General features: G+C 49.7%; 1 protein-coding gene, 1 long non-coding RNA gene and 3 other non-coding genes across 5 annotated transcripts; 2 read left to right on the plus strand and 3 right to left on the minus strand.

Annotated features, from left to right (window-relative positions):
- The first annotated feature begins 35,818 nt into the window (after nucleotides 1–35,818).
- trnaf-gaa (transfer RNA phenylalanine (anticodon GAA)) lies at nucleotides 35,819–35,891 on the plus strand. Its single transcript has one exon. It is a non-coding gene; the product is annotated as a tRNA-Phe (tRNA).
- A 1,524-nt stretch (nucleotides 35,892–37,415) lies between these two features.
- On the minus strand, nucleotides 37,416–37,488 carry trnaf-gaa (transfer RNA phenylalanine (anticodon GAA)). Its single transcript has one exon. It is a non-coding gene; the product is annotated as a tRNA-Phe (tRNA).
- A 3,736-nt stretch (nucleotides 37,489–41,224) lies between these two features.
- On the minus strand, nucleotides 41,225–41,297 carry trnaf-gaa (transfer RNA phenylalanine (anticodon GAA)). The gene has a single exon. It is a non-coding gene; the product is annotated as a tRNA-Phe (tRNA).
- Nucleotides 41,298–81,294: 39,997 nt separating this feature from the next.
- LOC115393498 (uncharacterized) lies at nucleotides 81,295–83,797 on the minus strand. Its single transcript, XR_003931963.1, has 3 exons — nucleotides 83,732–83,797; nucleotides 81,731–81,956; nucleotides 81,295–81,545 (listed from the first exon to the last, which is right to left on the minus strand). It is a non-coding gene; the product is annotated as an uncharacterized LOC115393498 (long non-coding RNA).
- A 290-nt stretch (nucleotides 83,798–84,087) lies between these two features.
- On the plus strand, nucleotides 84,088–120,959 carry trrap (transformation/transcription domain-associated protein). Its single transcript, XM_030097509.1, has 72 exons — nucleotides 84,088–84,104; nucleotides 84,608–84,785; nucleotides 85,810–85,859; nucleotides 86,087–86,197; nucleotides 86,321–86,425; nucleotides 86,604–86,687; nucleotides 86,760–86,816; nucleotides 86,919–87,044; nucleotides 87,339–87,416; nucleotides 87,544–87,632; nucleotides 87,786–87,882; nucleotides 87,993–88,131; nucleotides 88,500–88,578; nucleotides 89,081–89,315; nucleotides 89,396–89,738; nucleotides 89,821–89,918; nucleotides 90,002–90,196; nucleotides 90,283–90,474; nucleotides 90,554–90,719; nucleotides 90,812–91,068; nucleotides 91,167–91,367; nucleotides 92,698–92,849; nucleotides 94,276–94,475; nucleotides 94,559–94,776; nucleotides 94,854–95,051; nucleotides 95,124–95,384; nucleotides 95,461–95,622; nucleotides 95,705–95,801; nucleotides 95,887–96,008; nucleotides 96,841–97,011; nucleotides 97,086–97,154; nucleotides 98,169–98,288; nucleotides 98,372–98,491; nucleotides 98,588–98,752; nucleotides 98,843–99,024; nucleotides 99,114–99,312; nucleotides 100,717–100,845; nucleotides 101,140–101,406; nucleotides 101,488–101,694; nucleotides 102,749–102,907; nucleotides 102,988–103,128; nucleotides 103,202–103,312; nucleotides 103,398–103,544; nucleotides 104,927–105,140; nucleotides 105,236–105,364; nucleotides 105,911–106,060; nucleotides 106,151–106,350; nucleotides 106,482–106,603; nucleotides 106,792–107,005; nucleotides 107,092–107,271; nucleotides 107,369–107,515; nucleotides 107,596–107,715; nucleotides 108,693–108,980; nucleotides 109,066–109,203; nucleotides 109,300–109,412; nucleotides 109,698–109,833; nucleotides 110,653–110,844; nucleotides 112,052–112,247; nucleotides 112,667–112,785; nucleotides 112,861–113,007; nucleotides 113,443–113,543; nucleotides 114,676–114,877; nucleotides 114,963–115,124; nucleotides 116,322–116,412; nucleotides 116,549–116,754; nucleotides 117,137–117,398; nucleotides 118,470–118,695; nucleotides 118,793–119,010; nucleotides 119,109–119,293; nucleotides 119,370–119,573; nucleotides 120,173–120,367; nucleotides 120,675–120,959. Exons 2-72 carry the CDS (start codon nucleotides 84,686–84,688, stop codon nucleotides 120,957–120,959), a joined length of 11,541 nt encoding a protein of 3,846 aa, XP_029953369.1. The 5' UTR covers nucleotides 84,088–84,104; nucleotides 84,608–84,685.
- The last annotated feature ends 21,175 nt before the right edge of the window (nucleotides 120,960–142,134 follow it).

The raw sequence follows: 142,134 nt of genomic DNA on the forward strand, positions 1-142,134 counted from the left end.
TCATCTCCGCCAGTCCTGCAAGTATCCCAATGTTTTAATTTATCTAAAAAACTTTCCGCTGACTCCTTGCCTTCAGAGAGCGGACATATCATGAAACTTACCTAATCAAAGCTCATCGAGTTTTTATTCTGGTTTAAAATATCAAATCTGGGGACAAAAAGAATGATTTAAGATATTTGGTGATTTAAAACAGTACCTTTTATTTGTCATTTGTCTACTAATTCTACTAGTAGCCTGCTAATTCTACTGCTCCACTCTGAGTCCAAAGTAAAAAAAGAAAAAAAAGAAAAACATACATTAATAAACTGAATTATTATCAAATGTGGAGGGTAATTTATAAGAAAATGATCTCAAACTATGTTTCCTTCATCTTTCCTGGAACATTTAAATTTTCTGACAAGGTCCCGACAGTCCGGGAATGAATGAGTTCTCCACTTATTATTTGAAGTGGAGATGAATGTTAAACACAGGAATGAAGGGAAACAGCGCAAAGTCACGTTGAACGACGCGAGATTTGGAAGAGTGAGGAGCCGATTCTCGGCTGAAGAATCTGCTGGTGTGTGTTCTGCTCCGGAGCAACACACACACTCGACGATCAGGAGAGGAAGATCGGGTGCGATCTGTCCTCTGTTGTCTTCTAGTGTGTGGTCTCTCAATCGGGGAAGATTGAAAAAATCCTGTAGTGTGTGGCATCCTTAAGATACATCTTTCCTTTGGTTTGGTTCTAAACTTTGGTTCACAAAAAAAATCAGTTCCTCTTAAATTATACTTTCCCTCGTTTTGAATCTATTTTGCAGGTTTTCTGGTAATATTTTTTGGTGAGCTTTATACATACATTTGAGAACGTTAAATTCAACCAATTCCTTAAATTTTAATGTTACTAATTGTATAAAAAATTGGATTTGTATGAGTTCTGTATCCACTTCCTTTTACAACACGAAGAGCACGTTTCTGGAAAATACAAATTGGATCAATGTAGGTTTTACAAGCATTTCCCCACACTTCAACACAATAAGTCAAATGTGGAATAATTAAGGAATTATACAACAGTAACAAAGCATTCTTATTGAGAGACTCTTTAACCTTGTGTAACACAGCAATAGTTTGGGATAATTTTGTTTTAACGTGATTTCCATGTCAAATGTTCATCAATTGAAACACCTAAAAACTTGATTTCATGCACTCGTTTGATCTTTAACCCTTGAATAGAAAGTCTTGCACCAATATCTTTATCTGTGAAAGTGAAGACCATACATTTTGTCTTGTTAATGTTTATAGATAGTTTGTTAGCGTTAAACCAGTGTAATACTTTCTGAAACTCATTTTCCACTGTTTGTAACACCTCATTCATGTTTTTCCCCGTGTAAAACAATGTGGTATCGTCTGCAAATAAAATACATTTTAGTACATTTGAAACAAACACAATATCATTCACATAGAGGAGAAAGAGAATTGGTCCAAGGACCGAGCCCTGGGGTGCCCCTCAAGTTATATTGCAAAAGTTAGATTTTGTGTCATTAACTCCCACAAACTGACTTCGATCTATTCGGTAACTTGTGACCCATTGATGTGCGACCACTCTGATACCATATTTATATAATTTTTGCAGAAGCATCTCATGGTCAAATGAATCAAATGCTTTCTGAAGATCGACAAAGATGCTTACTAAAAATTGCTTATTGTCCATAGCATTGGTGATTTCTTCAGTCAGCTCCATTAATGCTGTTGCAGTTGCATGATTTGCAGGAAAACCATACCTACTGGCTGTGACTTAAAATGTGTATTTTCCAAAAAAATTTATTCAGTCTAATGACAAACAATTTCTCTAATACCTTTAAAAATTGTGATAGCAAAGCCACAGGTCTGTAATTTGACAAAACATTTGTATTACCTTTATTACCAGGTCCCCAGCAGCAGCCCCACCCAGGGCCCCAGCAGAAACCCCACCCGCTGAGGCCCCAGGCACATTTCCGGCGAGACCATCGCGTCCGCCCAGGGTTTCAGCCCTACATCTGCCCCCACCAGAAGCTCCACCCAGGCCCACAGCAGTAACCCCACCCAGGCCCCCAACAGCAGCCCCCCTCAGCACCCAGTAGCAGCCCCCGTCATACCCCTCAGGACCCCAACAGCAGCCCCCCTCAGCACCCAGGAGCAGCCCCCCTCATACCCCTCAGGCCCCCAACAGCATCCCCCCTTAAGCCCTCCTCAGGCCCCCAGCAGCAGACCACCTCAGACCCCTCAGAACACCAGCAGCAGCCCTCCTCAGGCCCCCCTTAGGCCTCCCTCAAACCACCAGCAGCAGCCCTCCTCAGGCCCCCCTCAGGCCTCCCTAAGACCACTAGCAGCAGCCCCCCTCAGGCCCCACTTAGGCCTACCTCAGACCACCAGCAGCAGCCCTCCTCAGGCCCCCCTCAGGCCCCCCTAAGACCACCAGCAGCAGCCCTCCTCAGGCCTCCCTCATACCACCAGCAGCAGCCCTCCTCAGGCCCCCCTCAGGCCTCCCTCAGACCACCAGCAGCAGCCCTCCTCAGGCCACCAGCAGCAGCCCTCCTCAGGCCTCCCTCAGAACCCCCTCAGGCCCCCCTAAGACCACCAGCAGCAGCCCTCCTCAGGCCCCCCTCAGGCCCGCCTAAGACCACCAGCAGCAGACCTCCTCAGGCCCCCCTCAGGCCTCCCTAAGACCACCAGCAGCAGCCGTTCCTCAGGCCCCCAACAGGCCCCCCTCAGACCACCAGCAGCAGCCCTCCTCAGGCCCCCCTCAGGCCTCCCTCAGACCACCAGCATCAGCCCTCCTCAGGCCCCCCTCAGGCCCCTCGAAGACCACCAGCAGCAGCCCTCCTCAGGCCCCCCTCAGGCCTCCCTCAGACCACCAGCATCAGCCCTCCTCAGGCCCCCCTCAGGCCCCTCTAAGACCACCAGCAGCAGCCCTCCTCAGGCCCCCGTCAGGCCCCCCTCAGACCACCAGCAGCAGCCCTCCTCAGGCCCCCCTCAGGCCTCCGTCAGACCACCAGCATCAGCCCTCCTCAGGCCCCCCTCAGGCCCCCCTAAGACCACCAGCACAGCCCTCCTCAGGCCCCCCTCAGGCCCCCTAAGACCACCAGCAGCAGCCCTTCTCAGGCCTCCCTCAGACCACCAGCAGCAGCCCTCCTCAGGCCCCCCTCAGGCCTCCCTCAGACCACCAGCAGCAGCCCTCCTCAGGCCCCCCTCAGGCCCCCATGAGACCACCAGCAGCAGCCCTCCTCAGGCCCCCCTCAGGCCCCCCTCAGACCACCAGCAGCAGCCCTCCTCAGGCCCCCCTCAGAACCCCCTCAGGCCCCCCTAAGACCACCAGCAGCAGCCCTCCTCAGGTCCCTCTCAGGCCCCCCTAAGACCACCACCAGCAGACCTCCTCTGGCCCCCCTCAGGCCTCCCTAAGACCACCAGCAGCAGCCTTTCCTCAGGCCCCCCTCAGGCCCCCCTCAGACCACCAGCAGCAGCCCTGCTCAGGCCCCCCTCAGGCCCCCCTCAGACCACCAGCAGCAGCCCTCCTCAGGCCCCCCTCAGGCCTCCCTCAGACCACCAGCATCGGCCCTCCTCAGGCCCCCCTCAGGCCCCCCTAAGACCACCAGCAGCAGCCCTCCTCAGGCCTCCCTCAGGCCCCCCTAAGACCACCAGCAGCAGCCCTCCTCAGGCCCCTCTCAGGCCCCTCTCAGACCACCAGCAGCAGCCCTCCTCAGGCCACCAGCAGCAGCCCTCCTCAGGCCCCCCTCAGAACCCCCTCAGGCCCCCCTCAGACCACCAGGAGCAGCCCTCCTCAGGCCCCCCTCAGGCCACCAACAGCAGCCCTCCTCAGGCCCCCCTCAGGCCCCCCTCAGACCACCAGCAGCAGCCCTCCTCATGCCCCCCTCAGAACCCCCTCAGGCCCCCCTAAGACCACCAGCAGCAGCCCTCCTCAGGCCCCCCTCAGGCCTCCCTAAGACCCCCAGCAGCAGCCTTTCCTCAGGCCCCCCTCAGGCCCCCCTCAGACCACCAGACACAGCCCTCCTCAGGCCCCCCTCAGGCCCCCCTAAGACCACCAGCAGCAGCCCTCCTCAGGCCCCCCTCAGGCCCCCCTTCAGACCACCAGCAGCAGCCCTCCTCAGGCCACCCTCAGACCACCAGCAGCAGCCCTCCTCAGGCCACCCTCAGACCACCAGCTGCAGCCCTCCTCAGGCCCCCCCCAGGCCTCCGTCAGACAACCAGAAGCAGCCCTCCTCAGGCCCCCCTCAGGCCCCCCTCAGACCACCAGCAGCAGCCCTCCTCAGGCCCCCCTCAGGCCCCCCTCAGACCACCAGCAGCAGCCCTCCTCAGGCCACCCTCAGACCACCAGCAGCAGCCCTCCTCAGGCCACCCTCAGACCACCAGCTGCAGCCCTCCTCAGGCCCCCCCCAGGCCTCCGTCAGACCACCAGAAGCAGCCCTCCTCAGGCCCCCCTCAGGCCCCCCTCAGACCACCAGAAGCAGCCCTCCTCAGGCCCCCCTCAGGCCCCCCTCAGACCACCAGCAGCAGCCCTCCTCAGGCCCCCCTCAGGCCCCCCTCAGGCCACCAGCAGCAGCCCTCCTCAGGCCCCCCTCAGGCCCCCCTCAGGCCCCTAGCAGCAGCCCTCCTTTGTAAATACTTTTTAATTAACTGATATCTTCATTCTGAAAATGTAAAAAAAAAAATAAACAAAAGAAAAAAAAATGTTGAAGAATCTGTCTTTGAAAAGTGCAGTTTGCATGTTCACATGATGGAAGAGGAGTCTGAAGAACCTATTCAGCCCTACACCTCAAGTTCTTATGCACTGTTGTCAGCAAGGCTGTCAGGTTGTTTTGAAAATTGGGGGGGTGGGGACCTACAACTGCGTGTGTGTGTGTGTGTGTGTGTGTGTGTGTGTGTGTGTGAGATACACGAAATACAAAGACTCATCCGTGCCGTCGGTTCAACCTGAATCACCGAACAACCCAGCTTCACAATCCTGAATCTAGACACAACACTTCCAGATGTTTTACTCTTCACACACAGGACTGAGGCTGAATCCTTGGTCTGACCAATAGCTAGCAGGTGTATGATATATGTGGGGTCGCACAAAGAGGAGATGGACACAGGAATAGAGTCGAGTGAGGTTTGTTATCCACACACAAGTGACACCTGTCATTCCAGGAAGCAACCCCCTGACAAACTGCTTCCGCCCTTTAAAGGGGCTGTATCATGCCAAATTCACTTTTTGTATGTTTTAACCTTGTTATATAGTTATGTACTCACCAAAAACACCCCCAAAGCATTTTTTTCCTTCGTGCCTGCGTGTTTGAGCTTTCCTCACATTTCAGCTGCTCAGAGAGGCAGCCCCTCCCGCACCCGTGAAAACGCTCTGTTTCTCATGTTCACGTCACACGGTGAAGATGGCTCCCCTGAGCCCCCCTCCTGCAGGCCCTCGGCAGTCAGCGTTGCCGCTTTTTTCTGACTCTGATTACGGAGATAAACTTTAACCATCGTCTGAAAGCAACAATCAAGCAAGAGCAAGAGTCTGAAGGGTCTGCGCTTGGTGAGTTTCTAACAGGAAAAGATGTTTTCGCGTGTCTTTGTGTGTAGAGAAGCTAGAGCTAAAGAGCTAAAGCTTGCTAGCTTATTTGTTTTGGAGCGCTGATTGGTTGAAGTGGCTGTCAGTCAAAGTCCACAGGGGGAGAGGCGGGATTTCAGTGAAAAAGTGTTTTCTCTTCCGGGTTTCAGAATTAGCCCCAGAAAATCTTTTATTTCACACAAAATTACTTTTCCTTTGCGCCAAAAATAAGCTATTACTATGTTAATGCCATTTCTAGGGTTTGGACTAGCTAAAAAAGCATGATACAGCCCCTTTAAACCCCCACCATCAGTGTGCCACACCTCCCCACGTGACTAAACCCCGCCCCTTCTAATGTGGGGCAAAATCCTCTCCCAGCAGACACCACAAGCACATGTATTTAATGAATACAAAAGTACTCTGTCATTCTGCTGATGACCTCCTGTTATTTACAATATGTCTAACCCAGCTGCCTCCTTCCCCGTAGTTCCAGATATATTCAACAAATCTGGGCTATACTCAGGCTATAAACTTAACCTCCACAAGAGTGAGCTTCTTCCTATTAATTCTCTGGCGAAAAATATTCCACCATCCTTTTTCCCTTTCAAATATGCTACAGATGGTTTTAAATATTTGGGGATGCATATTACAGATTTGATCAACTGTCTTTTCTCCAAAAATTTCACGCCCCTCGGGAGAGATATTCATTCGATTTGATAGATGGTCTGGCAGAGGCGGAGCGTGGGTCTCAGTACAGAGGGGGCGGAGCATTCTCGAAGGACCCTTATGATAGTAATTTTATCATTCAAACAATACCTCCTGCTACCATCAAACAACACACTAATGCTCACTTTTATTGAGCCAAGCAAACCTATATGCCTCAGAAAGCAGAATAAAGTCACAAACCAGTTCACAACCTTGTTCTGAAGAGCAAACACACATATGCACGCACACACACACAAATGCAGACAGCTGTCGATCTCAGAGCGTCCGCTGTCCATGGTGCTGAAATATCAGATTAAAAACTCACTCACGAAATCTGTACCATCTTTGATCCAGTTAAAATATAAAATGAACACAGCTGGTCTAAAAATTACACAGTCTATTCAGATAGATATAGACACAGCTATCTTATCTTTTGGAATTCACGTATATTAGAGAAAAAAATAGAGTCTGCGGTCTCTTATAGTTGAGAGCAACACAAGGCACGTTCAAATAGGCAGGTGTTCAAGACCACAGCATTCTGGTTAAGATAATATTTTTGATGGTTTCATTGACTCACCAGTGGCTCCGATTATAGGTTTTGGGTAGTACCGCTAGCGGCTAGCATAGTGTTTAGCTTCCTGTTTAACTTCCCTCCAAAGAGTTCCGATCAAGTGCAAAGGAAAAACTCGTTCATGCCGCACAGCCAATCAGCGCTGGCTTACAGCTCTGATGCATTCATGGACAGTCGTAATGTAAGAATTGGAAAATTGGAGCCCACAATCGGGGCATACCTTCTTGCACACACTGCAAATTTTATTATAATAATTTATTTCTGATTAAATGTGAACACATCACATGAAACGGGGCCCTATGACCTTGTGGGCCCTGGGGCGACCGCCCCCTTGCCCCCACTCTGGCTCCGCTACAGTGGTCTGGTCTCCCACTATCCCCAGTAGGTCGTGCTAACTTAGTTAAAATGGTTGTTTTACCAAAGTTCCTGGATCTGTTTTCACATATCCCCATCCTTCTTAAAGGGATAGATCAGGATTTTTGACATGAATCTGTATGGCATCCCCGTCAGCAGTGTTGTTCATTCACACAGACTGACCCCTGACAGCGTCCAGTGAGCGGAGATCCTGTCCAGTTTCGGTCCAGAGGAAAGCAGTCCAGCAAGTTTGCTGGGGTCCCGAAAATAAAGCGTTTTTCTTCTCAAACCAATATGTGTGCGAAAGAGTGATATATCTGCATCACAAAACCGTTTAAAAATGATTTTTTCAAATCACTCGATCAGCTCATTGGTTCTTTTCTACGGGGTAATAAAAATCCACGTATGAAAAGATCAGTGTTACAGCTTCCTAAACATCTTGGTGGTTTAGTGTTGCCCATTCTCTTGCACTACTACTGGTCATGTAATATTCAGAAACTTTTGTACTAGATCACCGACATCAGATGAAGAGCGCCCTGCATGGGTTGATATGGAGTTGGCATCTTTCAAACTTTTCTTAATTCCCTGGTCTGCTCCCAACTCCCGTTGACTGTCTCCAACTTTACCTCAAACCCAATAGTAACTCTATTAGAATCTGGATTCAAATTAGAAAAAACCTGGGCCTCCACGGGGCCTCAGACCTTTCTCCTGTTGCAAATGATCACCTATTTCTGCCCTCTTGCACTGATTTAACCTTCCAGATCTGGTCTGAAAAAGGGATGACTAAACTTAAAGACCTTTACAACCAAGGGACCTTAAAGCCAGGGTTGGCGATCTTGGAAAACTAGCATATAGCACGGATGTAGCATCTCCCCAAGGCTCCGCCCAGCTCCCACCCCATTGGAGGAGCTCCGTTGGGAGTGGAGACGCAGAGACGTTCTGCGCGCGCGTGTTGCCCGCGGTGCGCGCAGCACTTCCGCGTCCAGTGCGTTCCTGGCATAACCTGTCCTCAGCGCTTCGTTTCTTCGTTTTTCTTTATTTGCACTATGCCACGTATGGCGCACTCACCGGTAAGTAAAGCCCCAAACATTCTTCTCCGCCATTCTGCAACGACGCTCCGTCCTTCTACGCGCACACTGAATCAGGGTCAGTGCACGCCATTGACATGTACGCGCAGGGGGCAGGTCGAACGGCGAAGGGATTTGATTGGTTTAAAAAAAGGTGTCCCGTCAAGACGATTGGTTGCTGTTTTTCCCGTTTTACTCCTGCTGTAGATAGCAGATATTTTCCAAACTACTTTAAGAACACGCTATGAATTGTTTCCCATCGGGTCATAAAGATCATTTTAACCAGTATTTAAAAAAATGTATGCCATTCAAATCGCCAACCCTAGCTTTGAAGGGGCTGTATCATGCAAAATTCACTTTTTGTATGTTTTAACCTTGTTATATAGTTATGTACTCACCTAAAACACCCCCAAAGAACTTTTTCCTTTGTGACCGCGTGTTTAAGCTTTTCCAGTGTTCGTGCTGCTCAGAGAGGCAGCCCCTCCCGCACCCGTGAAAACGCTCTGTTTTCCCACGTTGACGTCACACTGTGAAGATGGCTAGCCTGAGCCCCCCTCCCGCAGGCCCTCGGCAATCAGCGTTGCTACTTTTTGTAACTCCAATTTTGAGGATAAACTTTGACCATCGTCTGAAAGCAACAGTCAAGCAAGAGCAAGAGTCTGAAGGGTCTGAAGGGTCTGCGCTTGGTGAGTTTCTCACAGGAAAAGACGTTTTTGCGTGTGGAGAAGCTAGAGCTAAAGAGCTAAAGCTAGCTAGCGTATTTGTTTTGAAGCGCTGATTGGGTGAAGTAGCTGTCAGTCAAAGTCCACAGGGGGAGAGGCGGGATTTTCAGTGAAACAGTGTTTTCTCTTCCGGGTTTCAGAATTAGCCCCAGAAAATCTTTTATTTCACACAAAATTACTTTTCCTTTGCGCCAAAAATAAACTATTACCATGTTAATGCCATTTCTGGGGTTTGGGATAGCTAAAAAAGCATGATACAGCCCCTTTAATGTCTTTTTTAGAGCTCTCGGAGAAATTTGATTTGCCCAAGTCTCACCTATTTGGTTTGTTTTTTTCAGATCAGACATTTCATTCAGAATCAGAACCCCAAATTCCCTAGTCACCCTCCAGAAACTCTAGTTGACTCACTGTTAACTTTCGATCCTGAACAAAAACGACTAGTTTCCAGCATTTATAACCTCCTCAGTTCTACTTCTGACAGTCCAACTACTGGCCCCAAGGCCTCGTGGGAGCAGGAGCTTGGAATTACACTGCCTGAGGATTATTGGCAGCAAGTTTTACGGTTGGTTCACTCTTCGTCAATCTGAGCTAGGCATGGCCTTTTACAGTGTAAAGCTGCACACAAAACTCACTACACTAATTTCAGACTATCTCGGATTTACCCCAATGTAACTGATTCCTGCAGTAGGTGTAAATAATCTCCAGCTGACCATTCCCACATGTTCTGGTCCTGTCCCAGGCTTGCCACATTCTGGTCTGAAATCTTCAGAATTGTCAGGGCAGCATTAGGGTGACCACCTCCAGAAAGACGAAAAGTGGGACACCTGGCATGTTTTGGAGGGACAAGGTGGGATGGACGCAACCATCTGTAAACCCTGACCATACACTTCACAGTTTAGACCACAAGACCAGTAAAACAAAATATTTAATATGTAGCCTATATATTTTGAGGAAACATCACACAGAATTAAGTAACAAATGTATTTTACTTACTTAAGAAAACATATATTGACACATTAACATTAATAATCCATCTAAAAGCACCGAAAAGGCCGAACATAAAGCCTTTCAAGTATACAGGACAATAACCAACAGGCCTATATGCACTTCCAACACACCATACTGACAGAATTCAACTAGCGCACTGTGTGAAAATCTTGGCTTAAATAAAATACCAGTGAAAAAAAAAAAAAAAAAAAAAAAAAAAAAAAAAAAATATATATATATATATATATATATATATATATATATATATATAGATAGATAGATAGATAGATAGATAGATAAAAACTTTATTAATCTCCCAAGGGAGAAATTCCAGTGTCCAGCAGCACACAGATCATACACATGCAAATAAATAACAGTACAATAAATACAAGTGCTCAGATTGTACTTGGTTTGGCTCAGGCACATCTGTTATACAGCCTGATTGCTGAGGGGATGAACGACCTCTTGAAGCGCTCAGTTCTGCAGCGCAATGACAGGAGCCTGTTACTCCGCTCACTTTTTTGAGCTGCAACTGTGTCGTGCAGTGGATGTTTGGAGTTCCTCAAGATACTCTGCATTAGAGCCCCCATCCTCCTCTCCAAGACTGCTCCAACAGAGTCCACCTTCCTCCCCATCACAGACCCACACCTCCTGATCAGTCTGTCCAGCCGATTGCTGTCTCTTTTTGTCATACTGCCGCCCCAACAGACAACCCCAAAGAAAACAGCACTTGCCACAACAGACTGGTAGAAAATGTACAGCATGTCACCACACAGGTCAAAGGATTTAAGTCTCCTCAGGAAAAACAGCCTGCTCTGTCCTTTCTTATACAGGGCCCGAGCCTGCTCCGACCAGTCCAGTTTGTGGTCAAGGTGCACACCCAAGTATTTATAGGTGTGAACAACCTCAATACTCTCTCCGTCGATGATGACAGGTTGATGAGAGGGCTTCCTGCCAAAGTCAATGATCATCTCCTTCGTCTTAGAGGTGTTCAGAATAAGACCATTGTCCCTGCTCCAGGTGGTGAATCCCGCGATGAGCTCCCTGTACTCCTTTTCATCCCTACCCTTCACACATGCCACAATCGCAGTGTCATCTGAATACTTCTGCACATGACACGCAGCAGATCTGTGAGCAAAGTCAGCAGTGTACAGTGTGAAGAGAAAGGGGGATAGTACAGTCCCCTGCGGTGCACCAGTGTTGCTCATCAGGGTCCCAGATACACCCCCCCCCCCGAGCCGGACGTATTGTGACCTCAGAGTCAGGTAGTTGTGGATCCAGCGAACAAAGAGAGGATCCACTCCCATCCTCTCAAGCTTCCCCTTCAGTAGCTGAGGCTGGATGGTGTCAAAGGCGCTTGTAAAGTCGAAAAACATCAACCTCACATAGCCTCCAGCTCCCTCCAGAAAGGAGAGCGCCTGATGGACCATAAACAAGACTCCCATGCTGTCCTGATAGGCGAACTGAAGGGGGTCCAGCCCCCCCTCCACTTGAGGTTTGAGCAGCCGGAGCAGCAGCCTCTCAAAAGTCTTCATTACCACGGATGTCAGGGCCACTGGTCTGTAGTCCTTCATCCCTGCAGGCCTTGCCACCTTGGGCACTGGGACAAGGCATGAGGTCTTCCACAACGCAGGGACACGTCCAGTCTGAAGACTCCGATTGAAGATGGTTTGGAGAGGCACAGCCAGCTCTGACGCACACTCCTTCAGCAGCCGTGGTGATATCCCATCAGGCCCTGCAGCTTTCCGTCCATGGAGCCTCCCCAGCTCCACACGTACCTCCTCCACAGTGAAGGCCGGCGCGTCAGCAGAGGTGGAGCAGCCGCTGGGTGGTGAGGAGGAGCAGGTCACAGCCGCAGAGGTGGAGTGGCCGCCGGGTGGACATCCGTTAGTGTGTGCGTGCGTTTGTACAGAGTCAAACCGGTTGTAAAAACGGTTGAACTCGTCCGCCATGTCCACATCACCAGGAGCTACACATCCCTTCTCCTTGAAACCAGTAATGGTTCTCATGCCCTTCCAGACCTCTCGGGAGCTCTTATCCTGCAGCTTCCTCTCGAGTCCTGCTTTGTACTCCCTCCTGGCCCGTCTCATGGCCCTCCTCAGGTTATGTTGAGCAGTCCTCATTCTCTGCCGGTCATCATATATCAACATCAAATCTCATGCTTTTGCATAGCCATGTTTAACTGTAATGTACAAGGTAGAAGAAATAGTCTGTGTCTTTCTCTCAGTAGGTCAGCTTCTTGCAGCGCTGTGTAGAGGCTCAGGGCACATTTCTGAAACGGAAGGAAAAACAGCCAACAAATATTAGCATCATTAGATACATACACAATAAAACATGATTATTTGACCATTGACTCTCACCTTAGTTTTTCTTGAATTTTTTCTTCTTTTCTTCTTTTTCCTGTTCAGCACTTTGCATTTTTTTTTTATAAATATGAAAAAGTGCTCTACAAATAAAGTTTGATTTGATTTGAATTTATACTTTTTGCTTGCAGCCTCCAGTAAGATCCTCTCTTTCACTGCAGAGGCTCAATAAAAACGACTGCATTAGAAGTCTCTTGCTGTCGGACCTTTTTTTGATGAGAATCACATCCAGCATGTCGTTTGACATCATTTTCTCCACCAGGAGAAGCTGCTGCTGCACAGGGAGCTGACCGGGCTTTGTCGGGCTCGTCAGTTGGCCTGTTTCCGACGTGCTGTACTGTCCGATCTGCTTGATCCAGCTTGACAATTGGCGGTCTGGGCGCTCGCGGCTCGCGTGAAAAATAGAACGAAGCGGAGCGGGCGCACTGCAGAGCGCGAGCCGCGGTGCGCGCGGCGCCCCCCTGTTGTGTGCGGCCAGTCAGATAGCGTGGGGGCCGATCAGAAGCGCCGTGCACGGCGCGACCGCGCGCAGCAATTCCGCGTTCGAAATGCTCTCCGCTCACGCAGATCAGAGCATAGAGGTAGAGGAATAGACCCGCTCTGGGCTGGTTAATTTTGTTTGTATTTTTTTTTTTTTTTTTTTTGCCAATGAATGGAAAAGCGGGACATTGTCCTGATATGCGTGACGCGGGACGAACACTGAAATAGCGGAACAAAATAGCCTTAAACGGGACAGGTGGTCACCCGAGGCAGCATACAACATTACTATCTCCCCTGAACCTCTCTTGGCTTTGTTTGGAGCCCCTCTGGAGCCTCTGACTTCTAAAGTTACACAAACTGTTCTCCCCTTTACCACCCAACGAGCTCGGCGACTCATACTCCTCAACTGGAAACCCCCCCCCCCGTGTCATGGCAGATGGATGAAGGAGGTGTCAGGTTCTTTTCCTTAAAGAAAATTAGGACATGAAAACAGAATGAAACAGGCAGAAATCGAAGATACTTGCAAGGACAGGAGAATCCGTTCGCTCAAGAGCTCACTTCATTTCACTCTGCCTGAGCTAAGTTTTCTCTCAGCTTTTATTCACAAACTCAGGGTGGGGCTTACAAGTGTTTGGGATAACAGTGGTTTCAACATCCTGCTTGTTTCGAAACAATGCAACAGATGCATCAGTGGCAACAGGAAAAGGGTAACACACACTCTGTCAGCACAGATAAGATGCTCTCAGTCAGCATTCTGGAGAATGCAGGTAAGTCCCTCATCCTGCTGAGTCCACTTAAGCTTCATGTGCAGTTCAAGACAACATTTAACAATGAATGCATTCAGCAATGATAATCAAACAGAATATTTCCAACAGGAGGTGCTACTGTCCATTTTCTCTTCATGGTTCCCCAAATTAGTTTGAGAAGACTTGGAGACCTCTCTTAAAATACACTGAATCATTGACATCCATGCCTGATCGTGATGACTGAGCCCTCCCTTCATTTTATGTTTTATTGATTTATTTCAGTACTTATTTATTTCGATTAATTAATTTGATTGTTTTTAATGTCATTTATCTATTTTTTGTTGTTTTTCTTTTGTTTTTGTATTTGTTGTATATTCTGTGTTGTTTACATTGGGACAATACACATTCATTGAGAACCTCTCTCCTTTGGGGTGGGGCAGGGGGTGGGTGGATGTTTAAAAATATTAGAAAAAAATGATATTCTGTAAGTTCTGTCCATCACACTGTATCATATGTTGTATTGAAATTCCTTCCAATAAAGATAGTTAATAATAAAAAATAAGTACTCTGTAATGATCATCCTGCCCCCAGCCAGGGACGGGATTATGTTTTTTTTTTTGCAAGAATTCTGGAAGACATTCCATAAGTCACGCCGAATTGTGCCTCATACTTACCTTTATTAAGCGAAATTGTGTGTTGAAGGGACATGTACTTTGTTTTGCGTGTTTTCAGCGCCTGAAGACTGGCCAGGGGGCAGAAACGTCGGCCGGCAAAACACGCGATTTAACTTTCACGTTGGTTGTTGCCATATTTGCGCTCCTTGTTTCAATTTGTGCCTTATACCTCAGTCCAGCCTGGCAGCAACAGCAGTGCAATCACTACCTGATGTAACTTTCCATTTTTTCCTTAATCTTTCCTTTTCCACGAGTTAGTTAACTTGGGAGAAGGTGTTGGAGTTTTGGGTTTGCTCGGTCTCAGGAGACTGTCACTTTTCTTCTTTTCTTGTTCCGTAGTTAAACTTTGACTTTTGAGAAAAAGAGTAAAATAAAGTCTCATACTAAATGATAATATAGTAAAAATGTATGTGCGTAATTTTTCACACATAATCTGCAATATAAGCTCAGATAAACTGCTTGGAGAGCCAGAGAAGGCGGGTCTTAGCAGCGGTTCCACTCATCACTGATTAACAGGAATGGCATGAAATCTAACCAAGCGGCGCCGAATTTAAGGTCGTCCATTGCAATCTGGTTCACAAACGCACTGAAACTGAAGAATGATGCAGCTCCACCTTAAAACTTTCCCGCCAGTTGGGACAGGTATGCAGGGAATTTGATGCGAAAGTCCACTGCTGACCACTGATGAGCCATAAAACCAGATAAACCAGACCTGAAACCTCAAGACGTGCTGCTGCAGGTCTGCAATGTGTGAACAGGAGCCGAAGAAAGAGCTGGACCAGGGCCAGTCTGAACCAGGACCCTGTCTGAAGGAGGATCTATTTTGAACCAGGACCTGGTCCACAGGCTGCTGCGTTTCTTCAGTTCTTCTAGAAGATCAGTCTGGAAGATAAAGGAGTGTGACTGAACATGTAGTGAGAGACGTGGCTCCTCTTGGACTTTAAAAACCAGCGTTGTGTTTTTGGTTTGAATTGTGTGATTTTCTGTTTTCGTCTTTATCAAATGTTCTCCTCACATTTACAGACTCAGAATCAGAATAGAGGGCAAACAAGTGTTGTGATTCTAATACTGAAGGACACAAACAGCTTTAGGTCAGGGCCAGGTCTGGGTCCAGGTCAGGTCTGGGTCCAGCTCTCTTCATACATCACTTCACTACTGAAACATTTCAGACAACATCTCCACCTACATTATAAATATGAATTCAGATCAGACAGTACTTTTTTTTTCTTCTATATTTGATCTGGATCTGGATCTGGATCAGGATCGGATCTGGATCTGGATCTGGATCAGTACCAGTGTTACAGGATGTTAACATTCATCTTTAAAGTTGTCTTTAGTGAGGACAGGGTCAGAGTAGGGAACCTGGTTAATCCCTAACTGGTCACCAAACAGGGGGGGTTTAGCCGGGCGCAATCAGTCAAGTTGGAAACAGCTGTGACTTTGTCAGGCACTTAACAGCACAGACTGCGCCTGAGCGTCAGCCCACAAAGTGTGAAGACCACTGAAGGTAAAGACCTGCCAGTCTACCTGCGCGAGTCCACCGAGCAAGGACACCCTTCTTCCACTGAGGTCTTTCTGTCACAGTCTAACGCACGATGTGTCTCTCACGTATCCCAGTCATTCTCAGCAACCGGAAAAGAAGCATCGTCCTGTCTGCTACGCTAACCCATACCCCTCGCTCTACTGGATGAGGAGGCAGTGCTGGCATTCTCATTCCACACAACTGGTCCTTCTCCGCACTGCGTCCGCCGAACAACAACGCAACATTTGAATATCATGCTTTAATGGTCACTACTTCCATCAGAGCAGACATTCTGGTTGGGTACCGCCCACCAGGGGGTAGTCTGCATGGCTGTGTCTCTGAAACGGACATGATACTCTCTGACATCCCTGATGATGGCACACCACTGATTGCCGTGGGAGACCTGAACATTCACATTGACAGACCTCAGGCACACAACTTGTTGGCACTGATGTCCTCTTTTGCACTTGTACTGGCTCCGTCTCCTCCCACCCACAAAGCTGGTAAAGATAAGGTCTTTAAAGCAGACAATGACGGAGTCAATGAGACGCCATACTTTGGAGCACGGATGCATCCATGAGGTCTTGAACTTGGTTTTCTGATGGAAACGTGTTGGTGATGACCAGGCGGTGCTCTGAGCATTTGGTGAGCAGTAGTGTGCTGCTGGAGTTCCCTCCCCAGCGTGCCCCTCCACAGGCGGAGGGTTTGTCCCACTCTGGCATTGAAGTCTCCAGGCATGATCAGCCTGTCCTCCTGTGGGACTTCAGACAGAGCTTTGTCCAGGTCAGCATAGAAGCCTCCAGCCTGTCCGTCCAGTGCTGGAGCGTATAGGCACTGATAGTAGCGGCCGTCCGACTGCTGGCAAGTGTCAGGTGTTTGGTTATTAGTTACTCATTGATTTGACGCCCACAGGGGTCTTACACACTCACACACACACACACACACACACACACACACACACACACACACACACACACACTGACATCCTTTTGAAACAATTCTGTGTTTGTGTTCACAGTGAGTCCTGAAGCAGTAAAACTTCTCGTCGACCTTCAGAGGACACTTGGTCAGACAGATTCAGAACCAGTCAGAATCTCCACCGACACTGTTGGACCTGATCTCCCAGAGAGCCACTTTCACCTCCCAGTTCCTAAAGATTGAACCAGGACGGAAGATGAACACAGATCACCCTTAGAGCCTTTCTCAAGAACTGAAAGCTCTGAAAAAGAGAACACTGATTGAAGCATGAACTCCATTCCGTTATCCCACGCTAGAGTTGCATCTGCTGTGTGCTGTGTGCTGTTGGTTATTGTCACTGGAGGACTGGCGGGGCTTCCTCTGGTTGTCATCGCAGCAGAAGCAGTTGTAGTAGGAACAGTAGCAGCAGCTCACGGAGGAGCAGTAGGAACACTAACAGGAGCACTAGCAGTAGTAGCAGTGACAGCGGGAGCAGCAGCAGGAGCAGAAGCAGCAGCAGGAAGAGTGGTAGTGGCAGGAGCAGAAGTGGTAGGAGGAGTAGCAGCAGAAGGATTCGAAGCTGCAGGAGCAGCAGCAGGAGCGGCAGTGGGAGCAGTAGCAGCAGGAGCAGGGGTATTAGGAATAGGAGCAGCAGCAGGAGGAGCAGCAGCAGGAGTAGCAGCGGCAGCAGCATCATCAGCACTAGGAGCAGCAATAAGAGCAGCAGCAGGAGCAGCAACAGGAGCAGCAGGAGCAGCAGGAGCAGCAGGGGTATTAGCAACAATAGCAGGAGCAGCAACAGCAGCATCAGCAGCAGCAGGAGGAGCATTCAATGCAGCACTCGTAGCAGCAGCAGGACCATCTGGAGAAGTAGGAGCAGCAGTTGGAGCAGCAGCAGGAGCAGTAGCAGGAGCAGCAATATCAGCAGCAGAAGCAGCAGCAGCAGCAGCAGCAGCAGGACCATTAGGAGCAGCAGGAGCAGCAAAAGGAGCAGCAGCAGCGGTAGAAATTCTTGCAGTAGTAGCAAAAGTACTAGAAGTAATGGTAAAAAGAGAGGCAGTAGCAGCAAGATTAAGAAGAAGAGCAGGAGGAGCAGCAGCACGATAATCTTTGGTTTGGGAGGAACATGTCGTCAGAGAGCAGCAGCAGCAGATCTTCATCAGGAACGTCAGAACATAAGCAGAGATGACTTGTGGAGATATGTGGAGAAACTGGTGAAGGAGATCATTGAACCCATGAAGAACATCTTGGAGGAAATCTACACCACATGTTTGCATCTGGAGGAGAACCAGACTAAAGCTCTGGAGGAGAACCGGAGTGAACTCTGTTTGGATGCTGTGGAGGAGCTAAAGATGATCCAACAAGTGTCTGATCTGAGGAACACTGGAGCTGATCCAGATTGTTCCACACAGGAAGAGAGACAGAACTTAACAGACACCATGATCCGCTCAGCTGATCAGAGTGACAGGGTTCTAGATCACTTCCTCTGAATGAAGAAGGAACTGATGAAGATCAGATGAAGTGAAACTTCTGGGCCACATTGTCATCTGGCTCTGCTAACTGCTAGCTGTACTGTTAGCTGTTCTGCTATGTTCTAGCTTTAGTTAGCTGTTCTGCTAAGTGCGAGCTGTATTGTTAGCTGTTCTGCTATGTTCTAGCTGTACTGTTAGCTGTTTTGCTAACTGCTAGCTGTACTGTTAGCTGTTTTGCTAACTGCTAGCTGTACTGTTAGCTGTTTTGCTAACTGCTAGCTGTACTGTTAGCTGTTCTTGCAACCCAATAGCTGGGTTGAGACTGTTGGTTAGTTTAGTTGGGTTGTTTTCATTAAATTGGGTATTCCAATAAGCCAGATTGCTGGGTTATTGTAGTTGGCAGCTGAGTTATTTGCTGTTGGGTTGTAATTTCCATTATAATGTGCTGGGCTATTTTGGACTACCCAACATGTTGGGTTGACACTCGCGCATGCACGACCAATACCGATACTTAGTGCTGCTGTAGCGAAAGAGAAAAAGACTGTTACAATGGAGACGCTGCTGGAAGATTCTTCCAGGGAAATACAGAGAGCTTTATTTACATTTTTGCAAGAATCTGAGTTGTATTGTGGCATTTCGGTGCGCAGCATGCACATGGGTGTATGTGCATGAAAACCTGATCTAATGCAAATTGAGCTTCATCTGACAAAAGTGTGTTTATTCAAACATTTTTGTATTCTGTATTTCATAAATGTTGGTTATTTTTCTTAAAAAATGTTTTAAAACAGTTTATGTGCTTAGTTTCTAAAGAGTTCTGTAAATCACTGTTCAGTATTTATGATACTGGCGGTCGCTGCCCTCAGTGACTGTGCCCATAGCTGCAAGGCATCATGGGTAGGGATTGTTTGGGATGTTACGGGCCGTGTTTCATGTTTAATTGTGTTCATTTGTGTCTCCCGTGATTCTGGTTGTGTTTAGTAATTGTGTTTTTGTGTGCTGCTGCCATTTTTCCGTTTCTTTGAGTTAAAGGTATAGTGGACGATGTTCTCTGAGGAGCCGTTCATTTGAAAGAGCCGTTCAAAAGACTGGCTCCCTGACGAACGTCACGTGACTCTGTTAGATACATCAGCCTCATTAGTGTAGAGTCAATCCCTTATTTTCTGACAACTGACATAGTTACTGTCAGTTATGAGTTGTTATCTGGTGCTTTAATTTGTTTAATGACAGATTTAAGAGATGTTTTTCTGATACACATTACATTGTACCTCGCACGTTGTCCCCATGAAAGAGCTTCAAAATGCTGCTACATGACCTTTAACCGAGCATTTTATGGGGTGTTTGTGTGTGTGTGTGTGTGTGTGTGTGTGTGTGTGTTCTCTGATAAAGCGGTCCATACGGTGTTTCAAATGAACTGGTGTCCTTGTTAACTGGTGACTGACTTCCTTTAGCACTTCCTGCTGCTGCTGCTACTGGCAGCAGATGTTGAAATTAGACTCATAAAAGGTCGGACACGGCGTTTTGTCTGGTTGTTAACATCTATCAGCAACAAGGGACGTGAAAGAAACCCAGTCGCCAATTAATAGGAAAACAGTTCTTCCAAAACACCGGCTTCTCTCCGGGTTCTGGACACTTCTCCTCCGCTAGTTAGCTGCTGCGTTCAGGTGACTGGAGCGAGCTGCGGAAAACTGAAACTCGGTCGTTCACATGAAGGCAGTGGTGACAGCTGGACTCAGGAGACACTCAGGAGACACTCAGGAGACACTCAGGAGACACTCAGGAGACACATGAAGGAAGTGTGGACAGTTTGCACATAGGAACGGCTCTCAGACAGCTGTGAACCGGCTCTTGTCTTTCACTTACAAGAACCGTTCAAACGAACGGCTCGTTCATTGAACGTCACAGCACGAGTTGTAATAGTAAAGCTGTGGTGTGTTGAAATCTAAACAAATCTCGTAATTTCCGTCTCAAGTTGCTGCTTCAGCATCACAATGCTAAATTTGTAATTTAAAATATTTTGTAATTTGTGAATATTACATTTTAGTGAATAATTTTCTCAATTTTCTGTGTTAGAATATATTTAATCAATAAATAATGACCATATTGTAGAGGCAGCGAAGGCTGCTGGGGTTCTCTGCGGTGGGTGACTGTGCCCTGGGGGGGCGCAAGGGATTATGGGAAGAACTGTTCGGGACTTTTGGGGTCGTTTTGGTGGTTCATATATGTTTGTTATTGCTTCTTTATTATGAGTTCTGTTTAGTCTTTGCTGTTGCCACTTTTGTGTTGCATTTATTTTTATTATTTGTCGGACTGTGAGCCAGGGGGGTTGCTGGGGAGGGACCTGGGGCCTGCGAGCCTCTGTATTTGTTTGTCAGTGTGTGAGATGTTCCCGGTGTGCTTTAGTTGTTACAGTAAAAGCCCTGGTTGAGCAAAGAGCAGTTAAAATCCTCGTCTCTTGCCTTCAGTTACCGCTCGACGCTACAGTATTATATAATTAATAATTAGAAATTAGCAACCAGCTGATTGAGTAAAAAGAACCCGACAGTGTCGTCAAATTGAGCCTGCAGTTGTCCTTGTGCCAGGATGTTGGTTTAACTGTTGGTTTAAGGAAACCAACCCAACTTGTTTGGTCAAAATAACTCAGCATGTGTTCTGTCCAATATTTAACCAGTGGTGGGTTAAAAAAATTGTCTTGCCTTATTTGGAATTCCTGATTCCTCTGTAGTCTTGAATTCTGCACAAAGAGATATTGTGGCCTCTACGTCCTTAATAGCAAGGCGTACTTTATTGCTGCATTGGAAATCTGCCAGATATCCTTCAATTTCACTGTGGCTTAAGGAGATGATTTTTTTTTTAAACTGGAGAAAATAAAATGTACAATGAGAGGATGCACAGAAAAGTTTTATCAGAAATGGCAATGCTTTCTATCTTACTTTTCTAATTTAAAAATGTTACCCAACTAACTGTTTCAGCCTGCGCATTGTTACATATACTTCTAGATTAATATTTTTCTTGTTTATTGTTCTCTTATTATACACCGTTTGTGGTACTTGTTTTGTTGTGAGCTGAGGGGAGGGGGTGGGACTGTTCTGGGGAGGGGCGAAAAAAAAACAAAAAGAACATATTGAAATGAGAAGTAATGTGTGAAGTGATGCATCAATCAGATCCTTTGCACATATTTTTATTTGTACTCATTGATTGTATTATTACTTCTTTTGTGTGATTATTGTTCTTTTGTTTCTCTATGAGTAATATACTTCATACTTCTCTGTAATGCTTGAAAATTGTTCTAATAAAAATACTTTGAAAAAAAAAACAAACTCATATTGTTTTGTTTTTAACCCAACATTTTTTAGTGTGTACCATCCAGATGACAGTGCACATGCACCCCTATGTGTGCACGTTTGCCCCTTCACTGATTGCACCCTGGCACAAGGACCGACACACTGCCACTGATAAGAAAATGTCTTCACAGCAGGAATCACCTCAGGATCTAGAAAGAGAGAAAGACTTGCTGCACATCCCGTATTTTAAAAGTTTTATTCATTTTTTTTTTTTTGGGGGGGGGATAATTTGACAAATGTTACAAACTTCAGTTTATCATTGAAACAATTTTATTGGACTCAGTTATGTCACAGTCAGGTGAGGAAGGTGCCAATGAGCCAGGCACTGCAGAAGATGTGAGTGAATTCATTTTTTATTGTTTATAAAGAAAACCAACGATCCAACCAAAGGAGGAGTCCGCCACGGAATCAGCCATAGTATCCCGGGAGGCGCCGATCTGCCGCTCAGGTGAACAACAGCTCAATCAGGCACAGGTGAGCCCCATCAGGGAGGGAGCAGCCGTCACCACGAGGAGAGGAGCCTGAAACCAGAGACCCAGAACCACCAGAACCACGGGAACCAGGACAGGGGGCTGCTCATAGAACAGGCTTTCTGTGGTTTGGTTGATTTCTGATTTTGTCAGATTTTTTCCCAAGTCCAGAATAAAAATCTTCTTATGTGGACTAACTTAACTTTTACTCTCAATTGGCAGAAAAATGAGCGGCGCACTTTTTGGAAATGCAAACTACACTGAAGAGCGTCTTGTAATCTGTCATGAATAAGTATCTGTCAAGTTCCACAGGGATGATAGAAGTGTAACATTTCATTTGGAGGTAAACTTATTCATTTGTGTTTGTTTATTTCTAACTCTGTTTACTGTAATGTTTAAAGATGAACTTCCGGGTTTGTATTGTTGTCAGGATGGAATTGAGTGGCGCACCGGGGGTGGAGCCAGAGAGAAAGAACAAAGAGCGCAGAGGCGCAGAGTTTTGGAGTGAAGAATAAACGTGCTGAAACCTGTCCTGCCGTTTTGGTATCAATTTATTTAGCACGGAAGACAGCAAAAGAACCGACAGACAGAAGATATTGTAACCCGCTTAACCCACTGTCCTGGAGACGGAGAAGACGGCGATTTTTAAGGGTTACAGACTGGTGGCAGCCGTGTTTTTTTTTTTTTTTTGCTCGTCTTTGTCGTTGCTAATTAACCAAGGCAGTCAACTAGTTACGTTTCTGTGAAGCTTGCCTGGACAATACACAGTTTTCATCTGCGGATATTTTTGTGTGGACCCAGAGTTTTTACAAGGTGGTTTCAGTTGGACAGTGTTACCAGCATGTTGCTGCAGCAGCTGCCAGATGAAGGAGCTGGGTACAGCTCACGTGCTAATGGCGGCGCTCCTGCAGGTGCGGCAGCACCACCGGACACATCAAAGACTGTATTTCACTACCGAGTGGAGTTGCCGCCATGTTTTCACGGAGATGGTAAGAATAAATAAAGTTTTACGCTGTGGAAAACTCGGCTGGAGCTTGCAGTTAAAGCATGTGCAGATGGACAGCAGCTAGATATTGCCACAATACTTCCCACTCGCCTTAGTGGAGATGCTTTAGCATACTGGCTTTCACTGTCACCAAGAATACAACAGGACTATGATCAGTGCGTGGCAAAACTCAATGATGTTTTTGGCAGAAAGGAGTTTTTGCTTCATTTTCAAACTTTTGTGAATGCAAGACAGCGACTGCCCAAAGAACCATTAGAAGTTTTCGCTGCAGAAGTGACAAGACTGGTACTGGAAGCATTTCCCAACTATGGAGAGGCAGCCATTGCCATGGAACGTTTCAGAAGATTTGTTGGGGGACTTGACCCTGTGCTGCAATCTAAATGTCATGAACATGGTGCAGCTACACTCGAAGAGGCTTTGGCAGTGGCATGTAAATGTGAACGTGCTTAAAAGGCTTTAAGATTCCTTCCACCGCCATCCACAGTGAGTACCACACCATATGCTACCTCTCCTGTGCCCAGAGAAGAGCCGCTGTCTGCTATGGTGTCCACTAAAGATGAACAGAGCCGAGCAGACCGCTCTGATGAACTTTTTGATGCAATAACAAAGCTTTCCAAAGATGTTCAGGCTCTGAAGCTGCATGTTGCGTCACAAGGACATCATGTGAGCCACTCCGGACACGACAACTACTCCAGAGATGATCGCGGCAGAGAGAGGGATCGACGCAGTCCATCGGTGTCTCCTGTTCGACATGCCCGCTCCTCCACACCAACCTACCACCGATCCAGCAGGTCCCACAGTGACTACAGCTTTTCCAGACGTTCACCGGACCCCTCCTACAGCCGACATCCACGTGAGCCATCATCATCGCCTCACCGCCAGGACCATCTCTACAGCTACGAGAGGTGCTCCCGTCCCCGCAGCCCAGAGAGATGGCACCGTCCACGTCGAGATGACAGGTCCTCACCATACCGTGACTACGACCATGACTCTACTCACGACTCAGGTAGACACAGGCCCCCCTCTGTGCGTTCAGGCAGGGAAAGACGACAATACGACAGAGATCAACGTGTGACCTTTAGCGACAGCTACGACAAACAGGGAAACAGATGGTAGCAGACGCTGAGGGCCAAGTGTCTGCTTCTAGGGAAGAGGCCCTGACCACATCAGTGCAGCAATCCAAAGGTAGAGCATTCACACGCAATGTATAAGCCATTATTGAAAATGTTACTACAAAAGTGTACCTTGATTCTGGCTCAGACATTTCACTGATAAACGAAGCCTTTAGATTGTCCATCCCCTCTCTGAGAACAAAACCGCTACAGCGACCTCAAGTTGTCCCTAGAGCAGTGACGGGTGACTACTTAGACAACCTTGGCACTCTCTCTATGAATGTGATGCTAGGTAGTGAGATGTTTACACACACAGTCCAAGTAGTCATGAATGTTACACAGCCTGTCATATTAGGCTGGGACTTCTTGCACATTTTGCCGCTTTGGATCTGAAAGAAGGTGTCCTTAAGATAGGTAACCGAGCCAAAGTTCCACTGCTGTGCGCTACACAGACAGCCCCTTTAAGTTGCAGTGCCATTACTGTGACCCCACTCTTGGTGCCTGCTATGTCACAGATGACTGTTCTCGCTCAAGTACAACCCACCTTTGGTGTACCTGACTTTAACATTGATTACACTGGTATTGTTGAACCAGGACCACCCAGTCCCCATGACTTACTGGCCGCACGAACTGTTGCTAATGTTCAGGCGGGTTTTACTTATGTTAGAGTGATGAACCCAACGACCTCTGACTTACACATACCCGGTGACACTAAACTAGGTGATTTTTATCCCCTAGGACAGGATGGTGATGATGAATACTGCACAGTTGAGCCTACCGTTGATGCAGTTACTACCCACACTGAGTCTACTCAACAGGTGTTGCCAGACGTTCATCTCAATGGCTCTGCTTTAACAGCTGATCAGAGACAGAAGCTTCAGGCTTTACTTTCATCCTACTGTGATGTGTTTAGTGCACATGACCATGACTTTGGACGAACAGACCTGGTTAAGCACAGCATCCGGATGGGTGATGCTCCTCCAATCAAGCAAAGAGCATACCGTGCCTCCCCAAACATCTGAGCTGAGATCGACAGGCAAGTTCAACAACTCCTGGACCAGGACATCATTGAAGAAAGCTCCAGCCCATGGTCCTCCCCAGTTGTTCTGGTATGTAAAAAAGATGGCACGTACCGATTTTGTATTGATTACAGAAAGTTAAATGCAGCCACTATCAAAGACTCATATCCCCTACCACGTCCAGCAGAAGCACTTGACAGCCTGTCAGGTTCCTGTTGGTTCAGCACCATGGACTTGTCCAGTGGATATTGGCAGGTTGAGCTCCAACCACAGGACAGAGAGAAGACAGCGTTCAACACAGGAAGCGGTCTTTATCAATTCAAAGTTATGCCCATGGGACTGACAAATGCTCCTCCGACCTTCCAGAGACTAATGGAATTGGTTCTTCATGGCTTGCACTGGAAAGACTGTTTGATCTATTTAGACGATGTGCTCGTCTTCAGCCGAACATTCAGTGACCACCTCAAGACCCTAGGTGACGTTTTTGACCGGTTCAGGGCTGCTTGTCTGAAACTTAAAGCCACAAAATGTCACCTGGCCCAAACTGAAGTGACTTTTCTTGGACATGTTGTCTCCAAACATGGCCTCCAGCCAGATGCAAAGAACTTAGGAAAGGTACAGAAGTGGCCTACTCCCAGGACTGTCACAGAAGTGAGAGCATTTGTTGGACTGTGCTCCTACTATCGCAGATTTGTTAAGAACTTTTCTGTCATTGCTGCTCCACTCCACTCACTGACTCACAAAGGTGCTACTTTCAGATAGACAGTAGAGTGTGAGGATGCTTTTCAGTCACCTAAAACATGCTCTCACCCACCCACCAGTTGTGGCACATCCCATTTTTTCACAACCTTTCTTGCTGTACATGGATGCGTCACTTGAGGGCATTGGGTCAGTGTTAGCACAGAGACAGGACAATAAGGAACATGTTATTGCCTATGTGAGCCACACCCTAAGTCCCTCAGAAAGGAAATGGTCAACTTTTGATCATGAACTGTTTGCAGTTGTTTGGTCTGTGAGACATTTTAAGCAATTTCTTTCAGGAAGTTCCTTCATTGTGATCACAGTTCATAAGCCCCTACTCAGCCTGAAGAAAACCCCGGTGGACAACGACCCCACAGGCAGACGCAGTAGATGGGTTCTTGAACTTGATGTCTGTGACTACAGAATCACACATCGGGAAGGTAAGCAGCACGCCAACGCTGATGCCTTGTCCAGGCGCCCCAGCACAGACAACATTGACAGACCCGAGCAGTGTGTTACTGTAGCTGTCACTGACACACAACCTACTGCAGACACGGCCACAAAGGACAATCTCACTCAGGATGTTGAAAACACACTGTCCATTGACTCTGAAGTTTTAAAACAACAGCAACAGGATGATGAATATCTCAGTACAGTCATTTCATGGGTGAAAGACAGTGCCAGTAGGCCCCCTATTGGTAAACTGAGGAAGTCCTCCCCTTCGCTGAGGAAATTGTCAAGTCAAGTCAAGTCAAGTCAACTTTATTTATAGAGCACATTTACAAACGGCTTAGCACATTTCAAGGTGCTTCACATAGTGAAAAAAAAAACATAAAAAGTGCGTAAAAATTCATGAAAAGAATCAGAAAAGCAAGCTAAAACCTAGTTGAAGGCCAGCGAGAAAAGGTACGTCTTAAGGTGAGATTTGAAAATCCCTACGGACTCGGCTGCTCGGATGTGGGGGGGAAGGGAGTTCCAGAGTCGAGGGGCCGCTACAGAAAAAGCTCTATCCCCCCTAGTTTTCAACCTCGACCTGGGGATGACAAGAAGGCGATGGTCAGCCGACCGTAGCGCTCTGGACGGGGTGAAAGGGAGGAGAAGATCAGCCAGGTACGGTGGGGCAAGGTGGTGCAGAGATTTAAAGACTGTTAAGAGAATTTTAAAATCAATGCGGTAGCGGATGGGGAGCCAGTGGAGGGAAGCGAGAACCGGGGTAATGTGATCGTGTTTTTTAGTGCAGGTGAGGAGTCGAGCGGCCGAGTTCTGGACTAACTGCAGGCGGTGAAGTTGGGCTTTTCCTATGCCGGTGTATAGACTATTGCTGTAATCCAGGTGGGATGTGACAAAGGCGTGGAGCGCCTGCTCTAACCCTGCCTGGGGAAGGTACGCTTTAATCTTTGCCAGGGTCCTCAGGTTGAAAAAGCTTCTTTTGACAACTGCACTAATCTGCTGCTCAAACTTAAAAGAACTGTCTAAGATCACACCCAGATTCTTAACCGCTGACTTAGAGTTACCGGCGAGAGAACCCAGGGTGTTGGTGCGAAGTGCTGAAGGGGTTTTGCCAAACACAATGACCTCTGTCTTCTCCTCGTTGAGGTAGAGAAAATTTGCTGACATCCAAGCCTTAATGTCCAACAAGCAGTTTTGCAAAGGCTGGAGAGCAGTGGGGTCATCGGCCTTAAAGCTGGATGTCATCTGCATAGCAATGGAAGGAGATATTGTGTTTTTTTTATGATATCTCCTAAGGGCAGAATATACAGGAGAAATAAAATGGGGCCTAGGATGGAACCTTGAGGCACCCCACAGGAGAGGGGGGCTGCAGAAGAGGTGAAGTCTCCCAGTTGAACAGAGAAGGTCCTACCAGGCAAGTAGGAATGGAAAAACTCCAGGACTGTACCTTTGATGCCCAGGTTTTCGAGGCGAGACAGCAAGATCTTGTGGTCCACTGTATCAAAGGCAGAGGTGAGGTCCAGGAGGACCAGGACCACAGGGCTACCTGAGTCTGCAGCCAGGAGCAGGTCGTTCAGGACACTCAGGAGGGCAGTCTCTGTGCTGTGGCCAGATCTTAATCCCGACTGGAATTTTTCAAGGAGGTTGTTATTTCTTAGAAACAGTTGCAGCTGGGTGTAAACTTCACGCTCAAGAACTTTAGAGAGGAAGGGCAGTTTGGAAATGGGCCTAAAGTTTGCCATGGTATAGGGGTCGAGGTTGGGCTTTTTTAAAAGAGGTTGCACCACAGCATGCTTGAAGGCAGGTGGGATACAGCCAGTGGACAGAATGCTGTTGACTATTAAGAGGAGAAAGGGGGCAACTGAGTCAAAGACTGTTGGATCCTTGAGTAGACGCGAAGGTAGACAGTCAGAGGGGCAGTTGGAAAGCTGCAAGTGTCTGACAACGGCAGAGAGGGAGGCGAGTGAAACGGGCTCAAACTCTGCAAAGGTTGCTGACAGAGGCGGGGGAGGGATGGGGGGTGAGAAGGGGGCAGCAGGGGGCCTGAGTGCAGCTATCTTGCTGATAAAGTATTGTTGGAAACTATCACAGAGGCCAGGGGAGGGCATGACGGGGGGATCATTGCGAGGGTTGATGAGGGAATTCAATGTCCGAAAGAGAACCTGGGGTTTGTGATAGTTTAAGGAAATCAGAGTTGAAATGTGCTGTGACTTTGCATATTTCACAGCTCGTTGGTAGTCTGTCAGGGAGCTGCGGAGCATTTGAAGGGAAACGTGGAGATGGTCCTTCTTCCATTTGCGCTCAGCGCGTCTGCAGTTGCGCCTGAGGGCCCTTGTGGTGGCGTTTAGCCATGGTGTGGGCTGAGATTTTTTGCCCTTGAACTTGAGGGGGGCAATTGCGTCCAGAATTGTCGTGCAAGCTTATGAAAACATGGAAAAAAGCCCATCAGCAGGAGTACTGACTATAGAGTCTGGAGGCAGCCTACACACCGGGGAGACCCTGAGGGCAGCAGAAAATTGCTCAGCAGTAGATGGATTAAAGGTGCTGTAGGCAGGATTCTGCATCTCTGCCGTGATTTGACCCATCTAAGATGGCGATTTGAAACCCAGCACAGCCAATCCTGTCCTGTTTTCTCTGACATCACGCCCTTACGCAAGTTAAGCCCCTCCCACAAGAACGTGCGACGAACGCCCCTCAACCAATCATGGTTAGAGCCTCATGGGCTCTTCTGATTGGTCAAAGATACCTGGAGCTGTCGAGATTCCTTTTCAGCTCAGAACAGAGACTGATGGAAACGCTGCACCCTCGCAGTAGTGCAATTATGCTTCACTCCTAAAGGATTATCAATGGATACTCTGACATTTAATTCAAAGAAAACACAGAAAAATTAGCACTGACTAGCAAAATCCTGCCTACAGTACCTTTAAGACAGCGTGAAACCTGTTTGGGGGCCTTATAAGAACTACCTGTGCAATGTATTGAGACAGAAAACAGAATAGGGGAGTGGTCAGAGAAAGCCATGGGACAGATTTCATTAACAGAGACAGAGACACCATGGGCTAGGACGAGATCGAGAGTGTGGCCCTTTTCATGGGTGGGGCCATCAACAGCTTGAACGAGACTGAATGAGTTAAGTAAGTTTGAAAAATCCCGGGACAGAGGCTGTGAGACACAACAAACATGGATATTAAAGTCACCGCAGATAATGAAATTGTCATATTTGACCACAAGCCCAGACAAAAAATCAGCAAAGTCAGAGATGAAGTCCTTATTGAATTTGGGCACAAATATCCCAATCTTACCATTCGGCATGGGATTCTTTGCAGAAAAACTAAACGCAGTCCCCATTCACCTGTGACCTTTCAGGTTGTTCTACCAAAGGTGCTCATCCCCACAGCTTTAGCTGCACTGCATAGGAATAAGTTAAGTGAACATTTAAATGTGGAACGCACACTTCAGAGAGCCAGACGTATTTGTTTTTGGCCTTACATCACTCGGGATGTGCACACTTTTTGTACTGAGTGCCTCCCTTGTCAAAAACGGGTTCTCCTGTGCCCCATGAACGTGCTCCACTCAGCCTATTCAAGCAGACCGACCATTTCAAAAGATTGCTGCTGATATCACTGAGTTGCCCGTTACATCCCAGGGCAATAGGTATGCTCTGGTCATTTCAGATTATTTCACGTTATGCTAATGTGTTTCTAATGAAAGACCAACGTGCCATCTCTGTAGCAAAGATCATTTTTGAAGATTATGTCAAACAGCATGGTGTGCCAGAATCTATTCACACAGACCAGGAGAGACAGTTTGAATTGGATCTTGTCAAGCATTTGTGTCAGTTGCTGGGGATAACAAAAACACGCACCACGCCCTACCATGCACAGTCAGGTGGCATGGTGGAGAGATTGAACAGGACCCTGAAGGACCAACTGGGAAAATACATTGCACAAACTGGTGGTGAATGGGATCAGTTTCTTCCCCAAGTGGAACTTGCTTATAATTCCAGTGTGCATTCCAGTACAGGATTTTCCCCATTTTTCTTGGTGCATGGCAGGGAACCTAACTTGCCACTGGATGTTATTCTCAACTGCAGCCCATCTGTAACCTCATCCACTCCAGGTACACCAGCAGCTTATGCGACTTTCCTGACGTCACGTCTGTCACATGCATTTGCTGATGCAGCCAAAAATTCAGCACTGAGTAAGATGTGCCAGAAAGCACAATATGACAAAAAGGTCATTTTTCATCCACACAAACCAGGAGACCTTGTCCTCCTGGATGATCCGGCTCAGAAGATGAACAAACTAGATGGAAAGGGCCTTTTGTCATTGTGAAGTGCATGTCAAACGATGGTCATCCTGGTGTTACCTATATGATTACAGATCTGAGAAAATCACCTTCATGAACATGGGTTGTGCACCACAACAGACTCAAATCCTTCAAAGGTAACTTGGAAAATATTCCAAAGGAGACATTTTCACCTGGACTGGACAATACCCCTTCAGCAGTCCCTCCCATCACTGCTCTTTCAGGGGCTTTGCCTTTTCGCCCACCTTCCCCCCCATATGTGCCAACACGGACAGGGACTGGCACTTCAGCACCTGCAGTTGAGTCAGCTCCTCAGAGCGCACCCCCCTCCCCGACCCATTCTCCCACTGTTTCACAGCCCAGTGGGTCCACGCCTGTTTCCCCAGTTGCCCGTCCTCTTGTGTCCTGCTCTGGACGCAGGATTGTTCCCCCACAAAAGTACAGCGACTTTGTTACTTGATGTGTTTCAGGCTGTGGTCGTAGTACCTCGTTTGTCATACTACACTGATACGGTACTGTTTCTGAGTTCATGAATGTTCTATGATATACGTCAAACGCTGGAGAAGAACTCTTGAAAAAAAAAACAATTGCATTGTGACATTTTGTGCCTGTTTTGCGCGGTGTTTGCAACATTACGAGTTTATTCTTGTGTTGTTTTTTTGTTTCTGCACACTGTGATGTATTTCATTGAAATGAGGACATTTCATGTTTGGCAGGGGACGACTGTAACATTTCATTTGGAGGTAATCTTATTTATTTGTGTTTGTTTATTTCTAACTCTGTTTACCGTAATGTTTAAAGATGAAAGCTCCGGGTTTGTATTGTTGTCAGGATGGAATTGAGAGGCGCACCGGGGGTGGAGCCAGAGAGAGAGAAAAAAAGAGCGACATTGTTGACCTAAAATTAACACATTTAAATCATAAAATAAGTAGTTTATCAGCATTGAGAAATTTGCTTCTCTCAAGGACAGAAGGGTAAAATTTATGTACAAAAAGTAGTAAGACAAAAGTATTGCTGCTTTTTGCACTTGTAATTTATGTAAATACAATGGTTTAATTCTTAAGTACATGTTTGCTTGCTTTTTTATCTTGGTTGTTTAGGGTTGTTTTGTGGCCATAAATTAGGTTTGTTTGAAAGAAATTCTGTAACTACAATTTTCCTTCTGACTTTGCATCTATCCTAAAGTCCAAGTAAAGCAGAAATAAATTTGTGTTATGAGTTTGTCACACTGCATAAACATGTGTCATTAACCACTGAGCCAAATTTGAACAATTAAAAAAATTGCTAAGTATATACATTAAGGTCTCAAAATCATGGAAAAACAAGCTCTTCTCTCTGCTGTGAAACGCTGGGGGCGTGTCAGCGAGAAGCGCTGGAGCCACGCCCACAGCGGGAGGGGAGCCGCCTCCATGTAACTGACAATGGAAGCTAGCGCTAACAGCCTCATCAGACGGACCCAGCCCTACCAATCTGAGCCATCAGAGCCAGAAACTGACTCTGAGTCAGATGCTGAGAGTGCTCAGCCTCGTTCCTCACAGTCTCCATCAGAACAACAACACAACGTTTGAATATCATGCTTTAATGGTCACTACTCCCATCAAAGCATATATTCTGGTTGTGTACCACCCACCAGGGGGTAGTCTGGATGGCTTTGTCTCTGAAATGGACATGTTACTCTCTGACATCCCTGACGATGGCACACCACTGATTGTCATAGAGACATGAACATTCATGTTGACAAACCTCAGGCACTGGACTTTTTGGCACTGATCGCTTCCTTTGCACGTGTACTGGCTCCATCTCCTCCACCCACAGAGCTGGCAAAATCCTTGACTTGGTGCTGATTCGTAACTGCTCCATAGCAGAGGTGACGGTTACTCCACTACACCTATCTGACCATTTCTTGGTCAAATTTGCGGCTGCCTTTCTGCCATTGCAGACACACCGACACAGATGGTCTCCTTCCACAGAAACCTGTCTCCTTCTGCAGAAACCAAACTCTGCCCCCGGGTGTCCAAACCAGCCAAGAAAAAACAACAGAGTCCATGGCTCTCAGAAGTTCTGAGAGAAACAAAGAGCTGGACTCAGGGCAGCAGAAAGAAAGTGGCGTAAATCCCAAGAGCCCGCTGATTTGTCCTCATACAAACAGAAACTTGCTTCCTTTACCTCCTGCTTGCAGTCCGCAAAGAAAGCTTTTTGTCAGAACAAGATCTGTGCAGCTTCTGATTCCAGAAAACTGTTTATGGCGTTCAACTCCCTGCTTTCTCCTCCAGCTGCTCAGCCGTCCACTGAGCTGATCCTGACATGTTTGCCTCTTTTTTCACTGAAAAGGTGGCTGCAATCAGCAACCAGTTCTCTGAGCCTGACCAGCCCAGTCAGCTCAAACTCACCACTGCTCCTTCTCTCTGCTCTTTTGCTCCTCTGAGTGAGGATGAGGTCTCCAGACTTCTTCTGAGCTCAAAACCTACAACATGTCCTCTCGATCCAAAACCCACCAGCATTCTGCAGACCATCTTGCCCATAATCAAACCTGCAATCACGCACATTGTCAATTCCTCCCTGGAAACCGGCTTTTTTCCTGTTACTTTTAAACAAGCCTGCGTCCCCCACTGCTAAAAAAGCCTCATCTCAACCCAGCCCAGGTTGAAGACTACAGGCCAGTCTCACTTCTACCATTCCTGTCGAAAATACTGGAGGCTCAGTGTTTAACCAAGTCTCTGAACTCCTGCGGAACAACAACCTGCTTGACCCTTTTCAGTCAGGCTTCAGATGCGACCACTCCACCCAGACTGCTCTCCTTTCAGTCACAGAATCTCTGCGGCTGGCAAGAGCTGCTGGTCTGTCCTCTGTCCTCCTGCTGCTGGTCAGTCCTCTGTCCTCCTGCTGCTGGTCAGTCCTCTGTCCTCCTGCTGCTGGTCAGTCCTCTGTCCTCCTGCTGCTGGACATGTCTGCTGCCTTTGACACCGTGAACCATCAGATCCTCCTCTCCTCACTCTCTGACCTCGGCATCTCAGGTTCTGTCCTGTTGTGGTCCAGGTCCACCTCACAGGCAGATCCTTCAGAGTGTCATGGCGAGGGGAGGTGTCAAGGTCACATGGCCTATCAACAGGGGTCCCTCAGGGGTCGGTGCTTGGCCCCTTGCTCTTCTCTCTGTACACCACCTCACTTGGTGCAGTGATTCGCTCCCATGGCTTCTCCTACCACTGTATGCTGACGACACTCAGCTCTTCCTCTCTTTTCCACCTGACGACACGACAGTCTCAGCTCAGATATCAGCATGTCTGGCTCTGATATCTCCACCTTCATCTAAATCTGTCTAAGACTGAACTCATGGTCTTTCCAGTTTGTCCATCTGTCCAGCCTCAGATCAGTGTCCAACTTCACTCCAGCCTACTTGTGCCCACAAACTCAACCAGAAACCTGGGTGTCATGATTGATGACCTGCTGACCTTTAAAGGTGCATTAAGGAGTTTTACAACCTTAAAAATACTTATTTTCCACCATAAATATGTTACACATTTTTAATGATGTGTACAATGTGCCCTGACATATTCATTACAAGTTCCTGTAACAGCGCTAAATTGTCACTTGAAAGTTGCAGTGCCGGTCCGGCACCAGAATTTTTTTGGGGAGAATTTGAAAGGAATGACATAATGCGCGCTCCGGCTGGTTAGGTTTCGTTTTGTCCGCCATTACTCCGCCAGATGCTTAGTGAGCAACAACTGAGCAGGATCTTCCAGAAAGTAAGAACAGACTGGCTTCTAGCACTGCCACAGCTCCACACAGACTCCACCAGGTAAAAGAAACTTAAATCTTACTTGAGCGCTACTAAACGAGCGAAGACGGAGTTCCCCTCTTCCGTGCACGCGAGCCACAGGGACGAGTTTTTCACTAAGCTGCATTACGCCCAAGGCCTGCAGGGGGCGCTGTTTCGCATAAAACGTGCAAACTCCTTAATGCACCTTTAAGGTTCATGTGGCCTCAGTTTCTCGGTCTTGTCGTTATGCCCTCTACAACATCAGGAAGATCAGACCCTTCCTGACCCAACAGGACACACAACTTCTGGTTCAGGCTCTCGTGGTGTCACGCATTGACTACTGCAACTCTCTTCTGGCGGGTCTCCCTGCATGTACAGTCAAACCTCTACAGATGATCCAGAATGCAGCAGGTCTGGTCTTCGACCAGCCCAAAAGAGCTCATGTCACTCCTCTGTTCATCTCCCTTCATTGGCTTCCAGTTGCAGCCAGGATCAAATTCAAATCTCTCCTCCTGGCTTACAAAACGCTTACAAGAACGGCTCCGGCCTACCTGGACTCCCTGATCCAGGTCTACTCTCCTTCTCACCCTCTTCGCTCTGCATGTGAGAGACGTCTGGTGCTTCCAGCCCAGCTCGGCTCTAAACCTCCAGCCAGACTCTTCTCCTCTGTTGTTCCCAGATGGTGGAACGAACTTCCTAACTCTGTGCATTCCGCCGAGTCTCTTTCTACTTTCAAGAGACAATTGAAGACTCAATTGTTCAGAGAACACCTGGGGACCTAATCCGACCCCATCTTTGGGGAAGAATAGGTCAGGTGGTCTAAAACCCAGCACTTATGTACCATTGACTAAGTTGACACAAAAAAAAAAAAAAAAAAGGGCGGGGGGGGGGGGGGGGGGTAGTGGCTCCTCTTCTGCAACTTGATGGCAGCTCCCTCGACCAATCGCACTTGAAGCAATTGAAGCATTTACTAATGGTTTCTTTCTTATGTCTGTAGTCTTGCTTGTGTTGTACGTCGCTTTGGACAAAAGCGTCTGCTAAATGAAATTGTAGAATTGTAGAATTGTAGAATGGTAATTTATTTGTTTTAATTAAACAGTCGGATTCCCCCGGTCAGCACCAGTTCTAAGCCAGCTGCTAGGCGCCAGCCGAGTCGACCCGCCGGGGGAGCCGCGGGTCCGCAGCTGGAGAGATCCGTGGGAAGGGCCCGGCGCACGTCCAGAGTCGCTGCCGCTGACCGCCGACCCGACCCCCTCTGAAGATGACCCGCCTTCTGCGGCGACGTCGGACACCGCCTCCCGGACCCGGCCGAGGGCCCGGAGTGAGCCGAACTCATTGACGAGTTCAATAGTGAAAGTGTGAATGCTGCCATTCTTGAACTGGTTAAAGGTGGTTTATACTCGCAGATCTATTGTGCCAGCATACATATGCCTTTGTGCCGAAATCGCTCAGTTGGGAGAGCGTTACACTGAAGATCTGAAGGTCCCTGGTCCGATCCCGGGTTTCGGCAGAGTTGAATTTTTAGGCCCAAGGGTATGTCACTGCCTCGTCCTATTCAAGGTCGCAGAACAATGAGACAAATCCCACTTCACAACAGGAGTTTTCACCTGAGAGGCTCATCAGCTCATCACAGACCACAGAGAGACACATCTATCGGCAATTCATGGTTACTATTTACAACCAAAGCCACGCCTTTTGAGTTTACTAATGTTGGTGTAGCACTGTACACGGAGAGTGGAAGCCTACCAGGGGTGACATGCCTTTGAAAATCGACAGATGTGCCCGAGGTTCCACATCATTGGAAACATTTCACTGCCATCTGAATCGATTCATTCCAGGTTTGTTCTAAATGCATTTCTTCTAATGACAAATGTTGATTTATTCTCCATGGTAGGGCCAGGGGTTTTCATCCTGTTGTAAATTGGTTGTAAACTTGCTGATATGTGATGAGTACAGATTGTTAAAAGAAAAAAAAGTCAGATCAACTTAAAACTAGAGTTTGGAATCATGATGTCTTCTTTGGTCACACTGTTTCACCTTCTCTTATGTTACAGGAACCTCTTCTACATAAGATCCTGTAATGCTCCTTTGTTTCAGGGAACAGTGCCAACAGCCTCAATGATCAAATCTATTTGCTGGATGGGCTGAATCGGTGGAATCAGGACCAGGCTGCTGCTGCTGCTGCTGTCTCAGCTGAATCTTCCAACCTGCGTTCATACACCGAAGAGTTGGTTCACTGTGTCAGCAGCAGCTACCAGAAGGTGTTTGGCAGGAAACTGGTTCCTTCATTTACTGAACCTGCAAAATATACAGGCATGTTCAAGCTTTAAATGCTTTGATGTTTTTTCTCACTTTGTATTGTTTCTGTTTTTTTAACTGGTCTTGCTTTAATATTTCCTCAGGGGAACTCATTGGAGTCCAGTACTTGCTGAGGCAAAATAATGAGCCCCTGCTAGATATGGACCCAAAATCAAAAGAGACATCGCAGTTAGTGGAGCAACTGGATGTGGCAGAACCTGTGTAGGAGGATGAAGGGTTTGAGGATTTGGGAGGAGGAGAAGTCACATTTGCAGACCTCCTCTCCCAGGAGTTTGTGCTTCCTCTCCAGCCTCTCCAACCCACAGCAGGGTGCTCATCCCAGCAAGATATCAGTGATCATTTGCTAATTTCTGCTCTTACACCAGTAGATTTGTCCCCAAGCAACACAGACATGGCATACACTGCAATCAGTATATACATTTCTTTTTGTAACTAAAGCATAAACACATGCAAAGAGATTGTGATGCTGTGGAGCCAGTCTTTAACATCAGTTCTATTTATCCAGGCTGTGGATCAACACAACGTTCCAGGAATGGATCGTGTGGATGAACTGGTTGAGCTTCGATCCGTGACAGGCCTGACACTGAACAACCAGCAGGCCTCCACTGTTAAACCTGTGGAAGTTGTATTCTGTGTTGTCTCTGTGAACGGGCACAACTGGTTTCTGAAAGACAAGAACACTACTCAGGTTTCGGACCAAAACCTCACCCCCTTCTGCCCAAACCCGGGATCGAACCAGGGCCCTTTAGATCTTCAATCTAACGCTCTCCCAACTGAGCTATTTTGGCACAAAAAGCAGGAGATCGTCCACTATCTCACACTACATCTAGAAGTATACTCTCAACTCTCGACAAAGTCACTTTTCACTCTGCTTCTCCGCGAGTTGACAGTGTCAGAGGACACATAGTTGGATAAACTAAATGCTACATTGCCAAATGATCAGCAGAAAGATGCTTCCAGAGCACAAAGGTCAACTTTGACAAATCCCACTTCACAACAGGAGTTTTCACCCGAGTGGCTCATCAGCTCATCACAGACCACAGAGAGACACACCTATCGGCAATTCATGGTTACTATTTACCCCGAAAGCCATGCCTTTTGAGTTTGGTACTAATGTTGGTTAAATCCTGCTGTTTCATGAGGCACAAACAGATTGTCCATTGGGGTAGACTACGTCTTACAATCTGATCCAAAATTATCGCCGATCTGTGTGAAGCGAGTCCACTCAGGCTTTTATATGAGACATTTACAATCCGTTTGACCTTCCAGTCTGATAAGAACGAGGATTTTTGTGCCCATGCAAATGGGGCAGAAATTACAATGGAGGTCAGGGGTTCTGGGTGTCGACAGGAACTGCCAAATGTCGTCAGACAAATATTTATAATCTTTCCTCCTTTTCATTGGATGTTTTTATTTTTCTCATAATTGAAGTGTTTGTGCTGAAACGGCTCATTATTCTACCTGAAGAGATGGCATGAGCGCTGCTTCTGCACATGCACACCACCGTCATGGTCAGTAGTTCGTCTGATCATGCACAAGTAACAAACATGGCGACCTCTGACATGGCACGACTCCCAGCTCATATTCTAGTTTCATAATCGGTATTGGTTGTTTCATAGTTGAGTTTCACCCCTAATATCATTGAATTTGTCATCTGTCCACAGGAATGTCATTGACCCCAGGATATTGTTCTCTAATTGTGTGTATGTGTATTTTCAGCGCCACCTGGTGACTTGGCACGTTAACAGTTTTCGTGTTTCTAAATTGGCTGCATAAACACGTTTCTGGAACTAAAACACAAAATCAATGTGCTGTCACGTGAAACATCCTGTGAATGGGGCCTGCACATGTACTCTGGAACGATTTGGTTGATAATTCTTGTGTTTTTGTGCTGAAAGAGCTCAGTTGGGAGAGCGTTAGACCGAAGCTCTGGTTCATCCTGGGTTTCGGCAGATCAGAGGAACTTTCCAACCTAATCCATTGCTAGCGCTCAGCTCTGTTCAGGGTCAAAGGGCAAATCCCACTGAAGTGAAATAGAGGGTAGTGCCATTGGTTTACAGCTCATCAGACTGACGCAGGTCAAACACAGAGAGGCTCACACATACGGCAGCATTCTTCTTGAAATAGGCACTAATGTTGGATATATTGATCATGTAATCATGAAATGTGACAGAATCGTGATCATGTCATAGAAATTCATCATCCTGCATCAGGCTTCAGCGATTTCATGAGATCCAATAAGGCCTCGTTTCTCCTCAGCAGTACAGAATGGCAAAGCCTGACCAGACACAAATCTGCTGCCTGTGTCTACTGTAGAGGGTTCAGTTAATACAGAATAGACCCCACCGGCCTGGAATAGACCGGCCGTTCAGGAAATCTCCCGAGCCTCCCGATGGCCAGCCCGCCCCTGGTTGTGATCCTTCACTCTCTGCTAGTGGCTCCTCAGCGGCACTGCTCGGGCGTGAAACCGTGAACCTCCGTTCTCTGTGAAACATTCTGGAAACCGTTTTCGTTCCGAACAGCGCCGTCTCCTCCTGTCCTGTTCAGGCTCCTTCAAGACATCGGAAATGTTGCTGCTGCATGCCCCACTGCCGTGGTACAGTGGCTCTCCCTTCTTGATTCGCGACCCCAAATTTAACATGTATTGGTCTCCATGTTATTAGTGGGCGTCGCTGCTGATCTACTGAGAATGCATGTGCAAAAATGGTGTGAAAGACTCCCCTCAAGGGAAGATTTAGAATTAAAAAAAATGAAAAATGAAGGTTGAATCCATGAAGCCAGGCAAATGAAAACACTAAAAGTAATTTTTTTGTTGTTGTTGTTGTTGTCGTCTGTCATTTTGATGGAGAAAGTCGTGACTTTTAATTTTCGTTTTCTGATTTCAATGAAATATAATCTAAAATGACAGAGTTTCGCAGTTTGGTCCCTGAACATACCTCCTGTGAAGAGCAGTCTTGCAGTTACACTGACAGCTCCATCACACGATGTCTTATGAGCACAAAATAGAGAGTGTTTACTTTCCGTGTGCGTCTGAATGAGCATGAAGGCGTACTGGAGTGTCCCTCATTTTCTACTCACTCATAATGACAGAAAGTCTCCAGATCTCTCCATCATCCTTCTAAAAATTCAGTCAGTGATGAAAAATATTCAGTTAATGCGACCCCTATTTCTGGCCACATCCACAGCCCTCTGCGTAACACTGCGTCTGTTGTACACCTGCCTGGAGACGTTCTACATTTAAATGCATGAACACTGCACAACAGTTGCAGGTTTGATGAATGAGATTGCAGGTGCTAAGTGACTAAATTACACACTGGACCAGTTTGCATGAGTGTTTTTTTCAGTACGATTGAAAACAATCATATTAAGTGAATCCAGTGTATACATGGACTCCATATGAAGCGGATGGCTCAGTCTGTGACCTGAGCTGAAGGCCTCTCTTCCACGTTCCAGGTTCTGATGTTTAGCTTTGCAGTCAGCAGTCTTCAGCCCCGAGCAGATTGTTTTAGAAAATAATTTTAAAAGTTAAAACTTCAAAAATTACAAATACCAGTTTTCAATATCCGGTTTCTTCATTGTGAGTTCACCAGCGTTCAGTCGTGTAACAGCTGTCAGAAATACGTCATGCAGTCGCATGTCACAGATATTATGTATGGAGGGGAAGATGAACTGATTCCACAAACTGCAAATGCGTTTAACGTAGGTTCAACTGAGAGGCGCCCACATGGAGCGTAATCAGCGAGGCTGAGGTTAACTTCCCAATCACAGCTTCCTGTTCGGAATTTAAGGGGAAAGATAAGGGAAAAATGTTTTCACATTTGGAGAAGCTATTTTTTCGTTCTCTGCCTACATTCTAACTGTCCTCTCTACAGTGGACACAGGCAACAGATTTGTGCCTGGTGATGCTTTTCCATACCGCAGTGCGAAGTAGAAATGAGGCATTACTGGAGCTAATGAAATCGCGGAAGCCTAATACAGGATGGTAAACTTCTTTAAAATGGTCAGTATATACATAATTATACCTTTTTCAATAAGCATGTGGTTAATCAGCAACTCTTAGTTGCCTGTAGGTGAGAGCCTCTCTGTGTTTGGCCTGATGGGCTGTAAACCCTGCATACTGCCCTCATGTTGTCATTTCAGTGGGATTTGACCTTTGACACTGAACAGGGCAGAGCACTGGCAACAGATTAGGTTTAAAACATCCTCCTGTCTGCCGAAACCCGGGATCGAACCAGGGACCTTTAGATCTTCTAAACGCTCTCCCACCTGAGCTATTTTGGCCAAACATAGGGCAAAATTCAGTGGAATCATGGCAGAGTATATGTGCAAGTGTACATGTTTGTTGGCCCCTGTTTACAGGACACTTCAAATGACAACACACTGCTTTTGTGTTTTCATTCCAGAAACATTTACACGGCAATGGCAGAAACGCTACAAACTGGGAAGTGTTCCATTGTTCTTTCACAGTAGGAAAGAGACAGTTTAGAGACCTGATCACCCTGTGACTGCAAAGTTCTTATAGCCTGCAAAAACCCGGGATTGAACCAGGGACCTTTAGAACTTCAGTCTAACGCTCTCCCAAATGAGCGATTTCGGCACAAATTGCTCATAAAATTCAATTTGATTGTGGCTCAGTAGATTTGCAAGTACACTAATAAGTAATATTATGTCATATAACGTACTCCTACATACTACATATAACTCCTCCCCCTCCTCCTCTCTGGAGGGTGTCGTGCAGGTTGACAGTTTGAGTTTAGAGAGTTCAGGTGCTTCGCCATTGTAGCGCGCACGCAGTCAGAAAATATGGATTGCTGCACTGCTTATTTGGCAACCTCAGGAACTCACATACCGGTATGATTGGCTCTGGAACCCAGAAGTGTGACAGTCCAGCCCCGCCCATCGGAGTTATTCTGTCCTGAAACTGAAACTTCTGAAAGAAAAGAAACTTGATGAAGACATTTGTTGATGGAGACAACAGATTATTGAAAGGGAATGTTTCTTCGATGACATGTGGAAAATAGGAAGAGTAAATTTCTCAGTTATGGTGCCTTTCAGCCATCAGTTTGACAGTGGCAGCGTTCACACAGTCACTGATTGGCCTCATCATTGGGTTTATTGGAGGAAAGCAGTGGAATGCCTTTCAGGTTTTACACAGGTGTGGTTCTGCATACAAATTCTAATTGACAGCTATCTTACACTTTAAAGGTCCCATATTATGCAAAATCCACTTTACAATGGTTTTGTAACAGTAATATGTGTCCTGAGCCTGTGCACAAACCCTCCCAAAATAAGAAAAATCTATTCTCTCCTTCTCTTGCTTGCTCCACCTTTCTGAAAATGTGTGCTCAAACGCTCCGTTTTGAAATTCCCTGGTTTATGACGTCATAAACCCAAAGCGCTCCTCCTCGGGGTTGGTAACACCGCCCACACTAATGTTTATTCAGCAACCCGGAAAACGCTGCTGGTTCAGTAAACATGGCGAAGGAACATGCAAAGCCCGGCAGCTGCTCTGTTGTCGGCTGCACTAGCCAGCACCGCAGTCTGTTTTTGCCTCCTTTGTCTGAGGGTTTGAGGGCCCAGTGGATCAATTTCATTTTCGAGGGCGATGCACCCGCAAGAACGCCTAAAAAGTTGTATGTGTGTGCTCACCATTTCACTCCGGACTGCTTTCACAACGAGGGCCAGTTTACATCTGGATTCGCCAAGAAGCTGAAGCTAAAACATGGATCGGTTCCAACTGTCTGCGACCAAGTTACAAACGTGGAAGCTGTAAGTTTTACCATGTTATGTTGCTTTACTATATTGTCCTTCCGAGTGTTATAGCCTGTTGAAAGTGGTTTTAGCATGGCAGCTAACGTAAGTTACTGTTGTTAACATAGAGTCCTCATATTACTTTAACACACAACGGTAAATAATATCAGGGGACGTTGAAGAGAAGACGTATCAGGGTTTCCACCAGAGAGAGAGAAAAAAAAACTCTCCGACAGTCGAACACGGCAGTGTTGGCAGCGTTAGCCGTTAGCAGCGTTAGCAGCGACACCACACGCCCCCGCCCCCCCGGCCAAACTTCTTTCCTTGCAGGAAACACTGCCGTATGAACATATATTTCATGTAAAACGAGCATTATATACGTAAGGGATAATGTATGGACGATGCGGACGGTGATAATGTACACCTCATCAGGCATTAGCCTTTACTTAGCACCAAGATGCTAACGAAAGTTTTTATTCCCTGATAGTAGTAGTAGTTGAATTACAGGGAATAAGTGAAAGGGGGGATACAATGTTCGAGATGCACAGCTCCACTACTTCCTGAAGTTCTGACAGAACCTTTATTTCCAGTTTTTCGTGACAGGATGAACTGGTCAGACACACCTGGATGAATCAGTTCATCCCATCATGAAAGACAGTAAACAAAGGTGCTGTCAGAACTCCAGGAAGTAATGGAGCTGTGCACATGTCATTTTTGCAGTATTTGCTGCTGTTGTAACTATGTATTTGAGAAGATGCAGGTGTAACCTCTGTTTCCTGTATACAGGCCAGCACATCAACTGCAACCACAGATGTTCCTGCATCGAGGGATGCTGCATGCCAGACTGACCCACTGGAGACCCGTTCTGGAGGCACACAGCTGTCCTGGAGGACTCTACAGTCTCATGTCAGAAGTAAAGGTCTGTGGCCAAGTGTAGTTCATTTATTGTTGATGAAGTTAGTAATCATTTACCTGTTATAATACTATTCACCTATAATGTAATGTATTACTGTCTTTATGTGTCATGGAAAGACTTCGTTTAGTAAAAATTTAATTTTTTTACAGGTGTCCAGGCTACTGTGTCCTGTCCTCATTTTTGAAGAAATCTTCAAGGATCCGGCTCCATACACAGAGGCAGTCCTGGCCATCCCCATTCCAGAGGACCTCACTGCACAGTTCAGCGGCCTGACACAGAGGAGGTCATTGCCAGTCATAGGCTGGCCCCATGTTATGGGTTATATGTAAAGTGTGTGATGTCAATAAATGCTTGTCTACAGAAGTGACTCTGATTACATGAATGATGTACAGACCAACGGCTTTTGGAAGAAATATGCAGTTTTAAAAAAAAGGCAAAATCAATTCACATTCATCACGTTTTGTTACAATTGTAAGATTATGTAAGATTAAGAAGCAAAGTAAGACTACATCTTTGATTTAGATACAAAGCATAACATACTGGTGTATTCCTCTCAGCCGTGAAGGACCATAGTCAGCACCATACATTTGGCAGGCTTTCTGCAGAGAGTACACATTGAGGTAAACAGGCTCCAACCCAGGATGGTCCACCATACAGGACGGCTGCTCCTCCACCTCCCGCATCCATCTGGTAACCTACAGGGAATTACAGAAGGTAAATGTATGTACTGTATTTTGTACTGTAAATGTAACATGTAGGCTAATCAAGACAAATTATTTTCAGTTTGGGTATAGATGAAGCTACCTGTGGTATCTCCAAACAGCAGATATTCTCAGCTTCTGTGGGCATGGTAGCACAGTTTCCACAGGTGCACCTATCCAATGAGAAAAGTGAAAATTTCAATAAAAAAATGAGTGGACAAGCAGAGGTGGATCAGAAGTAACCTGAGCCTAACCACTTCAAGTGCAAGAAATATCTAATTTATAGCATGTGACTAATGTGGACATGGAGAACAGTGTAGCTTACAGAACACTGCACTGACTCCAATTATGAAAACTGACTAAAAGATTATTGATACAGGCATATTTACACTAAATTAGTACATAATAATGTGAAAAAGAAACGGCAGGGAGCTGTTATGACAAACGACGCTGCTCTAAACATCACAAACAAGATTTTTTCTGGCCTACTTTGTCAGCAGACAGCGGAGGCTTGCAACAGTCCTCTGACGACATACCGTTTCTCCGTAGACTGCAAGAATACAGTCATGAGAGACAACTATCAGCTTTTCACAATCGTGTGCATTCACCAAAAGAGCTCCAAGTAACAAGACGACAGCGGAGATGTAACCGTTAGCAGGAGCTAACGTAACCTAGCTGCATAAGTTACTGTGCAACAACACACACAAAGTAAAAAGAAAAATATCAGGGACAAATAATATCGAGAACTTACCATTCAGAAACGTCCTGCTGCAGCCGCAGAGTCTGGATTTCTTCAGGGGCCTCTCCTTCTGGGTCAGACTCTGGCTCAAATTGGTACGGCTGAACCACAGAGTCTGCGTGTGTCAACATTACAGCGTGGTATGCGAGCAAGAGCCACGCCCTCTCCCATATATGGTGTGGAGGAGGTGTGGTCAGAGCAGCTCATTAGAATGTAAAGCTACAGACCAGAAACAGCCTGTTCTCAGCAGAGCTCAGGAGAGGGGACTTCAGGCTGGCTGAAGTCCAGGAAAAAAATGGATTTTTAGGCAACAAACATCAAATAGACTGGTACTGGACCTCTGAGACCCATTGGAACTTGCTGAAACTTAGCATAATATGGGACCTTTAAAAAATGCTTCCTATCCAAAATAATGTAATTCAAAATTAATTATGCGCATTTATGTTTTTCCAAAATTATTTGGCGCCCATAAGAAATCACTTCTGGTCTCCAAGTGGGGTCGCGACCCCAAGGCTGCGAATGGCTGCCATAATTAATAGATCTATTGCACATGCGCGAGGAGACGGACTATATCAACAGTGGTGGCTAAACATCTGTGTACTTGTCACTGTTAATGTGTGTTGTTTTCTGCATGCATGTGTGTGTGTGAGGTGTCATTACTAAAACAAACAGCGCTGACTTGTGGCCTGATGTGGAAACTACAGAATTTCAGAATTTCATGTGAGCATCAGTTTGAAGGCTGCAGTCCGGTTGAATGGTATCTACCAATGACTCCTTTTCACGCAGCAGAGGCATTTCAAGAGCTTTACCTGGACAAATGCACACAGATATTGATGAGAATCTTCATACTGCCCGATGTTGATTATTGGATCGTGGTTATTTCTTTCTGCCAACCAAAGTTGCAACTTACACTGACATATATATTTGATGAAATACATCAGTGTGAACTTTCTCAAGAAGCTACATATTGTCATTAGAAGTAGATGTTAAAGGGGAAGAGAAACACACAGAATACTCCTGATCTATGGAAAAATGGGATAAAGACCTGTAATGCACACAGTTTCTCATGAGAAAGAGAAATTACAAGACAAAAAAAAAAAAAAACAACAAACACTGGCAGAGATTCAGAGGAGGAGAGGTTATCAATAGACTGACAGTAACACAAATTGGTGCAGGTGTGGACACTGTGTGGTGATGGACAGTGTGTGTGTGTGTGTGGGTGTGGAGATACATGAAACACAATGACCCATCAGTGCCGTCGGTTCAACCTGCATCACCCAATATATTGCGAATTCTGTGCTGAATGGGGATGCGGGAACCACCCATCCACGACGGTTGCTCCGGTCAGAGAGGCAATGGACACCGATAATGTCTTTCAATCCTTCTTTAATGAGGCTGAAGGACTGACCACAACAACTGAATGGATGATGAGTGAATGAATGATGACAAATGAATGATCGAATGTAGAATGGTTTCTGTAACAGAATGATGAAATAAAGATACATAAATAATTACAATGACATCAAACAGTCCCATACAATGGGATTAAAGCAATCAAACTAAACAAAATCGCCCTGGTAGCATTTCCAATACACACATCATACAGCAGCACAGGCAGGATAGCAGCGCTAGCCGATTAGCATTAGCTTCGAACAATAACAGAACTGAATCTACCCACAAATGGCTCATTTAGCACACACGGTGGCTAACACCTGCTAACAGGGGTGCACAACATTCACCTCACATGAAAGCTAACATGCTTCAGGAACATATCTCTACTCACTCTCTTCACGAACGCATTCTCTATGAAAGATCAGCCGCAGCACCGGGGATTAGCTCCGTCCGCGTCTGACCAGGACCCCATAGCTGCCCGAACGGGACGCCTGACTAAAATTAAAATAAACATCAATCGCAAATAACAGGGATAACAGGGAATTTGTCACACAATATGTACACAGAAATGTAATCAGAAATAATCATGGTTCGTGTTGCTCTAAATGGTTGCATTTGAAAAAAAGAATAAAAAAAAATAGAGAGGAGCCACAGGACAGGACGTAAACAGATCCTGGCGCTGCAGCTTTCTCTCTTTCTTTCTCCGTTAACTTTGATGCTACAGCTGTATAATATGTCTGCATAGATATGCTTCAGCCCATCCACTCTTTTCATGATATATTTCTACTGAGGCTCTCGTTAAATAAATGTCTGGAGGGAACAAGCCTGTGCAGAATGAGCAGAATAAAGTCCTGTCTAATTTACATATGAGACATATTAAAGCAGCTCATTAATTAGAATAAACTGGCAGGTTAATTCCAAATAAAGGTTTCAGGTGCTTTCATGGTCATTTTAAAGCATCATTTTTTTTTTTTTTTCTTAGAATTAAAAGTCTCATAGCCATAGCCACTCCGCCCTCCCCACCCCTCAAAGCAGCTGGGGCTGCTCCAGCCCGGGGCGCTAAACCAGCTCGGACCGCCACTGCTCTCAGCTGCTCCGCTTGAAGAACGAGGACCAGAGTCCACAGCCTCCATCTCCGGCTGCAGCCTCCGGTTCCTCACCTCGTCTGCTGGAGACTCTCTCACGGCCGTCACCGGGGCAGCAGGCGGGGAGGCGGGGAGGCGGTGCGGCGCGGGGTTCCTCGGCTCGGCCTGACCCCGGAACGTGAGCTCGGAACCGGACCGATCCGCGCTGCGTCCCGCCCCGCCGTCACTCCGCGGGCCCGCCGGGTTCACAACCCGGCCGGAGCCCGGGTCGGGCGGTGGGGTTAATGCTCAATCAGTGTCAAGTACATGCTGGACTGAATAAAACACTTTATTGCAGACTTCCAGTACATTAATCGTATCGTGCATGCACTCACACACACACACACACACACACACGTTCACATAGTTTTCTTTTTCAGTCTGTGTTTGGGTGAAAGCAGTCTCCAGCCTTTGCTGGTCAAGTCCAAGTCAAAGTTGTAAGTTTAAAATAATAATAATAATAACTAGAATTTGGCACTCAGAGAGGCAGACCTCCACCACAGCTCAAATCAGTCACCAACAACAATAAGAACACCAGATATAATCAAACATTGTGATCGGGGGTGTGATCGGAGCGGAGCGCTGCAGCGTGCGGTGCCTCTCTCTGTCGCCCTCTCTCCCTGTGTGTGTGTGTGTGTGTGTGTGTGTGTGTGTGTGTGTGTGTGTGTGTGTGTGTTTATCTGAAAAGGAAAACCGAAAAGCAACATAATTTATGTTATTTTACTTCATTTTAATGTGAAAATTGACCGGATTCTCTCGTATTTTCCGTTCCCGACTTCCTGTCTGGTGCGATCTGCTCTGTCCAGCTTTACAGCTGGCGGTGCACGGCGCGGCTCGTGGAGAAAATAGAGAGGAGCGGAGCGCCGCGGTCCACGGCGCGAGCCGCTACACACGCGGCGCTGTCCCGCATCTCCTGTATGAACCGTCAGACAGGTTAACAGTGCGCCGATCTGACAGTCGGTGCGCGGCGCTTCCCACTTCCGCGTCGGAAGCGGCGCGTCCTGTGAACCAGGCGTTTGTCCCCCCTGTCGGCGGGCCTGCCCGACCATGTGACAGACTCCCTATCTCTCAATGATGAAGAATCCTTGAAAAGATTCCTGGATCCAGGCAGTGATCCGGATCATCACCAAAATTTAATGGATTCTAAGTTCGCCCAAGACCCACCTTTCCACAAAGTTTCATTGCAATCCGTAGATTACTTTTTCTGGGATCTTGCTAACAAACCAACCAACCAACAAACCAACATGATTACATAACCTCCTGGCGGAGGTAATAATCGAGCCAAATGGAGAATCATCAAATTCATGATTCTTGAATTGTGACTCGGTTCAAGAATCATGAACCGAGTCTGACTCGATTCCCAGTCATGTGACCAGAGTCTGACTCCGTTTCTATAGTAACCCTTTGATGCTTTGATCATCAGAGCTCTGCATGCAGCCAGTCTGAACTGGATTTCATTTTAAATTTTTGCGACGTCCGGTGCAGACGGAGCCTTTTGCTGTCGAGAATTGTCATCCACCCACCTCAAAACTGCCCTTGTGCTTGCTGAGCCAGCTGTTGTCTACAAATTCTTGCTGAATTGAAGCTTCCCAGTGCGTTCGACGGAGGACCACCCCTCAGGACCAACCGTTCACTGAGAAATGTAAGAACGTTGTTTTTAAGTCAATGTTTCACATTATTACTGGAAATATAAAAAAAAAGTGTTTTACACCAACGTTTCCTGAATTGGCAACACTCCACAACAACTTTACTGGCTTTTACTGTTTCATTTTGCTCATATTGTTAGATTTAGCAGATGTGTGTGTGTGAGACAGGTGTATATTGGACATTTGTGAAAGCAACATGTTCTGAACCGATGTATTTAAATGGAAATTGTATAGAAAGAGTGTCTGAATTTAAGTTTTTAGGAGTATTCATCGATGAAAAGTTGAAATGGAAGTCACATATTGGACACGTAAAGAAGAAAATATGTAGAAACATAGGTGTGATGAGTAAAGTTAAGGATTTGTGAAATTATAATGCACTGAGAATATTATACTGTTCTTTAATTTTACCGTATTTGATAGGGGTGTAACGATACACAAAAATCTGGGTTCGATACGTACCTCGGTTCTGAGGTCACGGTTCGGTTCGGTTTCGATACAGTAGAGAACAAAATGCAAAACCTAAATGTTCTTGTTGTTGTCCATGCCTCCCATGTCCGCCTGTCTGTGTCGGCTTTGCGGCACATCACCGATGCCAACGCTCTTCTCTCCTGCTACATTTGGGCTCAGCTGTGTACGTTCCATGCAGGCGCACTGATCCACGCATCCTCCAGAAGCTTTTCCGGCTCTCTGGACTGTTTATCTGCTCCTTTATTTCAGATTATTTATAGGAAATGAGGCACATACATTGTCAGTACGTTATCATTTAGTATCAGAGTTTATTTAGCCTTTTTTTTCTGTTTCTGAATCTCGGGGCGGCGCCCGAGCGATTAGATACTTTCACTCAGGGTGTGAACTATGGGGGGGCCAGGGGGGTCTCAGCCCCCCTTGATGAGACATGAGCCCCCCTGAAAACATGATTTTTGAAATTTTGGAAGGGCCCTAAATATTGAAAAAATGCTGTTTCCCCCATGTATTTCCTTTATTTATAATTATTGATTTAGTATGATCATAATCATGGATTATATGCAGAATTAGGCCAATTTTAATGGATGATTTGTGCATCACTATTTCACTTTAATAAAGATGCCGACCTGCATGCAGTACTTGTTCTCCCCATTGAAGCGTGGGGGCGCTATGCCTTAAGCGTGCAGCTGCACATGCGAGCGGCAGAACGTAAACCCCGGCCCGTGAGCCGGGAAAAACAAAAAAAAACAAACTTTGGCCCGTGGACTCACCCGTGCACAGCCCTGTACCGAACCGAACGGCCCGTACCGAAACGGTTCAATACAAATACATGGATTGTTACACCGCTAGTATTTGATATATTGTTTGAAGGTTTGGGGTAATTCATATCCTACTCATCTGTTACCCTTAGTTATTTTAAAAAAGAGGGCTCTTAGAATAATTAATAAAGCCGCGTCCAAAGAGCATACAACAAAACTATTTCTGAAGTCAGGACTATTAAAATTGAAGGATTTAATTGTTTTACAAACATTAATAGTCATGTATAAAGCAAAAAGTATGCCTGCTACCTTGTGGTTTGCAAACACTTTTTACTTTGAATAGTGAAACAAGTAGAAGAATTCTTGAATGAAAAAATAATTCTGCAAGAAGGGCTCTTAAAGGAATGTGTGTATCTGTCGCGGGTGTGGGAAAATGGAATTCCTTGGAAAAAGATGTAAAACAATGTTCAAACATCTTGCAGTTTGAACATTAAGTTTAAAGAAAAAATATTTAACATTTATGCAAAGGAGCAATAATAATGATGTGATGTGTAGATTGTGACCATCTGATGTTTTTGTTGTTGTTTTCCTGTTTGAGTCTGGAAAGAAGACTGGTGTCGGAGTTAAAAAGACTTATTCTTCATCCTACTCCTGTTCTTGTACATGGGATGTGTGTATTCTGTGTTTTTATAAATTGTATCTATTTGTTGATTTTTTTCCTCCATGCATTCCCATGGAAAAGAAGAAATGAAATGAAATGAAATGTATTTACAGCAGTCCACCAAGATGAACCAGCTTGGACCGATGGGGCGAAACCGGCGAAAGTCAAACGTGCGCCCGGGGTATGAGCCCTACTGTCCCCCCCGACAGAAGCGCCAGCCGCGCCCCCTGCAGGAGCTTCCTGCAAGCCTCCAGCAGGAGCCCCACCCAGGCACCCAGCAGGAACCCCACCCGCTGGGGCCCCGGGCACATTCCCGGCGAGAGCCCCGCGTGCGCCCGGGGTACGAGCCCTACGTTTGCCCCCAGCAGAAGCCCCGCTCAGGTTTGATTTTTTGATTTTGATTAGATTTATTTATTTCATTCATTGAAATCAAACAAAAGGTGAATGCAACATACTTGCATCTACATACTTCAGCACAGATATGATGAATGAAAAGGTACAGAAAGAAGCAAAAGCTTATAATATCTGCCCCTCATCAGTTCAGAATCCTTTACACTTCCCGTGTGCGCGCTGCTTACGATACATAACAAAGAAACAAGTTGTCTTCATACAACACAAATTTCAAAGTCGTCCTGCATGGCAGCTTTGTATCTATTCATCAAAGCTGGTTTCACACTCTTTTTAAAAGAATGGATGGATTTGGAGGTTTTGATTTCACACTCAAGGCTATTCCATAGATGAACACCCTGGACTAAAGGCCTCCACACACTACAGGATGATCGGGCGAATTTTGCCCCGATCTTCTCCTCCCGATCGAAGCCGACAGGGTTTGATTGTCGGAAGTATGCGAAAGAGTTTGGGTCCGATCTTCGTGTGGTGTGCGGTGTGTTCCGAGAGATGTTTTCCGGTCGGAGCCTCTCGGGAGGCGTCGGAAGGGGAGATCGTAGATAATGAACATGTTTAATATTTCCGATCGCAAATCCTGCAGTGTGTGGAGCTCCGAGAGGCGCCGATCAGCTCCGACTTGACCTGTCCACACCCTCGGAATAAAGCTTCCTGATTGGCAGAACAGCTCCGTCTCACCAAGCTGCTACTTAAAAAACTCCCCTCTCAGCTGTCAGAGCTGGGGACATGAATATATGTTAGTGAAATATATTAACTATATGACAGTGAAACAGAAAGCCAGAGCTCCTAAACTCAGTAATGCAGAAAGTGAGAGATTATTCCTCAATATCGCTCCTGAGTAAACTGTATTTCCTCCATTCAGACCCAAACTCATCTCCGCCAGTCCTGCAAGTATCCCAATGTTTTAATTTATCTAAAAAACTTTCCGCTGACTCCTTGTCTTCAGAGAGCGGACATATCATGAAACTTACCTAATCAAAGCTCATCGAGTTTTTATTCTGGTTTAAAATATCAAATCTGGGGACAAAAAGAATTATTTAAGATATTTGGTGATTTAAAACAGTACCTTTTATTTGTCATTTGTCTACTAATTCTACTAGTAGCCTGCTAATTCTACTGCTCCACTCTGAGTTAAAGTAAAAAAAGAAAAAAAAGAAAAACACACATTAATAAACTGAATTATTATCAAATGTGGAGGGTAAATTATAAGAAAATGATCTCAAACTATGTTTCCTTCATCTTTCCTGGAACATTTAAATTTTCTGACAAGGTCCCGACAGTCCGGGAATGAATGAGTTCTCCACTTATTATTTGAAGTGGAGATGAATGTTAAACACAGGAATGAAGGGAAACAGCGCAAAGTCACGTTGAACGACGCGAGATTTGGAAGAGTGAGGAGCCGATTCTCGGCTGAAGAATCTGCTAGTGTGTGTTCTGCTCCGGAGCAACAAACACACTGGACGATCAGGAGAGGAAGATCGGGTGCGATCTGTCCTCTGTTGTCTTCTAGTGTGTGGTCTCTCAATCGGGGAAGATTGAAAAAATCCTGTAGTGTGTGGCATCCTTAAGATACATCTTTCCTTTGGTTTGGTTCTAAACTTTGGTTTACAAAAAAATCAGTTCCTCTTAAATTATACTTTCCCTCGTTTTGAATCTATTTTGCAGGTTTTCTGGTAATATTTTTTGGTGAGCTTTATACATACATTTGAGAACATTAAATTCAACCAATTCATTAAATTTTAATGTTACTAATTGTATAAAAAATTGGATTTGTATGAGTTCTGTATCCACTTCCTTTTACAACACGAAGAGCACGTTTCTGTAAAATACAAATTGGATCAATGTAGGTTTTACAAGCATTTCCCCACACTTCAACACAATAAGTCAAATGTGGAATAATTAAGGAATTATACAACAGTAACAAAGCATTCTTATTGAGAGACTCTTTAACCTTGTGTAACACAGCAATAGTTTGGGATAATTTTGTTTTAACGTGATTTCCACGTCAAATGTTCATCAATTGAAACACCTAAAAACTTGATTTCATGCACTCGTTCGATCTTTAACCCTTGAATAGAAAGTCTTGCACCAATATCTTTATCTGTGAAAGTGAAGACCATACATTTTGTCTTGTTAATGTTTATAGATAGTTTGTTAGCGTTAAACCAGTGTAATACTTTCTGAAACTCATTTTCCACTGTTTGTAACACCTCATTCATGTTTTTTCCCGTGTAAAACAATGTGGTATCGTCTGCAAATAAAATACATTTTAGTACATTTGAAACAGACACAATATCATTCACATAGAAGAGAAAGAGAATTGGTCCAAGGACCGAGCCCTGGGGTGCCCCTCAAGTTATATTGCAAAAGTTAGATTTTGTGTCATTAACTCCCACAAACTGACTTCGATCTATTAGGTGACTTGTGACCCATTGATGTGCGACCACTCTGATACCATATTTATATAATTTTTGCAGAAGCATCTCATGGTCAAATGAATCAAATGCTTTCTGAAGATCGACAAAGATGCTTACTAAAAATTGCTTATTGTCCATAGCATTGGTGATTTCTTCAGTCAGCTCCATTAATGCTGTTGCAGTTGCATGATTTGCAGGAAATTCATACCTACTGGCTGTGACTTAAAATGTGTATTTTCCAATAAATTTATTCAGTCTAATGACAAACAATTTCTCTAATACCTTTAAAAATTGTGATAGCAAAGCCACAGGTCTGTAATTTGACAAAACATTTGTATTACCTTTATTACCAGGTCCCCAGCAGCAGCCCCACCCAGGGCCCCAGCAGAAACCCCACCCGCTGAGGCCCCAGGCACATTTCCGGCGAGACCATCGCGTCCGCCCAGGGTTTCAGCCCTACATCTGCCCCCACCAGAAGCTCCACCCAGGCCCACAGCAGTAACCCCACCCAGGCCCCCAACAGCAGCCCCCCTCAGCACCCAGGAGCAGCCCCCGTCATACCCCTCAGGACCCCAACAGCAGCCCCCCTCAGCACCCAGGAGCAGCCCCCCTCATACCCCTCAGGCCCCCAACAACATCCCCCCTTAGGCCCTCCTCAGGCCCCCACCAGCAGACCTCCTCAGGCCCCCCTCAGGCCTCCCTAAGACCACTAGCAGCAGCCCCCCTCAGGCCCCACTTAGGCCTCCCTCAGACCACCAGCAGCAGCCCTCCTCAGGCCCCCCTCAGGCCCCCCTAAGACCACCAGCAGCAGCCCTCCTCAGGCCCCCCTCAGGCCCCCCTAAGACCACCAGCAGCAGCCCTCCTCAGGCCTCCCTCATACCACCAGCAGCAGCCCTCCTCAGGCCCCCCTCAGGCCTCCCTCAGACCACCAGCAGCAGCCCTCCTCAGGCCATCAGCAGCAGCCCTCCTCAGGCCTCCCTCAGAACCCCCTCAGGCCCCCCTAAGACCACCAGCAGCAGCCCTCCTCAGGCCCCCCTCAGGCCCGCCTAAGACCACCAGCAGCAGACCTCCTCAGGCCCCCCTCAGGCCTCCCTAAGACCACCAGCAGCAGCCTTTCCTCAGGCCCCCCTCAGGCCTCCCTCAGACCACCAGCATCAGCCCTCCTCAGGCCCCCCTCAGGCCCCCCTAAGACCACCAGCAGCAGCCCTCCTCAGGCCTCCCTCAGGCCCCCCTAAGACCACCAGCAGCAGCCCTCCTCAGGACCCCCTCAGGCCCCTCTCAGACCACCAGCAGCAGCCCTCCTCAGGCCACCAGCAGCAGCCCTCCTCAGGCCCCCCTCAGAACCCCCTCAGGCCCCCCTGAGACCACCAGTAGCAGCCCTCCTCAGGCCCCCCTCAGGCCACCAACAGCAGCCCTCCTCAGGCCCCCCTCAGGCCCCCCTCAGACCACCAGCAGCAGCCCTCCTCAGGCCCCCCTCAGGCTTCCCTCAGATCACCAGCAGCAGCCCTCCCCAGGCCCCCCTCAGGCCCCCCTCAGACCACCAGCAGCAGCCCTCCTCATGCCCCCCTCAGAACCCCCTCAGGCCCCCCTAAGACCACCAGCAGCAGCCCTCCTCAGGCCCCCCTCAGGCCTCCCTAAGACCACCAGCAGCAGCCTCTCCTCAGGCCCCCCTCAGGCCCCCCTCAGACCACCAGCAGCAGCACTCCTCAGGCCCCCCTCAGACCACCAGCAGCAGCCCTCCTCAGGCCACCCTCAGACCACCAGCAGCAGCCCTCCTCAGGCCCCGCTCAGGCCCCCCTAAGACCACCAGCAGCAGCCCTCCTCAGGCCCCCCTCAGGCCCCCCTAAGACCACCAGCAGCAGCCCTCCTCAGGCCCCCCTCAGGCCTCCCTCAGACCACCAGCATCAGCCCTCCTCAGGCCCCCCTCAGGCCCCCCTAAGACCACCAGCAGCAGCCCTCCTCAGGCCCCCCTCAGGCCCCCCTAAGACCACCAGCAGCAGCCCTCCTCAGGCCCCCCTCAGGCCCCTCTCAGACCACCAGCAGCAGCCCTCCTCAGGCCACCAGCAGCAGCCCTCCTCAGGCCCCCCTCAGAACCCCCTCAGGCCCCCCTCAGACCACCAGGAGCAGCCCTCCTCAGGCCCCCCTCAGTCCACCAACAGCAGCCCTCCTCAGGCCCCCCTCAGGCCCCCCTCAGACCACCAGCAGCAGCCCTCCTCAGGCCCCCCTCAGGCTTCCCTCAGATCACCAGCAGCAGCCCTCCTCAGGCCCCCCTCAGGCCCCCCTCAGACCACCAGCAGCAGCCCTCCTCATGCCCCCCTCAGAACCCCCTCAGGCCCCCCTAAGACCACCAGCAGCAGCCCTCCTCAGGCCCCCCTCAGGCCTCCCTAAGACCCCCAGCAGCAGCCTTTCCTCAGGCCCCCCTCAGGCCCCCCTCAGACCACCAGACACAGCCCTCCTCAGGCCCCCCTCAGGCCCCCCTAAGACCACCAGCAGCAGCCCTCCTCAGGCCCCCCTCAGGCCCCCCTCAGACCACCAGCAGCAGCCCTCCTCAGGCCCCCCTCAGGCCCCCCTCAGGCCCCTAGCAGCAGCCCTCCTTTGTAAATACTTTTTAATTAACTGATATCTTCATTCTGAAAATGTAAAAAAAAATAAACAAAAGAAAAAAAAATGTTGAAGAATCTGTCTTTGAAAAGTGCAGTTTGCATGTTCACATGATGGAAGAGGAGTCTGAAGAACCTATTCAGCCCTACACCTCAAGTTCTTATGCACTGTTGTCAGCAAGGCTGTCAGGTTGTTTTGAAAATTGGGGGGGTGGGGACCTACAACTGCGTGTGTGTGTGTGTGTGTGTGTGTGTGTGTGTGTGTGTGTGTGTGTGTGTGTGTGAGATACACGAAATACAAAGACTCATCCGTGCCGTCGGTTCAACCTGAATCACCGAACAACCCAGCTTCACAATCCTGAATCTAGACACAACACTTCCAGATGTTTTACTCTTCACACACAGGACTGAGGCTGAATCCTTGGTCTGACCAATAGCTAGCAGGTGTATGATATATGTGGGGTCGCACAAAGAGGAGATGGACACAGGAATAGAGTCGAGTGAGGTTTGTTATCCACACACAAGTGACACCTGTCATTCCAGGAAGCAACCCCCTGACAAACTGCTTCCGCCCTTTAAAGGGGCTGTATCATGCCAAATTCACTTTTTGTATGTTTTAACCTTGTTATATAGTTATGTACTCACCAAAAACACCCCCAAAGCATTTTTTTCCTTCGTGCCTGCGTGTTTGAGCTTTCCTCACATTTCAGCTGCTCAGAGAGGCAGCCCCTCCCGCACCCGTGAAAACGTTCTTTTTCTCATGTTCACGTCACACGGTGAAGATGGCTCCCCTGAGCCCCCCTCCTGCAGGCCCTCGGCAGTCAGCGTTGCCGCTTTTTTCTGACTCTGATTACGGAGATAAACTTTAACCATCGTCTGAAAGCAACAGTCAAGCAAGAGCAAGAGTCTGAAGGGTCTGCGCTTGGTGAGTTTCTAATAGGAAAAGATGTTTTTGCGTGTCTTTGTGTGTAGAGAAGCTAGAGCTAAAGAGCTAAAGCTTGCCAGCTTATTTGTTTTGGAGCGCTGATTGGTTGAAGTGGCTGTCAGTCAAAGTCCACAGGGGGAGAGGCGGGATTTCAGTGAAAAAGCGTTTTCTCTTCCGGGTTTCAGAATTAGCCACAGAAAATCTTTTATTTCACACAAAATTACTTTTCCTTCGCACCAAAAATAAACTATTACCATGTTGATGCCATTTCTCGGGTTTGGACGAGCTAAAAAAGCATGATACAGACCCTTTAAACCCCCACCATCAGTGTGCCACACCTCCCCACGTGACTAAACCCTGCCCCTTCTACTGTGGGGCAAAATCCTCTCCCAGCAGACACCACAAGCACATGTATTTAATGAATACAAAAGTACTCTGTCATTCTGCTGATGACCTCCTGTTATTTACAGTATGTCTAACCCAGCTGCCTCCCTCCCCGTAGTTCCAGATATATTCGACAAATCTGGGCTATACTCAGGCTATAAACTTAACCTCCACAAGAGTGAGCTTCTTCCTATTAATTCTCTGGCGAAAAATATTCCACCATCCTTTTTCCCTTTCAAATATGCTACAGATGGTTTTAAATATTTGGGGATGCATATTACAGATTTGATCAACTGTCTTTTCTCCAAAAATTTCCCGCCCCTCTGGAGAGATATTCATTCGATTTGATAGATGGTCTGGCAGAGGCGGAGCGTGGGTCTCAGTACAGAGGGGGCGGAGCATTCTCGAAGGGCCCTTATGATAGTAATTTTATCATTCAAACAATACCTCCTGCTACCATCAAACAACACACTAATGCTCACTTTTATTGAGTCAAGCAAACCTATATGCCTCAGAAAGCAGAATAAAGTCACAAACCAGTTCACAAACTTGTTCTGAAGAACAAACACACATATGCACGCACACACACACAAATGCAGACAGCTGTCAATCTCAGAGCGTCCGCTGTCCATGGTGCTGAAATATCAGATTAAAAACTCACTCACGAAATCTGTACCATCTTTGATACAGTTAATATATAAAATGAACACAGCTGGTCTAAAAATTACACAGTCTATTCAGATCGATATAGACACAGCTATCTTATCTTTTGGAATTCACGTATATTAGAGAAAAAAATAGAGTCTGCGGTCTCTTATAGTTGAGAGCAACACAAGGCACATTCAAATAGGCAGGTGTTCAAGACCACAGCATTCTGATTAAGATAATATTTTTGATGGTTTCATTGACTCACCAGTGGCTCCGATGTTAGGTTTTGGGTAGTACCGCTAGCGGCTAGCATAGTGTTTAGCTTACTGTTTAACTTCCCTCCAAAGAGTTCCGATCAAGTGCAAAGAAAAAACTTGTTAATGCCGCACAGCCAATCAGCGCTGGCTTACAGCTCTGATGCATTCATGGACAGTCGTAATGTAAGAATTGGAAAATTGGAGCCCACAATCGGGGCATACCTTCTCGCACACACTGCACATTTTATTATAATAATTTATTTCCGATTAAATGTGAACACATCACATGAAACGGGGCCCTATGACCTTGTGGGCCCTGGGGCGACCGCCCCCTTGCCCCCACTCTGGCTCCGCTACAGTGGTCTGGTCTCCCACTGTCCCTAGTATGTCGTGCTAACTTAGTTAAAATGGTTGTTTTACCAAAGTTCCTGGATCTGTTTTCACATATCCCCATCCTTCTTAAAGGGATAGATCAGGATTTTTGACATGAATCTGTATGGCATCCCCGTCAGCAGTGTTGTTCATTCACACAGACTGACCCCTGACAGCGTCCAGTGAGCGGAGATCCTGTCCAGTTTCGGTCCAGAGGAAAGTAGTCCAGCAAGTTTGCTGGGGTCCCGAAAATAAAGCGTTTTTCTTCTCAAACCAATATGTGTGTGCGAAAGAGTGATATATCTGCATCACAAAACCGTTTAAAAATGTTTTTTTCAAATCACTCGATCAGCTCATTGGTTCTTTTCTATGGGGTAATAAAAATCCATGTATCAAAAGATCAGTGTTACAGCTTCCTAAACAGCTTGGTGGTTTAGTGTTGCCCAATCTCTTGCACTACTACTGGTCATGTAATATTCAGAAACTTTTGTACTAGATCACCGACACATCAGATGAAGAGCGCCCTGCATGGGTTGATATGGAGTTGGCATCTTCCAAACTTTTCTTAATTCCCTGGTCTGCTCCCAACTCCCGTTGACTGTCTCCAACTTCACCTCAAACCCAATAGTAACTATATTAGAATCTGGATTCAAATGAGAAAAAACCTGGGCCTCCACAGGACCTCAGACCTTTCTCCTGTTGCAAATGATCACCTATTTCTGCCCTCTTGCACTGATTTAACCTTCCAGATCTGGTCTGAAAAAGGGATGACTAAACTTAAGGACCTTTACAACCAAGGGACCTGAAAGGGGGCTGTATCATGCAAAATTCACTTTTTGTATGTTTTAACCTTGTTATATAGTTATGTACTCACCTAAAACACCCCCAAAGCATTTTTTTCCTTTGTGACCGCGTGTTTAAGCTTTTCCAGTGTTCGTGCTGCTCAGAGAGGCAGCCCCTCCCGCACCTGTGAAAACGCTCTGTTTTCCCACTTTGACGTCACACTGTGAAGACGGCTCCCCTGAGCCCCCCCCCCCCCCCCCCCCCCGCAGGCCCTCGGCAATCAGCGTTGCTGCTTTTTGTAACTCTGATTTCGAGGATAAACTTTAACCATCGTCTGAAAGCAACAGTCAAGCAAGAGCAAGAGTCTGAAGGGTCTGCGCTTGGTGAGTTTCTCACAGGAAAAGACGTTTTTGCGTGTGGAGAAGCTCGAGCTAAAGAGCTAGCTAGCGTATTTGTTTTGAAGCGCTGATTGGGTGAAGTAGCTGTCAGTCAAAGTCCACAGGGGGAGAGGCGGGATTTTCAGTGAAACGGAGCGTTTTCTCTTCCGGGTTTCAGAATTAGCCCCAGAAAATCTTTTATTTCACACAAAATTACTTTTCTTTAGCACCAAAAATAAACTATTACCATGTTAATGCCATTTCTAGGGTTTGGACTAGCTAAAAAAAGCATGATACAGCCCCTTTAATGTCTTTTTTAGAGCTCTCGGAGAAATTTGATTTGCCCAAGTCTCACCTATTTGGTTTGTTTTTTTCAGATCATACATTTCATTCAGAATCAGAACCCCAAATTCCCTTGTCGCCCTCCAGAAACTCTAGTTGACTCACTGTTAACTTTCAATCCTGAACAAAAACGACTAGTTTCCAGCATTTATAACCTACTCAGTTCTACTTCTGACAGTCCAACTACTGGCCCCAAGGCCTCGTGGGAGCAGGAGCTTGGAATTACACTGCCTGAGGATTATTGGTAGCAAGTTTTACGGTTGGTTCACTCTTCGTCAATCTGTGCTAGGCATGGCCTTTTACAGTGTAAAGCTGCACACAAAACTCACTACACTAATTTAAGACTATCTCGGATTTACCCCAATGTAACTGATTCCTGCAATAGGTGTAAACAATCTCCAGCTGACCATTCCCACATGTTCTGGTCCTGTCCAAGGCTTGCCACATTCTGGTCTGAAATCTTCAGAATTCTCAGGGCAGCATACAACATTACTATCTCCCCTGAACCTCTCTTGGCTTTGTTTGGAACCCCTCTGGAGCCTCTGACTTCTAAAGTTATGCAAACTGTTCTCCCCTTTACCACCCTACCAGCTGGGCGACTCATACTCCTCAACTGGAAAAACCCTCACCCCCGTGTCATGGCAGATGGATGAAGGAGGTGTCAGGTTCTTTTCCTTAAAGAAAATTAGGACACGAAAACAGAATGAAACTGGCAGAAATCGAAGATACTTGCAAGGACAGGAGAATCCGTTCGCTCAAGAGCTCACTTCATTTCACTCTGCCTGAGCTAAGTTTTCTCTCAGCTTTTATTCACAAACTCAGGGTGGGGCTTACAAGTGTTTGGGATAACATTGGTTTCAACATCCTGCGTGTTTCGAAACAATGCAACAGATGCATCAGTGGCAACAGGAAAAGGGTAACACACACTCTGTCAGCACAGATAAGATGCTCTCAGTCAGCATTCTGGAGAATGCAGGTAAGTCCCTCATCCTGCTGAGTCCACTTAAAAGAATACTCCGAAGATTTTGGACCCACGCCCTATCCCTATCATTTACAAAGTGAGATAAGCTCATAAATACCTTTTTTGTGTCCGTTCGTCCAGTGCCTGGCTAACAGCTGTTAGCATCGTAGTTAGCTTAGCTCAACTACGGCAGTTGACGAGGAGACAGAGCCAGACTGAGAAGGTGGACATAATCCTCCTTCCAGTGGTCCAGGGGACGGCATATTAGCACGCAAAGTAAATCCGAATGGTTATAAAACATTTTAAAAGACGTGTTTTCTTTTCAATCCCTTAAAATAGCGTTTTGACACACACAGACCTGCACAAGCATAGTGTGCTGCAGAAGGATATACCAGGCGCACAGCGGCTGAGTCTATGCTTCTACTGCTGTACTCCGGTATATCCTTCCGCGGAGCACTGCGCATGCGCAGGTTTGTGTGGATCAAAACGTTATTTTAACGGATTGAAAAGATAACACGTATTTTAAAATGCTTTATAACCATTCGGATTTACTTCACGTGCTAACACGCCGTCCCCTGGACCACTGGAAGGAGTATTTTGTGCACTTTCTCAGTCTGGCTCTGCCTCCTCTTCACCTGCCGTAGTTGAGCTAAGCTAACTACGATGCTAACAGCTGGGAGCCCGCAGCTGGACGAACGGACACAATAAAGGTATTTATGAGCTTATCTAACTCTGTAAATGATAGGGATATGGCGTGGGTCCAAAATCTTCGGAGTATTCCTTTAAGCTTCATGTGCAGTTCAAGACAACATTTAACAATGCATGCATTCAGCAATGATAATCAAACAAAATATTTCCAACAGGAGGTGCTACTGTCCATTTTCTCTTCATGGTTCCCCAAATTTGTTTGAGAAGACTTGGAGACCTCTCTTAAAGGTGCATTAAGGAGTTTTACAACCTTAAAAATACTTATTTTCCACCATAAATATGTTACACATTTTTAATGATGTGTACAATGTGCCCTGACATATTCATTACAAGAACCTCTAACAGCGCTAAATTGTCACTTGAAAGTTGCAGTGCCGGTCCGGCACCAGCATTTTCTTGGGGAGAATTTGAAAGGAATGACGGAATGCACGCTCCGGCTTGTTCGGTTTCGCTTTGTCCGCCATTACTCCGCCAGATGCTTAGTGAGCAACAACTGAGCAGGAGCTTCCAGAAAGTAAGAAAAGATTGGCTTCTGTGGTGGAACATATTATCTGTGGCCACTAGGCGGAGCTGGCGCTCCACTATGAGGTTGTTGTTGTCATGTTGTCAGCCTGCAGTAAAGACCGCTGAACCCAAGCCGCTGTCTCAGAGCTTTATTATGGATGCTAAATGAGCATGTTTGCAACCCACGAGCAACACAAGGCATGAAGCCACAACATGGTGTCAGAAGTTCGACTGCTAAGGGACAAGAGACAGCGGTGAGAGTAAACTAACTCAAGAAAAGCTTGAAGCTAACAGGAGCTAGCTAAAACAAGGATGGAGCAGTTTAAGCCGCCATCACCGCTTATACTCACCGGCAATCTGTCTGAGGCGTGGCGCAGATGGGAGCAAAGGTTTCGGATCTACATGACAGCCACGGGTGCATCAGGAAAAGATGAAATGGTTAAAGCAGCCATACTTCTTCACACTATCGGCGAGGAGGCACTAGAAGTGTACAACACGCTCACCATAACCCCTGCCGGAGATGCACTCACAATGGAAGAGATCCTGACAGCTTTTAAGAATTACTGCAGCCCACAGAAAAATGTTGTCTTCGAGCATCATCAGTTTTGGTCTCATCCGATGTCACCAGGAACTACAGTAGACAGGTACATCACAGAGCTACGCCAAAAGAGCAAAGACTGTGAGTTTGGTCAAAATGTGGATGATATGATCAGAGATAAACTGGTGTTCAGCATAAATGACACACATCTGAAAGAGAGATTACTTCGTGATAAAGCGCTCACTCTGAATAAGGCCATTGAAACGTGCAGGTCAGCAGAAGTGGCCAAATCTCAGATTCAGGCAATGCAAGCAGATCCTGTTATCCAAGATGCTTCCATGGATGTGCTGAAAAAAGCACCTGGACACAAGAAACAAGGACAAAACAGAAACAAATCCAATGACTAGAAGACCATCTGTACAAAATGTGGGAATAAATATGAGCCAAGATAATGTCCAGCGTACAGGGTGAAGTGCCACAAGTGCGGTAAAGATAACCACTTCGCAAAGGTATGCAGGACAAACACTGAGAAAAACAGTGATTACAAGAAAACAAAGGCAGTGAATAACATTGAGACAGAAATGGACACTTTGTACATTGGCATGGTGTGCAGTGATAAAAGTGAGGCCAACAGCTGGAAAGAAACAGCAATAATAAAAGGAATGCCAGTCACTTTCAAGCTTGACACCGGCGCAGACGCTAATGTGCTTCCCTTGGACATGTACCACAAGTTACCGGGTCCCATTCAACTACAGCCCACAAAAACTGTGCTAATAGCTTTCGGTGGTGCCCGCATACATGCAGATGGTGTTGTGTCTCTTGAATGTAAAACTGACAAATGCAATGCAGTGCTTGACTTCCTTGTCTCTAGCCAAGCAGACAAAGCAATCCTGGGTGGACGAGCTTGTGAAGAGCTGCAGCTGGTGAAGAGAGTCGAAGCGCTCACAAAGAAATCACCAAAGCCCGGCAATCCACCAGCCACCAAAGAGGAACTTTTGGAGACGTATGCAGAGGTGTTTACAGGTCTGGGTGAGTTTCCTGGAGTTCACCACATACACGTTGACACAAATGTCACACCTGTCATTCATGCATGCAGAAATGTCCCTCTCGCAATAATGGATTCACTTAAAAAGACTCTCAAAGATTTACAAGACAGAAATGTGATAACTCCTGTCAGTGAGCCCACAGAATGGGTGAACAGTCTTGTTGCAACTCAAAAGAAAAATGGTACACTAAGGGTGTGTTTGGACCCTTGTGACCTGAACCAAGCAGTCAAACGCCAGCACTACTCCATTCCCACACATGAAGACGTCCGCAGCAAACTTGCAGGATAATCAGTCTTCACTATTTTGGATGAAAAGGATGGATACTGGCTCAAACTGGATGGATAAAGGATCAAACTGGACGAATCATCTTCAAAGCTCTGCACCTTCAACACACCATGGGGTCGGTATCGTTTCCTCCGGCTTCCATTTGGAATTAAATCCGCCAGCGAAGTGTTTCAGCAAAAGAATTGTGAGACATTCGGTGACATTCCTGGTGTGTTCGTCATAGCAGATGACATGATCATTGCAGCAAAATCAGAGCGTGAGCATGATGAAATCTTGCAAAAAGTAATGGAAAGAGCAAAAGCAGCTAATGTGAAATTCAACAAAGACAAGATTCAGTTTAAAGTGGACACAGTGAAATACATGGGACATGTCATCACAGCAGCAGGTCAGAAAGCTGATGACACAAAGATCAAAGCCATCGTTGACATGCCCACTCCTGAGGACAAACAAAGTCTCCAACGCTTACTGGGAATGACAAAGTTCTTAGCGCAGTACATACCAAATGAAGCGTCACTTACTGCGCCCTTAAGACAACTACTCAAGAAGGACACTGTGTGGCAATGGCAAGCACACCACAGTGAGGCGCTGCAGAAACTCAAAACTGCCCTCACACAAGCACCAGTCCTGAGGTTCTATGACCACGAGAAACCTCTCACACTGCAAGCAGACTCTTCTAAAGATGGACTTGGAGCGTGCCTGCTACAGGATGGTCAACCTGTGTGCTATGCTTCCCGAGCACTCACAGACACTGAAAAAAGGTACGCACAAATAGAAAAAGAACTGCTTGCCATTGTGTTTGCCGCCAAAAGGTTTCACCAATATGTCTATGGAAGACCAGTGACAGTCCAATCTGATCACAAGCCTCTCGAAGTGATTATGTGCAAACCGCTCTGCAAAGCACCAGCAAGACTGCAAGGAATGCTTCTTCAGCTGCAGAGGTATGATCTCACTGTCACCTATACACCTGGGAAAGACATGTACATAGCCGATGCACTTTCACGAGCCATAACAAACAGCGAAAATGTCAATGCTGATGAAAATCCAAATGATGAGAGAGTTGTGTACACTTTAGAAGCCACAGATGCCTTAAGTGAGGACACACTCAACCAGCTGAAAGCGGCAACTGCAGCAGACAGTGTGTTACAAGCTGTATGTGACAAGCACATGAATGGCTGGCCTACCAGAAGGAAAAGTTTGGACAGAACGCTCCACAGCTACTGGCCAATGCGACATACTATCAGCATTCAAAACAACACTGTTATGGTGGGAGACAAAATCGTGATACCCCAAGACTTCAGAAAAGTGATCTTGGAAAAGCTACATCTGGCTCATCAGGGAGTACAGCGCACAAAAGCAAAAGCACGAAAAGTACTGTACTGGGCTGGGATGGCACGTGACATAGAGACTCTGATTGAGAAATGTGTGCAATGCCAGCAGTTACAACCAAAGCAACAAGCAGAGCCGCTTGTCCCACATCCAATCCCTGAGCTGCCATGGATGAAAATTGGAGCAGACATTTTTGAGCTACATGGTCAGTCATATTTGTTATTAGTTGACTACCTCACAAAGTATCCTGAAGTGCTCAACCTGCCTGACAAAACAGCACACACTGTGATTCAAAAGATGAAGTCAGTCTTTGCAAGATACGGCATTCCCAAAGAGATAGTGAGTGATCACGTCCCATTCGCCAGCTACGAGATGAAGTCATTTGTGACTTCATGGGAAATAAGCTCACATTTTCCAGTCCCGGTTTTCCCTCATCAAATGGAATGGCAGAACGAGCCATAAAGACTGTCAAACATGCACTGAAAAAAGCAACCCAAACTGGCACAGACCCACATCTGGTACTGTTATCCTTGAGAAACACCCCAGTTACAGGACTAAGCATGTCTCCTGCACAGATGTTGATGGGCAGAGTCCTACGCAGCACACTTCCATGCTCTAGTGCTCTTCTCAAACAGACTACTCCTCTACAAATTCCAGACAAGATAAGAGAAATACAGTCCCGCCAGAAACGACACTTTGACCAACGTGCAAAGCCACTTCCTGAGTTAACCCCAGGTGACACAGTGCACATGCAAACGAGACATGGCTGGGAGCCAGCCGTCATTGTTCAACAGAGAGAAGAACCACGCTCCTACACCGTGCGGACTCCAGCAGGACGGTTTCTCAGGAGAAACAGGAGGCATCTGAGAAAAATCCACCCGAGTCTGTTCAAAGACACTTCAGTAGATGAACAATCTGACTCAGAGGATCAACCTGCAGAACCACCTCCAGAGCCCCTCCCAGGTGTTTCTTCATCCCCAACTGTGAACGGTACTCCAACCTGTTACACGCGCAGTGGCCGTGCAGTCCGGCGCCCTGCCAGGTTCAGAGATGATGAAGTGGACATTCAGAGTTACAGGTTCATGATGTTTTGTGTTTGGTTAAGCATACATCTGTTTAAAAGAAAAATAAAAGTGAATAAATGTAAATCGGATTGTTTACAGAACAATTGAAAATCGTATTGTTTACAGAATGAATACACCAAATGGTTGAATTTTGTTATGCGCTAAACAACAGAAATTGTTCGATATTTTAAGGAAAAGAGTTGGAAAAGAAAACAATTAACATAGGTCAAAACATTCGTTATTTTGTGAAAAGAGGGATGTGGTGGAACATATTATCTGTGGCCACTAGGCGGAGCTGGCGCTCCACTATGAGGTTGTTGTCATGTTGTCAGCCTGCAGTAAAGACCGCTGAACCCAAGCCGCCGTCTCAGAGCTTTATTATGGATGCTAAATGAGCATGTTTGCAACCCACGAGCAAAACAAGGCATGAAGCCACAACAGCTTCTAGCACTGCCACAGCTCCACACAGACTCCACCAGGTAAAAGAAACTTAAATCTTACTTGAGCGCTTCTAAACGAGCGAAGACGGAGTCCCCCTCTTCCGTGCACACGAGCCACAGGGACGAGTTTTTCACTAAGCTGCATTACGCCCAAGGCCTGCAGGGGGCGCTGTTTCACATAAAACATGCAAACTCCTTAAGGCACCTTTAATAAAATACACTGAATCATTGACATCCATGCCTGATCGTGATGACTGATCCCTCCCTTCATTTTATGTTTTATTGATTTATTTTAGGACTTATTTATTTCGATTAATTAATTTGATTGTTTTTTAATGTCATTTAGCTATTTTTTGTTGTTTTTCTTTTGTTTTTGTATTTGTTGTATATTCTGTGTTGTTTACATTGGGACAATACACATTCATTGAGAACCTCTCTCCTTTGGGGTGGGGTAGGAGGCGGGTGGATGTTTAAAAATATTAGGAAAAATGATATTCTGGAAGTTCTGTCCATCACACTGTATCATATGTTGTATTGAAATTGCTTCCAATAAAGATAGTTAATAATAAAAAATAAGTACTCTGTAATGATCATCCTGCCCCCAGCCAGGGACGGGATTATGTTTTTTTTTTTTTTTTGCAAGAATTCTGAAAGACATTCCATAAGTCACGCCAAATTGTGCCTCATACTTACCTTTATTAAGCGAAATTGTGTGCTGAAGCGACATGTACTTTGTTTTGCGTGTTTTCAGCTCCTGAAGACTGGCCAGGGGGCAGAAACGTCGGCCGGCAAAACACGTGATTTAACTTTCACTTTCGTTGTTGCCATATTTGCGCTCCTTGTTTCAATTTGTGCCTTATACCTCAGTCCAGCCTGTCAGCAACAGCAGTGCAATCACTACCTGATGTAACTTTCCCTTTTTTCCTTAATCTTTCCTTTTCCACGAGTTAGTTAACTTGGGAGAAGGTGTTGGAGTTTTGGGTTTGCTCGGTCTCAGGAGACTGTCACTTTTCTTCTTTTCTTGTTCCGTAGTTAAACTTTCACTTTTGAGAAAAAGAGTAAAATAAAGTCTGCAACTAAATGATAATATAGTAATAATGTATGTGCGTGATTTTTCACACATAATCTGCAGTATAAGCTCAGATAAACTGCTTGGAGAGCCAGAGAAGGTGGGTCTTAGCAGCGGTTCCACTCATCACTGATTAACAGGAATGGCATGAAATCTAACCAAGCGGCGCCGAATTTAAGGTCGTCCATTGCAATCTGGTTCACAAACGCACTGAAACTGAAGAATGATACAGCTCCACCTTAAAACTTTCCCGCCAGTTGGGACAGGTGGCGGGAAATTTGATGCTAAAGTCCACTGCTGACCACTGGTGAGTCATAAAACCAGATCAAACATTAACCTGGACTGCTGAAACCTCAAGACGTGCTGCTGCAGGTCTGCAATGTGTGAACAGGAGCCGAAGAAAGACCTGGACCAGAGCCAGTCTGAACCAGGACCCTGTCTGAAGGAGGATCTTTTCTGAACCAGGACCTGGTCCACAGGCTGCTGCGTTTCTTCAGTTCTTCTAGAAGATCAGTCTGGAAGGTAAAGGAGTGTGACTGAACATGTAGTGAGAGACGTGGCTCCACTTGGACTTTAAAAACCAGCGTTGTGTTTTTGGTTTAAATTGTGTGATTTTCTGTTTTCGTCTTTATCAAATGGTCTCCTCACATTTACAGACTCAGAATCAGAATAGAGGGCAAACAAGTGTTGTGATTCTAATGCTGAAGGACACAAACAGCTTTAGGTCAGGGCCAGGTCTGGGTCCAGATCAGGTCTGGACCCAGGTCCAGTCTTGGTCCAGGTCAGGTCTGGGTCCAGGTCAGGTCTGGATCTGGATCAGTACCAGTGTTACAGGATGTTAACATTCATCTTTAAAGTTGTCTTTAGTGAGGACAGGGTCAGAGTAGGGAACCTGGTTAATCTCTAACTGATCACCAAACAGGGGGGGTTTAGCCAGGCGCAATCAGTCAAGTTGGAAACAGCTGTGACTTTGTCAGGCACTTAACAGCAACAGACTGCGCCTGAGCGTCAGCCCACAAAGTGTGAAGACCACTGAAGGTAAAGACCTGCCAGTCTACCTGCGCGAGTCCACCGAGCAAGGACACCCTTCTTCCACTGAGGTCTTTCTGTCACAGTCCAACGCACGATGTGTCTCTCACGTATCCCAGTCATTCTCAGCAACCGGAAAAGAAGTGTAGTCCTGTCTGCTACGCTAAGCCATACCCCTCGCTCTACTGGATGAGGAGGCAGTGCTGGCATTCTCATTCCACACAACTGGTCCTTCTCCGCACTGCGTCCACCGAACAACAACGCAACATTTGAATATCATGCTTTAATGGTCACTACTTCCATCAGAGCAGACATTCTGGTTGGGTACCGCCCACCAGAGGGTAGTCTGGATGGCTTTGTCTCTGAAAGGGACATGATACTCTCTGACATCCCTGATGATGGCACACCACTGATTGCCATGGGAGACCTGAACATTCACATTGACAGACCTCAGGCACAGAACTTGTTGGCACTGATGTCCTCTTTTGCACTTGTACTGGCTCCGTCTCCTCCCACCCACAAAGCTGGTAAAGATAAGGTCTTTAAAGCAGACAATGACGGAGTCAATGAGACGCCATACTTTGGAGCACGGATGCATCCATGAGGTCTTGAACTTGGTTTTCTGATGGAAACGTGTTGGTGATGACCAGGCGGTGCTCTGAGCATTTGGTGAGCAGTAGTGTGCTGTTGGAGTTCCCTCCCCAGCGTGCCCCTCCACAGGCGGAGGGTTCGTCCCACTCTGGCATTGAAGTCTCCAGGCATGATCAGCCTGTCCTCCTGTGGGACTTCAGACAGAGCTTTGTCCAGGTCAGCATAGAAGCCTCCAGTCTGTCCGTCCAGTGCTGGAGCGTATAGGCACTGATAGCAGCGGCCGTCCGACTGCTGGCAAGTGTCAGGCGTTTGGTTATTAGTTGCTCATTGATTTGACGCCCACAGGGGTTTTACACACACACACACACACACACACACACACACACATCATTTTGAAACAATTCTGTGTTTGTGTTCACAGTGAGTCCTGAAGCAGTAAGACTTCTCATCGACCTTCAGAGGACACTTGGTCAGACAGATTCAGAACCAGTCAGAATCTCCACCGACACTGTTGGACCTGATCTCCCAGAGAGCCACTTTCACCTCCCAGTTCCTAAAGATGGAACCAGGACGGAAGATGAACACGGATCACCCTTAGAGCCTTTCCCAAGAACTGAAAGCTATGAAAAAGAGAACACTGATCGAAGCATGAGCTCCATTTCGTTATCCCACGCTAGAGTTGCATCTGCTGTGTGCTGTGTGCTGTTGGTTATTGTCACTGGAGGACTGGCGGGGCTTCCTCTGGTAGTCATCGCAGCAGAAGCAGTTGTAGTAGGAACAGTAGCAGGAGCTCAAGGAGGAGCAGTAGGAACAATAACAGGAGCACTAGCAGTAGTAGCAGTGACAGCGGGAGCAGCAGCAGGAGCAGAAGCAGCAGCAGGAAGAGTGGTAGTGGCAGGAGCAGAAGTGGTAGGAGGAGTAGCAGCAGAAGGATTCGAAGCTGCAGGAGCAGCAGCAGGAGCGGCAGTGGGAGCAGTAGCAGCAGGAGCAGGGGTATTAAGAGCAGGAGCAGCAGCAGCAGCAGCAGCAGCAGCAGCAGCAGCAGGAGTAGCATCAAGAGCAGCAGCAGGAGCAGCAGCATCATCAGCAGCAGGAGTAGCAGCAGGAGTCGCAGGAACAGTAGCAAGAGCAGAAGAGGTATTAAAAACAGTAGCATTAGCAGCAGCAACAGCAGCATCAGCAGCAGGAGGAGCAGGAGCAGCAACAGCAGTAACAGCAGCAAGACCATTCCAACAAATAGGAGCAGCAACAGGAGCAGCAGCAGGAGCAGCGTCAGGAGTAGCAGTAGCAGCAGCAGAAGCAGCAGGAGCAGCAGCAGCAGGACCATTAGGAGCAGCAGGAGCAGCAAAAGGAGCGGCAGCAGTGGTAGGAATTCTTGCAGTAGTAGCAAAAGTACTACAAGTAATGGTAAAAAGAGAGGCAGTAGCAGCAAGACAAAGAAGAAGAGCAGGAGGAGCAGCAGCAGCAGGATAATCTTTGGTTTGGGAGGAACATGTCGTCAGAGAGCAGCAGCAGCAGCAGATCTTCATCAGGAAAGTCAGAACATAAGCAGAGTTGACTTGTGGATATATGTGGAGAAACTGGTGAAGGAGATCATTGAACCCATGAAGAACATCTTGGAGGAAATCTACACCACATGTTTGCATCTGGAGGAGAACCAGACTAAAGCTCTGGAGGAGAACCGGAGTGAACTCTGTTTGGATGCTGTGGAGGAGCTAAAGAAGATGATCCAACAAGTGTCTGATCTGAGGAACACTGGAGCTGATCCAGATTGTTCCACACAGGAAGAGAGACAGAACTTAACAGACGCCATGATCCGCTCAGCTGATCAGAGTGACAGGGTTCTAGATCACTTCCTCTGAATGAAGAAGGAACTGATGAAGATCAGATGAAGTGAAACTTCTGGGCCACATTGTCATCTGGCTCTGCTAACTGCTAGCTGTACTGTTAGCTGTTCTACTGTGTTTTAGCCGTAGTTAGCTGTTTGCTAACTGCGAGCTGCACTGTTAGCTGTTCCACTGTTTTCTAGCTGTATTGTTAGCTGTTCTGCTATGTTCTAGCTGTACTGTTAGCTGGTCAGCTGCTGGTATTGACACACATCCATGCTCCTTTCTACAGTCTAATTCATTGTTCTACCCTTGGCCCACAAGGAGGCGCAGGAGAACAGAGGGGCCTATAGTGAACCTTACACACTAAAAAATGTTGGGTTTTTGCAACCCAATAGCTGGGTTGAGACTGTTGGTTAGTTTAGTTGGGTTGTTTTCATTAAATTGGGTAATCTAATAAGCCAGATTGCTGGGTTATTGTAGTTGGCAGCTGAGTTATTTGCTGTTGGGTTGTAATTTCCATTATAATGTGTTGGGCTATTTCGGACTACCCAACATGTTGGGTTGACACTCGCGCATGCGCGACCAATACCGATACTTCGTGCTGCTATAGCGAAAGAGAAAAAGACTGTTACAATGGAGACGCTGCTGGAAGATTCTTCCAGGGAAATACAGAGAGCTTTATTTACATTTTTACAAGAATCTGAGTTGTATTGTCACATTTAGGTGCGCAGCATGCACATGGGTGTATGTGCATGAAAACCTTATCTAATGCAGATTGAGCTTCATTTGACAAAAGTGTGTTTATTCAAACATTTTTGTATTCTGTATTTTATAAATGTTGGTTATTTTTCTTACAAAATCTTTTAAAACAGTTTATGTGCTTAGTTTCTAAAGAGTTCTGTAAATCACTGTTCAGTATTTATGATAACTGTAGCGGCCGTGGGGGCCGCTGGGGGTCGCTGCCCCAAGTGACTGTGCCCATAGCCGCAAGGCATCATGGGTAGGGATTGTTTGGGATGTTACTGGCCGTGTTTCATGTTTAATTGTTTTCATTTGTGTTTCCCGTGATTCTGGTTGTGTTTAGTAATTGTGTTTTTGTGTGCTGTTGCCAGTTTTCCATTTCTTTGAGTTAAAGGTATAGTGGACGATGTTCTCAGCCTCTGGGATGCGGGATGCGAATCTCAACTATTGGTCCTCCAACATGTCAATCACTCTGGAGAAATGCTTGCATGACGCCGTCAAACACGCTCGTTCCCGTACATGCGCATGTGCATTCAGAGTGTTTATGCAGCCTGTGAGCTTCGGTTTCAGCCAGTACTTACCGATGGCAAGTCTCACATAATGAAACTGTAACTGTTTAGGAAAAAAAGCTTTATGAGCGAGGCCGATCGCAGAAATTATTATTATTTTCTGACAACTGACACAGTTACTGTCAGTTCTGAGTTTTCATCTGGTGCTTTAATTTGTTTAATGACAGATTTAAGAGATGTTTTTCTGATACACATTACATTGTACCTCGCACGTTGTCCCCATGAAAGAGCTTCAAAATGCTGCGACATGACCTTTAACCGAGCATTTTATGGTGTGTGTGTGTGTGTGTGTGTGTGTGTGTGTGTGTGTGTGTGTGTGTGTGTGTGTGTGTGTGTTCCATTGTTAAAACCTCTGATAAAGCGGTCCATACGGTGTTTCAAATTAACTGGTTTCCTTGTTAACTGGTGACTGACTTCCTTTAGCACTTCCTGCTGCTTCTGCTACTGGCAGCAGATGTTGAAATTAGACTCATAAAAGGTCGGACAAGGCGTTTTGTCTGGTTGTTAACATCTATCAGCAACAAGGGACGTGAAAGAAACCCAGTCGCCAATTAATAGGAAAACAGTTCTTCCAAAACACCGGCTTCTTTCTCTCCGGGTTCTGGACACTTCTCCTCCGCTAGTTAGCTGCTGCGTTCAGGTGACTGGAGCGAGCTGCGGAAAACTGAAACTCGGTCGTTTACATGAAGGCAGCGGTGACAGCTGGACTCAGGAGACACTCAGGAGACACTCAGGAGACACGTGAAGGAAGTGTGGACAGTTTGCACATAGGAACGGCTCTCAGGCAGCTGTGAACCGGCTCTTGTCGTTCACTTACAAGAGCCGTTCAAACGAACGGCTCGTTCATTGAACTTCACAGCACTTGTTCTAATAGTAAAGCTCTGGTGTGTTGAAATCTAAAGAAAGCTCGTAATTTCCGTCTCAAGTTGCCGCTCCAGCATCACAATGCTAAATTTGTAATTTAAAATATTTTGTAATTTGTGAATATTACATTTTAGTGAATAATTTTCTCAATTTTCTGTGTTAGAATATATTTAATCAATAAATAATGACCATATTGTAGAGGCAGTGAAGGCTGCTGGGGTTCGCTGCGGTGGGTGACTGTGCCCTGGGGGGGCGCAAGGGATTATGGGAAGAACTGTTCGGGACTTTTGGGGCCTTTTTGGTGGTTCATATATGTTTGTTATTGCTTCTTTATTAAAAGTTCTGTTTAGTCTTTGCTGTTGCCACTTTTGTGTTACATTTATTTTTATTATTTGTCGGACTGTGAGCCAGGGGGGTTGCTGGGGAGGGACCTGGGGCCTGCGAGCCTCCATATTTGTTTGTCAGTGTGTGAGATGTTCCCGGTGTGCTTTAGTTGTTACAATAAAAGCCCTGGTTGAGCAAAGAGCAGTTAAAAGCCTCGTATCTTGCCTTCAATTAACCCTCAACGCTACAATATTATATTATTAATAATTAGAAATTAGCAACCTGACTGAGTAAAAAGAACCCGACAGTGTCGTCAAATTGAGCCTGTAGTTGTCCTTGTGCCAGGATGTTGGTTTAACTGTTGGTTTAAGGAAACCAACCCAACTTGTTTGGTCACAATAACTCAGCATGTGTTCTGTCCAATATTTAACCAGTGTTGGGTTAAAAAATGACACATATTGGTTTGTTTTTAACCCAACAATTTTTAGTGTGTACTATCCAGATGACAGTGCACATGCACCCCTATGTGTGCACGTTTGCCCCTTCACTGATTGCACCCTGGCACAAGGACCGACACACTGCCACTGATAAGAAAATGTCTTCACAGCAGGAATCACTTCAGGATCTAGAAAGAGAGAAAGACTTGCTGCACTTTTTGGAGTCTTCATGTCCCTGAGAAGAGCAGTGTGGCTTTTTTGACTCTGGTAACCAAATGGTGCAGTCTCACCAGCTGGCTGGACCTGAGTCCAACAGGTTTCCAATCCCACCGACTCCTCTCCATCATGGGCGCTGCTTGGTCGTCCTCGGTTATGTTCTGGAACATATTGACAGAGGAGCAGTCACTATTCACGTAAATCAAGTTGCCCATTTCCAAGGTCACCTTTGTGATGAAATGAAAGTAAGGTACCTACTACTTCTGAAAACCAGAAATTAGAGAACATTTTTGTTTTTTTTGGAATCCAGATGGAAATAGCTGAGTTGATTCCCCATAACTGACCAAGCATGGTCCCACTCCATGATCCAGATAATGAAGGGAGGGACCTGGATCTTGTCCATGAAGCTCCTGCAGCAGCAGAGGTTTTGAGGAGGTGCTTGGATCTGATCCTCCTCTGCTCCTGCAGGTGAAGCTGCTGCAGCAGCAGAGGTTGGACTCTTTGCTCACATCAATAAGAACTCTGGAAACGATTTTGTGACTTCGTTTTCCAAAGTTATTGTTCCCTGTGATTCCCCAGAACTGACCGTTTTTATTGGTGAGTCTAACATAAACATGGTGGACGACGCAGGAGCCAGAGTGGGCTAAAGCTTTGTTTTTGTAACGCAGTCGTAAAGACAATCTAAAAAATATTTCTGTGTAGAACTTTTTGCACTGAGTGGATCAGAACCTGAACACAAACAGTATCCATGAATATAGTCCAACATGTAATTCGTGTGATTTTTTAAAAAGTATTCTGTTAATAAAGTCAACAGTTGCTTTTGTTTCATATCTACCATGAAGGTAAAGATGTGAATTTGGCATCTGGGGAACAGCCTGTGTTGTCGTTTACCGCCAAGTCCTCGTCGTGTTGAACTTCAGGGATTCGTCTCTTTCCTCATCAGTCAGAACTTCAAGGTTTTTTAAAAAATATTTTTCCACATTTTCTGCCGTGGATGGACATGAAAACGCCACAGCAGCACTTTGCACCATGTCGTCCAGCTCCTCCGGGGCGAGACGCCCACAAGCGTGACTGGTAGACGTTCATCTGCACTGCAGGACGAGAAAAGAAGAACTGGATTAAGTCTTAAATAGCAGGAGAAACACACAGTTAGGTGGTGTGTCGCATCGAATGTGCTCCTGTAGGTTCCCTGGAGAACACTTTGCCACAGCAGACGTCACCTGAGAGCCATCTGAGAGGAACCAGGAAGCAGCCAAGGTAAACAGCCGGACGCCAGGAGTCTACCGACTCAATGGGGAAGCTGGAGTGGGTTGTTCCACTGCAGTGAAACTGGACGGTCATTGGATAAATGCTGGGCTTGTCCCGCCTATGAGACGCCCGGCATCTCTGGTGGTCTATGGCGCAGTGGGCTGGCCCGGACGCCGGGCTTCCGCATGGTGACTGGATGATCTGTCTGAAGCTTGATTGACAGTGAAATGAGCAAATCATTGATCTTGAAGTAAAAAAAAAAAAAATGCACCAAAGCGCTTCTGAAGTTTTTCATTCTGCTGTTCTGAGTTGATCCAGGAGGCTTTTCTGATCCTCAGAGACTTTGTGTTTGTGAAAAACGACTAGCACTGTGTTTGGTGACTCTTTTTGGTCACTCTGCGGTTTCTGTCCTCGACCAGCAGCTGGAGCTTCTCCTCCATCTCTCACTCATAGATAGTCTGAAAACTATCTATGGCAGACAAGAACTCCTCCGGATAGGACAGGAGGTCGTACAAAGTGTGACTGTTGATTTCATTGATTCACACAACATCCCGACGGACATTGCAAGAACTCCCGGGTCTCCGTGGATTACCGTGCCGACGGAGAGGCGACGTCGGCGGCGTCGAGAGAGATCGCGGAAACGGGGCTGCAGGGCCGGAGTGCTAACACGGCTACGGAGGCAGCCATACAAACCACCGCTCCCGAGCATCTTTCTCTCGAATGCACGTTCCCTCGCCAACAAAATGGATGAACTGAGGCTGCAGGTTGCAGTTCACAACATCGTCAAAGACAGCTGCATTATTCTGATCACGGAATCCTGGCTCAACTCATCGGTGCCGGACTCGGCTATCAAGCTGGACGGCTACATAGCCCATCGGCAGGACAGGACGAAGGACTCCGGTAAGAGCAGAGGAGGGGGCGTGTGCATGTACATAAACAAAAACTGGTGTACCGACGCGGTGACTGTGGATAGTCACTGCTCCGCGGATCTGGAATATGTGACTGTTAAATGCAGGCCCGTGTATCTTCCTCGGGAAATAACGGTGGTGTTTGTGACCGCTGCCTATATTGCACCCGATGCTAATGCTAGCGCAGCTAACGGACTACTCTACAGCAGCATTAGCAAGCAGCAGAGCAGACACCCCGAAGCTGCACACATCATAGCTGGGGACTTTAATCATGTGGACCTCAAAACAGTGCTCCCCAAGTTTTATCAGCACGTCAAATGTGCCACCAGAGGAGCAAATACACTGGACAAGGTGTATTCCAACATCAAGCTGGGCTACAAGGCTAAGCAGCTAGCACACCTGGGCCAGTCCGATCACATGTCCCTGCTTATGATCCCTGCATACACCCCCCTCCAGAAAACTGCCCCCAGCACCAGAAGGACGATTACAATCTGGCCTGGTGATGCCTCTGAGCAGCTGCAGGACTGTTTTGAAAGGACTAACTGGGACATTTTCGAACACCCAGACCTGGAGGTGTTCACGGACAGAGTTCTGTGCTACATTAAAAACTGCACAGACAATGTCACAATTGAAAAAACCATACAGGTTTACCCGAACAGAAAGCCCTGGATGACCCAGAAGGTCCAGCAGCTGCTCAAGGACAGAAATACTGCCTTCAGGGCTAGTGACAGCGCCCTGTACAGTGCAGCCAGAGCCAACCTGAAGAGAGGCATCAGAAAGGCCAAGAGGGACTACGGGAGGAGGATCGAGGATCGCCTGGAGAGCAACAACAGCAGACAGGTGTGGCAGGGGGTCCAGCACCTCACAAACTTCAGGGTAAAGACAGGAGCTGCTGAGGGAGGAGCCTCACTGGCGGAGGAGCTGAACAGCTTCTTTGCCCGCTTTGAGACAGGATCTCCGGGGGCAGCTACACCTCACCCTGCGGTCCAGAGCAGCGCCAGCCTCATACTGGTGGAGCACGAGGTGAGGCGCACGCTATGGGGAGTCAAACCATGGAAGGCAGCCGGACCCGACGGTATCCCTGGACGGGTGCTGAAAGACTGTGCTGATCAGCTGGCTGGTGTGTTTACCATCATTTTCAACCGGTCGCTGTCCCAGTCCATTGTCCCACCCTGCCTGAAGTCTTCCACCATCGTCCCCCTGCCCAAGAAGCAACACATCTCCAGCCTCAATGACTACCGGCCAGTAGCTCTCACTCCAGTGGTGATGAAGTGCTTCGAGAAACTGGTACGGGATCACATCACCTCATTCCTCCCTGAAAATCTCGACCCCTACCAGTTCGCCTACAGGTCTAACAGATCGACAGAGGACGCTGTAGCCACACGCTCCACACGTCACTGTCCCACCTGGAGCGGCGGGGGACTTATGCTCAGATGCTCTTTGTGGATTATAGCTCTGCTTTTAATACTATCCTTCCTCATAGGCTGGTGGAGAAACTGAGAGACCTTGGACTTCCACACTCCATCTGTATGTGGATCTACAGCTTCCTGTCGGACCGCAGGCAGAGGGTGAGGGTGGGTGACGACACATCCGGGACCGTCAGCCTTAGCATCGGCTCCCCCCAAGGCTGTGTGCTGAGCCCTCTGCTTTATTCCCTCTACACATCGGACTGTACCTCTGCACACCCCAGTAACACCATCATTAAGTTCGCCGACGACACCACAGTCGTGGGGCTCATCTCCGGGGGGGATGAGTCTGCATACAGGGCTGAGGTGGAGCAGCTGACTGGGTGGTGTAGAGAAAACAACCTGCTCCTCAACACAGTAAAAACCAAGGAGTTGATCATTGATTTTCGAAGGACTAAAACAGACATCCCACCCCTTCTCATCAATGGGGACTGTGTGGAGAGGGTAGAGGACTTCTGCTTTCTGGGAGTCCACTTAGAGAAAGACCTGACCTGGACTATGAACACCTCGGAGCTTCTGAAGAAGGTCCAGCAGAGACTGCACTTCCTGAGGGTGCTCAGGAAGAACAACATCTCCCAGAGACTGCTGGAGTCCTTCTACAGGAGTACCATCGAGAGCATCCTGGGGTACTGCCTGTGTGTGTGGTATACCAGCTGCACAGCAGCCCAGAGGACGTCTCTGCAAAGGACCATCAACACGGCCCAAAAGATCACCGGCTGCCCTCTCCTCACACTGGAGGAACTGCATCACTCCCGCTGCCTCCGAAAGGCGAGGAAAATAGCCCAGGACCCCTCTCACCCTGGTCACCATATGTTGAGTCTGTTACCGTCAGGCAGGCGGTACAGGTCCATTACTGCAAGAACAAATCGGTTCAGGGACAGTTTCTATCCGACAGCAGTTAGGATCCTGAACAAAGGCTAAATGGAAGGACAATGCACTCAAACGATGGCAGTTTTTTTTCTGCACCTGCACTGTTATGTTATTCTATTTGCATTGTATGCATCTTATTTATTTATATATTTATATGGATCTTTTTATCTACTTCATTTTTTATGTTACTTATTTATGTCTGTCTTTGCACTGACTGAAGGGCTTCGCAATTTTGTTGTACTTGTTACAATGACAAATAAAGTTCTATTCTATTCTATTCACTCTCACACTCAGGCGTCACACAGCACTCCAGCCTCCAGCAGCTCCAGCTGCTCGCTGGCTGCACACAGCGGCAGACAATGTCAATGTTGTCGACCGGATTTTGGCGAAGCCATTTGATAGCCTTCCTTACGAAGAGAAAATTGGTACAGTACAGATCAACTCCTAAGGATGAGCTGGTGCGAAATGTGTGGAAAAGTACCAGGTCTTTTCAGCGGTCCTGGTCTGACCAGGTGAGCTGCTGACTGAAGAGCTGTCACCAATAGAATGTCCTGCTGGCCACGCCTCTGATGAAACCATCCCAGGGATGTGTTGTCTGGTCAAAAGTGGGCTTTGTGGATCTGTCTAGCTTTGATTTAAAGTTTTGTTTTTCTTTCACGTTTCTTGATTTACAACAAACACACAAAAACTCTTCCACTCACTTTTACACATCTTGCAGAATACACAACATACCTCAGTCACATGTCGCACTGGGATCATTTAGGATCATTTCTCACTACGTACTCTGGAACAGTGACCTCTTATTTTAACAAATACATCTTCTCAAACAGTCTTTTAAACCTTTTTTGGATTTGTGAAAACAGTGGGCACTGCGCACGTCATCACTCACTATGTATGAGGAAACGCATGCGTGGAACAAAAAATGCCCCTTTTAATCCGCTCGGCTGTCAGGCGGCGTTTATATGAGACACGGAGCGGATTATCGATGGATGTAGACCACCTCACACAATCAGATCCGAAATACAATCCTCTCCGAGTGAAGCGGATCCACTCAGGTGTTTATATGACTGAGTGTGACAGACTTTATTTCTTTGCTCTGACCTGTAAATAAAACCTGAAAGAGCATTTTCCTGTTGTCAAAACGCTCCTTCCATACGCTGCTGGATTTTTATGGAATAAATTCTGTCTGATTCAATTTCTGATTGAGTTTTTTCTTTTCTATTCAAGGTGAAACGACTAAACGTTCAAGTGACACTCCTGCAGCAGACATATTCAGAAAGCCCAACGTGTCCTGAAAGGAACGTCTAATGCATGACTCTGCTGCATTAAAGGGTTCAGTGCAACGTTTATTAAACCACTTTGATTAAAGAAACTTAATATTTAAAGGAACGTTTGTCTGGGGTTTTTTTCCCCACACATTGTGACAATCATCTTTTTCTTTTTCTTTATTTGTTGGGTGAATTTATTGTATCGCCGATCATGGTGATATGGAAACACTTCACATCATTCTGTTTAACATATTCAGCATTTTTTTATTTTTATTTTTTTTTAACATTAAGAATAAAAAACTAGAAAGTGATTCTTTTTGTGAAGCTTTGATTAATGACTGTTTCACAGCAGTGATCTTTAGATTTTGGTTAAAAATTTTCATGTGAGTTGCTCTGTCCAAGGAAAGCCCAAGGAAAGTTCTCTCTTTATTGATCTTTTTTTGTTTAAATTTTATGCATATATTTAGTGTAACATATGCTCCATCACTGAAAATCCCAGGAGGTCCTGTTTATGATCCACCAAGAACAAATAAACAGAGACGGCTGAGGACAACGTGTCCATTACAGAAGACACAAACACAAGTCCCAGAAGGATAAAGAAGAAATATTACAAGACATCAGACATTTAACAAATTATTCTCTGTTTTAATCAAAAGGCATCACAGTTCAAAGATCACAGGTTTCTATGAAGAGAAGAAAAGTAGGAAAACGAGAGTGCAGCAGCTCCAGCAGTAATGATGGACCATCAACACCTTCAGGGGTTTGGGACGTTGAAAACAGCCTGTTATTGCATTAGAGTCTGCTCCGCTGATCAAACCGGGAATATTTTCTCCTGACGTTCACACTTATTTTCCTCTACAGCTACACGCTGGTAACACCTGCTGGAAATACAAGAAAAGAAGAAGAAAAAAATCACCACTGATCAGATCAGAAGGCTGCTTCGGCTGAAAAAATACCAAATTAACATGTTCGTTATGAATCAATGCATGAAGACGGCAGAGTGTGAGGACTGTTTGCCTTTGTCACTGAGCCTGTGTCCCCTCCAGAGAGTGCAGAGCGTCAATACCGGCTTCAGACGCATGAATGGGTTTCAGGCTGGTGTTGATGAATCAGACTCGGTATCCAGGAAAGTGCACCTCTGTCTATAGAGGGAATAATGCAGCGGTGATCCGGCTTCATCACAAGGCCGTCAGCAGCAAACAAAACGCACATCTAATGGACACATGAGTGCTTTTGGAAAGCCTGCAGAAACAGTGTGTCATCCACTCTTCCCTCTCAGAACGAAGCCCCCACTGAAAAGACGGAGGGGAAAAAAAAACAAAAAAACAAGACAGTAATGAAACAGCCAGGACGGTGCAATAAGGCTGAGACAAACATCCTTTAGCAGATCATTATTACTTAGGGAACAGAGGGTGCAAAAGAGAATGAGCGAGTCTTATTATATGTCAAATTATCCCTTCCATGTCATGAAAGGAGGAAGCCCTGCTGCAGCCGCGGTGTCAGCGGGTTACTGGGAGGACGCTGCCATGTGAAAGGCAGGACTGAAACTCGTTAGGAAAGCTTTTGGGTCAAGCAGATTGATTAGGCAGATAAATAATGACCACATTTCAACCACACATCATTATTTCCAAAGCAGGCAATTAAAAAAGAACAACCGAAAAAACCCAGACCAATCCTCAGGACTCACACAGAAAAGCAAACATTATGGCGACTTAATCTGGTCCCAGTGTAACACGGGAGTGTCGGATGTGAAGGAGGTAAGGCTCGGTTTTCTGACGTGTCGGTTCAGTTCAGCACAACAAGGCAAATATATACGGCAAAGAAGACCAAGTGAAAAGCACGCTTAATGGTTGTGTGAGATAAGTCCATTAAATATTGACCCACCTATATTTAAGACAATTTAAATCTTACATCCAGAATTAAATCCAGAAAGCCTTGTGACCCTCCATGAATATTTGGTGTCCGCTGTGGGGGTTGGGCCCCCCTGTTTGGGAATCACATGGTGGCGAGACAGTGACTGATGGTGGCTAAATGTCAATACAGCCAGCTGGTGTTGGAAGGTCTGGGGGTCAAGTGGTAAAGGAGATAAGATAAAGGATGCATTTCTGTGGTAGAACATTAAAGAAAGAGCAGAAAGAGGTAGAACCACTAGAAAACAAGACTTCTGCTCATTTTTCCTGTCACCCCGTCTATGCTTGTTAAAGCTGAAAATCTTGCTATTTTTGTTGACTGGAAAACTGTTATCTTGAAGTCAAACACAGAACATTCAGAGTTTGTGCTGCCATCTCGTGGTGAAGAGAGCCAATGAATAAATGGGTGGATGAATGTCACAATCATGACCTCATGAACTACTATCATAGATGTGATTAAAAGCTATGCTTCAGATAATGTTGATTATTCTTCAGCAGTTCTGATAGTGTATTTTTGGTAATTTACCGAAGAGGAAGACACTGGAACATTTCCTCTAAGCTGACCTGATTGTTAGACTGACTTTCTGAAACGTTTCATGAGTTCATTTTAGGTAACTGTGTTCAAATTGAATCTGCAGGTTTTTAATTTTATAGCAGGTGCACAGTTTCTGCAGTTCATAAAAATTCTTTGTTGATACATACAGGACAAAATGCAAGATGTGCTACAGGTTACCACGACTGACGTTCAAGAAGAAATTACCAGTTTTGAAATAATTTGCTTTCATCTTATATAACCTTTACCAATATTATTTTGTCTGATTAGTCAATAAACGCTTAAAATACAATACGAGTGGAGATTTAGAAATATTTCTTCATATTCTCTGATATAAATTGATTTTTTTTAACAGAATCACCCTGACATCCCAACATTATTTACCATTTTATCACTTCAACCTGTGACATATGAGGACGTAAACATTTAAAATACAACAATACCACTAGTTTCCCCCCTAACATTTAGAGAAAATATCCGTTCATATTCTCTGCTATATCAGTAATGGTTTGTTTTAACCTAATCTTAAGCCTACCATACCACAATTTATTCTAAAAATCGAAATACACATTTCTTTGTATCGTCTGATATTGCATTTCTTTACCAGGATCTCCCCCCTGACACATTTCCATCATGTTCCAGATGATTTCCCCGCCGCCTTCAGCCTGTGGTGAATCGAGGAGATGGAAGACCATCGAAAGCGATGGTCTTACAGCCACTGCTTTTCACTCTGTATCCTTCCGCCGGTACTAGAACAAACACATTTCAGCTACAAACTGCCGCTGATATCACTCAGTAATAGCGGTGTTAGTTTTTGTGTATATGGGAACACTAAATGGAAATTACTGTGGTATATTTTTTATGTTTTAGGACATCTTTGTCGTGCAACACTCGGAAACATTTCGCACAAATGCGCCCGCGAGCTGCAGCGGGACGCGGCGGTTTACACAGAGACAGCTTCCTGTCGGCGTTGTCGGGTGAGTGCTTCGGTTTCGGTTTATTTTTTAAAGTTTGTGGAAATTTTGCATAATTCACATAACTTCTGGTGAACCTGTGGCTTCTTAAATGTTTTTATCGACACCGAGAGTTTTCAAGTTTGCCGAGCGCGCTATGTTTCTTTCAAACTGAGCTTCTCATTGGGGAGTGCGCTTTCTTTCCGAAAGCTAACTGATGCTAGCTGATGCTTCCATGAATCTGATGCTGCAGAAGCATTTTTGTGCAACTTTTACCGCGTTCTTAGGTGGAATAATACATATGAATTGCATTTTATAAGCGAAAGGGATCCTCCCTGCGCTAAAACTCCGCGTTAAATAAGGAAAAGTGCTGGTGAGCGCACATTTTGTGCTAGCTGACGGCTTGTGATGATGTCATCAGCGTGCGCCTGTCAGTCGGCATGTTTGTGGACCTGCCACCGGTTTGTTTATGGAAATAAAAAACTTTTCTGTTTCACTCATGCTGCTTCTCGCCCTCGTCTGTGCAGCCTGCATGGCACCGCAGTGACCAGGCGGATCAGTGGAGACTGCAGCCCGGTCGGCCCCCCTCCCTCCCGGCGGCCGCCATGGCCTTCGTACCCACGTCCAGCCCCACCGTGGTGGACCAGACCACCCTCATGAAGAAGTACCTGCAGTTCGTGGCGGCGCTCACGGACACGAACACACGTATGTTCTCATCCTGCGCTCATCAGTCAGATGATTGTATACATCGCCGCATTAGAAGTTTATTTACTGAGGTTTTTCTTTCATATTGAGATCAGAAATAACAGCATAATGATTTGTGGGTGTATATTAGTAGAATTTTTGCGATATTTTCTGCCACATAATATCTGCATAACCTTAAAATCTGATCTAGGGATCATAAGTAGTAGTGCTTATTTTTCGTGAGACCGTCTGGGGAAAACTTGTTATTACTTTGAGTACATTTAACCTGCTGCATGTGAGTGTGTGTTGTTTTTAATACATTTTTACTCCCACACAAGCATCATTACTTCTTAGATACTGTTTACTTTTTGTCACCTCTGATTAAGGAACATGACCCATGAGTTTCATGCTGATCCAGACGGCTTCATCCACATCGATGCAGTCTGAGTGTAGTGAAGAATAAGTTTCACATGCCCTTGTTCAATCTTTAAAGTCTCTAAAACGGATTCAGTTGTAATGAACAAAGTCAGTGCTGTACCCAGCAGAATGCCAGTTAGTTTTCTGTATTGGCATTTGTTGTGTGTAAGTTGTCACTGCAGGATGAGCAGGTAGATCCTAATTAACAATAGATTTATTCTGAATTAATTGACAGTGCAGTCAGTTTTAACAGGTGGATTTCTGGATTAACTACAAAATCAGAAATGGTTTAAAAGCTTATGTAAACCAGATGTATGATTGCACCTGGTGTTTTAATATTTATCTGTTAAATTGAGTTGAGACATGTGTGCAGTGTGGGGCGATGTGATGAGAGCGATATGCTTTAGTCCAGTCTAAGGTACCCGTGTGTATGTGTGTGTGTATGTGTGTGTGTGAGTGAGAGAATGTGACTGAGTGTGTTTCACGATGTACCTTTTGATCAATCTGGACGCTGAAAGTGAAACTGATAAGATCTGAGCGCCCCTGCTGAGCACATGGAGAGTTCTCCCCGGAGTGAGAGTGATTAGCGAGAGTGATTAATGGTGACGCTCCGTCCTTCAACTTCCAGCTGATGAAACCAAACTCAAGATGATGCAGGAGGTCAGCGAGAACTTCGAGGTGAGTTTGATGAATGTTTTCGTCTTTTGATGAAGTGGATTCATTTTTAGTGTCTCAGCAGGTGGATTGTGATGAATATAAGAAGACTGGGATTGAGTTTTTTTTTTTTTTTGTTCTAACCTTTCTGATATTTCAACGTTTGCATGCAGAAACGGATCCAGACTTGATTTAAAATGTTTGACGATGCCAATCTGCTTTGTTGCGCCTCGGTCTTTTGTGGATTTCAGAATGTGACGTCTTCGCCTCAATACTCCACCTTCCTGGAGCACATCATCCCTCGCTTCCTCACCTTCCTCAAGGACGGGGAGGTGCAGTTTCTTCAGGAGAAACCCACACAGGTATGTGGACCAGGTTTTCCTCTGACTGGCCCGGAGCATCCGTGTTTCTCACTGGAAATGAATCGATTCGACTTCCACAGCTGCTTCATAGACTGATATTTATTCATTCATTCGTTCACTCAGCAACTGCGGAAGCTCGTCCTTGAAATCATCCACCGCATTCCCACAAACGAGCACCTTCGTCCGCACACCAAGAACATCCTGGCGCTGATGTTCTGCTTCCTGGAGGTACTCACATCTGCAACAGAATGTTTGTCAGTATTAAGATGTTTTGGGGAACAAGTCAGTCGCCAAACATACTGAAATATAATCAAATCCAACTTAAACAAGTTAGATGAAGGATTTTCTCTGCACATATAGCATGTATGCAGGAGATGGTCTCACACATTCTCTTCTTCTTTTGCAGATTGAAAGTGAGGAAAATGTGCTGATATGCCTGCGAATCATTATTGAGCTGCATAAGCAGTTCCGGCCGCCGATCTCTCAGGAGGTGAGTCAGACTGAACGGCCGTATGGACGAGTGTCTTCAGGACGCCGTTTGTAATCGTGTCTTTCTCCTCAGATTCACCACTTCCTGGACTTTGTGAAGCAGATTTATAAAGACCTTCCTAAAGTTGTGGTGCGTGAAGTTTATCATTTTTCCTCAAGAGATTTTGAATTAAGTTTCCAACGTTTTATTTATTTATTTATTTATTTTAATTTTCCCTGTTTTCCCCCACAGGCGAGGTACTTTGAGAACCCGCAGGTGATAGCAGAGAACACGGTTCCCTCTCCAGAGATGGTGGGGATGATCACGTCCGTGCTGGTGAAGACGGCGCCCGAGAGGGAGGACAGCGAGACGCGAACCGTGAGTCTTCAATCTGCAGTGCAGCCCGTGACCACAGGGTGGCAGTAGAGCGCCGCTGTGCAGGACAGTGATCAGTGGAGGTTTAAAAACAGTGACAGAAATAGAAAATGCATCAGGAGATCTGCAGAATAAAGCCGCTGTAATTACTGCAGTTGTGAGAACCACAGAGAGCCGAGCGTTTAGATGTCAATCTCTTCTCTATTCAGCAGGAATAAATCTCGTGCGGATGTTTTTTTTTTTGTATCCGGCACTTGGATCATTTACTCCCATTGTTGTGTTGTTTGTCGTCTGAAGCACACCATCATCCCCCGAGGGTCCCTGTCTCTCAAGGTGCTGGCGGAGCTGCCCATCATCGTGGTGCTGATGTATCAGGTGAGCGCCGAGCTTCGCGGCGGATGTGTGTTCATCGCGCCGAGCCGTGTTTCACGCAGGAGAAGAAGTCTAGGAATGGTCCGAAGACCTCTGATGAGTGGTGTGTCTGCTCCTCTCCTCTCCTCAGCTGTACAAGCTGAACATCCACAACGTGGTGTCGGAGTTCGTCCCCCTCATCATGAACACCATCATGCTGCAGGTGTCTCCGGCGGCCAGGTAAACTCCTCCTCCTCCTCCTCTGATGGTTGTCTAACGAGTCGCCTGTGTAGACGCAGAGCTTCAGCCTCTGAAACCGCCGCTAACGCAGCTACGCAACACCATGAAAGTGTTGGGAATAAATGGCTTCTGTGTAAAACGTTTCCTTTGCAGGCAACACAAGCTCTACAACAAGGAGCTGTACGCAGACTTCATCGCTGCGCAGATCAAGACGCTGTCGTTCCTGGCCTACATCATCCGGATCTACCAGGTTTTGTTGCTTTAAGATGCTCTGAAGCCCTCAGATGAATAAAAACAGGGATAATAATGATGGTGCGCGATGTTTTGTGTGTGTGTGTGTGTGTGTGTCGCTGCCGTCAGGACCTGGTGGGGAAATACTCCCAGCAGATGGTGAAGGGCATGCTGCAGCTGCTGTCCAACTGCCCCTCCGAGACGGCCCACCTCCGCAAGGAGCTGCTCATCGCGGCCAAGCACATCCTGACCACCGACCTGCGCAGCCGTACGCGCACACACACACACACACACACACACACACTCAGAGTGAAGCTGTTTGTGCTTCAGCAGCCTGGCCTGCTGCCAAGGCGCTCTTCAGCTTCCACGCCTCGCTCCGGTGGAATTACAGTTTCATTTGTCGTCAAAGTGTCAACAGAGCCCGACTGAAATGGACGGACAGCTCAGCGTCCAGCAGTGAAACCTTCAGACTATGATACACATTCTGAATGATTTAGTTTAGTTTTTTTCTTCTTCAACAGCTAACAGGAATTTGGAGCTCTGTAGTTCCTCAAAGAGCAACAGAAATGTTACTACAGCTCTGTATATGATGTGTTTTTCCAGTTTTTAACCTTCTCCTGCACCGTGTTGTTCCAGAGTTCATTCCTTGCATGGACAAACTCTTCGACGAGTCCATCCTGATTGGCTCTGGCTACACGGCTCGAGAGACGCTCCGGTAAGTCCTCTGTATGTGCGGCGCCGTCTCCCTCTCACGGATGATTTCTCAGCCAGGTGCGCGTCGAGTGTCTCGGCATATTAATCAGGCGCGGCGGAAACTCCCGGGAAGGCCGGCCGCGGGCGCCGCCGCCGCGCTGATCGCACTGTCAAGCTGTCATGTACGCCGTCGCCTCCACGCTGCTCCCGAAGTTCGATCGCTAAACCTCCTTGACCCCCCCTCACTTGCCAAGCGGGCTCACCTCATCAGCAGAGGAGCTGTCGTTTTGCATTAGCGCGACGCGGGAAACCGGCGGCGGGATGAAACCTGGCAGGACTATCAGTGTCACTCATTAACTCACCTTCTCTCTCTCCTTCGTTCCTGAGCTGCTTTCCATATCTGAAGCTTCTCCAGCCTGCAGAATCCTCGATCACCACTTGTTGTGTCGTCCTTTCACGTTTCACAACTTGTCCGGTGTTTTCTCCGCGGTCATGCGGCGTCCTGTGTCCGTCTCGCCCTCCAGGCCGCTGGCCTACAGCACGCTGGCCGACCTGGTGCACCACGTCCGCCAGAACCTGCCGCTGACGGACCTGTCGCTCGCCGTGCAGCTCTTCGCCAAGAACATCGACGACGAGTCGCTGCCCAGCAACATCCAGACCATGTCCTGCAAGCTGCTGCTCAACCTGGTGGACTGCATCCGCTCCAAGTCGGAGCAGGAGAACGGCAACGGGCGCGACATCCTGATGAGGATGCTGGAGGTCGGCGGCGTCGGCGCAACGCCGGATTGACGGAAACGGCCGCAGAGCTCCCTAACCGTCCGTCTGTCTCCTGGAATCAGGTGTTCGTGCTGAAGTTCCACACCATCGCGCGCTACCAGCTCGTCTCCATCTTCAAGAAGTGCAAGCCCCAGTCGGAGATGGGCGTGGTGGACCCGGGGGTGCTGCCCGGGGTGCCGGCCACGCCCACGCCGTCCACCACCCCGGCCATCCTGCCGCCCGCCCCGCCCACGCCCGTGGCGGCCGCGCCGCCGCCCCAGCCGCCGACCACGCCGTTCGACCGGCCCGGCGACAAGGAGGACAAGCAGACCTTCCAGGTGTCGGACTGCCGCAGTCTGGTGAAGACGCTGGTGTGCGGCGTGAAGACCATCACCTGGGGCATCACGTCCTGCAAGGCCCCCGGGGGTAGGAGGACCCGGAGAGGGGCGGGCGCCGCGGGTTTACCCTCTGTCAGAATGTGTAATTCTCTCTTTTTTCTTCTCTGCAGAGGCTCAGTTCATTCCTAACAAGCAGCTTCAGCCGAAAGAGACTCAGATCTACATCAAGCTGGTGAAATACGCCATGCAGGCCCTGGACATCTACCAGGTACCAGACCAGAGCAGCAGGACGGCCCGTCGCGCCTGGAAATCTTCAGATTCTGATGACTGTCTCTGGTGTCTCCCGTCCAGGTTCAGGTCGCCAACAACCAGCAGACGTACATCCGGGTGGCCAACTGCCAGACGGTGCGCATGAAGGAGGAGAAGGAGGTGCTGGAGCACTTCGCCGGGGTCTTCACCATGATGAACCCGCTCACCTTCAAGGAGATCTTCCAGACCACCGTGCCCTACATGGTGGAGAGGATCTCCAAGAACTACGCCCTGCAGGTGGAGCCACACACCGATGCCCCGCGTCTCAGCTTCAGCACGGGAAGGATTTCTGTCGTAATTCATTCTTCTGTTTTTAATCGCAGATCGTGGCCAACTCCTTCCTGGCCAACCTGTCTACCTCGGCGCTGTTCGCCACCATCCTGGTGGAGTATCTCCTGGAGCGGCTTCCCGAGATGGGCTCCAACGTGGAGCTCTCCAACCTCTACCTCAAGCTCTTCAAGCTGGTGTTCGGCTCGGTGTCGCTGTTTGCTGCCGAGAACGAGCAGATGCTGAAGGTGCGGCGGCGTCTCGCTGTCGTCTGTGAAACGGTGAATCTCCGTCAGTTCTTCACCGCTCTGCTCCTCCTCCCTCCAGCCTCACCTCCACAAGATCGTGAACAGCTCCATGGAGCTGGCCCAGTCTGCCAAAGAGCCCTACAACTACTTCCTCCTGCTGCGGGCGCTCTTCCGCTCCATCGGCGGCGGCAGCCACGACCTGCTGTACCAGGAGTTCCTCCCTCTGCTCCCCAACCTGCTGCAGGGTGAGACCCGGTGGGCTCGGTTGCGTTTCCGCCCAGGTGGGTTTTGTTCTAACTGGTTCTGGTCCCCCCCCCCCCCCCCCCCCCGCCCCCAGGCCTGAACATGCTGCAGAGCGGCCTCCACAAGCAGCACATGAAGGACCTGTTCGTGGAGCTGTGCCTGACGGTGCCGGTGCGCCTCAGCTCGCTGCTGCCCTACCTGCCCATGCTGATGGACCCGCTGGTCTCCGCCCTCAACGGCTCGCAGACGCTGGTCAGCCAGGGCCTGCGCACGCTGGAGCTGTGCGTGGACAACCTGCAGCCCGACTTCCTGTACGACCACATCCAGCCCGTCCGGGCCGAGCTGATGCAGGTGGGGGTCTGGGCGCCGCCCCCTGGTGGTTCGCGTGGGGCACTACTGCCACTGCGTTCAGCAGATTTTTCAGTATCGAGTGTTTTCTCCTCGTCCAGGCGCTGTGGCGCACCCTCCGCAACCCGGCGGAGAGCATCTCCCACGTGGCGTACCGCGTGCTGGGCAAGTTCGGCGGCAGCAACCGGAAGATGCTGAAGGAGTCGCAGCGGCTGCACTACGTGGTGACGGAGGTCCAGGGGCCCAGCATCAAGGCCGAGTTCACCGACTGCAAGGCCTCCATACAGCTGCCCATGGAGAAGGTGGGCTGCTCCGCCGGCTCCTCGCGCTGCCGGAGGGAAAGTTTTCAGTCTCAGACCAGGCGCTCCACTCTTTCTGGACCTCATTGCCTTTTTTTAATCCAGTTTGAGAAAGAGAGGATTGAAGGTAAAAGAGCGAGATATTCCTCATTATTGTTCTCCTCTGAGAGCAATGCGTCTCTGTCACAGGCCTGGAGAAAGTTAGAGGAGGTGTGTGTGTGTGTGTGTGTGTGTGTGTGTGTGTGTGTGTCCTCCAGGTAATTAAATTCATCTCTTGTTTCTCTTTCTCCTCATCCCCAGTCAGTAATCATCAATCTAGTGTGGGCCGCCATGACGGCATTATTTACTCTCACTAATGGCTCCTCGCTCTTCTTGGCTATCAGTCTGTGTGTGTTTGCCATCATCATGGGTATAGGCGACACACACACACACACTCACTCACTCGCACAGCTCTGGCGGCTGGTGATGCCGCCATACGGTTAGTTGGCACATTAAGGAAGAAGTACTGCGAGGTAGACTGAGAGATCAAATCACAGGGAGGTGCAGAAACTCTGGGCTTCAGCTGCTTCTCTCTGAATTCCTTCTGCCTTTCAAGCTCTTTTCCAATTCTCCTTTACACTTTTTCAAATCATTTTTTTTCCCCTGGCCGCTTCAGAAAAGTAGACCTGTACGTCTGTACTCCCAGAAAGCTGCAGGATAAAGTCTGTTTGCTTTGAAGTTTACATTCAAAATATTGGGAATCCTATTTATAGCCCTGCGGACCGCCGGCTCTCTGCATGTAAATTCAGCCGAGGCGCCTCGACTCAGAGCCTCCAGTGTGCTTCGGGTGGGAGAATAAACACTAATGCTGCTCTCCTTCAGAAGTTGTCCAAGCTGCATGTGTCACGTTGTCATGATCATGAAACGGTTCGGACGGGCCGGACTGGGAGCTCCTCGATAAGCCTTATCTCGACAGAAACGTCCCGATATCCTTCTGCTCCGCTATTCAATTACGCCGTGTCCTCGCTTCCCCCCAGCCTCCCTCCGGTTTAGCATTATTTCTCATTTCCTTTCTCTTTCTGAGTGACATTAATTGGTTCATTTTCTCCCTTTCGAGCGCCCGGCTGGTGTGGCTCGTCGGCTAATAATGTAGGAATGATAATGACCTTTCCCTGGCCGGACGGCTCCTCGCCCTCCTCCTACCATGTACCCCCCCCCCCCGCATGTTCGGTCTACCTCTTCCTCTTAATAATGTAGGACTATTGGCGTTTGCGTCATCAGAATGTGTCGTTTGAAGGATTTTTAAGTAAAGTGTGTGTGTTTTGTGTGTGTGTGTGTGCCGCTTCCGCCCCAGGCCATCGAGACGGCGCTGGACTGCCTGAAGAGCGCCAACACGGAGCCGTACTACCGGCGGCAGGCCTGGGAGGTCATCAAGTGTTTCCTGGTGGCCATGACCAGCCTGGACGACAACAAGCACGCCCTCTACCAGCTGCTGTCCCACCCCAAGTGAGCCGCCGCCGCCGCGCCGCGCCACGCCACGCCTCCGTGTCGCCGCTGCTTTCTGACTGTCGATGCTGAATTTATTGCTCAGTGTCGGTTAAGGAGCCGTTTTTCCTCGCTCAGTGGATTCTTCTGTTTGGGATAAACATATCTTCCATGCCTGACAGACTTTGGGTTTCACGGTGTCGGCTGCAGTAGATTTCCAGTCTAATTGGCGCCGGGGTTTTCCATTGTTCTGCGAGCTGTTTTTCTTAGATGGAAGGTTTTTGGTGTGTGTTCTCCGGGTGTAGCCTCCCCGTGTGAATCAGGAATTATTCCTAAACAGCGATGCGTCAGTTTCTCCCCTTTAGCGTAAAACCTGTTAACTTTTCCCTCTCGAGCAACAAGTGTTCATAAAGTTAGAATATTACAGAATTCCTGCAGCAGTCTGTCATGTAATGCTTGTTTTCTGGTTTAATGAACGCCCTCGGAGGAGTTGCTCTTCGAACACGACGTTAAAGCTGAAATTTTCTGATGCTTTTCGCTGTCCTGTCTCGGCTTTTGTCTGTGGAGCTGCAAACCACCGGCCCTCCTCCGTTCGCCCCTCCTCCGTTCGCCCCTCTCCTCGTCTCCCTTTCTGACCTCCTTACTCGCTCTTCCCCGTTAAGACGCCACACCTGCGCCTCCATCATCCTCCATCCTCATCACTTTCCTCTGGAGAGCGCGGGGATCAGTAATGACACATTTGGCGCTCCGCCCCCCCGCTGGGCCTGTTCCTGTCAGGTGGAGCTGAGGCGGGTGGGCGGGGCCGGGTTCGTCACATTACCGTCATTGATCCCCGGGCAGAAGCTAATCGACTCTGCCCCCGTCTGTTAGTGCGGCGCCATGCCGCCGTCATTACCGTGCGAGACGCGCACACACCCCGGTGCGTGTGTGTGTGCTCGGGGATAATGAAGTGTGTCGGTGACGATCAAGAGGGGACGGCACTTCACTCCTCCTCAGACGTCTTGATTTGTGACGTCTCTCTTAAAAAAACAAAGAGAGAAAAAAACTATTTTATTTTTCTTTCTCTCTTTGCCTCAAAAACTAGAGAATAAAAGCTCTGAGCTCTTATTCTGTAAACCACGCCGCTCGCCGGTTTCTCTCCTCCTCCTCCTCCTCCAGAGAGTGGTTTTTTAAACGCCAATAATAAAATGAAGCGATCCGTCAGGCGTGTGGCGTTATAAAACACAAACTCAAGCACGGAGAAAACAGCTGCTGGATCGCTTCGCGGCCCGCCTGCCTCCAGCCGCAGTAAATAACCAGAACGCCAGCAGGCGGCGGCGGCGGCGGTGGCGGAGGAACGTTTGATGACAGGAAATGGGCCACGATATTTACACCTGCGGTTTCAGCGCCTTGGTTTTGTCGGCGCTGTCCTTGTTAATCCGCCCGGCTCTCTGTTCTGCTCCGCCAGCTTCACGGAGAAGTGGATCCCCAGCGTCATCATTTCCCACCGCTACAAGGCTCAGGACACGCCGGCGCGCCGGACCTTCGAGCAGGCGCTGACCGGCGCCTTCATGTCCGCCGTCATCAAGGACCTGCGGCCCAGCGCGCTGCCCTTCGTGGCCAGCCTCATCCGCCACTACACCATGGTGGCCGTGGCGCAGCAGTGCGGTGAGCGCGCCGGAGCCCTCCTGTCCCCATGGCGGCGTTTAAATGACACGAGATTTAACGTGCGCCGTGTGGTTCGGTCCCAGGTCCCTTCCTGCTGCCGTGCTACCAGCTGGGCAGCCAGCCCAGCACCGCCATGTTCCACAGCGAGGAGAACGGCTCCAAGGGCATGGACCCGCTGGTGCTGATCGACGCCATCGCCATCTGCATGGCGTACGAGGAGAAGGAGCTGTGCAAGATCGGCGAGGTGGCGCTGGCGGTCATCTTCGACGTGGCCAGCATCATCCTGGGCTCCAAGGAGCGGGTGAGGCACCGCAGGAAGCAACTTTTTGGCCGAGGCGTTGAGTTTCTGAGCAGGATCTTTCTTCACCGCCTCCCCAGGCGTGCCAGCTGCCCCTGTTCTCCTACATCGTGGAGCGCCTGTGCGCCTGCTGCTACGAGCAGGCCTGGTACGCCAAGCTGGGCGGCGTGGTGTCCATCAAGTTCCTGATGGAGCGGCTGCCGCTCATCTGGGTGCTGCAGAACCAGCTCACCTTCCTCAAGGCGCTGCTGTTCGTCATGATGGACCTGACCGGAGAGGTGAGGAAGGATCCGCTCACACGGTTCGTTCTGACGTTTCGCTCCTTCATCGACGCGCCGACGTTCCCGCAGGTGTCGAACGGAGCGGTCGCCATGGCGAAGACCACCCTGGAGCAGCTGCTGGTGCGCTGCGCCACGCCGCTGAAGGACGAGGAGAAGACGGACGAGCTGCAGGCCGCCCACGATAAGTCCTTCCACATGGTGACGCACGACCTGGTGCGGGAGGTCACCTCGCCCAACTCCACCGTCCGCAAGCAGGCCATGCACTCGCTGCAGGTGCTGGCCCAGGTCACCGGCAAGAGCGTGACGGTCATCATGGAGCCGCACAAGGAGGTGACGGTTTCTGCTTCTTCAGCCCGGCTCAGCTTTTTGGTTCAGGATCGCTCACTTCATCTTTTTCTTCTCTCAGGTTTTGCAAGACATGGTTCCTCCCAAGAAGCACCTGCTGCGCCACCAGCCTGCCAACGCCCAGATCGGCCTGATGGAGGGCAACACCTTCTGCACCACCCTGCAGCCCCGCCTCTTCACCATGGACCTCAACGTCATGGAGCACAAGGTCTTCTACACTGAGGTACGCTGGGAAATGGGCGGCTCGTGTCGGAGGTGACGATCAGACTCGCCTGAACGCGCCTGAATCTGCGTTTTTCTGTCAGCTGTTGAACCTGTGCGAGGCGGAGGACGCCGCTCTGATGAAGCTGCCCTGCTACAAGAGCCTGCCCTCCCTCGTTCCTCTGCGCATCGCCGCCCTCAGTGAGAAGATCCGGCTGTTTTTAATGCGTTTCATTTGATTTCCATCAGACCGGAGTATTAATGTCCTCCTCCCTGATTACCGTAGATGCCCTGGCAGCCTGCAACTACCTGTCTCAGTCCAGAGAGAAGATCATCGCCGTTCTGTTCAAAGCTCTGAATTCCACCAACAACGAGCTGCAGGAGGCCGGCGAGGCCTGCATGAGGAAGGTCAGTCTTCTTCTTCTTCTTCTTGCCCGTCACCTGATCTGGATCTGGTTCCAGGACCCGATCGATCACGTCTTTGTTAGATCACTGCCTCTAACTGCCTCTTCCTCGGAGCCAGAGCAGGGTTTGGGACCTGCGGCCAGAACTTCTGTCTGGATTATTAGTCGGTGACCTGATCTGCTCCGTCTCTCCACCGTTCAAACCTTCCAACCTTGCCTCAGTGCCGTTATTCATCACCTTGTTTTCTCTCGTCCTCCCGCTCGTCCCCTCCTCCGTCTCCCGGCAGCATCGCTCCCGCCGCTCTCCGTTAATCCCCCCCCCCCCTCGTGGACCTCCCTCGGCTCCGCCACCCTCTCCGCTCTGCATCTGTTCATCAAAGCATCCCTCCGCTCTCGGCCTCCATCCATCTCCCCCGACTCTTTGTCCCTCTTCCTTTCTATTTCTGTCCTTAATTTTCTCCTTCAGTCCCTTTTCACTACCCTGTGATTTTTTTTTTCCTTCTTCTTCCCCATTTGCTATTTTCTGTTCTCTCCATTCTTTCATCTCTGCCCTGCCGGCGCTAATGAGCGTTGCCATGGCCGGATCGATACAGGATGGAGTGTTTGTTCTCGGTGCTGAGAGGAAAATGAATGTGGCTGCCATGCATCATCCCCCCCCCCTCCTCCTCCTCCTCCTCCTCCTCCTCCTCTGTGTGGAGGTGTGAGTGTGCGTCATGTTTCCAGCCCACCATGCCCTCGTCTGAGGAGCCTCGGTTCTCTAATGGAGACACGCTTTGCGTCCGCTGATCCCGGCGGTGGGCGGGGCTCAGCGTGTCGCTCTGCTCGCTCCGTTGCAGTTCCTGGAGGGGGCGACCATCGAGGTGGACCAGATCCACACCCACATGCGTCCGCTGCTGATGATGCTGGGCGACTACCGCAGCCTGACGCTCAACGTGGTCAACCGCCTCACCTCCGTCACCCGCCTCTTCCCCAACTCCTTCAACGACAAGTTCTGTGACCAGATGATGGTGAGAAACGTTCCTATCGCCGCATCGAACAAGTAAACTCACTCCAAGCTGAACTATTTCTCTCTCTTTCCCAGCAACACCTGCGGAAGTGGATGGAGGTTGTTGTGATCACGCACAAAGGCGGCCAGCGCAGCGACGGCAGTGTAAGTCGACCGACGGATCAGACGCAGGTTTTAATCCCCCAGCAGAGCCCGGACACGGCGGCGGGGATCCTCCGGCGGCCAGGCGGCCTGTTTTGGTTCTGTTGAGCCGGTCGGCCTGCGGAGGAGTTGCTCCTCATCGTCACATGTACCACATGAGCTGTGAGTGCCCACATTACAATCAATGATTAATTAGGCGGCGGGCAGGCGGCGGCGGGCCCAGCGCTGCGCCTCCTCATTATCTCCCCGACAGATAACCTTGTAAAGGCAAAGAAAAGGTGAAAGAGGAGAGAGAGGAGGAGGGGGAAAAAAACAAAAACCGGCTGCTGTTCCCTCATTGAAATTAGGCTAATTTCTCGTTCCCGGCGCGGGTTCATCCCGACCCGTCACAGAGCGGGCGCTTTAATTAGATGCAAATTGGCCTTTTGTCTTCGCCGCCCTCCAGATTGTGGTCTGTGTGGCCGCTGACAGCGGTGCTGGCGGTGAGGGTCCGCCCGGGGTCAGCCAGTCAATTAGCGCCGCCGTGAACACGGCGGACACGAGGGGGGCTCTGGACGACGAGGGACAGACACACACATCACACACACACACACACACAGAAATGCAGCCGTACTGTCCTGCTGACTCTCACCATTGTCTCCCGTTCTGGTGCAGCCTGCGTTGGAGGGGGTTGAGGTGAGACGGAGACGTGAGCCTGAGCCGGTGTCGTGCTGCTCGTGGTGAAGTGGCCCCGTATCTCTGTCTCCATGTGTCTGTGCTCATCCCAGCTTCTAACCTCACATGTAGCCTAGACGTGTCGTGATTCTCCCGTTCTCCTCCCGTGGCGCCGGCAGATGGGGAAAAAAAACATGGCTGCCGTTCTCTCTTCTGTCGGAGGTGGACTGCTGACCGTTGCTGATTGGACGATAATTCATCCCCGTCTCTCCCACAGTGGCCGTCCGTCCAGCTGTGTGTCAGAACCGGTCCGGGACTCTGACTCACTTCCTGCTTCCCTCTGCTGTCCGCCTCTCTTCGCAGGAGATGAAGATCTGCTCCGCCATCATCAACCTGTTCCACCTGATCCCGGCGGCGCCGCAGACGCTGGTCAAGCCCCTGCTGGAGGTGGTGATGAAGACGGAGCGGGCCATGCTCATCGAGGTCAGCGCCGCCGCCTCGCCCGCCCTCTGTCTCTCTCTCCCTCCCTCCGCCGTCTCTCCGCTCACCGGCCCGTCTCTCTCCAGGCCGGCAGTCCGTTCAGAGAGCCGCTGATCAAGTTCCTGACGCGCCACCCGTCCCAGACGGTGGAGCTGTTCATGATGGAGGCCACGCTCAACGACCCGCAGTGGAGCCGCATGTTCATGGTCAGACGGTCGCCGGGCAGCGTCGCAGTCTGGTGTTTTAGACCGTCTGCGTTGTTTCTCTAACGCGCCGCGTTTCCTGGTTGATTTCGTGAACAGAGTTTCCTGAAACACAAAGACGCCAAGCCGCTGCGGGACGTTCTGGCCTCCAACCCCAACCGCTTCGTGCCGCTGCTCGTTCCCGCCGGCGCCGCCGCCACGGTGCGCCCCGGGTCTCCGTCCACCACCACCGCCAGGCTGGACCTGCAGTTCCAGGCCATCAAGGTACCGATGCCTCCGTAAACTCTTTGGTCCGGATCAGCTCTCTGAGCCCGCCGCTGACCCCTGACCTCCTCCTCCTCGCCGTCCACACAGATCATCAGCATCATCGTGAAGAACGACGAGGGCTGGCTGGCGGGGCAGCACTCCCTGGTCAGCCAGCTGCGGCGGGTCTGGGTGAGCGAGGCCTTCCAGGAGCGCCACCGCAAAGACAACATGGCCGCCACCAACTGGAAGGAGCCCAAGCTGCTGGCCTACTGTCTGCTGAGCTACTGCAAGTACGTCGTCCCTCCGGAGCGCCGTCCGGAGCGCCGTCCGGCTGATCCCGCAGCGGTATTCTGAACTCGCCATCGTTTCTCATCAACAGGCGCAACTACTCAGAGATCGAGCTGCTGTTCCAGCTGCTGCGGGCCTTCACCGGCCGCTTCCTCTGCAACATGACCTTCCTGAAGGAGTACATGGAGGAGGACATCCCCCGCAACTACTCCATCGCCCAGAAACGCGCCCTGTTCTTCCGCTTCGTCGAGTTCAACGACCCCCACTTCAACGACGAGCTGAAGGCGAAGGTACGGCGCATCGATGAACCGCGGACCTGTAGGGGGGTGTGGCGTCAGGGAGCCGGGCCCCGGGACTTCCTGTCGGGTGTGTTTTGCAGCAGAAGTTCTGTGATGGAGTCGGGAAGGTCGGCGGTCTGGTTCTGGACCCTCCGAGGCTCGAACACACCGCTGCCTCTGTCCTCTCTACCTGACCTGCTGCTGCCAGCGTCACAGCCATTCAGCCTGCGTTTTAATTAAGCTCGCTCAGCCACGCGCGCACACACACACACACACGCACACATACACACAGACACACACACACACACTCCGCACAGCTGTAACGGGCGCAGAACCTGGCACAGAGGAGCAGCAGCACTGCTGTTAAGTACAAACGGGTCAGTGGGGAAGGCCCGCCCCGGCTCACTGGCTGCTCGCTGCCAAATGGCTGTGTGCACGAAACACACACACACACACACTGACGAGAGGCTGAAAAGTACACTTCCAAAGCCAAGGACATCCAGTGGCGTTTGCTTCTCTGGCATATGGACTCCGGGCCGGAGAGACGCGGCGGCGGCGGCGGCGGCGAGGAGCCAGCCGGCTCATTGTTCTGCTGCTCTGCTGGCAGGAGGCCCGCATTGTGGTTTCCAGCGGAGCGGAGTTTAGCCTCGTAACCAGCGGAGCTGCAGATGGGGAGAAGCACTTCGTAGTCAGCCGCTTAACCTGCTCAGTGTTTCCACGTGTTTTGACGGCCGTGCACGTTCGGCTGCATGGAGCGATGTGCTAATGGAGGAGTTGGAACATATGCTAGCCCCCCCCCCCCCCCCCCCCCGCTGATGGATTGAATCAGCTCTTCATTAATAGATGGCAGCTTCTTTGATAATAGCGGTGGTTATTCTGCGCTTCACCCACTAATCAGAGCTTCATTCACAGCCTCTGCAGGTTCCCACTGAATGCTCCTCTGTGATATTTGATTTTTTTTGTTTTTGCTTCATGTGAGCGGAGGTTATGTCAGAACAAACTGTCTCCCTCTAATCTGACGGCTCACATCATTTAAGCGAACATTATTCTGAGTCACATCTTGACATTGCTCTGCCTCGAGTCTCTTTCATCTCGCCGTTTCTTCTCTCTAATGAATCAAAGTTTGTTCCTTTGCCGTGTTCAATCAGAACGGCCTGTGTCCCGTCGGTTTTTTTCAAATAGATTTTTGGCTAGATTAGTGTTTCATCACTTAATTATACGCCACTGAGAGCTGAGAGTGTGCAGATTTTTCTTTTATGTGGCTTTTGAAAGACCCACACCAGGTGATCCGGCTGATTGGCTTCTCCTGTCGAATTTTCCTTCATCGTCTTCATGGACAGAGTTGAAAGTCACCAACTTCTGGAGGGGAGAGAATGTTTGGCGTTGACTCAGTCGGTTCTGTTTCCCGTTTTGAAGGTGCTGCAGCACATCCTGAACCCGGCCTTCCTGCACAGCTTCGAGAAGGGGGAAGGCGAGCAGCTGCTCGGGCCGCCCAACCCGGAGGGAGACAACCCCGAGAGCATCACCAGCGTCTTCATCACCAAGGTACCCATCCCGGAGAATTACCCGGTTTTTTTTTCCTGCCTTGAGCACAAAACCCCATCAGTCCTCTTCCTCCCGTCTCGCTGCATTCATCACTCCTGGTGTAAAGGTCGCGGTAAAGGTCGGCGTGTTTGTTTGTGCTGCGGCGGATCTCGTCGCTGACTCACAGCAGTCCTAATGGCTCCTCAGCATTCTGGTTAAAGCTCATTCCCTCCCTTTCTGCTCTCTAAAGAGAGTTTTATTCTGATGGGTGAAAACACGGATGAGGTTTTCAGAATCTCCCGGGTCCGCTCCCAGGTTCTGGACCCGGAGAAGCAGGCGGACCTGCTGGACTCGCTGCGGATCTGCCTGCTGCAGTTCTCCACCCTGCTGGTGGAGCACGCGCCCCACCACATCCACGACAACAACAAGTCGCGCAACAGCAAGCTGCGCCGCCTCATGACCTTCGCCTGGCCGTGCCTGCTGCCCAAGGCCTGCGTGGATCCCGCCTGCAAGTACAGCGGCCACCTGCTGCTGGCCCACATCATCGCCAAGTTCGCCATCCACAAGAAGATCGTCCTCCAGGTGAGGAGGGGAGATCAGTCACTGCCATAATCCACAGCTGCATGCATGTGACTGAGTGTGTGTGTGTGTGTGTGTGTGCAGGTGTTCCACAGTCTGCTGAAGGCTCACACCATGGAGGCCCGGGCCATCGTCCGCCAGGCCATGGCCATCCTGACGCCGGCCGTGCCGGCGCGCATGGAGGACGGCCACCAGATGCTGACCCACTGGACCCGCAAGATCATCGTGGAGGAGGGCCACACCGTGCCGCAGCTGGTCCACATCCTGCACCTCATCGTGCAGCACTTCAGGGTGATCATCCTCGTCCTCATCGTCGTCGTCGTCGTCGTGTCTCTTCTGGTCTCTCCAGTTTCCAGAAGCGTTCCGTTTACCGTCACGTTTAGCGATCGGCCCCGAAGCGTCTCGTCTCTCGGCTCCCCTTCTACGCCAAACTTTAAACACGTTGGCTCTTCTTGTCGCGCCGCTCGCCGCCCTGGCGGCGGGAGCGTCGGTCTTTTAGCAGCAGGCCGGCGTTCTCCCGGGCGCCGCCGAGCGCTCCGTCTCTCTGACAGGCTGCTCTCGCCGGGCCACATGACTAATCTAATGTAATCACATCAGCATAATTACACTGGGGAGCAGATAATGACAGACAGATGAGAGCCTGTGTGCGTGCACGTGTTTGATAAAGAAATGGAGAGATTTTGTGTGTGTGTGTTTGTGTTTGTCTGTGTGTGTGTGTGTGTGTGTGTGTGTGTGTGTGTGTGTGTGTGTGTGTGTGTGTGTGTGTGTGTGTGTGTGTGTGTGTGTGTGTGCGTGCGCACATGTGATGGACAGGGCTCCGCCGCTCCATCCACTGTAATTACCCTCGGAGTGAGAGGCTTTAATATTCTCTGACACTGACGACGGCCCTCAGATAGACGTCTCATCCCTCGCCCCTTTGTCTGCGGCGTGCTGGAGAGGCCGCCGCTCGCCTCGGGAAGCTAAGTGACTCTCGAGCGCGACACTGGAGTGTGTGAACGCTCAAGGCGAAGTGTGTGTGTGTGTCATCACGTCCTTGAGACTAACTGAGAACACGACGCCGGTTCGCCCGTCGTGATTCAGACTGAGCGCTCATTTCACCTCGGTGTGTGTTACATCCCCGAAACGCAGAGCGCAGAGAGTCAGCGGTTTGTTTTTAACTACCTCCCCACCGGATTGTTGTCATTCGGGTTGGGGGGGTGGGGGTGGGGGAAGGAAACCCGGTCTGACAGCTCGTTTCCGTTGGCAAGATAAATATGTTAATTAGCTGCTAATATGCTGACGGGATGCGTCACCGTCCAGTTTTTGACTCGGCGTCTTCCCCCCCCACCCGCCGCCGCCGCCGCAGGTCTACTATCCGGTCCGCCACCACCTGGTGCAGCACATGATCAGCGCCATGCAGCGGCTGGGCTTCACGCCCAGCGTGACCATCGAGCAGCGGAAGCTGGCGGTGGATCTGGCCGAGGTGGTGATCAAGTGGGAGCTGCAGAGAATCAAAGACCAGCAGGTAAAAAAACGGCGCTCCCACCCGTGTGTGTGTGTGTGTGTGTGTGCACAGTTAGCCTCACTCTGTTTTGGTGCCAACAGCCAGAGTCGGAGGCCGAGATGGCGCCCGGCGGTGAGGGGACGAGCGGGGCGGCCGTGAAGCGAGGGCTGTCGCTGGACGCCGCCGCCGCCGCAGGACAGGACGTGAAGAGGTTCCGCACGGCGGCCGGCGCCGCCTCCACGGTGAGCGGTTAGCGGCCGCGACGGAGCGCCGGGCTGGCCGGAAGCTCCGCTGACACGCCCCCCCTCTCCGCAGGTGTTCGGCCGCAGCCAGTCGCTGCCGGGCACGGAGACCATGCTCACCAAGCCGGTGGAGAAGCAGCACACCGACACCGTGGTCAACTTCCTCATCAGGATCGCCTGCCAGGTCAGTCCGGCGAGGGGGGGGCGGCCGCGTCGGCGCCGACGATGCTAACAGCGGTGACTCCCTCCCTCCCCCCCCCCGCCCGCAGGTGAACGACAGCACCAACGTGGCGGGCTCCCCCGGCGAGCTGCTGTCCCGCCGCTGCGTCGGCCTGATGAAGACGGCGCTGCGGCCCGACATGTGGCCGCGCGCCGAGCTCAAGCTGCAGTGGTTCGACAAGCTGCTGATGACCGTGGTGAGACGGACGGCCTGTCCACACTCTTCAAAACTTTGTTTGAATGTCGCGCTCGTCAAATGCACTGGGAGAAACGCTTATTCGTTTAGTTTCCTTTCTCATTCTGAATTTAAAAAAAAGCGGCGAGCGTTGAGTTCCGCCTGCGGCTCTCTGGGTCTGAACCCTGTTCATTCCCTCTTCTGTTATTAGGGAACGGTTTTGTATTTGAAAAAGTGCAGCAACAAAAAAAAAAAAAAAAAAAGCATTTATTTATGTGAGGAGTCAGATTGTTTGGAGTTTTCAGAAGGACGTCAGCAGGCGAACAATGGCGACCGGAATGTGGAATGCGCCGGCCCGAGCGGCGTCCCGGAGAAGTTTGTGCTCTTAAGCTCTCGGCGTTTGCTCCAGCACCTCCGAGTCCTTTGTCTGTTATCGGCAACGCGCCGAGTGAAGCGCCGGCCGCCGTAATGACAAAATAATGACGGCGGCGAGATAACGGGAGTCTATCCGGGCCGGCCCCTCTTCGTCCTCGGCTCCTCTTCCTCTCCCTCCTCTCATCTCCTCTGTTCTACCCGCCGCCTTATCGCCGCCTGTCTTCTCTCTCTCTCTCTCTCTTTCTCCTTTTATCCGTTTCTCCTCTCCTCCTCATCTCTCCGGTCTGATGTGGCGTCGCCGCTCAGACAAGGTTATCGCCGCGCGCCAGCAGGCGTCACGCTCTTCCGCCGCTCCCCTCCGGGACCCGGCGCGCCGGCCGCGCCTTTCCCCCCTGCGTCCCGACGGGCAGGGCCGCTCCGTAGGCCTCGTGCGCTTGCTCGTGCACGTGCACAGGCTCTCCTCCCAGCGGGGGCGGCGCTCTACCTGCCCCGCCGCCGCCGCCGCCACTCAGACTAATGAACAACGCTCCAAATCGGATTACCTTTTATCATCCCATTGTCCCCGAGTAGCAGTGATTAAGAGTCGGGGGAGTGGCGTGGGAGGGCGAACGAGGAACACACACACACACACACACACACACACACACACACACACACACACACACACTCACATGTGCGTGGCCTCTCGGCGCCGCTCCCGCCCTGGTAATACAGTTCCAAATCAATAGCAGCCTAATATCTGGCGGGGCCTTATCGCCGCAGTCACCTTGTTCATTAGGTGAGATTAGCGCCATGGATCTGCCCCCGATTATCCTCCCGGCCCCGCCATTGTAAACTCTGATTGCAATTTAGACAAAATTAGGACCCGACGTCGCAGATTGATTTCTTTTTTTCTTCTTTTTTTTTTTAGTTTAGTTTAGCAACATCGCAATGCCTTGTTTATGTGAGAAAAGCCTCAGTGAGGAGGAGATGGATTCCTGAATTGTAGAATTTCAGACTGACCTTTGACCCGCCTGTCGCTCCTCCCAGGAGCAGCCGGCTCAGGCCAACATCTCCAACATCTGCACCGGCCTGGAGATCCTGTGCTTCCTGCTGACGGTGCTGCAGTCGCCGGCCATCCTGGCGCACTTCAAGCCGCTGCAGCGCGGCATCGCCGCCTGCATGACCTGCGGCAACACCAAGGTGCTGCGCGCCGTGCACTCCCTGCTGTCCCGCCTCATGAGCATCTTCCCCACCGAGCCCAGTAAGCCGCCGCCGCCGCCGCCTGCCAGCTGTGCTCACAGCTCCTGGATTCACAATATTTTAAGACTTAATTGTTCTGTTCTTTCATTTCTCGAGGCACGTCGACTGTGGCGTCCAAGTATGAGGAGCTGGAGTGCCTGTACGCCGCCGTGGGAAAGGTCATCTACGAGGGGCTGACCAACTACGAAAAAGCCACCAGCAACACCAACCCCACGCAGCTGTTCGGTACAGACGTCCCTCTGACTTCTATCGAAGAAAAACCTTTCCACCTCTACTTTTTCCCAAACTGAACCTCGGGGCGTCCTCGTCCCTGTTAGCCGTTAAGCCGCTGAGTGGGCGATTAAAACGCCGGCCGATGGGCCCCGGCGCGCCGCCTGACATCTGGCCCCTTTAAACAACCCCACAGTCCGGCGGTTCGGGCGGCGCTGCTGCTGCAGCCGGCCGTCCCCGGCCAGACATTACTGCCACCGCCCAGATGTCAGTGTTTATGGAAAAGCCCGGCGTTACAGATTACGTACCGGGGGAGGCGGCTATTCCGCCGTTTGGATGTGAGATGTACGGATTTCCAAATACGGGGAGCTGAAGGTGAAAAGAGTCGTGATGCGGTTTGTCCGGAATGGCGTTAGTCGTCGATCAGAGGCTGAGAGGCGGCGCTGATCGATCTTGTTCCTGTCTGTCTGACGCTGAGGCTGGCTGCAGGTCCAGAGAGGTGTGTCTCTCACCAGATCCCGGTGTCCCGCCCCCTGAACCCCCCCTTCACGTGTCTTACAGGAACGCTGATGATCCTGAAGTCGGCCTGCAGCTACAACGCCAGCTACATCGACCGCCTCATCTCCGTCTTCATGCGCTCGCTGCAGAAGATGGTGCGGGAGCACCTGGGGCCCCAGCAGGCCAACCCGGGCGTCACCGAGACCACCACAGGTACAGCCACTGAACGGCGAGCCCGAACCGCCGACCTCCAGGCGCCGGTCTGCGGTCCACACTCAGCCTCCGGTTTCCCCGCCGCCCCAGTGACCAGCGAGCTGGTGATGCTGAGCCTGGACCTGGTGAAGACCCGGCTGTCCGTCATGAGCATGGAGATGAGGAAGAACTTCATCCAGGTCATCCTCACCTCCCTGATCGAGAAGTCGCCCGACCCCAAGATCCTGCGCGCCGTGGTGAAGATCGTGGAGGAGTGGGTGAAGAACAACTCGCCCATGGCCGCCAACCAGGTGAGAGGGGGGCGCCGCGGACGCCGGGCTGCTCCTGCTCGTAGAGTCGGAGAGGGCAAACATCTCTTTTCCACCGTCTGTTTGAGTTTCCCGCCGCCGCCCTTCGTGTCTGACTTTCATCTTCCCCTCAGATGCCGAACCTGCGCGAGAAGTCCATCCTGCTGGTGAAGATGATGACCTACATCGAGAAGCGCTTCCCCGACGAGCTGGAGCTCAACGCCCAGTTCCTGGACCTCGTTAATTACGTCTACAGGTAATTACCGCCATTCATCACTTGGCCAAACGGCCGTGCCGCCGCCGCCGCGCCGCCCAGGCATCCATCTTAGCGAAGGTCGGGAGGTTGAGGAAGGGGTGGCGAGGCGTTCGCTCGCCGTCCCTCCCGGCTGTGCGTCTTGAATTCAGTTTTCCTGAAGCTGACCAGAGTCTCCCGCCTTCCTGCAGGGACGAGAGCCTGTCGGGGAGCGACATCACGTCCAAGCTGGAGCCGGCCTTCCTGTCGGGGCTGCGCTGCTCGCAGCCGCTCATCCGCGCCAAGTTCTTCGAGGTGTTCGACGCCTCCATGAAGCGGCGCGTCTACGAGCGGCTGCTCTACATCTGCTGCTCGCAGAACTGGGAGGCCATGGGCAGCCACTTCTGGATCAAGCAGTGCATCGAGGTGAGCGGCGCCGCTCGCCGGATTCCCTCCGTTCGGGCCCGCCGCCGCTCGCCGCTGATGGCCCGCGTCGTTCCGTTTCCCTGTAGCTGCTGCTGGCGGTGTGCGAGCGGAACACCATCATCGGCACCAGCTGCCAGGGCTCCATGCTGCCCTCCATCACCAACGTCATCAACCTGGCCGACAGCCACGACCGCGCCGCCTTCGCCATGGCCACGCACGTCAAGCAGGAGCCGCGCGAGCGCGAGACCAGCGAGACCAAGGAGGAGGTGGGGCGCACACACACACACACACACACACACACACACACACACACACACACACACACACTCGATAAACGTCGGTGACATCGCTCTACTCCGGCAGGATGTGGAGATCGACATCGAGCTGGCGCCGGGCGACCAGACGACCATCCCCAAGACCAAGGAGCAGGCGGAGAGGGACGCCGGCAACCAGCTGCACATGCTGACCAACCGGCACGACAAGTTCCTGGACTCCCTGCGCGAGGTCAAGGTGAGGCCGCAGCTTCCTGCCTGGGTCTGGATTCGAACGCGGCCGCTGGATCAAGGTTCCTCTCTGTGCTTGGCGTTCAGACCGGGGCTCTTCTCAACGCGCTGGTGCAGCTCTGCCACATCTCCACGCCGCTGGCCGAGAGGTCCTGGGTGCAGCTCTTCCCTCGCCTCTGGAAGATTCTCTCCGACAGGCAGCAGCACGTGAGTGGATCGCGTTCAGAGGATCTGTCGTGTTGTTTAAATTAAAGTCCAGACTTGATTCTTTAATGGAAAGTTTGGATTTTTGATCCTGCATCTCCTATTTTGCAATTTAGTGCAAAAAATGAAAGGCGAGGATTTGGAGCAGTTTGTATCTAAGACATGCGGCCAGCATCAAGACGGGTAATGAAGGAGTCTTTCACATGAAGGGACTAATGTCAGAAATGTGTCACATGTGTTTATTTTGACGCCTCGTGTCTTATCTCTGCTTTTCATGCCGCCATTACGCCAATTTATCCAGAAAATGAAGCAATTACTGCCCCTCAGGCTTTACGTCTGCGGGTTGATTTTTACACCAGAGTGATGGAAAAGCCGTTTTTTTACTTCAGGAAGAGATTTGATGGAATATCGGCCTAATTGAAGCGGCCATCATGGCTTAAATGACTCGGTTATGTCGACGCGCAGTGAGAATGGTATTCATTACTGGGGCGGCGGTGTGTGTCCGTCGGGATTCTCGGGGCTGGAGCCCTGAAAACACGCCGTTCTGCTCACATGTGGGCAGCTGAACGCATTTCTCTCACCCCGCCTTCTAACTGAAGCTGGAATAAGTTGGCCTGACTTAAAAAGAGGGGAAAAAAACGGGAAGATTCAGCTTTCAGAGCCGGCCGAACGGTAATATCGCCGCTGCATTATTCATATTTCCCTCTTATGACTATTTATGGATCCGGGTTTGTTAAATCACAACGTGTTGCAGGTCTAATGGAGCTCGGGTAACTTGTTGATGGCGTTTCCTGCGGTTTCCCTGCTCACTGCTCTTACCTTTTATCCCCCGCCTCTCTCTTCCTGCTCCTCCACAGCTTTCTGTCCTGGACAGCGGCGTCACGTTGCATCCTGTGCGTGGAACTGGACGCCTCCGTCGATAAGCTGCATCTGGCAGACCGTCTCATCTTCGTGTTTCTTTTCTTTTCTGTGGCCGCCAGGCTCTGTCCGGGGAGATGAGCCCCTTCCTGTGCAGCGGCAGCCACCAGGCCCAGAGGGACTGCCAGCCCAGCGCCCTCAACTGCTTCGTGGAGGCCATGTCGCAGTGCGTGCCGCCCATCCCCATCCGGCCCTGCGTGCTCAAGTACCTGGGCAAGACGCACAACCTGTGGCTGCGCTCCACCCTCATGCTGGAGCAGCAGGCCTTCGAGAAGGGCCTCAGCCTGCACAGCAAGCCCAAGCAGAGCACCGAGTTCTACGAGCAGGAGAGCATCACGCCGCCGCAGCAGGTACCGGGCGGCGGTTTGCTGGGATGCACGGCAGCGGGCTGTGAACCGGCTCTGATCAGGTCTGCGCTCTGTGACATGTCTGCAGGAGATCCTGGACTCGCTGGCGGAGCTCTACTCCCTGCTCCAGGAGGAGGACATGTGGGCCGGCCTGTGGCAGAAGAGGTGCAAGTTCCCCGAGACGGCCACGGCCATCGCCTACGAGCAGCACGGCTTCTTCGAGCAGGTTCGACTCTCTGCTGCGAACACATCCCGCCATCATCCATTTATTCATGCTCCCCGCTTAAATGGAGCGCAGAACTCAGGTTACGTTTCCGTCCAGGCTCAGGAAAGCTACGAGAAAGCGATGGAGAAGGCCAGGAAGGACCACGAGAGGAGCAACGCGTCGTCCGCCATCTTCCCCGAGTACCAGCTGTGGGAGGACCACTGGATCCGGTAAGGCTCCTCCACCGCCGGCGTTCCTCTGTCTGCTGCAGAAACACACTTCCTTATTTATGAAGCCGCCCTCTGCACCTCTCAGTTCACTTTCTCCGTCTTATATATCATTTAAATGCTTTGCTGCAGTTTAGGAGAACCTCCAAGCAGAACAAAATAATTCATCAGGGCTTTTTTTTTTTTTTTGCAGGAATTATGATAAATTGAGTTTTCTGTATCTGTGGTGGGGATTTAAGGAGAAGTTGTTGAAGCTTTAAAAATACTCTGCTTTCCCTTCGTCTCCAGCTGCTCTAAAGAGCTGAACCAGTGGGAGCCGCTGACCGAGTACGGCCAGTCCAAAGGCCACTCCAATCCCTATCTGGTGCTCGAGTGCGCCTGGAGGGTTTCCAACTGGGCGGCGATGAAGGAGGCGCTGGTGCAGGTGAGGACGGCCCAGCCGGCGCCGCTTGGACAGGAAGTAGGAACCCGCTGAGGCAGAGCTGGGTGTTTTGGTCCAGTGCTGCACGTTAAACCGTGAGCGAGGCGGCGAGGAGCTGAGGGAACGCAGCTCGGCTGCTTGGCGTGTGGATTTATGGGCCTCGTGTTTCCCTGAAACAAAGTGCCGGCGTGTGGCGAGCGTGTGATAGTACCTGGCGTGTAACAAATACCCGGCTCTGCTCTTTCAAGGAGACTTGGAACCAATCCATTGAGCCGCTCCGTCCGGAGGTGACATCTAATTAAATTGTCTGGCTGGAAACGCCACCTCCGCTCCGGCCCTTCCTGGTTTCATCCCCCCCCTCGCTCCCGCTCTCTCTCGTTTCTGTTTCTTTCCTTTGGTATTTCCGCCGTCCTGGCCGCCATCGCTCAGCCTCCGCCCTCCCGCCTCTCCATCCCTCACTCCGTTCTCTAACCGTTAATATTTACGGCGGCCACGTGCGTGAATAATTACCCCAGCATCTGCAGCCGCCGCCGCGATTTGTTTTACGGCGCCGGGCTGGGAGCCGAGGCGCCGCGTCTTTCCCCGCCGCCCGCCGGCTCCGCGGCCAGCTTCCAAATGTCCCCCCGCTTTCAATTAGAGGCGGCTCCTGATAAGGCCGGCGCCGCCACCGCCGGGATATCCGTCAAGCGTCACCTCTGATAAGTGCGCTCTGACCGATCACTGTAATTTTCCCCGGCATCGTCGGAGTGTGTGCGTGTGTGCGTGTGTGTTTGTGTGGAGCGGCGTTGCAGGAGGCTGACATTGCGGCGTTGCGTCCCGCAGGTGGAGCTCAGCTGCCCCAAGGAGATGGCGTGGAAGGTGAACATGCACCGCGGCTACCTGGCCATCTGCCACCCGGAGGAGCAGCAGCTCAACTTCATCGAGCGCCTGGTGGAGATGGCGTCCAGCCTGGCCATCCGCGAGTGGCGGCGGCTGCCGCACATCGTGTCGCACGTGCACACGCCGCTGCTGCAGGTACGCACACGCACACACACACACACACACACACACACACAGTTTGTAAAAATTGAGACAGATGATTTAAAAAAAAGAAAATCAAAAAGCCTTTAAGCCTCTTTGATTCCACCTCAAGAGATTACAATAGACGGGAAAGAGATGAGAAAAGAAGGATGGAATCAGACGAGGAATTGGAAAAGGTGCCGAGCGAACAGAGTGGGAGAGAGAAGAGGAAGAGGAAAGAAAGACTTAGTTCAGAACGGCTGTAATTACTTCCCCGCCATCAGATACTGTTTGATTAAATACCTGCGGCAGAATTACATTTACATGATGAATGGGACGGCCCGGACGGAGGTTAGAAATGGGCCATCAGCCGATATTAACAGATAATTGTGAAAAATATTGTGCTGCCTAATTTATTTTGTTTTGGGAGATTTCATTTTGGAGGAAGAGGAGGAGGAAGGGGGGCGCTGGGTCTGATTCTCTGCATTTATCTTTTCAAAATGGCTATTTGAATTGTGTGGGCCATGTTCTCTCTCTATATATATGTGTGTGTGCGTGTGTGTGTGTGCGTGCGTGCACGTGCACGCTGGCTCGCATATGTGCAATTATTTACCCCAGCCGAGGGAAAACAAGCTATTTATTCCTGCGCGCAGCCGAGCGGCCAGTTGTAAATCTCCATTCCGAACTCTATATCTCCACGTTCACGACTCCCCGAGCCTCGGCTCTCACACACACACACACATGCACACACGCACACACTCCGCTCCAATCAAGTTATCATCAAACCCCGGCTCTCTGCAGCCAGCGGCGATCGATGGATTATCACCCGCAGTATTGATTATGAGGGCCGGCATTAATATTGACTGATGAGTCGTTATAATGGAATGATTGATTCTATGTTCACAGAGCTGCTTTGGGCCAATCAATGAGGCTTCTCACCGCGGAATGAGATAGAAGCCCTCGCTGATGGTTTTCACATTTTCCCATCTCCTTTCAGCCTTTTTCTTTTCTTTTTTTCCCTCCTTCCTGAGCTGCATCAGGTCAGATTAGCTATCAGAGTAATGTAGAAAGACGTCACGATTTTCTCCGGAAAATTATCATCGCGCTGCATTTCGAGCACAGAAATATAGTTTGTTTCCTGATGTCAGGCTGTGATTTGACCCGAGGAGGTGAAATACTGATTAGATTTAATCTGATGTCGATAATCTGGTCTTCCTCGCAGGCGGCCCAGCAGATCATCGAGCTGCAGGAGGCGGCCCAGATCAACGCCGGGCTGCAGCCGGCCAACCTGGGCCGCAACACCAGCCTGCACGACATGAAGACGGTGGTGAAGACCTGGAGGAACCGGCTGCCCATCGTGTCCGACGACCTGTCCCACTGGAGCAGCATCTTCATGTGGCGCCAGCACCACTACCAAGGTACGGCGAAGCGCTGCTTCTGTCCGCCGCTCCGGCTCTCTGCACGTTTCCGAATGTTCAGCTCACTGAAACACTCTGCTCACTGCGGGACGCACACACACACTCACACACACGTACGTGTTTACTTCGCTCGGCTCTCGTCCCTCGGTGACTTTGAAAGCAGAACTCAGAAAGGCAGCCACTGCAAAATGTGATGTCTCAAGCAAGTTGAGGCGCCGGGCGCCGGTTCTGCAGGACCGCGCCGATGAAATCCACTTCATTTCCACGCGACAGCCGTCAAACTCGGAGCCAAATGGAGTTTTCTTGATGAAATCCATCGCCGCGGCTCATTGAACGTTCAGTACGCCGGGCGTCCCCGCGTCTCCCGGCGCTCCAGGCCGCTTGTTTTACTGCAATCTGTCGTCCGTCTCTGTCCGCAGCCATCGTGACGGCGTACGAGACCAACACGCAGCACGACCCCAACAACAACAACGCCATGCTGGGCGTCCACGCCTCGGCCTCCGCCATCATCCAGTACGGGAAGATCGCCCGCAAGCAGGTAGGGTGGCGCGCCGCGGCGGTCGCAGCGCGGCGACGGAGGGCGGGGCTGATCTGTGCTCGCCGTCGCCTGCAGGGCCTGGTGAACGTGGCTCTGGACATCCTGAGCCGGATCCACACCATCCCCACCGTGCCCATCGTCGACTGCTTCCAGAAGATCCGGCAGCAGGTCAAGTGCTACCTGCAGCTGGCGGGCGTCATGGGCAAGAACGAGTGCATGCAGGTGAGAGCCGCCGCCCCCTACAGGCCCCTCCAGGTAGTTATCTGCTGCTCACACCCCCGGCGCTGATCGGACGCTGGAGCTGAGAGGTTCCTCCAGGTGACGGGGAGGAAGTGAGGAGCTCTTCAGTTCTCTGATTAATAGGAGTCGTTCTTCACACCACAAGTCATTAGAAGCGCCGGCGCCGCTCTCCCCCCCCGCTCTCCCCCTGCCTCTCCTCTATCTCCTCTCCGCTCGGCGTCGTTTGTCACGGCGCCGCATGGCGGACACCTAATCCCTCGCTCGCTGTAGTGGAGGCTCGCCGCCTCCTTACCTCTTAATGAACACCGAGCGGGCCGTTTGTGTTTTCCACCTGTGATTATGGCGCCAGCCCCAGCAGAACGCCGCCGCGCCCTCTGAACTTTAACCCTTAAGCTCTGCCCTCTCTCCGCACTCCAGGGTCTGGAGGTGATCGAGTCCACCAACCTGAAGTACTTCACCAAGGAGATGACGGCCGAGTTCTACGCTCTGAAGGGCATGTTCCTGGCTCAGATCAACAAGTACGTACCGCCGGGCGGAGAGAGAGCAGTAAATGTGTTAAAACCCGGACCGGCGGCGCCGCTCGGCTCAGTCCAGCAGACCCGGGTGACGGAGCAGGACTGAAGGGGGTGATCAGCCGTGACTCCAGCCGCTGTTTGGATTTCTGTTCCGGCCTGATAAAACATCGGATTAGCTTCTTCACACAGAAGTCCTTTTTGAAATGATTAACGCTGCGTGACGCAGTAATGATCGCGTTTTATCAAAGGCTGGAGTGTTTTTCCTTCATCGTACCGCCGCTCTGGAGTGTGTGTTTTAATCTCTGGGCTTCGGCTCTCTCTCTGCCCGGAAGCGTCTCGCACCCCGGCTGAGGCTTCCAGGTATCTGTGTCGGGAGGCGGAGTCTTCCGTGACGCGCCGTCCTGACGGCCAGGAGACAAATTGAGGAAGGCTTATTAAACGTATATGCAACTCAATAATTAACTCCAGGCAATTTGCAGAAATCTCTGGGATCAGCAGAACTTCCTCCACCTCAGCAGGGTTTACTGCAATCATTAAGTCTCCGTCTGCACCGGGGAGAATTAACCGCGGAGTGTGTGAGTGTGTGTGTGTGTGTGCTTAGGATTTTGGGATCATTCAATTAAGCGGGTGTCAGAGATGTGACAGTGTGCCGTTGAGCAGGGCGGAGGGAGCCGTTAATGCACTTCAGCAGCGGAGGAAACCCCATTAAGCTGCACCGGAGGGTCCCGGGCCCCCCTCTCCCTCAGCAATCAGCCTCCCGGTTTTTTAATCGCACGCCGAAAACGCCTCCCATAATAACACGTTTGAACTGATTGGCTGGGGAGACGTTCGACTGTGAGTGAGTGGGGGCGGGGGGGGCGGCTCTGGAAGCGGTCCTGGAGCGGACCCGGCGCCGGCTCCTTCGCAGGCCGCCCTGCAGGGCGCCGCTCCCGCCTTATTTATTAATCAGAGGCTGAAAGGTGTGTAGAAATTATTCAGTCGGCGTGCCGGCGAGCGGTTAGGAGGGCGGAAACAGCTGATGGTTGGAAAATATATTTCCCCGTCGGCATAAAACGCCGCAGTCAGAACTTTGGCCTGCCGCCAGATTCCGCCTGTCTGTTTAACGCCGTGCCGATCCTCCCCCTCCCCCACTCAGGTCGGAGGAGGCCAACAAGGCGTTCTCGGCGGCGGTGCAGATGCACGACGTGCTGGTGAAGGCCTGGGCCATGTGGGGCGACTACCTGGAGAACATCTTCGTCAAGGACCGCCAGCTCCACCTGGGCGTGTCGGCCATCACCTGCTACCTGCACGCCTGCCGGCACCAGAACGAGAGCAAGTCCCGCAAGTACCTGGCCAAGGTGAGTGGGGGGGGGGGGCGACCGGCGGGGTCCGGAAGGTCGAGGTCGAGTCCCTGATCGTCCTCGTGTCGTCTTCCTCCCGCAGGTGCTGTGGCTGCTCAGCTTCGACGACAAGAACACCCTGGCGGACGCCGTGGACAAGTACTGCATCGGCGTGCCGCCCATCCAGTGGCTGGCCTGGATCCCGCAGCTCCTCACCTGCCTGGTGGGGTCGGAGGGCAAACCGCTGCTCAACCTCATCAGCCAGGTGACGCCTCGCTCTCCGGACGCACGTCTCTGAAGTCGTCTCCACAAACTCCCACTTCCTCCTCCTCCTCCTCCCCGTCCCCGTCCCCGTCCACAGCCGTCCCTGCTGGATCGGGTTTTAAATTATTTGTTGAAGAAATGATTGTGAAGGTAATATTGCAGGCATCCGCACTGCGGGAACCGGCTCCTAATTAAACTCGGCACTAATTTGCTTTGCTTAATGGAGTATTATTTCCGCACAATTTGAAGTGGGGTGATCTTCAAAGAGTCGTCTGCTCCGGCGAGCAGCCGTTCTCCCCGGTTCTCCCCGGGTTCCCCCCCCCCGACGGGCCGGAGCGTCGAGCAGGGGGAGGAGCTCAGGCGGCGTCCTGGACGGAGCGTTCTCAGAAGGAACGTGTGTTTAATGATGTCGTGATGCGGTGAAACGAGCCGGTGTGATCCGGCGGTTGGATGGCGTTCTGGCGGGGAGCGCGGCGTCTCGCCTCCTCCATCCCGGGACGGCCGGGCAGCAGAAGGTCGCCGGCGCCTCTTTATGTAAAGAAAACCCCCAGATCTTAATGCACGGCGTTCTTTATCCTTTATTCCTCTCGCTCGCTTGAATTATTTAGAGTTTCTCTGCGGCAGCGAGATGTTAAAAAAAAAAAAAAAAAAAAAAAAACGTATGTTGAAATATTGATGAAGGTGAGGAGGAGAGCGGCGAAGGGCAGGCGGGGGGAAGAATCAGAAGTTAGCGGAGGATCTCGGGGGGCTCCAGCTGTGGAGGAGGCTCCAGGGTCATGGCTCACACGTATACGGGCGGCGTTTAGCGCTCATACGGAGATCTGCTGCGGTCGCTTCGGAAGCGGCGAGCTGAATCATTTCAGTGTCCGGAGACGACGGATGCTGATCTGCCGGTTCTCTCCTCGTCTTCTGTCCCGACGTCCACCGTCCAGCCTCCCGGTGTCGGCGGCGACTTTTCTTCGGGTCTTGACGGCGGTTTCATCATCGGCCACATTCAGTTTCGTAATTCTGCCGTGACGCGTTTCCAGCTCCCTGAACTGCCCGACTCAGAGCTTCAAACGCCGCCTGCGTTGCAGCAGAGCTCTGCGTCCGTATCGGCGTGATCTGACACCCGTACCCCCCCACACCCCTCCCCCACCCCCCCGGTCCAGAGGGAGAGTCTTTGAAATGTAATCTGTGACCCTCTTTTATCTGCCAGGTGGGACGAGTGTACCCCCAGGCCGTCTACTTCCCCATCCGCACCCTCTACCTGACTCTGAAGATCGAGCAGCGGGAGCGCTACAAGAGCGGTGAGTCGCCGCGGCGCCGCACCGCGCCACGCCGCCTACCGCGCCACGCCGCCTACCGCGCCACGCCGCCTACCGCACCGCCTACCGCGCTCTGTTCAGAGAGTTGGTTAACGCTGGCGCTCCGGTGTTCCTCCAGACTCGTCCGGCCAGCAGCAGCCCAGCTCGGTGGGGGCCCAGCCGCACTCGGGCGGCTCCGACCCGGGCCCCATCCGCGCCACGGCGCCCATGTGGCGCTGCAGCCGCATCATGCACATGCAGCGCGAGCTGCACCCCACCCTGCTGTCCTCCCTGGAGGGCATCGTGGACCAGATGGTCTGGTTCAGGGAGAACTGGCACGAGGAGGTGAGGAGCCGCCGCCGCCGAAGTCATTTCAGGAGAGACGGGTGATGGATGGGAGCAGTGAGCGTGTGGGATGGCGCCGGGGATTTAGGGCTGGAAGTTTGCTGGTGTGTGTGTGTGTGTGTGTGAGTGTGTGTGAGTGTGTGTGTGTGTGTGTGTGTGTGAGTGTGAGTGTGTGTGTGATTACCTGTGATGATTCGGGGCGCTCGGCAGCAGCTGGAAGCTCTCTGCTTCATTCCACCAGGTAGCTCGGGGGCCACGGTTCGCTCCACCGTCGCCACCTTCCTCCTCCTCCTCCTCCTCTTCCTCACACGCCGTGTCTCTTCCCCCCCCCACCCCCACCCACCCCCCACCACCACCACCACCACCACCACCACCACCACAGGTGCTGCGGCAGCTCCAGCAGGGCCTCGCCAAGTGCTACTCGGTGGCCTTCGAGAAGAGCGGCGCCGTGTCGGACGCCAAGATCACGCCGCACACGCTCAACTTCGTCAAGAAGCTGGTCAGCACCTTCGGCGTGGGCCTGGAGAACGTGTCCAACGTGTCCACCATGTTCTCCAGCGCCGCCTCCGAGTCGCTGGCGCGCCGCGCCCAGGCCACGGCGCAGGACCCGGTCTTCCAGAAGATGAAGGGCCAGTTCACCACAGGTGGGTTGGGCGGCGTGAGCGGGAGCGGGCGCGGCACGGGACCGATGAGTCGCACCAGATGCCGCGGCGGCCGCGGCATCTGGTGCGACTCATCGGTCCCGCGCCGCGCTCACTGGAGGCCGACGGGGTTTACAGAGCGGCCAGCCCCGCTCGCTTTCACAGGGTTTGTGGGCCGGAAAATACGGGTTTATGCGCACATATAACACTCGGCAGCGGGGAGGCGTTCAAATCCAATTACGGAGAACGCTATTTTGCATGAGTTACTGTTTTTAGCCGCGGATCTGCACCACGAACTTCCTGCCTATTGAAGAGTCGTTCGTCACGCCGGGACGCGTCGGTGCGATTCCACACAAAACCTGAATGAAGGAGTCCTGCGGCCTCTTCAACAGTCAAAATGTGTTTGTTTTTAAATCAGATAAGGAGCGGTATTACGGCGGCGCTCTGCGAGCGTTTTACACTCTTTACGGCGCTGAATTGTCTCCTGGCTGCCAGGACCGTTTCAGTCCTGCCACCTCCTACCCAGGCAGGTGAATTGCAGGCGGGCGGCGGCGGAATGGGGCCGCGCCGAGAAAGAACATTGGCTGTTTTAAAGGGCTTATTTAAAGCATTAGGAGGAGAGAGATTGAACAGGTTCGAAATGGCGAGGCCTCGCAGTTCCATGGATTCAATACAACAGGCGGCACAACAGGGTGTGCTGAAATAAGAGTGTGTGTGTGTGTGTGCGCAGAGATGTCCTGAGGGCTTTGCTCTGAAATGGAAAAGCTGCTTGTCTCACTTCCCGTCCGTCCGCCGTTATTGCCGCCGCTCATCACGACGCGTTGCGCCGCGATATGAGTTGCGACTCCAAACAGGAAGCTAATACTTTAAGGCTCATTTTTATGGCTCTAATTTAATCAGCCGCCGCCGCCCGGCTGCTTTCAGCTCGGCGGAGCAAACGGAGAGCCTGTGAAGTTCCCTTAAGCGAGGCGTCTTGGACGAGGGGACGGCAGACGGAGTCGGCGGTGCGCCGGCTAACGGACGCGATTGTTCTGCGATAATCTCGCTCCTGCTGTCCCTCCTCCCCGCCGCCAGACTTCGACTTCAGCGTCCCGGGATCCATGAAGCTGCACAACCTCATCTCCAAGCTGAAGAAGTGGATCAAGATCCTGGAGGCCAAGACCAAGCAGCTGCCCAAGTTCTTCCTCATCGAGGAGAAGTGCCGCTTCCTCAGCAACTTCTCGGCGCAGACGGCCGAGGTGGAGATCCCGGGCGAGTTCCTCATGCCCAAACCCACGCACTACTACATCAAGATCGCCAGGTGACCACGCCCCCCCCCCCACCGCCGCCGCCGCCGGGACTGACCAGCGAGTCCAAACGACGCGCTGACCGTGACGTCTTGGTGGGTTCCGCTGCAGGTTCATGCCCCGGGTGGAGATCGTCCAGAAGCACAACACGGCGGCGCGCCGCCTCTACATCCGCGGCCACAACGGCAAGATCTACCCGTACCTGGTGATGAACGACGCCTGCCTGACGGAGTCGCGGCGGGAGGAGCGGGTGCTGCAGCTGCTGCGCCTCCTCAACCCCTGCCTGGAGAAGAGGAAGGAGACCACCAAGAGGCACCTCTTCTTCACCGGTACGGCGCCGGGACTCCGCTTTCTCTGCACTTTGTGGTCTGTTTAAAGAGGAATGTGACCCACATGTTGACCCGCCGTCTGCCCCGCCCCCCCGCAGTGCCCCGGGTGGTGGCGGTGTCGCCCCAGATGCGCCTGGTGGAGGACAACCCGTCGTCGCTGTCGCTGGTGGAGATCTACAAGCAGCGCTGCGCCAAGAAGGGCATCGAGCACGACAACCCCATCTCGCGCTACTACGACCGGCTGGCCACGGTCCAGGCCCGAGGCACGCAGGCCAGCCACCAGGTACGCCGCCGCCGCCGCCGCACGGAGGGCACCGCAGCGCCGCGCACGCCGCCTGACCTCTGACCCCGCCCGCCAGGTGCTGAGGGACATCCTGAAGGAGGTGCAGGGCAACATGGTGCCGCGCAGCATGCTGAAGGAGTGGGCCCTGCACACCTTCCCCAACGCCACCGACTACTGGACCTTCCGCAAGATGTTCACCATCCAGCTGGCGCTCATCGGCCTGGCCGAGTTCATGCTGCACCTCAACCGGCTCAACCCCGAGATGCTGCAGATCGCGCAGGTACGGGCCCGTCAAGGACGAACCCGGCTAATGCAGCACGCACACACACACACACACACACACTCAGAGATGCATTAGCAGATCAGTAGTCCTCCTCCTGACTTTCACGCCCGGCCGTCACTCCGTCAAGCGGCTGTTTTGACAGACTGTTATATTCAGTCGCTCCGCTCTGCTGTCACAGACGTTTCAATCGGAGGAGGCTGTGTGTGTGTGTGTGTGTGTGTGTAGCGCGCACACACGCACACTCCCCCGTCTGCAGACAGCTTTCTCAAAGTCATTATTAAAGATGATGGTGTCGGCCGGCCGCCCCTCCCCTCTGATCCTAATCGGCCTTTGCTGACAGGCATTCCTGCGGGCAGCCGAGCGCCGGCATTAAGCCCCTTCTCTGCCTGTTCCACTCCACAGATCCCATTAGACACAGGAGGATTATGGTGCGCAGAGCGTACACACACACACACACACAAACACACACACAGAGAGAGAGAGAGAGCGAGGACGGGACGCCGCTCCTGCTCCGATCGTCCCTCCGCTGGAGGCTTCGGTCCAGAGGACGGCGCCCGTCTCCCGCCTCGCCGTCTGAACCTGCCGTCTGGTTGCAGGACACGGGGAAGCTGAACGTCTCCTACTTCCGCTTCGACATCAACGACGCCACGGGCGACCTGGACGCCAACCGGCCCGTCCCCTTCCGCCTGACGCCCAACATCTCCGAGTTCCTGACCACCATCGGCGTGTCGGGCCCGCTCACCGCCTCCATGATCGCCGTGGCGCGCTGCTTCGCCCAGCCCAACTTCAAGGTAACGCCGCCGCTTCCAGGCGCTTTGCATGTCCCCCCCCTTCGACCCCGTGCGTGACCCCGGCCCGGGTTCACCGAGGCGGTGGAAACCCAGGAGGGTTGCGTAATGCCGGCGGCGCGGTAATGACAGGCGAGCCGCGGCTATCTTTAGCTCCGGCGTGGGAACCGGCCGCCGCCGGGAGACGGAACGGAGCACAACACACACCTTACAATCATCCACTCAAATATAGTGAAACCTCAGACCAGCTCTGGAAGTTCACCCGCCGGCTGTCTGGCTGACTCCGCCCCCTCCCCCTCTCGCCCCGCAGGTGGACGGCATCCTGAAGGCGGTGCTCCGCGACGAGATCATCGCGTGGCACAAGAAGACGCAGGAGGACACCAGCATCCCGCTGTCGCCGGCCGGCCAGCCGGAGAACATGGACTCGCAGCAGCTGGTGTCGCTGGTGCAGAAGGCGGTGACCGCCATCATGACGCGGCTGCACACGCTGGCGCAGTTCGAGGGCGGCGAGAGCAAGGTCAACACGCTGGTGGCCGCCGCCAACAGCCTGGACAACCTGTGCCGGATGGACCCGGCGTGGCACCCCTGGCTCTGAGGCCCCGCCCCCCCCCGCCACCGCCGCCACGCCTCCAGCTTCTATTTATTTTTCTACCAGAATCTTCCCTCCTCTGAAGCCCCGCCCCCTCAGAGAGCCAGTTATTCCAACTCAATGAAGATCGTCTCTTTACTGATGTCTCTGTTTTTTAGATTTAGATTTTGTTTTTGTTTTTTTTTTTCTTTTTTTTCTAGAAATGTTCCCTTAAGTTTTTTTACTGAAAGATAAAGGAAGCTGTCATTCTTTAAGGATCGTTGTGGATTTGGGAACGTTGTTTTGTATCCGATGCTCTCCAGCTGTGAAGCCGAGAGGTTTCCGGGAGGGCCGCTCACCTGGAAGCCTCCCTTTCCTTTTCTACGCCGCCCCTCTCTCCTGTAAATAAGCGTTTTATTGTAATAAAATGCTCCTTTGTTTTGTAATCCAGCAGCCAGCCGCTCGGCTCTTCGTCTCCTCAGTTTCTCTTCACGCTGCGAAAACAAACAAACCGCCGAATCTTCTAAAAATGCTCCGGGAGGTTTTCTTTTTTTATAAACCAGCAGCAGAGGGTGACGGAGATCCAGTAACCCTGTGGTCAGTGCCTGCCTCTGCTCGGGGACTCGGGAGGTGTGTGTTCAGGCGTTCCTGCCCCCCCCCCCTGGCTCCGCCCCCCAGGGGTTGATTAATGCGTGGCAGCAGCTCTCGGAGTGGGCCGGCCTCACTTGACTTACGCACGCTGTCAGGCGGGCCGCCTGCGCTCATAAACAAAGGTTATATCTGTGTTTGCCTCCTTACCGTCCACACACACACACACACACACACACACGGCCCCTGTTTACACACCGCCTGGTGGGTCTGCTGATCCTCGCCGCTCCCGGCTGCCAGGCTGTTCATGTTTGGTTTCTGATGCTCCGACTGCAAGTTAAACGATTCGAGCTGGAGTCACACACACACTCACTCACACACACACACAGATCACTGGAATGTTGAACAAAATCAGTGTTTTCTTGACATTAATAACCCGTATAAACACTGATGACCTCAAGTCTGTCCAGAAACTCAGACTGGAGTATTTCACTAAAATAGATCATAAGTCCAGCACCGTTTCATCAGACATGAAGCTTTGCTCTTCAGTTTCCTTTTCTATTGACGTGGAGGGGGTGTAGCTGGGGGAGGGGGTGGAGGAGGGTGGAGGAGGGGGAGGAGGGTGGAGGAGGGGGTGGGGGGGCGCAGCGGTGTCACGCCGGTCCTGTTTCGGCGCCGCCGTTTGAAGCTGCAGGACCTTCTGTTGAGACTCGGGCATCGATTTCACGCCTCAGGTGTCTGTTCCGATCTGAGAGAGATTAGCTGAAATATGAAATCCACAGTGTCAGAGAGCACACACACACACACACACACACATGCGCCTCCACCTCCCAGATGTGTCAGCAGCTGCCCTGTGGGCTTTTCTCTGGGAGTCTGGTGTCTGCACAGAGATCAGAGGAGTGGAGGGAGCCTCACCTTTATCTCCTGCTGACGCTCCTGGAGACCGAGGCTTCACCTCCTCCCCTCCCTCCCCCCCCCCCCCCCCCCCCCCCCCCCCCCCCCCCCCCTCCTCCTCCATCTTCGGCCAGGTTACATATTTAACATATTTAACAAGAGCAGCATGATGAAGCCATAAAACGAAGAAAATGTTGACTGATTGCATGTAAACAGGAGGATTTCCAGCGTTTTGGGGCTGTAATTTCCTCTGCTTCAGCCATAACTGACGGGCTATATGATGCTGAATGAAACCAGAACACACACAGAGAGGAGCTGACCAGCACACACACCTTCCCACTGAAACCTGAAATCTGAAACGTATTTCTTTACTAAAGATAAAAGACATAAAGATCTAATACTCCAGCAAGACGCCAACATTTTGAAGAAAACTCCAATAAGATCAGTGTGTTCTGTGTGGAGTTTGCATGTTCTCCCTGCGCCTCAGATCACAGTGGATTTATTCAGCTGTTCACTGTTTCGTGGAGACGTGTCGGGTGTGGAGGGGTTCATCTCCGCGGTCAGAAAGCCCATTTCCTGCTTAAATCAAAGGCGGCTGTAATCACACGAGTGGCTGGCTCGGCGCCGTTCACACGATTCCCGATGTCGAACGCTATTTAGCCCGTCAGGCCGCCCCGGGGATCGATGGGCGAGCGGGAGGGCCGGCCGCTCACATCGATTCAGACGAGCCGGCCGCCGTCGGGGCTGCAGCCGGCCGGGCGGGTTTGACTGGAGATACAGAGACACTGCGGCACAAAGTCTCTTCTTCAAGGTGAACATGGCGTTAATTAGCTCGCCGCCTTGTCCGTTATGCTAATGAGCCATGTTCCTATCAGAGGAGCACTTCCTGTCACATGTGCTGCACATATTAGCTGAGTTGGGAGCGAACTGGATCGTTTTAATGGCTTTCTGAGGCGAGTGGGAACCGTCATCCATCTTTATTACGACCATCCTGGTGGAGCAGCGGCGGCGAGCGGCGCTGCATTTTACCCTGGTGTCCACTCCACCCATCTCGGCTTCCCACGCATTATACTTTGACCTGTCTTGTGGGCCTTTTTGTTTTTCCTTTGTATTTTCTTTGACTTTTAAAATAACCTTTTAATTGAAACTATTTCATTTCTGTTTGCGGTGCGGAGTACATGTGTTGAAGATATCATTATCTTTTCAAAATCAAACAATTATAAAGGAAAATGACTCCAAGTTCAACATCAAAACGATTTCAATGAAAGAAATCTGGTCCAGAATACAGTAAAAGGTTCAAAACCCTTCTCCAGCTGTTGCATTATGGGTGTTTTTAACGGCGTGGCTTTGAGAGCCAGTTAATTTTCATACAATGGCTTCAGAGTTGTGAAAAAAAAAGACAAAAAAAATCAATGTTTTCTTCATAATTTTTTACTATTTGCTCAGTTTCGGCCGGACTGGAGCCTCTTGTGAGTCAGTTTTGGTCCACGGGCCTTATGTTTGACCGGAACCGCCCCTCTCCGCTCGGTTCCAGTCGCTTCCTGATGAAGAGCGGTGATACGCTGCAGCTTTCTCTCAGCCCGGCTTTAAGGTTCCCACTGCAGTCGCAGACTTTCTGCCCTTCTCTAAAAATCACTCTCAGCAGCAGCACACTGCAAACCTGAATTGGTTCCATCCGGATCGGTGTGTGTGTGTGTGTGTGTAGGTGTGTGTGTGTGTGTGTGTGTGTGTGTGTGTGTGCTTTATTTCATGTCCTGTGTGAGACAGCTGAAGACATTCCTCTGGGAATAACTGCAGCAGCCTTGTTTCCAGGACATGTTTCATTAATCTCTGCAGTTCAGGTGATCATATTATCCACATTTTGCGTTTCATGTCCGTGTTGTTGGACCAGCCCCCCCCCCCCCCCCCGGTAGGACCGTGAAGACTACCTGGCCCCCCTCCTCCCCCGTTCGTCCCAGCATCCCCGGCGCTCCCCCTCTCTCCTCTGTGCTCAGCCGCGTGATTTAATTTGTTTGGTAATATCAGGATTGGCATGTTCGGCCCAGCTTCACTCTAAAGTGAAATTGGACGAGGGCATTGGAGCCTCACCATGTAAAACCGCCTCACCTTGACAGCTGCCTGAGTGGGCAGAGGATTGCAGGGGGAGAACGGGGTGGGGGTGGGGGGGGGTGGGGGGGGGGGGGGGTGAAGGATGTACCTGAGAGGAACAGACAGCAATTCACTCCTCTCTCTTCCGCGGGGGAGTTCGTGTCATGAAGGCAGCCGACGCCGAAGACGGAGGCAAAGTTTCTCTCTCAGACAGTCCAGGTCTTCACTGATACGTTGATCATTTACAGGAAATGTGTTTTCACTCTCATTCCTCTGATTGGACGTTCACTTATCGTTTGCAGACACACGAGTCGACTGATTCTGTGTTCTAAGGAGTGAACTTCAGCTTTGATCGTTCATCCGCCGCAGGAATCTTTGATGCTGCTCTTCCCATGACTGTGAAACAGCAGAGAATCATGGGATTGTTCGCCCACTGACAGGAAACGTGAGCTGCCTTCAGACTGTGGTGAGACCGCTGCGTTACGCTCTTCCCATGATGCCTCGCTGCAATAGTTCCCAAACAGGTTTTTCTTTCAGTGGAGTTTCTGAGTTTCTGACGGTGACGCTGCCGTCTTTACATATTCAGGTTTGATCGTCCGCCTCATGGAGAGAGACTCACTGACTGGACTGAGCCTGATTATCCCCGCCCGGCCGAGAGGAGAGGTTGGACTGACAGCTTAACAAGCCGGCTGACGGGCCAGACCGCCAGCGAACCCCGTTACATGTAGATATATGTGGAAAGTCCAGATCCAGATCCGTGTCTCGGCCTCATCAAACAGCGGCGGCCCTGCTGAGGCAGCTGGAAGACATGCTAATACCATCGCTTCTCTTCAAACTTCCACGCAAGGTCGCTCCATTTGTGACGGCGCGACTCTGTCAAGGCCCGCGTTGCTGAGGATCCGTCACGGCGGCGTGATGGACGGCGATAGGGAGCAGGGAGAAGGTGAGTCCCTGAGCGTTCGGCTGACTCTGCATCCGATCAGCCGGGGGAGGAAGCCACGGTAATTGGATTCAATAGAACCCGGCCGCAGTTGATCATTCTGGAGTTTTGGGAAAGTTTGGGCTCTGCTACACACACACACACACACACACACACACACCTGCTGTTTGCACCTGTCACGTCAAACAAAGTGAGATGGCCCAGATAGGGAGACGGGGAGACGAGCGGGGTGTCAGAGGAGTGTGGATCTGAGGCCAGATTCATTTCCACCTCCAGTGGAGGGAGACCACCTATTTAGCCTGTCTGCGAGGGGCCAGGCCACGGGGACGATAACAGATCACAGCCCATCAGCCCGCCGAGCCCAGATCTAACTGATGGCCTTGAGAGGGGAACTCATGGCTGCGTCTCGCGAACTTACGACTTCAATTTCCATATCATTAGGCTTGTCTGCGTAAGAGATTTTCCCTGCTCGTTTCCATAAATCCACAGCGATGCATAATAAATAACGCTTGTCAGGAATGCAACGCGGCCGGCGCCGCGGTTGTTTATCGGTTTACAGCCGAAATTGTGCGTCGTTCACTCACTTAAGCTCATTTTTTTCCTCATATTACCGGCGCACAACCTTGTTACAGTCCTGAGAGACGTGAGGAAACATCCGGGAGCGGAGCAGGAAGACTACAAGAGCTTGGTTTTTTTTCAGCTGTGCAGAGCGAGGAGGAGGAGGAGGAGGAGGAGGAGGAGGAGGAGGAGCTCCAATCTCCAGTCTTCCCAGCTCATTACCCACACCTGGATGGCGCTGCGGGGATCCTCATTTAAGTCACTCGTTAGCGGCGAGCTAATGCTTTCTGACAGCAACAAGAGAAGGTGAGGCGGGAGGAGGGCGAGGACGGCGCCGAAGCAGAATGAAGCGGCGCATCTGAGCGTCACGGACACCAGTCTTATTTTTTACTTTGATTTCCATAAAACCGGCATCATCCTAAATCACCGGGCCCTCCTCGTACGCACAAACCATTAGCTCCCTTCGCTAATGCACACAAACTAATGAACACCGTATCGCTTTCCGCCGCCGCGCTCCAGGAAATCAAATAAAACCCCTGTTTACCAAATAAATTCTTGTGTGTCTGTTAGGCCCGCCCGCCGCCGGCTGACTGTATGTTTTAGCGGCAGACGCACAGCTGCACGGCGGCTGCAAACACCACAACACGCCGGCACGCCGGGTAATGGATCGGAAGGAATTATCCGGGGAGTCGGGGTAAATTTGACTTCTGAGAGTGGAGCGCGGCGAATTTACACCTTCAAATGGGTTTGGAACAAGGTCGGAAAGATTTCCAGTGAAAGCAAATCCCTTTGTCTGCCTGAGATGGGGAAGGATATCTCCTCCATTACCCCACAATTGGGAGAACCGATGTTCGCATCAAGCACCAAATCCCATTCTGCTGCCCCCAGTGAAACGCTTAACTAGATTTCCATATTAGGCCTGTTACAGCCCATATTTAGTAATTGAAAGTCAATGATGTCTCGTCCACTGGACTGCTGGTAAAAGACGATCCTGCGACTCATCTGATGGGAAGAAAAAAGGTTGGTTCGGAGGTCTTCACCCAGAGAAAGTCGGTTCCAGGAAAACGTCTCTCGGCCGACTGAGAGGCTTGAAACTGATATTTATGATCAGTGGGTGGCATTTCCTTTCACTCAGTGCAGGAATACAGCTTTATGGCGACCGTAGCTGATCTCAGAACGTAAAGACTGAGTCTGCCGAGGGTCCATTGTTCAGTCTGTCATTGTTTCCTCAGCTGCTCAGAAAACACCGGATAAAGACGAGTGCGAGCGGTGTGCGGCTCGGTGGCATTTGCAGATGAAAAGACAACTTCTGCCTCTGAAGGGCGCCGAAAGATGAACATGAGACGACAAACAGGAACGTCAGAATCGATCTGAGGCAGTAAATACTGGCGTCTCGTCTGCTCCTGAGCACAGACGCAAAATAATCACCATGACTTCAAATCGTGTAAAAATAATAATATATTTGTCACGATTTAAACGTTCTGGTGATTTACCTAAATTCACACTGGAAAAACACTTGACTCCACTAAAAACAAACAAAACATTTTCACCACTTTTACAAGTTTCCCAAAGGGAGAGTTTTGTGAGGCGATCATGGCCGTAAACACAGCTTCAGCCTAATCGCCCTCCACTGAACATCGCTCCTCAGAAAGAGGAAGAGCGCCCGATAATAAAGTGGTGGACGCACGCTGACTAAATGTTCCGTCAGCAGAAAATTAATTACAGGCAGAGCCCGCTGTGAGGTGTTTGGCAAACCCAAAAGAATTAGTGTCCGACCCGCTGCTCCTCCCGACACGGCGGCCCGGTTCAGGCTCCTCTGGTCCGTTAAGGTGGAACAAAACCAGAGCGAGGCGTGTTTCTGAGGGAAATCAGGAAAAGGTTTCCTCTTTAGCTCATAAACAGTAGATTCCTGAGTCCTCAGAGCAAAGAACACCCCTGATCAACAGTTTGTTTATGGTAGAAACACTCAATCACGGAATTGGCTGTAGGTTGTGCTGCCCCTAGTGGTGAAGAATTCTCAGTACAACACCATTACTATATGAATCTCGTCCTCGCTGCTCCATCCTGTCCTCTTACGCTGCTCAGTAATTCTCTTCCTGATTGGAAATGAAGTTGGGAAAGCTGGAGCACACAGATACGACTGTTAATTTGCTTTGCTGATGCATTTTTTGAGGGACGGACCAACAGATAGAGGCGTGATCTGCGACGCACAGAGATGGGTGTGCTGCTGACGCTTCCTGCTGTCGGCTTTGTTGGTGTGTGTGTGTGTGTGTGTTAGTGAGTGTGAGTCAAACACAGGTTAATGCACACATCTGGATTAGCAGGGGGAGCTAATTTGATGGAAAAATTCATATTTCCTCTGCTATTAGTTCTTCTGCTAGTAATTCTGAGCAATCCTGAATTAAAAGCACCCTGTAGCCAGACTCATTCACAGCCTCCAAACCCCTGACCTGGCCAAGCAGCAGCGAGTTCTGGGTGAGGATGGAAGAGTTTTGCAACTAATATGTCCCTCAAAAACTGTTTTTGGCTTTGCTTTTGGAAAAAACCAGTGTTTTTGAAGTAGAGAGGAAAAGTTTAACCGTCAGTGTGAAGACAGAAGTGAGTAACGGAGCAGCTGAAGGCCTCATGAAAACGTATTGACGTGAACTCAGCTTCTAGAAGCTCTGCTCTTTTTTCTTTCTTTATATCTTCAAAAGTGAAACTCAGTGTTTGAAAATAAGTTTTTTGTTTTGTTTTTTTGTTTTTTCTTTCAGTCTTCTGAAAGGGTAAACTACCAACTGTGGATCTGTGACGACTGTCAGCTCTCGGCTGGACGGTAAACCGGTAAAACACTTCTCCTGCACACGACGTGGAGCTGAACACACTGCGGTCCCTTGGCTCGCATCGCGTCGCTGCAGAGCCAGGCCTTTTGATTCGGCTGGCCTGTGTGGACGGCGTTTGCGCGACTCTGATCGGTCAGAGGAACGCCATGTTCCGCTGGCGCTGCGCCGCCGAGCGTCTCGCCGGCCAGCTGACCTCCGCCGCTGCTTAGAAGGCACTTTCCAGCTATTAGGCTAATTTGTTTTGGGCTCCTGCCGTCCTGCTGGAGGAGCGGTGGAAAGGTTTGAGAGGACGGCGCTCCTTCACAGGAGGGTTGTAATTAGCTCAGGTTGAAGCGCCGTGCCACCGCCGCCCGTGCGCGGCGCGGCGGCAGATGCCCTGAATGATAAACACAGTGTGCAACCCTGCAAAAAAAAACACATTTACAGCTGGGCTTCAGAATGGAAATGAGCGAGAATTAGCTGACATTCGCCTTTCCAGAGAGATATTCCAGGACTTAACCTTTACATTCAACCTCTTAATGTGGTTTTTTATGTTCAGTCCCGCCGATGTGCCGTTTAAAAGGGGTCACGGGTTGACCTTCAGCTCCTGTAACAGAGTCACTGCCTCAGTAAGACGACTTGTAACGCTGGCTGAAAGATTAAATCAGGTTTAAGTGTGTGTGTGTGTGTGTGTGTGTGTGTGTGTGTGTGTATGAGACGGGCCAATGTCACTGGATCACCAGCAATAGCCTCCTTATCTGCTCGCCGTTGCTGTTCCACTTGACACAGGGGACGGCTGTCAAATGAATCAGCGGACGAGAGCGGGCGCCACAACAAATCACCGCTCCGCCTTTCAGCGCCGATTGAGAGATGACTGCTGCGGACGCGCCGCCGTTAATAATTAAAAACACTGATGCTGGTGTCAGTTTTCATAAATCAGATTTAACAGTACGATGATGAAGGGTTTGTGTTGTGTGTGTGTGTGTGTGTGTGTGTGTGCAAACCGCACAGGAAATGACTTACAGCGTGACCTTAGCGGCGGGATGATGGATTGCCACGTTGTTTCACGTCAGCGATGTAATATTTCCAAAGAGCTCCTGACGACTGACAGAACTGTTGCAATAAAAATAACGAAACAAAAAAAAAACACCTATTATTATCCACACCTAATAAATACACTCCTGTAGAAACTAATCAATTCTGAAAAAGTGCTTTAATTGACTTTTATGTTAACGGAGCATCGCACCGAGAAGGGAAAGGTTTGTTTAGCTGGATGAAAAAAGAATAAGAAGATATTTATAGAAACCACTTTGCTGGCGGAGGAGCTATAAAGAGCTCTTAGAAATGATGAGCGGTTTCTTCTGTGTGTGTGTGTGTGTGTGTGTGTGTGTGTGTGTGTGTGTGTGTAGGCCCTCAGTGTTATCACAAAGGACAGAGAGCTAATGTACTGTCACAATGACAACTGTGTGTCTTTGGGACTCCGTGCACGTGAGCGACTCCGTGCACGGCGGCGGCGGCGTGCCGGCGCGGCACACCCGGGTCGGCCGCGGCGGCCCCCGAGCGGACAGCGGGCCCGGTGGGAGCGGGAGTGTGATAAAGTGTTGACAAGCTGCAGTAATTACTGATCTGTGCTGAGATAGCTTCAGCCTGAAGAGGAGGAGGAGGAGGAAGAGGAGGAGGAGGAGGAGGAGGAGGAAGAGGAAGAGGAAGAGGAAGAGGAAGAGGAAGAGGAGGAGGAGGAGGAGGAGGAGGTGGAGGTGGAGGAGGAAGAGGAGGAGGAGGAGGAGGAGGGGGAGGAGGAGGAGGAGGAAGAGGAAGAGGAAGAGGAGGAGGAGGAGGAGGAGGAGGTGGAGGTGGAGGTGGAAGAGGAAGAGGAAGAGGAGGAGGAGGAGGAGGAGGAGGAGGAGGAGGAGGTGGAGGTGGAGGAGGAAGAGGAAGAGGAGGAGGAGGAGGAGGAGGGGGAGGAGGAGGAGGAGGAAGAGGAAGAGGAAGAGGAAGAGGAGGAGGAGGAGGAGGAGGAGGAGGAGGAGGAGGTGGAGGTGGAGGTGGAAGAGGAAGAGGAAGAGGAGGAGGAGGAGGAGGAGGAAGAGGAACGAAGCAGCTGATAGTTTTCAGTCGTCATATATAGTAAAGAGATCAACCGTTTCTGCAAAATCTGCTGCAGCAAATGAACATGGAGGCTCAGTTTGTGGCAGAAAGCGTTTCAGGGGTGGAGAAAAAAAAAAACAAGAAAAATAAAAATCAACACTTTTCTTGCGGGTAATCTTTCCCTCCCAGCTCCTCCCCTCCCGCGACTCACAGCCCTTTGACAGAGTTATAATGGCACGGTGATGAAAATAGAGGGAAATAATGAATCGGCGGCGCACGTTGGGCGCGCCTGATGACATTTGGATGCTTCTCTGTGGGTGACCTGTGTCAAAGAGCAAATCTCCGCTTTTCATCTCACCGAATCTATAATTACAGAGCAGTGAATCGTGTTATTTCCTCCCGTTGATATCTCCTCACAGTCATTCATGACTGAAGAAAAAAGAAAAGAAAGAAAGAAAAAAGAAATCATTCGGTGGCAGGAAATCAAGTAAATTGTGTACAAATGATGTTTGGGACGTGGCGCCTTTCTTCCAGCATCTGTTTGTATTATCAGTCTGCTTTCAAGCTGCTGCTTCTCCTTCACAACCACAGCTAATTAGTCGTAGCTGCCATGCTAGCAGGCTAACAAAATGGGAAATGAGTCTCATGAGAAACACATTAATGGAGCAGATCTGTGGCGGCTGAGGCATGAATGGGTTAATTGTGATCTCTTCTCCTCTGGTGTGTTTCTGTAAAGCTCGGCGATGGGGGGCGGGGGCTGCTGGGATGCTCGACCATCTGAACACGCTCTTCAAATCAGCATTTCAGTCCTGCTGATCTATTCCACAAGGCTGCGTAGCTGTGAGCTCAGCGCTGAAGAAAGCGCTGAATGGGCTCTAATCGGCTTCTCATCTGAAGTTCTTCATGAAAGACCTGAAAAGTCACAGTTTGATCGGCTCTCACCTTCAGGAAGGGAATTTGTAGAAGCAAATCAAGAAAAATTAAATATGTGAGGTTTATCAGTGATCCAGACGACCATGACAGATGTAACATGAACCAGTAGCAGTAATTTATATTAGATTTAATACAAATATGGATGAAAATATGAAAGACATTTGAACTGTTTCGGGCTGCTCATGGTGTCAAATCAAGCCCTCCATGATACATGAAAGTTTCACGTTTACACTACGATGTTCAGAAAACATTGCAGTTTCCATGTTGGGCCACTAGGGGGTGCTGTTATTCGTTTCAGTAATGAAATCGCACATGCACAGAAAACAATACCCAAAAACATTACGATGAAATAATATTCCGTTGACCTGCAGCAGTATAAAATGTTCAGCTGAGGATTTTCATGACAGACTCTAATGTTTCTGAATTTCATTCTCCTTCTTCCATCCTGGAGAGTTTAGCCTGCTCTGCGTTACCGCCGGGGCTGTGATCAACAACGAGGTTAAATCATTATATTAATGGAAAGAGAAACGATGAAAGATGAAGCTATTTTTCAAATTAATTTGTTGTTTTTTTTGCTGTTTTCCCCTCTTTCCAAATGAAGAGCTGTTTAATTATCCGTGCGTTCCATTATCGGAACGCTTTCGTTTTGAGGAGCAGATTCAGAGTTTTCGGTTCCCGTCCTCAGCGAGCTGAGCTCTGCAGGAGAGGACCGGCCCTCAGCGGAGGGTCTGATCCCATCGTTCACACGCGGCCACACGGTCAAACTCACATTACATCAACGTAACGAGATTCACAAAGGTCACGGCGGTCTGCGGCGACTCCCCGTATCGCCATGATGCATGAACACACCGTGATAATGCACAGGACAGCCTCTGCTGCTCTACAGTTTAATGAATCACATTTGTTTCACTCGGCTACAAGGTTCACGAGCGCTTTAATGAAAAATGCAAACGAAAACGTTTATTGCTTTTCAACCTGATCTCGCTGTGTGTATTTCTATGTCGCCAACGTGAGGAAAAGTAAAGAAAACCGAGCGGATTTGAGTCTGCAACCTTTTCACCCCGCAGAGCTCTCTGTCTGGAGGCGGTCTGTGGAGGTTAGCGCGGCGCCCGGCCTCGGCCTGACACTTCCAGCCCGGCTGAAACCCCGCAGCGCCGACGCGCCGCAGATGTGGGCTCTGAAAACGTCCTCTCAGGTGAAGATCACATCCCGGCGTGCCGGGCGGAGAACGAAGCTCGGGAGGGAAAACAAACAAACCAACTTCTCAGAGAGAGCATCGGCGCTGGATTAGATGTGCATCCTAATGTGACAGCATGAGTTCGGACAGAGCGGCTCCTCCTGCAGAAGAAGCAGACTTTAAAAAAAAAAACGGAAAAAAATTCAGCCTGAAGTGTGTGTTTCTCTCTCTGCACGGCCGATTATACAGAATCAGCGACACCATTCAATATAATAACCGCAGATGTCAGAGTGAATGTCCTCTGCTTAAAGGAGGCCTATTTAAATAAAACCCATTATCAATATGCTGAGGCAGTCCTTAACATCACAGAGGAGGAGAAAAAGAGCGAATGACAAAGAGGAGACGGACGGCGAGATGTGAGATGGCGTCCGACAGAGCGGAGAGGCAAAGAGGGCGGGGCGCACGGGGCCGAGGAGATATGATAATAGATTCACTACAGAGCCAAACCAATTTCCATTCTTAACCTCATCCAGACCAGCTGATGATGAGCGGCGCGGCCGGGGTCACCTTGCCTCGCCGCGCCGCTCTTCCCTCCAAATTACAGCCACTTATGGATTCATGACATGCACGGAGCAGATAGAGTCCCCCCCAATCGGAGGCCGATATAGGAAACAGGACGCTCGGCGTTAATGAGTCAAACTTTCCAAGACGGCGTGTGTTAAGGCAGCGGGCCCTTCTATTCCACTGGCCTTTGTGTGAGGCGGGAGAATAACGATTCACAGAGTGTATCATCAGATTTCACCTGCCGGTGACCTCCATAGTTATAGCCGCAGCAATTATTAAGATTTGGAACCGCTGGAGAGTTTTCTTTGTGAGATTTCTAATGGGAAACTTGGAAAGTTGGGTGAGGTTTGGTTTAATAGTTTGACTCTTGAAGGTATGGAAACCGGATGGAAATAAAATGTTTCCAACACCTCCGACTGAGCACAATGCAAGTTGTGTTGAATATCGAGTCTGCATGTTCTCCCTTGGTTTTCTTCTGGGTTGTAGGTGAATTTGTTGCTCTGAATTGCTCACAGGTGAGAGCAGCAGTGTGTTTGGAAGTCGGAGTTTCTGGATTTAACCACCAGCTCCGAACTGACGATCATCCGTGTTCTCCGATCCGCCACTCCATTCCGCCGCCGCCCCTCCGTCCTTCTCTTCTCATTTATCCCATCGCAGTGCAGCTTCCTGTAATTGGCTTCAAGTTGAAATTGTTCACAGTGGCGCCACAGTTTCTGCTATTGCAGCAGAACAAAGAAGAGAAAATCACTTCCCTTTCCTCTGTTTTCTGTTTGGTGTTACTCTTTTGTTCCATTACTGTTGCAGCGACTCCCTGATGTGAGCTCTTCCTCACATCGTCTGGTTGCTACGGAGTCATTTATGAATGATTGCTGTGTGTTGTTTCACCTCATGAACATGCAAACTGTCAGACGACCAGAAGATTCTGCTGTCGGACGCGTCTCCTCGGCAGTAATGAACGTTCCATCACTGGAAAACCACGAGGGAATGTTGGAATTATCTCAAATGCTGTAATTAGCTGGGAACGCGTAAATAATCCTCCAAACATTTAAATAAAATGCAAACACAGTCATGGAAATAAGGAATTATTAGCATAATTGCTGAGCCGTGCTCACTGTTTTCTAATCGGTATCTGTTCTGTTCTGTCTGACCTTGTAATCGCTCTCTCTCTCTCTGTCACTCTAATCCTGAACATAATCCTCACCACAGTTTAAAATCAAGTGCAAAACCTCTTTTTCACTGCTAAAAACTTGTAAACTGCATCTATCCGTGTGTTTAAAAGATTTTTTATTCCTCTATAAATCAGAATAAATCCTAATTCTGCTCTAAAATGAACATGTAAACACCTGAAAACTTTGTTCAGAATTAAGTTTAAATCCCGGCGGGTTTATTCTTCTTTGGAAGCGGAATTATATGCTAATTAGGCGCGACGTGATGACGCAATGTTCCAAGATGGCGGCCCTCGGTTCGCGTTTAGACTCGTATGGAGACGATTTATTTAACGGCAGTTTTAGAAGAACTGGATACAGTGAAACGAGCGGATCGACGGGCGCTCAACAACGCCGACATTTTCAAAGCTGTAGCGTCAAAGTTAATCGAGAAATAAAGAGGAGAAAAACGCTGTTTACTTCCGGGAGACGTCAGTACGTCACGGCCGCCCCGTCCAATCAGAACGCTGCACAGACCCCTGCGCGAGAGAGGATTTGATCCTTTTTTTTCTCATTTAAACACGAAGCTTATTAATTTAATTCTGAATTACTTCATTCAGAATAAACCAATTCCGAATTAAAACCACCCTGTGACCAGACTCTATGAGACTCCACACTGTAGGTCAGGCAGCGCTCTCAAAAAGACAGAAACACATGAAGTTCACCTGAGCCGAACCCGATCCTGAAGTCCAGCCTTAAAGCATGTTTGTCCCTCAGCGTCCTCCTCCTGGTCACCATGCAGGTGTATTAATGTCCCCATCAGCGCCGGAGAACAAGGTCAGACACGTACCGATGCGTAGAGGTGTTCTGGGACTGAATACTGATTTATGCTGATATCTCCATGTAATCTAATGTGTTTTCCATTACGCTGCGCATCGCAGAGTGAAGAGACCGTGACCTGTCCAGGTTCAACAGCGTGAGGAGGAAACCCAGACAAGAGCTGTTTGACAACAGCGACAGAAATCTTCCCGATCACATGTCTGATGACCGCAACCCGGGAAGCCGCACAAATCAAGGCGCGGTCTGCGTCACCTGAAGGGCAGGCGTTACATGATTCCCATTAGGAAACAGCACATTACATCCTGCCTGCAGCATCCAATTTCCTGGCAGTGGCAGCGTGGGCTAACAGGTTAATAGGTTCACTGGTAACCCTGTGGTAAATGGGCTGCTCTGCAGTGGTTAAGGGAGTAATCAAAGTGGCTGATTGCGGACCATTCACCTGTCCTGATCCCAGAGGTCGTGCTATCAAACCGGCTCGCCGCCGCCGCCGCCGGGGCTCGCAGATGGCTAATTGAATGGCTTTCAGAGGGTAGATAGTGGCGATGAAAAAAGGTGAGTGATGGACGGACAAAAGACAGACACAGAGGGGAATAAAGGAAGCGTGTCGGAATAAAGAGTGTAGATGTTTATCTGATGGACGCCTTGAAACAAACAGAGAGATAAACGTCGATAGGATCGCGCTGCTGAAACGCCGACACATGGTCACAGCAGGAACAACACAATCCGGTAGACTTGCTCTTCCTGTGCCCTCTGCAGGACCACAGCTTCCTCACACACATCCGTCAAGAGGACGGGCGTGTGAGACAGCCAAAGAGCTGGATATTTCACCCGGAAGAAACGAGGCGGCCTGGATGTTCACTGAGACAACAGGACCTGACTAGCAAAGCCAGCGAAGCCCTGTTTGACCAGCCTCTGCTCCTCACGACCCCCGATCCGGACGTCTGAATATCCACAGAGACAGCACTCGGCTCTGCTGGACGCCATGCCGCGGAGAAATTCTCCAGAAATTCACTTCGGATGCTTCACTAAACATTCATGACCAAATGGAGCGATGCCGATCATAGTAATAATGATAATAATAATGATGCACCGTGTGCAATTTGTCCTCCCGGCAAGAGATCCCGGTCCCTCCTCGGTCCCGGTAGTTTAACCTTGAATGTCCGTCGGTGGCTTCTCCAGGAAAAAGTTGAGAGGTTTATCTTCACGTTAGAATTCAAATACATCAGCCGTCAGTCCAGAAATGACTCAACAACTAAAAACTGTTGGAGGCTGATCAAGCTTTGAAAGGCTCTAAAGCAGAGTGAGATCACGCTGTGAAACTCCTGGGCATCATTTGAACAGTATTGTACTGCAGAAAGTACAGCGTTTCTGTGAAAACCATGTGGAAAAAGGTGGAAGAGGGACAGATCATCAAAACATTTAACAAAGTCAGTGTTTGAGCAGAAGCTGTTTGTTGATCTGAGTGAAAAAATGAGGAAAAAGCAATAAAAAAAAAAGAGATGAGCAGACTGGAGGAGTCAGCCGGTCAAATACTGCAGCGCTCCGGGGAGTCCGGCCGTGAGGCAGACGGCTCGTCTCGCCGCTCGCTCTGCCTTCGGGCAGACTCAAGCGGTCAGACTTTTAGACAGAAAGGCAGACGTTTAGGAAATTCGATACTGATGCAGTCGGACGGAGGCAGGTGTTCAGGCGGTTCGACAGTCAGGTAGGCGCTGCAGATATATGTATGCCGGTCACAGAGGGCCGGGCGGGCGCCGTTAGACCGGCAGGCCGGGCGCCGTGCGGGGAATGCTGATGAACACTCGCGTCCCCAAAAACAGGACGAGCAGGAGAGCAAGCAAACGTCAGGCGCAGAGCCAGAACGGATCATTTGGCAGCACGCCGCCCCGGCTCGTTTGGCGGCGAGAGCGCCGTCGTGAGCGCGGAGCATGGCGGGGTTTGTCTTGCTCGGGGACACACGGTCCGCCGCCGTCATTTAGGATGGCGTCCGGAACATTTCACAGCACAGACTCCGAGGTCTGGAGGAAGATCTCTGAGCTTCGTTATGTGTTTTTTTTTTTCTTGATCACAATGCAGACGGAGGGACGGCGGCGCGTTGGTTAAATCGACTGGAATGGCGCCGTTTCAGCTTCATTACCAAACCACTGCCCATTAATTCTGTTCGAATCAGCGACGTGACGCAGGGTCTCCGCTGTGGACGCTATCAGTGACCTTACAGTCAGGAACATTAATGATCTTATTATAGATTCTGTTTCCTTGGTGCAGAAAGTGAGGAGGAAAACGATGACGACGAAGAAAGTGAAAAACTAAGTTTGGAGGTGTTTGAAATAGTTTTTATTCCATCAATATTCAGCTTCCAGCAGCGAGTGGCTCCTGATTCCAGCGTTAAAAACAAGAGATCTGCTGGCTTTTAACCTGTTTTTCCTCCTGTGGCTCTTCGGATTCCTCCCGCTCTGCATTAATCACGGCGGCGGCGGCGGCTCCTCTGAATTCTGCTCACACGAGCTGTTCTGCCTGGTTGTTTGCTCAAGTATTTCTTCTGCTCACAGCCGCTAAATGAAGAATTTATTCCGACTCCCACTCAGGTCGGAATCCTTGTTTTTGCTTCCGGGTGCAGCTTAATAACGCTCATAACGAGGGCTGACGGAGAATTAATATAAATTAAAGTGGACCAAAGAGTGCACGCAAACTTGTCTTCATTAATAGGTAAGTGACAATATAATTTTTGTGGGAGCCGTCTTGCCAAGAGGCGCACAATAAACTCTGCTCGGCCTGCCATCCTGTGAGTTATTTCATTGTTTTTGAGTCTAATTAGCTTTTGGTGAAGCTTTACGGGGGGTGTGGAGAGGAAGGGTGAAGTAAAATGGAACGGGACGACGGAGAGGGTCTGAAAGCCGCCCTAAATGGGTTAATGCCGAGGAGGGAGGGGAGCGGCGAGAGCTGAAGAGACCGCGCATAATCCCTTTATGAAATTAACCAAACGTGCGAGGAGCTCTTTATCCATGTCTGCCTTTGTCTCAGAGCCGTGCAGACATGAGCTGGAAGTCCTCAGAGATCCTCCATCCTCACTGTTCCAGCACATCGGATTGAAGAATGTGGCTTTTCCTCTTCTGTGCCGGGATGAATGGGAAGCCGCTCACGTCCAGTCACGTGTTAATTCCTGAACACATCCTCGGCGGTTTGCTTTGCCGAGCGCTCTACATGCAGATTTCTCACACGGCTCGGTCTCCCATCCATTACATGCGACACATTACATTGTTCAGCAGGCTACAGCAGGTGCGCGGTATAAATACACAGCAAACAGAACCTCATCTGAGACACGAGCGACTTTCTTCTTCGTGTTTTCAGGCAGGATTTCCTCACACACTCGGTTCAGAGGCCACAAGATCACGGATTATCAGATAAATATCAGCTGAGGTTGTTTCTCAGTGTCAGAACTACTTTCTGAACATCTTCACATTTCATCAACTCTTTCGTTCAAAGCCAAACAGAAACGGCCGGAAATGTATTTCAGTTTGAAATAGGATCTCCAGAGTGATTTAAGTTCACAAATTCATCCTCTCAGTATGTTTTTTAACCATCTTCTTCTTCTTCTTCTATGTTTTGTCCAACCAAAGCATTTAAAAGTGAATAAAGGAACATTTTATTGTGTTTTGGTGTTTACATGACGACGGCGCTCGGAGACACTGAAAACGCAACTTTTTGGAAACGGCTTCCAAGATGGAACTTTGCGTAAACGCTGAGATTCCGTCTTTCGTGCACGAAAACGTCTTTGTCTTCAGTGTTTCCGCTCTTTTCGTGAATACGGACGTCGCCGTGGTAACAAGAAGCAACGCGCCAGGCCCGTGTTGTTTATTCAAGTGGCGTACGGGAGAAAGGGAAACATATTTGTTGCATTCCGAGTCGCATTTGATCTCACAAGGCCTTGATGGATGCTATCAAATCAAAGTCAAGTAGCTTGGCGCTGGCTGCTGTCTGTGTTAATGAGACGTGCTCTGACAGGAGTGTCGCCGCCGCGCGATATTAAAGCAGGCTACGCTGCGGAGCGGATCTGAAGGCGGCGGTGTGAAGCTCTCATCCTCTCAATCAATCACGCCGATCGCCACATGTTCTGTTTACACTGGGTCTGTCGGAGCGGGTACGGCGGGCGCTCGCCGTCGTGTCGCCTGACTCCGCACACGCAGACGTATCTGTATCAGTCCTGTAGATTAAAACTCCCTCTTTTCATTTCCCTTTATCACAGCAGACAGCGCGGCTGTCACCGCATTGTTAGCGTGCGCAGCGCAGGAAGATGAATGTGCGCGCTTCTTTTGGTCTGGTACATTACAGCGTGAATTCAATGCATTTCCCCCGTGTTTGTATTGAAAATGGTGAGTGTGTGTGTGCATGGTTATAAGCTAGGAGTTGCAGCGGCGCAGCAGGCAGCCACAGTCATCTGTCTTTGTTGGACGCTGATGTCCTGTTATATATCAGAGGCGAAGATGAATGCGGTTAATAGAGTGTGACACAGCCATTAACTACAGCTGTAATAGAAGTGTAATGGAATCAAACGGCCATTTCTCCCCTCAGCGTAGCAGGAACAGGTAAATGTTTAAAGACCAGCCGCTGCTCAGGCCGCTGTCGCTTCTTATGTATCTCTTGTATACATGCACATTTCCCTCCTTCCTGTTTTCCTTCCCGGTCCGTGAAGCCTCCGCCGCTGTCGCCGCCGCCCCGCCCCTCCTCTCCCGTCGCAGTCGTCCTTGAACCTCCATCAGCCTCTTCACCAACATCAAAGCCAAAGATAAAACTGTCCAATTGTCCATTTTAATGCTGATGCTCGCTGCCGCCAGACAGATCCCCCGATGTCTGCCCTGATCCCGCTGTGCTCCCCGCTCATCTCCGCCTCTTTCTCTAACCCCATCTGTAGCTCCTTGTATATTCCCGTATGAAATTACCGTATTGATCGGTGAGATCGTCGTTTATGGGCGAGCTCTTGAGTTTCAGGAGATAATGGGAGCGGTGTTATCCACCAGCCCGGACAGAAAATCATTGGGACCTGGGGAACGGTCATATCTGGACAACAATAAGATCCTCGCATCAGGAAAACACACGCTGGAGCCAGTGGGGATTGGTTCGAGGCTTCACAGTGACGGTACGCTTCCTCCTTCCTTCAGCCCCGCTCACACCACGTTTCTGTTTGGTTTGAGGAAAGTTTCACATTTGAAAAGGCCGTCTGTTGTCATGGGAACGGCGGAAATGCTGAAAACAGCGTGGACCCACTAGTTGGCGCTGCTGGTTGTTTCTGTAATGAGGCCACACACATGCAGGTAATGCACTGCTGTTCTGAACGGGCGAAACTCGCCCATGAAAACCAGCTCTGTTACTACTGCACTAGGACAGGGGTTCTTTAACAGCTGCGTTTGTTCTAAAAGTAATAAAATAAGAATAATTATGCAAACAAATGAAAATATTCACATTTATAAAACTAAATGTGCAACAATATAGTCTGCGGCCAACCTGAAAAACAGTTATTAGACAAGCACTCGTGGCTCTTCTCTCATCCTGAAGCCTCCTTTGTATGGTTGTGTACGTTCACCTCTGTGTAACATAAAGCGCTGCACGTTCCCCCGATGAGCCGGCGAGATGAGGAGCTCCCATCATCCTCTCCCATTAAACAAACAACATTTATGAAGAGGGAAAGTTGAAGAACTCCGCCAGGCGCCTTTAAGAAGAGAAATGTTCACCTGATTCATGGAAGACATGCAGAATGAGTCAGGTGTGAGCGATTCGTGCGCCAGTGCTTCAACGCTACTGGATTCTCCTGACCTGAGCCCTCTGGTCGACCAGAAAACTATCAAAACACGATGAGACATGCCATCAGTACATGTTCTGATCAGTGTGTCTCTTGTTTTGTGGATTTCAAAGTATAATTTCTTCTTTAAACGGGTTCATCCTGTCATTTCTCTGATTCCAAACACATTTTCACCGGAGCAGTTTGAAATCAATCAGTAAGCCCGTCTGCCCCCCAAACCGAGGAGATCTCTGTCACCGATACAGCGAGCGCCGTCCCATCGCCTGCCGGCTCTCCGCTGAATTGAGAGGTATTACCGACACTGAGCTCTGCTGATATGCCGCGTGGGCGTCCTCCCTCGGCGATGGGCTCGCTATAGAAATAACCACGGCCCTCTGCCGCACGGATCGCCTTACAGTATGAGAAGAAACGCCACGGAGAGAGAACATCTGAGGGACTTTTTCAACCTCCGGTGGCCTTGAAGTGAAAGAGGACTCCAGCTGGCTCTGCAACCGGCAGATTTCTGCTCAAATAAACCTGCATGATGTGGAAAATGCATTCAGCGGCGTGTTTTAGAGGAACTAAGAAGTGGGAAAAGCATGAACGTGGCTTCGCTGAGATCTTCACCATCAGACCTCTTTCTGGATGGTTTTCAGTTTTACATATTAAAACAACTGAACTTTTAGGGGATCTGTTTAGCTGGTTATTTAGCTAACTTCAGCAGCTAACTTCACAATGCTAATAATGCTAATCTTGTTCTCCTCTTGTCTGCATACAAACGTGGAGAAAGATGGAAGTTTTCCACATTGGAGTTTT

The sequence above is a fragment of the Salarias fasciatus genome, chromosome 8 (assembly GCF_902148845.1).
Source record: "Salarias fasciatus chromosome 8, fSalaFa1.1, whole genome shotgun sequence".
Classification (NCBI taxonomy): Eukaryota; Metazoa; Chordata; class Actinopteri; order Blenniiformes; family Blenniidae; genus Salarias; species Salarias fasciatus.

What these genes read in the sequence shown, in the direction of transcription:
- trrap (XM_030097509.1), top strand. Translation starts at nt 84,686, where the DNA reads ATGGCCTTCGTACCCACGTCCAGCCCCACCGTGGTGGACCAGACCACC. An exon ending in GGCCGTGGCGCAGCAGTGCG is followed by an intron (nt 94,476 to 94,558) that starts GTGAGCGCGCCG and finishes GTTCGGTCCCAG; the next exon opens with GTCCCTTCCTGCTGCCGTGC. An exon ending in CGTCACCGAGACCACCACAG is followed by an intron (nt 106,061 to 106,150) that starts GTACAGCCACTG and finishes CCGCCGCCCCAG; the next exon opens with TGACCAGCGAGCTGGTGATG.